Raw genomic sequence first — 144,179 nt, 5'->3', positions numbered from 1 at the left:
CCTCTCCAACCTCCCCAACTCCTCATAGAAGGTTTTCTTTGATTTGATGGCTGAATATAAAAGTGGGAATTAGCCTGCGGTTTTGATCTGTGATTTAGATCAAGGTGATTTAAGCTGAGAGCCAACAAACCCTGGCACAGGGAATATTGGCACGATACAATTATGTCCAAAACAAAAGCAGCGTAAGCCAATTGGTACCCTTGTGATTCTGAAATTCTGTTTGTGATGTTTGCAAGTGCTCTTTTCTCTCCTTACAGATGCTGCCAGACCTGCTGAGATTTTCCAGTGTTTTTTGGTTTCAGATTCCAGCATCCGCAGTAATTTGCTTTTATGACATGTCCTGGGTCTTGATCAGACAGCAAGTCAGGAAGGTGAGTGATTGGAGAGGAACTTGATTGGTGGTGGTGCTCCCAGCTATCTGCTGCCCTCATCCTTCTAGATGGTAATGGTCAAGGGTTTGGAAGGTGCTGCCTAAGGAGCCTTGGTGATTTCCTGCAGTGCACCTTGTGGATGGTACACACGGCTGCCATTGTATGTCAGCACTGGAGGGAGGGAATGATTGAGGTTGTTGATCAGTGTTGGGTCAAGTGGCTTTTGTTCCGATGGTTTTGAGCTAGCCAGTTTAAAATTCCACAGCGGAAAAGCTTGGGGTGTGTACAGCTGCAACATTCCTTACCTGCATATCACCATCAGCCTTCTATTGATCGATTCTAACCTGGCTGGCGAGCACCGTGACTGACATTACATGCTGACTTTTGTTAGAAGAATTCTGGACTCAGAATGTTCTTGTTCAAACATGATCTGGATGTGGTTTGTCTGAGTTAGTTGGTCTCAGTCTGGGTTATTGTTGGCAAAATACAATCAGTCTTTGTGGCTTCACTGATATGGATACGATCGTGTAAAACTCTGGCAAGGACAGAGTCAGCTGTGATGCTCCCTTGGTCAAATATCCTGACACTTGTTGTGGAATGTGGGCTTGTTTAGGGATGTGTGTGTGTGTTGGGTGGGGTGGGGGCGATTGTGGGTGGGGGGTTCAGGGTCAGAATTCTGATGCCCTTCTGCCCATTTTTCAAATGGTACCATGAGTACTTTCCTCCCACACTCCAAAGATGTGTGGGTTAGTTTTATTGGCTAAGCCTTAGGTTTATGCTAAATTGTCTCTTAGTGTCAGGTGGGTACGTGACCTCAGACATTGTCATTGTCATCATGGCATTGTCGGCCACTTTAAGACTTGAACAGCAGGTTAGGTGTAAAGATTCGCATTCTAATCAGTAATCTGTAAACTGTCTGTGCTTTATATGCTCTGTCTGAGGCCAGAACTCTCCATTCACCTGACGAAGAGGGAAACCGCGAAAGCTTGTGAGTTTACTATCAAATAAATCGGTTGGACTTAAACCTGGTGTTGTCAGATTTTTTACTACAGTTGTGATGCAGCATCCCGATTTAATTTTGACAGCTCTTGTGTGTTTTAAAGCTCAAGTGATTTAGTGAGAATATCCATGTGCAAACTCATTCCATGCTCTCTGCACTTTGATCTGGGAGAATGTGAACAGGCCCTAGGCTAATCAATTAGTGACCATTCCTGCAAACTCCCTCTGCTCTGAGTGGCAAATTGTCTTTATCGTCCCTGCCAGCAAATATTTCCATCGAGGCACAAACTTGCTGCTGCTATTGTCCCCCTGCATTATCCGCAGGCATCAGAATTCTGACCCTGAACCCCCAACCCACAATCAACCCCCAACCCACAATCGCTCCCCACCCCACCCAACACACACACACATCCGTAAGCAAGCCCACATTCCACAGAAAGTGTCAGGATATTTGACCAAGGGAGCATCACGGCTGACTCTGTCCTTGTCAGAGTTTCACACGAGGTGTACGTACCCATATCAGAGAAGCCACAAAGACTGATTGTATTCCCCCAACCCCCCCCGCCCCCACCCCCACCCCCCCCACCCCCCCCCACCCCCCACCCCCCCCCCCCCACCCCCCCCCCACCCCCACCCCCCCACCCCCACCCCCCCCACCCCCCCACCCAACCCCCACCCCAGTGTCCTAGACGATCTCTCAAGCAACGTCCCAGAAAAGAAATGATCAGTTCATGCTCATGTTGCCTTGTTTAAGGTTTATTTATGGGTGTCACAAATCGGGTTACATTAACACAGCAACAAAGTTACTGTAAAAATCCCTTAGTCGCCACACTCTGGCGCCTGTGCAGGTACACGGAGGGAGATATTAGCATAGCCAATTCACCTAACACAACATGTCTTTCAAACAAACATGGGGAGAATGTGCAGACTTCACACAGACAGTGACCCTAGCCGGGAATCAAACCCAGGTCCCTGGTGCTGAGAGGTAGCAGTGCTAACCACTGTGCCACCGTGTTGTGTGGGAGTTTGCTGTGTGTAAATTGGCTGCTGTATGTAGTACATTGAGAAAAGGACTGTGAAGGTCTTTGCAGCATCATGAGGCTGTGTTATAGAAACAAAACGCTCTCCTCTCTCCATAATGACTGTGTTCAGTATTCAGCTCAGTCATGATATAAGAACATAAGAACATAAGAAATAGGAGCAGGAGTAGGCCATCTAGCCCTTCGAGCCTGCCCCGCCATTCAATACGATCATGGCTGATCTGTCGTGGCTCAGTTCCACTTTCCCGCCCTCTCCCCATAACCCTTAATCCCCTCTCTTATCAAAAACCCATCAACCCACGTCTTAAAAATATTTAGCGAGGCAGCCTCCACCACTTCAACGGGCAGAGAATTCCAGAGATTCACCACCCTTTGAGTGAAGAAGTTCCTCCTCAACTCCGTTCTAAACCGCCCCCCCTTTATCTTGAGGCTGTGCCCCCTAGTCCTACTGTCTTTTTTGAGCGGGAAGAGTCTCTCCACCTCTATCCTATCCATCCCATTCATCATCTTATACGTCTCAATGAGATCTCCCCTCATTCTTCTAAACTCTAACGAGTACAAGCCTAATTTATTCAGCCTCTCCTCATAGCTCAACCCCCTCAACTCCGGTATCAGCCTAGTAAACCTCCTCTGCACTTCCTCCAAGGCCAAAATATCTTTGCGCAGGTGTGGCGCCCAAAACTGCACACAGTACTCCAGCTGCGGCCTCACCAATGCCCTATACAGCTGCAGCAAGACCTCCCTACTTTTATATTCAATCCCCCTCGCTATGAAGGCCAACAGCCCATTCACCTTCCTGACCACCTGCTGCACCTGCAAGCTGGGTTTTTGCGACTCATGCACAAGGACCCCAAGGTCCCTCTGCACCGTCGCCTGCTGCAGTTTTTCGCCCCGTAAGTAATAGTCCTTCCTACCATTCTTCCTACCAAAGTGGACCACCTCACACCTGCCAACATTAAATTCCATTTGCCATTTCCTGGCCCATTCACCCAGCCTATCTAGATCCTTCTGCAGACTCTCCACACCCTCCGCACAATTTGCCATTCCCCCAATCTTGGTGTCATCAGCAAATTTCGACACCCTACACTCAGTTCCCTCCTCCAGATCATCTATATAAATGGTAAAAAGCTGAGGCCCCAGCACCGACCCCTGGGGCACTCCACTAGTCACCATCCGCCAATCCGAATAGCACCCGTTGACCCCCACTCTCTGCCTCCATGGAGATGCCAGCGTTGGCCTGGGGTAAACACAGTAAGAAATCTCACAACACCAGTTTAAAGTCCAACAGGTTTATTTCATAGAATCATAGAACTCTACAATGCAGAAAGAGGCCCTTCGGCCCATCGAGTCTGCACCGAACACAATCCCACCCAGGCCCTACCCCCATATCCGTACACATTATACCCACTAATCCCTCTAACCTACACATCCCTGGACACTAAGGGGCAATTTCTTAGCATGGCCAATCAACCTAACCCTCACATCTTTGGACTGTGGATGGAAACCGGAGCACCCGGAGATGAGATGAGGAGATGAGGGGGTTGGACTATGAAGAGAGACTAAATAGACTAGGTCTGTACTCGTTGGAGTTTAGAAGAATGAGGGGGGATCTTGTAGAGACGTATAAGATAATGAAGTGGATGGATAGGGTAGAGGTAGAGAGATTCTTCCCGCTCAGAAAGGATAGCAGGACTAGAGGGCACAGCCTCAAGATAAGAGGGGGCAGTTTAGATCAGAGTTGAGGAGGAACTTCTTCACTCAAAGGGTGGTGAATCTCTGGAATTCTCTGCCCGTTGAAGTGGTGGTGGCTACCTCGCTAAATATATTTAAGTCACAGGTAGATAGGTTTCTGATAGACAAGGGAATTAAGGGTTATGGGGAGAAAGCGGGAAAGTGGAACTGATCCACTTCAGATCAGCCATGATCTTATTGAATGGCAGAGCAGGCTCGAAGGGCTAGATGGCCTAATCCTGCTCCTATTTCTTACTTTCTTATACCCAGAGGAAACCCACACAGACACGGGGAGAATGTGCAAACTCCACACAGACAGTGACCCAAGCCAGGAATCAAACCCAGGTTCCTGGAGCTGTGAAGCAGCAGTGGTAACCACTGTGCCACCGTGCCACCCATGGTAGCAGTTTGGTAGCAAACGCCACTAGCTTTTGGAGCGCTGCTCACTCACATGATAAAGGAGCAGCGCTCCGAAAGCTAGTGGCTTTTGCTACCAAATAAACCTATTGGACTTTAACCTGGTGTGATGAGACTTCTATGTTTGCAGTCACACAGCTCCCTCTGCTGCTCATATAGTTCAATAGCATGTGAAATATAAAATCAACTCCAGGGTACTACAGAACGGTTAGAATGTGGGACTGGTTTCTTTAACAGCTTTTCGAAGTTAATGCCATGGCTCTATTTAAGGGAAATATAGTGATTGGGTGAGATGGAGTAAGGTTGTGGAACATCAGTTCAGACAAGCTGGCAAAATGATCCGTTTGGGTAAATATTCTATAAAGCCTCCCTCAGTGGTTCCAGTCTTTCTGCGTCTTGGAGGTGGGCTGTAATCCCATAAACGTCAGTTCAGTAATTCCTCCTAATCTGTTACTAACTCAGCTGAAAGAATGTACACAGCATTTATAGCTGCTGTGAACTCTGTTTCACGGAGACGTGGATCACTCCTGCTTCACCAGACAGTGCCCTACACCCAGAGGGCTTCTCAATCCATCGAATGGACCATACAGTGGCCTCAGGCAAGGCTGGGGGAAGGTGGGGGCCTGCTTCCTAATCCACACCTCACGGTGCCTAGATGTAGCAACACTGGCTAGTTTCCTGAGGCCTGGTACATTGGGGAGACCATGCAGACGCTACAACAACAGATGAATGAACACTGCTCGACAATCACCAGGCAAGACTGTTCTCTTCCTGTTGGGGGACACTCAGTGGTCACGGGCATTCGGCCTCTGATCTTCGGGTAAGCGTTCTCCAAGGCGGCCTTCACGACACACGACAGCGCAGGGTCGCTGAGCAGAGACTGATAGCCAAGTTCCACACATGAGGACAGCCTCGACCAGGATCATGTCACACTATCTGTAACCCCCATGACTTGCCTGGGCTTGAAAAATCTCACTGACTGTACTGTCTGGAGACAATACACATCTCTTTAACTGTGCTTGGCCCTCGCCCTGCTCACCTTGTCTGCACCTTTAAGGCTTTGTTACCTGTAAGGACTTGCATTCCAACCATTAACTTGTAAATTGAGTTTGTGTCTTTATATGCCCTGTTTGTAAACAGAACTCCCACTCACCCGATAAAGGGGCAGCGCTCCAAAAGCTTGTGGCTTGTGCTACCAAATAAACCTGTTCGACTTGGAGTCAGTGGGTTGGTCAGTATTTTAAAAACTCTGCGACAAGTCTGAACGAGTACGCCCACTACAGTAACTGACTTCATTAGTAAGTGTGTAGGAGACTGTGTGCAAAGACGCAAATCCATGTGTTTCCCAACTGGAAACCATGGATGAACAGGGATATCCACTGCTTGCTGAAGTCCAGGTCTGAGGCGTTCAAGTCAGGCGACACTGACCTATACAAGAACGCCAGATACGATCTAAGGAAATCCAACAAAGATGCCAAAAGGCAGTACAGAACCAAGCTAGAGGATCTGAGTGCTCGTTCGGGTACCCCATCCAGGCCACTGGCTTTCTCTGGGTTGACCTTTGAGAAGGCTGCTCTGACATCTGCAATGGTGACATCCAGGGTGGGGGCATGCTCTCACTGACCTCTTGCTCAAAACGGGCATAGAATGCCACACAGACCCCCGCCAATTATTGCTTAGTCTTCAAGACATATCAGGCTACAAGATGAAGACATGTAAAATCGCCAGTTCCAACACACCCCTCCCTGATGAGCTCAATGCATTCTTGGCAGGTCAGACAAAAGAAAACCCCAAGGCTTTTTACTCTCACGTGAGAAGTAAAACAATGACCAGGGTGAGGTTAGGACCAGTCAAGGATAATAGTGGGAACTTGTGCACAGAGTCAGAAGAGATAGATGAGGCGTTGAATGAATACTTTTCTTCAGTGTTCACTAAGGAGAGGGGACATGTTTTTGAGGATGAGCGCGTGATACAGGCTAATAGGATGGAGGAGGTAAATGTTCTGAGGGAAGATGTATTAGCAATTTTGAAAAACCTGAGAGTTGATACGTCCCCAGATGGGATACATCCCAGGATACTGGGAGCCAAGGGATGAGATTGCAGAGCCGTTAGTTTTGATCTTTGGGTCCTCACTGGCCACAGGGATTGTGCCAAAGGACTGGAGAGGGGTGAATGTTGTTCCTCTCTTCAAGAATTAGGAATGACCCTGGTAATTGTAGGCCAGTTAGTCTTACTTCAGTGGTCAGTAAGTTAATGGGAAGAGTCCTGAGATATGACCATTTGGAAAGATGCAGCTTAATCTGGGATAGTCATCACTGTTTCATGAGGGGTAAATCCTGCCTCACAAATTTGATTGAATTCTTTAAGGAGGTAACTAAGTGTGTAGACAAAGGTAGAGCAGTTGATGTCATATACATGGATTTTAGTAGGGCGTTTGATAAGGTTCCCCATGGTCGGCTCATGAAGAAAGTAAGGAGGGAAATTTGGCCGATTGGATAAGTAACTGGCTGTCTCATAGAAGACAGAGGATGGTAGTGGATGGAAAATTTTCAGACTGGAGGCCAGTTACCAGCGGTGTACCACAGGGATCAGTGCTGGGTCCTCTGCTATTTGTGATTTTTATCAATAACTTGGAAGAGGGGGCTGAAGGGTGGGTTAGTAAGTTTGCTGATGATACCAAGATTGGTGGAGTAATGGATGAGGTGGACAGCTCTTACAGGCTGCAAAGAGACATTGATAGGATGCAGAGCTGGGCTGAAAAATGACAGATGGAGTTTAACCCTGATAAGTACGAGGTGATTCATTTTAGTAGCACAAACTTGAATGCAGATTACAGGGTCAATGGCAGGGTTCTGTGGAACCTGGAGGAACAGAGATCTTGGAGCTCATATCTGCAAATCTCTGAAGGTTGCCACTGAAGTGGATATAGAGCTGTGAAGAAGGCTTATAATGTGTTAGTGTTTATTAGCAGGGGGTTTGAGTTTAAGAGCTGTGGGGTTATGCTGCAACTATACCACATGTTGGTGAGACCACATTTGGAATATTGTGTTCAGTTCTGGTCGCCTCACTATAAGGAGGATGAGGAAGCATTGGAGAGTGTGCAGAGGAGATTTACCAGGATGCTGCTTGGTTTGGAGGTTATGTCTTTGAGGGAGCTGGTGCTTTTCTCTTTAGAGTGGAGGAGGATGAGAGGCAACTTACAGGTTTATAAGATGAGGGGGATAGATAGAGTGGATGTGCAGAGACCATTTCCTCCAGTGGATGTAGCTGTTACTAGGGGGCATAACTATAAGGCCCATGGTGGGAGATGTAGGAGGGATATGAGGTAGATTCTTCACTCAGTGGTTCACTGCCTGTGATAGTGGAATCAGACTTTAGGAACTTTCAAGCGGTTATTGGATTTGCACATGGAGCACACTAGAATGATAGGGAGTGGGATAGCTTGATCTTGGGTTTAGACATAGCTCGGCACAACATTGAGGGCCGAAGGGCCTGTACTATGCTGTACTGTTCTATGTTTCTATAAATGATTGAGGAAAATGTAATGATTAGTAAGTTTGCAGACAGCACAAAGATTGGTGGTTTTGCAAATAGCAACGAGGATCATCAGAGGATATAGTAGGACAGATCAGTTGAAGGTTTGGGTGGAGAGGTGGCAGATGGAGTTTAACCCAGACAAACGTGAGGTAATGCATTTCAGAAGGTCTAATACAGATAAGAAATATACAGCAAGTGGCATAACCCTTAAAAGTATTGATAGGCAAAGGGATCTGGGTGTACAGGTACACAGATCACAAAGTGGCAATGCAGGTGGAGAAGGTAGTCAAGAATGCTTGCCTTCATCAGCCAGGGCACTGAGTTTAAAAATTGGCAAGTCATGTTGCAGCTTTGTAGAACCTTAGTTAGGCCACACTTGAAATATTGTTCAATTCAGGTCTCCAACTACCAGAAGGATGTGGAGGCTTTGGAAAGGGTACAGAAAAGATTTACTAGGATGTTGCCTGGTGTGGAGGGCATTAGCCATGAGAGGTTGGAGAAATTTGGTTTGTTCTCACTGGAGCGATGGAGGTTGAGAGGACACCTGAGAGAAGTCTACACGATTGAGAGGCTTGGACAGAGTGGATAGTCAGAAGCTTTTTCCCCAGGGTGGAAGAGTCAATTAATAGGGGGCACAGATTTAAGGTGCAAATGGCAAGACTTCAGGGAGATGTACGAGGCAAGTTTTTTTTTCAGTAAATAGTGGATGCCTGGAACTCGTTGCCGGGGGAGGTACTGGAAACAGGTACAAGAGTGACTTTGAAGGGGTGTCTTGACAAATACATGAATAGGATGGGAATAGAGGGGTATGGTTGCAGGAAGGGTAGGGGGTTTTAGTTCAGTCAGGCATCATGGTAGGTGCAAGTTTGGAGGGCCAATGAGCCTGTTCCTGTGCTGTAATTTTCTTTGTTCTGAAGGGTAACTAGGAAGGGGCAATAAATGCTGTCCTAGTTGGTGCTGCCCACATCTCATGAATGGGAAAAGACATGCTAGCTGGTCTGTTTGTCCCACCACAGAATCGATCAAAACAAAACACTGTATTCCGATCGCTTCTCCCCCAATTCAAAGCATCAAACATTAAACAGCAGCTTTTCAGAAAGAATCTAATCTGAAGCAACATTTTACAAAAGGAAAACTCAAATTGCTGATTGTGAATGATACATCTCTAAATTACTCATCCCTTTGCAAGTATATATTGTATTCAGTAGGGGTTTATTCAGAGGGCACAAGGTCCCGCAGACATAAGGATGCTCAGTAGCTATCTTGGTTTCTATACAACAGAAATCAGCAGATTTAAAACATTTCCTCAGTCATGTGACAAGACTTTAAATAAAGATTTGACGATTGATCATCTGCAAGGAGACCTGAGTGCATCAGAGCAAGTTTCTCAAGTGGGGTTTATTATACATTATACAAAAGAGGTACAAAGAGTTCTAACGTGCTTTTAAAAGCAAGCACAAACATTACAAACTAGGATAAAAGTTAACTGAGATCTTGCTGCAGGAGCCATAAGATTGTGAACTGCTCATTATTGTGCAAGTTAGATGCCAATATACAGGCTTCCCACGATCAAAGAGTACAGTCCATAAGTCAGAGCCTATCATTATCTAGCAGTGGTGCAGAGGAACTGTCAATTAGAACCCATGGACCTTGAGCTGCTCTTCCTTAACGATGCCAACCTGCAAAACAAATGAGACAGTAAGCATGAACTCTGACCTCAGAACCATGGATTCAGAGACACTAAGCTTCAGGTAATACACGTACAGCTAATGGAGCCGATTGACACAGCTAGCAATCTTGGACACCTATAAGGAGTACTCATGATTGTCACTACTTACGCTGGACTGGTGGTAGGCCAGTATCCCAGTCTCAAGATGCTGCTGCCTTCTGAGGTTGTGTGGCCCTGAGCGCAAACATTAGTTTCATTAGGTAAACTGGATGGGAATGTACTGTGTCAGGAAGTGACTCAATGGGTTTATGTGAATATTAAGCTAACTATCCAATTTCTCAGCAACCAAATATCACTTAAACCAACCAAGCCACTCTCTGAAAAGTAATCTCAAATCACTATGACCCAGTATTTTAATTTTGTAAATTCTTGAGGGTCAGGGGTCAAACTGAAGGTGTACAGAAAACCTCTTCCCACCCCATGAACTCAAGTCAAATTAATATCTCCCATTATATCTGACTCAGACACCAAGACTTACCTCAACCAGGAACTTGCAGATGTTCTTGCGTTGGTCCCCCTGAAGTTGGATTACCTCACCGTATTCAGGATGTTCAATCACAGTACCATTGCAGGCAAATTGCTGCAGGAAAAATTGATGTATTTACAAATTAAACTGAGTAATAACTCTCCCCTTATGAGAAATGATTCAAGTGAACCGTCAGCTGCAATGTTAAGTACAAGCTCAGTGACCTATCAACAAGATATGTCGCAGGTTGATAAGCATTCCACAAAAACAAAAGGTTGACATCAGGATTGAGGTGGTACTGGAATGGTGGGCAGAAAGTAAGCAAGCTGCTGGCAACAGGAACCTCAGGCAAGACACCCAGGAGGGGAGATTTTAATTCATTCATGGGACATGGGCATTGCTAGTTGGCCACATTGCCCATTCCTAGTTGCCCTTAACTGCAGCCTACATATTCTGTGGTTTGACCCACAATGCCATTAGGGAGGGAACTCCAGGATTTTGACCCGGTGACTTAAGGAACAGTAACATTTCCAAGCCAGGATGGTGGGTGGCTTAGAGGGAACTTGCAGGTGGTGGTGTTCCCATGTATCTGCTGCTCTTGTCCTTCTAGAAAGTAGTCAAGAGTTTGGAAGGTGCTAAGGATTTTTGGTGAATTGCTGCAGTGTATCTTGTAGATAGTACACACTGCTACCACTGAGTGTCACTGGTGGTGGAAACAGATGTTGTGCCAAATGAGCTGCTTTGTTCTGGATGGTGTCAAGCTTCTTGAGTGTTGTTGGAACTGCACCCACCCAGGCAAAAAGGGAGTATTCAATCACATTCCTGACTTGTGCCTTGTAGATGGTGGAAAGGCTTTGGGCAGTCAGGTAGTGAGTTACTCGCAGTATTCCTAGCCTCTGACTGGCCCTTGTAGCCAATGTTTATGTGGTGAATCCAGTTGAGTTTCTGGTAACGGTAACCCCAAGATTGCTGACAGTGTAAGATTCACTAATGGTAACACCATTAAATGTGGTTAGAGTATCTCTTATTGGTGATGGTCATTGCCTGGCATTTATGTGGCACAAATGTTACTTGTCAGCCCAAGCCTGGAAATTGCTCAGATTCAAGTCATCATGAATGGTGCTGACATTGTCATAAGGTCAGAAGTGGCAGAGGTCATTGTTGAAGCAGTTGAAGCTAGTGGACCCAGGACACTACCCTGAGGGGTTCCTTCTGATGGCCTGGACCTGTTGTGAGCTTCACAACCACATTCCTATGTACCAGGTATGACACCAACCAGCAGAGTGTTGCTTGATAGTGCTGTCGATGATCCCTTCCATCACTTTACTGATGATCGAGACTGGTTGAGCAACAATTGGTTGCATTGGCTTTGTCCTGCTTTGTGTACAGGACGTAGCTGGATAATTTTCCACATTGCCAGATAGATACCAGTGTTATAACTGTACTGGAAAAGCTTGGCTAGGAGAGTGGCAAGTTCTGGAGCACAAGTCTTCAGTATTATTGCCAGAATGTTATAAGGGCCCATTGCCTAAGCAGTACCCAATGTCTTCAACCATTTTTTGATATCACGTGGAGTGAATCGAATTGGCTGGCGGCTGGCATCTAAGATGCTGGGGGCTGGAGGAGGCCAAGATGAATCATCCACTTGGTATTTCTGGCTGGAGATTGCTGCGAATGGTTCAGCCTTATTATCTGTTACACTGATGTGCTGGGCTCCTCCATCAGAGGATGGGGATATTTGTGGAGCCTCCTCCGCTAGTGAGTTGTTTAATTGTCCACTATTCACAACTGGATGTGGAAGAACTGCAGGGCTTGGGTCTGATACGTTGGTTGTGGGATCACTTAGCTCTGTCTATCATTTGCTGCTCATGCTGTTTGGTAGCTTCACCAGGTTGACACCTCATTTTTAGGTATGCCTGGTGCTGCTCCCAGCATCTCTCCTGCACCATTCACTGATCAATTTCAGAAAACAAGTGAACAAACATGTTTATCATGTTCTGATGTGTTGAAGTGATTGTACATCCGTTCACAAGCAGCCCACTGGAGTCACTGCCAGTTAGCTTGCAGCACCCTTACCTTTTTGAAGTGTTTGACGAGTTTCTTTTTGTCATACTCATCAGCAATTCCCTGGACAGTAGTGAGGGTTTTCCTGCCGTTCCTTTGCTGAATCCTTATGTGTATATAGTCTTCAGTCCCAGACGGGAGCAGGTCATCACCCTTGAGTGCATCAGCAAAGGGATCTGCAACAAAGAAGGAGAGATTATCCAGAAAGGTAATTCAGGTGAAATCCTCAAAGTTATGGGTTCAAGTCAAGCACAAGAATCATTAAATCCCTACAGTGCAGGAGGAGGTCATTCAGCCCATCAAGTCTGCACTGATTCAGGGCATCTTACCCAGGCCCCCTCTCCCACCTGCATCTAACCTACATAGACACTAGGCTACACTGCACTGTGCCAATCAGCACCCAAGCTACACTGTACCATCAGAGGTGCCACCTTTCAATGGGCTCATCTGTTTTTGGTTAACGTTCATCCCCAATCTGACTGATCATATTGCTGCTAAGCAACCATGCAAATTAGCTGCCACATCACACCCAAAAAGAACAATTCATTGATTGTCAAGAACATGGAGATGTCCTGCGATCAAAATGTTCTTTAAAGACATGTGAAAAAGCCACCCCAATTTCACACAAGCAAAATGCAAATCCAGAACTCCAACAATGGAGAAATGCAAGATGGAAAGCTGTGTGGAGGTTAAGGTGAACAATATACTTTTCTTTCATGAGGCAGACCACATTATGGAATGAGAATTAGCAAAAGAAAAAATTCAAGGACAGTCAGATTGACAAACTATAGATATTACAATACATTCTTACAAAAACTGGCTTCATGAACAGATCAGAGAGTTATAATAAAGGTCTGAACACGTGGGGCATAAGGAACTATTTTAATTTTCCTTGTCAAGACGAAACTGATTAAAACTAAAGTAATAGAAATGTCTTTGGAATACATTTGACTGAAGGACAGAAGCAAATGTTAGCAGGGCGAGACGCCCTTAGAGGATTCCGAGGGGCTCACTGCTTGGACAGAAAGTGAATGAGGAAGAAACTTTGCCTCCTGCCACTTATTGGCCTTTACAATGGAGGCACCAAGCTTCAAAGCAAGCTAGAAATATTAACAAGGTTGAACTTCAGGAACAGGATAAATGTGGCTTATGTGCATGGTTAGAGGAAATGACTGCAAGGCAAGATAGACGGTTAGAATTTATACCAGACATCAGGACACCAGAGTGCTTAAATAGTAACAGTGAAAATACAGTGACTCATGTTCCTGGGGAGGGGGAATATCTACATTTTCGAACAATGTATCAGTAAGCAATTAAAACACTGCAGAAAGTGGGAAAAACAATCCAGCTGACAGTGACAATACATCAGGACAGCAACAGTTAGATTTTCCATTACTTCCTTGCTGTGAATCTAATGATTGTACGCGGCTGTGACCATTACAAGGATTACAGTTAAATTGAGGCTTTGCCCACAGGTCAACTCTGGTGCAACAGTTTGGGAAAAAATATAACTACACAGAACTTGGCTATTTACAGTACACAACAGACTCAATTTCTGTAATTTGCTGACTATACAAAGCTCAGTGGGGGTGCAAGTTGAAGACACAGTGATAAGATTGAGGTTATTGCAATAATTTTTCTTTAAAAAAGGCACAAATAGAGAAGGCTGCTATAATTGTACAGAGCTTAAATCAGGCCAATTGCAGCTTTGGCCTCTATAGCTGAAGGTAGAATATACTTGCCTGATCTGGAGAGGGTTGGCCTATGATGACAAGCCAACTATATTGGACTCTATATTCCCTGCCATTTAGAACAGAGGTTAGCACTGCTGCATCACACACCACAGACCAGAGTTTGATTCCTAGCTTGGATCACTGTCTGTGGAGTTTGCACTTTCTCCCCATGTCTGCATGGATTTCCTCCCAGTCTGAAGATGTGCTGGTTATGGTGCATTGACCCAAACAGGCACTGAACTGTGGCGGCTAGGGACTAGGGGAATTTCACAGTAATTTCATTGCAGTGTTAATGTAAACCTTACTTGTGACTAATAAGTAAACTTTAAAAAAGATTGTTTTAAAATATGATTTTGAAGGGGCCTGACAGGGTAGATTCAGGAGTCAAACAGTCTTAGGATAAGAGGCTGATTAAAGAAACTTCGCATCTCAGCCCCAAGAGTTTTGATTTTGATTTATCATATACGTACTGGGATACAAAGAAAAGTATTGTTTCTTATTGAATGGCGGGGCAGGCTCGAAGGACTAGTTGGCCTACTCCTGCTCCTATTTCTTATGTTCTTATGACAATCATACCAGAGTACATAGAGGAGAAGGAAAGGAGGGGGTGCAGAATGTAGTATTGTAGTCAGAGCTTGGGTGTACAGAAAGAACAAGTCTGATGGCAGCACAGAAGAAGCTGTTTCTGGTAGCAGAGTGGTTAGCACTGCTGCTTCACAGCTCCAGGGTCCTGGGTTCGATTCCCAGCTCAGGTCACTGTGTGGAGTTTGCACATTCTAGAACATAAGAACATAAGAAATAGGAGCAGGAGTAGGCCATCTAGCCCCTCGAGCCTGCCCCACCATTCAATAAGATCATGGCTGATCTGTCGTGGCTCAGTTCCACATTCCCGCCCTCTCCCCATAACCCTTAATCCCCTCTCTTATCAAGAGCCCATCAACCCGCTTCTTAAAAATATTTAGCGAGGCAGCCTCCACCACTTCAACGGGCAGAGAATTCCAGAGATTCACCACCCTTTGAGTGAAGAAGTTCCTCCTCAACTCCGTTCTAAACTGCCTCCCCTTTATCTTGAGGCTGTGCCCCCTAGTCCTACTGTCTTTTTTGAACGGGAAGAGTCTCTCCACCTCTATCCTATCCATCCCATTCATCATCTTATACGTCTCAATGAGATCTCCCCTCATTCTTCTAAACTCTAACAAGTACAAGCCTAGTTTATTCAGCCTCTCCTCATAGCTCAACCCCCTCAACTCCAGTATCAGCCTAGTAAACCTCCTCTGCACTCCCTCCAAGGCCAAAATATCCTTGCACAGGTGCGGCGCCCAAAACTGCACACAGTACTCCAGCTGCGGCCTCACCAATGCCCTATACAGCTGCAGCAAGACCTCCCTACTTTTATATTCAATCCCCCTCGCTATGAAGGCCAGCATCCCATTCGCCTTCTTGACCACCTGCTGCACCTGCAAGCTGGGTTTTTGCGACTCATGCACAAGGACCCCGAGGTCCCTCTGCACTGTCGCCTGCTGCAGTTTTTCGCCACGTAAGTAATAGTCCTTCCTACCAAAGTGGACCACCTCACACTTGCCAACATTAAATTCCATTTGCCATTTCCTGGCCCATTCGCCCAGCCTATCTAGATCCTTCTGCAGACTCTCCACACCCTCCGCACAATTTGCCTTTCGCCCAATCTTGGTGTCATCAGCAAATTTCAACACCCTACACTCGGTTCCCTCCTCCAGATCATCTATATAAATGGTAAATAGCTGAGGCCCCAGCACCGACCCCTGGGGCACCCCACTAGTCACCAACCGCCAATCCGAATAGCACCCATTGACCCCCACTCTGTCTCCTATTTGACAACCAATCCTCTATCCACGCTAACACCCTACCCCCAACTCCATGTCCCCTGACCTTCTGCAATAACCTCTTGTGAGGTACCTTGTCAAACGCCTTCTGAAAATCAAGAAAGACCACATCCACCGGCTCTCCTCTATCCACTGCCCTAGACACATCCTCATAGAACTCCAGTAAATTTGTCAGACACGACTTCCCTTTAATGAAACTGTGTTGCGTCTGCCCTATCAAGCAATTCTCCTCGTATCTGTGTGGGTTTCCTCCTGGTACTCCAGTTTCCTCCCACAGTCCAAAGATACGCAGGTTAGGTTGATTGGCCATGGTAAGAAATTGCCCCTTAGTGTCTAGGGATGTGTGGGTTAGAGGGATTAGTGAGTATAATGTGTAGGGATATGGGGGTAGGATTGTGTTCTGTGCAGACTTGATGGGCCAAAGGGCCTCTTTCTGCACTGTAGGATTCTATGAGTCGGTTGGTAGGTAACCACAGACTTGTATCTTTTTCCTAATGGAAAAAGGCGGGAGAGAGAATGTCCAGGGTGTGTGGGGTCCTTAATTATGCTGGCTGCTTTGCCGAAGTATAAACAGAGTCAATGGATGGGAGGCTGGTTTGCGTGATGGATTGGTCTACATTCATGATCTTTTGTAGTTTCTTGCTGTTTTGGGCAGAGCAGGAGCCATATCAAGCTGTGATACAACCAGAAATAATGCTGTCTGTGGTGCATCTATAAAAGTTGGCAAGAGTTGTAGCTGACATGCCAAAGGATGTGGATGCCTCGAGTATATTCACAGAGATGGATGCCAGAGCCAAGGAAATCAGGGGATATGGGCAGGAAGATGTTGAGACAGTAATTCTGAGGCACTGAACAGTCAACGCCAGCTTCTAATCTGTTTTCTATTTGTAGGTTTAGAGGTTAATTCTTCACTCATGTCCAGATTATTATCCATTCATGGCACGTGGACATTGCTGCAACAGTACAAGGTACTGGCAAGACCACATTCGGAGTACTGAGAGCAGATTTGGTCTCTTTAAAAGGGAAGATATTTCATTGGAGGAAGTTCAGAGAATTATTATATGATGAAAAGATAAAAAGATTCAGACTCTGGACTCTAGAATGAAAGGTGAGCTTGTTGAAACATAAGTAGAGGATGTGTGTAGGATGGGAGGACAGTCTCAGAATAAAGGGGCAGAAATGTAAGATGCAAAGGAATTTCTGAGGGTTGAGTCTTTGGAACTCCATGCCAGAGTGCTGTGGGCACTGGTCATTGTGTACGTAGATAGATAAATATTTGATCAGTAAAGGAATGAGGATTACAGGAAAAAGGCAGGAAAGTGGACTGAAGAACATTAGATCAGCCATGATCTTATTCAATCAATGGGCAAAAACTTGGAGCTGAATATTATTTAAATGGAGAAAGACTGCAGAAAGCTGCAGTGCACAGGGATTTAGGGATTCGTGCATAAAGCACAAAAAGCTAGCATGAATGTTGAACTATAGGTAATAGAAAAGGCAAATAGCTCCGTGAAAGTGGAGTCACAGGCAGACAGAGTGGTGAAGACATTCAGCATGCTTGGTTTCATTAGTCAGAACCGTGAATACAGGAGTCGGGGTGTCTTGTTGAAGTTGTACACAATATTGGTAAGGCCACACTTGGAATACTGAGAGCAATTCTGGTCACCCTATCATAGAAAGGATATTATTAAACTAGAAAGAGTGCAGAAAAGATTTACTAGGATGCTACCGGAACTTGATGGATTGAGTTATAAGGAGAGGCTGGATAGACTGGGACTTCTTTCTCTGGAGCGTAGGAGGCTGAGGGATGATCTTACAGAGATCTAATAAAATAGTGAGGGGCACAGATCAGCTAGATAGTCAACATCTTTTCCCAAAGGTAGATGAGTCTAAAAGTAGAAGGCATATGTTTAAGCTGGGGCGGGCGGGCGGGGGGGGGGAGAGGGGGGGTGAGATACAAAAGTGTCCAGAAGGGCAATGTTTTCACAGAGTGATGAGTGTCTGGAACAAGCTGCCAGAGGTAACAGCAGAAGCGGTTACAATTTTGTCTTTTAAAAAGCATTTTGATAGTTACATGGGTATGATGGGTATAGCAGGATATGAGCCAAATGCAGGCAATTGGGATTAGTTTAGGAGTTTTAAAAAAGGGCAGCATGGACAAGTGGGGCCAAAAGGCCTGCTACTATGCTGTAAACCTGATTCTTTTATTTGAGCGGGGGATGGAGTTTAAAAATAGGGAAGTCTTTCTAAAACAAGCCAATAATTAGAACTGAATCTGAACCTGTTCCCCTTATCTAGAGAAAAGAAATACTGGCATTGGAGACAGTCTGAAGACAGTTCACTCAGTTGATCACAGGAATGGAGGGATTTTGTTGTGAGGGGTTGAGCCCATACTCATTGGAACTCAGAAGAATAAGCACTTTACTGAAACATAGGATTCTCAGGGGGTTTAAGAGTGGATGCTGAAAAGATATTTCCCTTTGTGGGAGAGTCTAGGAAGAGAGGACATTATTCAGAGTCAGGGGTCACCCATTTAAAATCGATTAGGAGATATTTCTTTTCTCAGGGTAGTGAATCTAAATTCCTTACTGCAGAGGGCTGGAAAGGCAGGGTGGCTGTGTGTGTCCAAGGCTGAGATAGACAGATTTTTAATCAGCAAGGGAACCAAGGGTTATGGGGATAAGGCTGGAAAGTGGAGCTGAGGATTATCCCATCAGTCATGATCTCATTAGACGGCCTACTTGCAGTGACCTGGATTCTTCACATCTGAGCCCAAATTAAACAAACATTGTGTTTCTAATGACACTTAAAAAAAACAGCAGTTTAAACCCAGAGACTAAAGATAAATCATTCCTCATTTTGATTTTAAAGGAACTAACTGGACCAATTAGCTTCCTCCATATCTGAAGATAAGGCAGCTTATTCAAAGCAATAAGCTTTAAGCTCCAACCAAGGAACAGGTTGGATAAGTCAAACATAAGAGTTTAAAAACAGGCTTAAGCTTGCTTGTAAAAGCAAAGAAATTCAGTCAGAAAATTCATTTAGAAATTTGTTTATATAGCAAGATAGATAAGATTTAAAATTCCAGTACAAGTCAATCAGCAGTTAGAAAAAAAGTTCAAACAGGAACTCCCCAAACTAGAGGCTTTTCACCACATTTATAGCATAAGCGTTATTAAGCAGATGATCTGTCAGAGATTAAAGAGTGAAGAGGGTGAAGCCAGAGCAATTTGAAAGCAATTTTTAAAAAAGGCATGACTGATATGCATTGATTTCCAATTGAAGAACAGGAGGATCAGATATACCATTAAACAAAACCTCCAACATTTATCACAGCAACTAGGAACAGAGTTATTACAACAGGGACAGAAGAATTGCACTTTCCCAATATTTATCAGAAGGATATTTCTGCTCACCTGAAGCAGCCAAGAAGCTTTCTGCAAAAACTTCAGTAACCAAAATACATTTTCCCAATAGCCAACACTCTCCACCCCAAGGAGGTACCTTGCACTTGAATGGGTGGCACAGTGGGTTAGCATTGCTGCCTCACAGCATCAGGGACCCAGGTTCAATTCCCAGCTTGGATCACTGTCTGCAGAGTCTGCATGTTCTCCCCATGTCTGCACGGGTTTCCACCAGGTGCTCCAGTTTCCTCCCACTGTCCAAAAGCCATGTTGGTTAGGGTGCATTGGCTGTGCCAAATTCTCCCTCAATGTAACCTGAACGCTGGAATGTGGCAACTAGCAGATTTTCCCAGTAACTTCACTGCAGTGTTAATGTAAGCCTAGTTGTGACACTAATAGGGTTTAGGCTGTAATGTCAGAGCAGCAACCCCCAGACCCCGGCCCCCAGCCGGCAGGCCCTGCCCTGGGATGGAGAGAAGCCGGAGAGGGAGCTCAGCCCCGGGGGTACAAGAGGGGCTAGTATCGACTGGGTGGGCCGAAAGGGCCCAGCCCGCCCCCCAGCAGCGGGGCTCCCATTGGGCAGCCGGGCCCGGGGGTACTGAGGCCAAGCCCGAGCGTCACCTAGCAACCGGCCCGACCCCGCGACCCCCAGGCCGCCCGCAGCTCCGGGCCTCCGGCTCACTCCCAGCCCGCAGCTCCGGGCCGCACTGGGCCCCGGTCCTTACCGAAGCAGTGCAGGTTCTGGCAGGCGGACATGCGACAGCGGGGGGTTTGCGGTAGCGTCTGCGGACAGGGCGGCGGCTCCAGCGCGGATCACCCCGCCACCCCGGGCCCGCCTTATATACCCGGGGCGGGGCCTGCTGCCTGCGTCACAGCGCGCTGACATCACCCGCCGTGTGACGCAGGAGGGCGGGACTCAGCCAGGGGCGGGGCCGGAGAGGAACAGAGCTCACAGCATGGGGCGGGGCCAGAGATGGGCGGGGCCTCCCAGCCGCGGGGAGGGACCAGTGGGAGCAGCGGATGGGCCAGGAGATTGGGCAGGGGCAGCGGGGGTGGGGCCCCGAGGAGGGGCTCAGGGGCGGGGCTAAGGAGGATGGGGGTGGGGCCAAGGCAAAGACCCTCATTGCTGGCACCCATGCCCTGGACACCACTGACCACTCTGACCGTCTCCGGCCCGACGGGCAGCGTGGCAAACATGCAGCCAGAGTGAAACAACACGGTCCCAGGGGTACTGAGGCTAAGCCCACTCCCCGGAGCCAGGACCCCCTCCCTGAACCCACTTACTCCTGGCAAATGTCCAGTCTCTGGAAAACAAACAAGACAAACTGAAAGGCAGTCTCACTTTCCAGAGAGAACTGAGGGGCTGCTGTGAACTCTGTTTCACGGAGACGTGGATCACTCCTGTTTCACCAGTCAGTGCCCTACACCCAGAGGGCTTCTCAATCCATCGAATGGACCACGCAGCAGCCTCAGGCAAGGCTGGGGGAGGTGGGGTCTCCTTCCTAACCCACACCTCATGGTGCCCACACATAGCAACACTGATATATTTCTGCACCACAGACCTAGAATACCTGATGCTAAAATGCTGCCCCTACTATCTTCTGCAGGAGTTCAGCTCTGTTTTCCCGAAGCAGTTTACATCCCAGTCCATGCAGACATGAAGATCGCGCTGGATGAAATATACACCACTACCAATAGCCGTGAGATGAAACATCCCGAGGCCTTGTTCATCGTGGCCAGGGACTTCAATCAGGCCAAGCTCAAGCGCGTCCTACCAAATTACCACCAACACATCTCCTGCTCCACCAGAGGCCCAAACATCCTAGACCACTGCTACACAAATATCAAACATGCCTACTGCTCTATTGCCCGCTCACACTTTGATAAATCAGACCACAAGGCTGTGCGCCTGCTCCCAGCTTACAAACAAAAACGGAAGCGGGAGAATCCGTCAAAGAGAGTCGTGCAATGTTGGTCCGAGGAATCAGATGATCTCCTACAGGGCTGCTTGGAGTCAGTGGATTGGTCAGTATTTAAAACTCTGCGACAAGTCTGAACGAGTATGCCCACGACAGTAACTGACTTCATTAGTAGGTGTGTAGAAGACTGTGTGCCAAAGACGCAAATCCATGTGTTCACCAGCTGGAAACCATGGATGAACTGCTTCTTGAAGTCCAGGTCTGAGGCGTTCAAATCAGGCGACACTGACCTATTCAAGAACACCAGATGCGATCTAAGGAAATCCATCAAAGATTCCAATAGGTAGTACTGCACCCAGCTAGAGTCCCAGTCTGGAGCCCCATTGACTATGGCAAGGTCTGCTAGACATAACAGGCTACAAGATGGAGGCACGTAACATCACTGGCACCAACGCACCCCTCCCTGATGAACTCAATGCATTCTATGCCCATTTTAAACAAGAGGTCAGCGAGAGCATGCCCTCCATCCTGGAAGCCCTGGATGAACCTGTATCTGAGGTCACCTTTGCAGATGTCAAAGCAGCCTTCTCAAAGGTGAACCCATGGAAAGTGACTGGCATGGATGGGGTACCCAGACCAGCACTCAGATCGTGCGTAAACCAGCTGGCAGGGGTATTTGCAGACATCTCGAACCACTCTTTACACCAATCCATGGTCCCTATCTGCTTCAAGAAGATGACCACCATCCTGGTACCAAAGAAAAGCCAGGCAATGTGTCTTACTGACTATCATCCAGTGGCTCCTGCATCCATCATTATGAAGTGCTTGGAAAGATTAATCACGGCACGAATCAATTCCAGCATCCCAGATTTATAGAATTCCTAAAATGCAGAAGGAGGCCATTTGGCCCATTGAATTTGCACTGACCACAGTCCCATCCCGGCACTATCCTCATAATGCTAATTAATTATCCTACTAACTCCCTGACACTAAGGGGCAACTTAGCATGGCTAATCAACCTAACTCACACATCTGGAGATCGGTGCGGTGTTTCGCTGTGGCGTGTCGGAACTATCGATTGATGAGTTGAGCGCCATATCCTGTTCTTATGAGGGCATCTTTCAATGTCTGGAGGTGTCTGTTGTGATCCTCCTCATCTGAACAGATCCTGTGTATACAGAGGGCTTGTCCGTAGGGGATGGCTTCTTTCACGTGTTTGGGGTGGAAGCTGGAGAAGGAGCGTTGTGAGGGTATCCGTGGGCTTGCGGTACCATCCCACATCAGACTCACCATGGACTACTCTCTGGAATTGGTTGCATTCTTGGACACACGCATCTCCATCAAGGACGGTCACCTCAGCACCTCACTGTACCGCAAGCCCACGGATAACCTCACGATGCTCCACTTCTCCAGCTTCCACCCTAAACACATTAAAGAAGCCATCCCCTACGGACAAGCCCTCCGTATACACAGGATCTGTTCAGATGAGGAGGATCCCAACAGACACCTCCAGACGCTGAAAGATGCCCTCATAAGAACAGGATATGGCACTTGACTCATCGATCAATAGTTCCAATGCACCACAGCGAAAAACTGCACCACCTCCTCAGAAGACAAACACGGGACACGGTGGACAGAGTACCCTTCATCGTCCAGTACTTCCCCGGAGCGGAGAAGCTGCAACATCTTCTCTGGAGTCTTCAACATGTCATTGATGAAGATGAACATCTCGCCAAGGCCATCCCCACACCCCCACTTCTTGCCTTCAAACAACCACACAACCTCAAATAGACAATTATCCGCAGCAAACTACCCAGCCTTCAGGAGAACAGTGACCACAACACTACATAACCCTGCCACAGCAACCTCTGCAAGACATGCCGGATCATCAATATGGATGCCATCATCTCACGTGAGAATACCATCCACCAGGTACACGGTACATACTCTTGCAACTCGACCAACGTTGTCTACCCGATACGCTGCAGGAAAGGATGCCCCGAGGCCTGGTACATTGGGGAGACCATGCAGACGCTACAACAACGGATGAATGAACATCGCTCGACAATCACCAGGCAGGACTGTTCTCTTCCTGTTGGGGAACACTTCAGTGGTCAGGGGCATTCAGCCTCAGATCTTCAGGTAAACGTTGTCCAAGGCGACATATAACAGCATAGAGTCACTGAGCAGACACTGATAGTCAAGTTCTGCACACATGAGGATGGCCTCAACCGGGATCTTGGGTTTATAATCACACTGTCTGTAACCCCCCTGACTTACAACATCTCACTTACTGTACTGACTGGAGACAATACATGTCTCTCTAACCTACACTTAATGCTATCTCCACTCACATTGTCAGCATCTTTATGACTTGATTAGCTGTAAAGACTCACATTCTAATCAGTATTCTGTAAAGTGAGTGTGTGCCTTTATATGCCCTGTTTGTGATCAGAACTCCCCACTCATCTGATGAAGGTGAAAAGCCCCAAAAGCTAGTGGTGTTTGCTACCAAATAAACCTGTGGGACTTTAATCTGGTGTTGTGAGACTTCTTACTGTGTTTATGCCAGTCCAACGCCAGTATCTCCACATCATGAATACCAATACCTCGTAGCTTTCGATGTTACCCCCTTCGTCAGGTGAATGGAGAGTTATGGCCTCAGACAGAGAACATAAGAACATAAGAAATAGGAGCAGGAGTAGGCCAACTAGCCCTTCGAGCCTGCCCCGCCATTCAATGAGATCATGGCTGATCTGAAGTGGATCAGTTCCACTTTCCCACTTTCTCCCCATAACCCTTAATCCCCTCTCTCATCAAAAACCCATCAACCCGCGTCTTAAAAATATTTAGCGAGGCAGCCTCCACCACTTCAACGGGCAGAGAATTCCAGAGATTCACCACCCTTTGAGTGAAGAAGTTCCTCCTCAATATAAAGCACAGACAGTTTACAGATTACTGATTAGAATGTGAATCTTTACACCTAACCTGCTGTTCAAGTCTTAAAGTGGCCGACAATGTGAGTGGAAGGAGCACTGATCACAGGTTAAAGAGATGTGTATTGTCTCCAGACAGTACAGTAAGTGAGGTGTTGCAAACCCAGGCAAGTCACGGGGGTTACAGATAATGCGACATGAACCCAAGGTCCCTGTTGATCCCTGTAAACCTGGTGTTGTCAGACTTTTTACTGTGTTTACCCCAGTCCAACACCGGCACATCCACAGCATACCAATACCTCCCCAGAGATGGCATTGCTGAGCTGTGGGAAGTCAAAGTGCTCAGTGTTGCCACCAGCTGGCAGAAAGCAGGAGCTAACCCTCAAATTCCAGAAACTCTTCTTGATCACTGCAGAAACCCTGTCCCCTCGTCATTCCAGCTATTAATCACTCTGTAATAAGGATTCTCCTGAAATCAGCCCTCAGCTTGCCTCTCCTCCCTTGGTACAAGGATCCACTTGTCCTGTGCCTGTAAGAGTACATATAGACCCTGTTAATCCTGTTCCATCACTTCTCTCCCAACAGTAACCATTGGTTCGCCTTTATTCAGAGACAAGACAAATGCCTTTCCTGCTGCCTGCTTCTCACAGACCCATCTGAAGGAGAGGAGTTTGAAATGATCAGACTCATTAAAATAAACAGAATAAGTGGACAACAATCAAATAAAATCAGAACAATATGTTAGCGTGAGTTTGAAATTCCCCGTCACAGAGACTGTAGCCAGCCCGGAATCAGATTTCTGTTGTCCCTCTATATAAAAATTAATTTGACTCGATGGGCTGAATGGCCTCTGGAGTTATTCTGTGATTCTGAGGATGAGAGACCCTGGTGAGGCCAGCATGTTCTTATGTTCTTATCTCACAGCTCCAGGAGCCCGTGTTCAATTCCAGCTTGGGTGACTGTCTGTGCAGAGTTTGCGCGTTCTCCCCATGTCTGTGTGGATTTCCTCCGGGTGCACTGATTTCCTCCTGCACTCCAAAGATGTGCAGGTTAGGTGCTTTGGCCATGCTAAATTGTCCCTTAGTGTCCCAGGATGCACAGATTAGAGGGATTAGTGGGGTAAGTATGGGGGATACAGAGTTAAAGCCTAGGTGGGATTGTTGTTGGTGCAGACTGTATGGGCCAAATGGCCTCCTTCTGCACGGTAGTGTTCCTATGGTTTCAATGATTGATTGCCCTTGAAAAGGCAGTGACGATATCCACGTATTAGGGGTTAGCCACCTTGCTGTTGGGCAGAGCTGAAAGGTGCCGATCTGTGGTGGGCAAGAAGCCAGATACCTGATATCTGCTCGGTGATACTGTGAAACTGTGGTGTTCTATTGGCAAAGTTGGAGTACCTGAGAGACTGTGTGGAAACTTAGGTGCACGTGGCAATCCAAGGCAGAAGAATACTGAAAGGAGAGATTGAAATGCCGGAAATGGATTCTTGCTGAAGGAATCCAAGAGAAAACATTGTTTAGGAAAAGATTGTAAGGTTTTTCCAGGAGTAGAGTTTGGAAACACATGTGGAAGCCTGAGTTCAAGGAAAACCTGTTGCCTCAGTGTGACCAGCATCTAAGGGGATTTGATTGGAACTCCATGGACGTTGTACTGGGTGGCGTCAGTCATGAGGTTTCAGAGTCGGGATGTCTGACCACAGTTGGCCTGTTGGTTTACAGGGACTGTGTACTTACTGAGATTGTTATAATGTAAGATATACATTATCCTTGAAAATCTGTGAAGAGATGGGTGGCATGAAGGGAGTATTGTATTACAGTTAGTCTTTTCCTGTTTAATAAATGTTTTATTCCTTTGTTAAAAATTAATCAGCAGTCCCTGTAACTCTGATAAACATGCCTCTAAACAAAACAAATAAAAGTTACACTTTATTCAGCCAAAGTTCCATCCTTAGACCCAATTGTCCAGTAATATAATCAACTGGAATCTTATCACTGGGATACAGTTCCACACACACTGACTCTCACTGGGATACAGTTCCACACACACTGACTCTCACTGGGATACAGTTCCACACACGCTGACTCTCACTGGGATACAGTTCCACACACGCTGACTCTCACTGGGATACAGTTCCACACACGCTGACTCTCACTGGGATACAGTTCCACACACGCTGACTCTCACTGGGATACAGTTCCACAAACACTGACTCTGACTGGGATACAGTTCCACACACACTGACTCTCCCTGGGGTACAGTTCCACACACACTGACTCTCACTGGGGTACAGTTCCACACACGCTGACTCTCACTGGGATACAGTTCCACACACGCTGAATCTCACTGGGATACAGTTCCACACACACTGACTCTCACTGGGATACAGTTCCACAAACGCTGACTCTCACTGGGATACAGTTCCACACACGCTGACTCTCACAGGGATACAGTTCCACACACACGCTGACTCTCACTGGGATACAGTTCCACACACGCTGACTCTCACTGGGGTATGGGTTCCACACACGCTGACACTCACTGGGGTACAGTTCCACACACGCTGACTCTCAGTGGGGTACAGTTCCACACACGCTGACTCTCACTGGGGTACGGGTTCCACACACACTGACTCTTACTGGGGTACAGTTCCACACACGCTGACTCTCACTGGGATACAGTTCCACACACGCTGAGTCTCACTGGGATACAGTTCCACACACGCTGACTCTCACTGGGGTATGGGTTCCACACACACTGACTGTCACTGGGATACAGTTCCACACACACTGACTCTCACTGGGGTACAGTTCCACACACACTGACTCTCACTGGGGTACAGTTCCACACACACTGACTCTCACTGGGGTACAGTTCCACACACACTGACTCTCACTGGGGTACAGTTCCACACACGCTGACTCTCACTGGGGTACAGTTCCACACACGCTGACTCTCACTGGGGTACAGTTCCACACACACTGACTGTCACTGGGATACAGTTCCACACACACTGACTCTCACTGGGGTACAGTTCCACACACACTGACTCTCACTGGGGTACAGTTCCACACACACTGACTCTCACTGGGGTACAGTTCCACACACACTGACTCTCACTGGGGTACAGTTCCACACACACTGACTCTCACTGGGGTACAGTTCCACACACGCTGACTCTCACTGGGGTACAGTTCCACACACGCTGACTCTCACTGGGGTACAGTTCCACACACGCTGACTCTCACTGGGGTACAGTTCCACACACGCTGACTCTCCCTGGGGTACAGTTCCACACACACTGACTGTCACTGAGGTACAGTTCCACACACACTGACTCTCACTGGGGTACAGTTCCACACACACTGACTCTCACTGGGGTACAGTTCCACACACGCTGACTCTCACTGGGGTACAGTTCCACACACGCTGACTCTCACTGGGGTACAGTTCCACACACACTGACTCTCCCTGGGGTACAGTTCCACGCACACTGACTCTCACTGGGGTACAGTTCCACACACGCTGACTCTCACTGGGGTACAGTTCCACACACACTGACTCTCCCTGGGGTACAGTTCCACACACACTGACTCTCACTGGGGTACAGTTCCACACACACTGACTCTCACTGGGGTACAGTTCCACACACGCTGACTCTCACTGGGGTACAGTTCCACACACGCTGACTCTCACTAGGGTACAGTTCCACACACACTGACTCTCACTGGGGTACAGTTCCACACACACTGACTCTCACTGGGGTACAGTTCCACACACACTGACTCTCACTGGGGTACAGTTCCACACACACTGACTCTCACTGGAGTACAGTTCACACACACTGACTCTCACTGGGGTACAGTTCCACACACACTGACTCTCACTGGGATACAGTTCCACACACACTGACTCTCACTGGGGTACAGTTCCACACACACTGACTCTCACTGGGGTACAGTTCCACACACACTGACTCTCACTGGGGTACAGTTCACACACACACTAAAAATATCCGAGTGGGAATCACTGCATCTCACACCCATACTTTCCTAACCCTTTTCCCAGATGTGTTTCCATTGCTATCATCCCTGTGTTTTGACTTTTTATAGAGTTAACCCCTCAAGTGGAGTGTTTGTTTGAGAGACATTGTGTTTTAAAAAGGTGATGAACAAACTGACGGAGTCCTAGCAAGGATGGAAACTAATCACAGCCTATCACAGGGGCCTGGGTTCGATTCCCAGCTTGGATCACTGTCTGTGTGGAGTCTGCACATTCTCCCCGTGTTTCTCCTGGGTGCTCTGGTTTCCTTCCACCCTCCAAAGAATGGCCTCCTCCTGCACTGCAGAATTGTCTGACCTGTCAGCTCCCAGTGAATCCTCTGGTTTGGTAAGGAGTGCTCAGGAATATACTGTAATAAGCTTTAGCCAAGCTGATAGATGGAGTAATATTGACTGAGTTTGGCTGTCTCTCTCAGTGACTTTTCTGAGATTAAGGGAGTACAGAATTTACCCAATCCTGAATAGCAAAGGAGGGAATTATAAATGATGTGGATGTGCCGGCGTTGTACTATCAAATAAATCGGTTGGACTTAAACCTGGTGTTGTCAGACTTTTTACGGGAATTATAAACACAGGAATTAAGAGCCGGTGTCGGCAAGTTCAGCCCTTCGAGCCTGTTCCGCCATTCAATCAGATCATGGCTGATCTCTCCCTGGTCTCAAACCCACCTCCCCACCAGTTCCCCATATCCCTCTCTCCCTTTCGTTATTAGAAATATATCTATCTTGCTCTTGAAGCCATTCAATGATTCAGACTCCACTGCGCTACGGGGCAGCAAGTTCCACAAACTGCGAGTATTTCCTCCCCATCTCAGTTTTAAATCTGTCGCCCCTCAACCTACACTTGTACCCTCTTGTTCTCGATTGCCCCATAAGAGGAAACATTTGGTCTACGTTTACTGTATTAATCCCTTTTAAAATTTTACATACCTCGATCAGATCTCCTCTCATCCTCCTAAACTCCAGTGGGTGTAAACACAAACTGTTTAATCACTTTTCATACGTCGACCCTTTCATCCCCGGAATCAGTCTGGTGAACATTCTCTGAACTGCCTCCAAAGCCACCACATCCTTCCTCAAATAAGGAGACCAAACTGGATACAATCCTCCAGACATGGTCCCACCAACACCCTATACAATTGCAACAACACTTCTCTACTTTTATACTCCAGTCCCTTTGCAATAAGTGCCAACATCCCATTTGCCTTTTTTATTACATGCTGCACCTGCATACCGACTTCCTGTGATTCATGAACACAGACACCCTGATCCCTCTGCCCGGATACATTATGAATCTGCTTTCCATTCAGGTAATAATTTGCCTTTCTATTTTTTCTGCCAGAATGGACAACCTCACACTTACCCACATTAAACTCCAGCTGCCAAATCTTGGCCCATTCTCCTGGCCTATATCCATCTGTAAAATCTTTATATCCTCTTCACTGCCTGCTTTCCCACCTATTTTAGTGCCATCTGCAGATTTTGCTATGTTACACTCTGTCCCTGCTCACAGATCATTCATTTGGATTGTAAACAGTTGAACATAGAACATAGAACATTACAGCGCAGAACAGGCCCTTCGGCCCACGATGTTGCGCCGACCATTTACAAAAACAATGACCCACTAGCCTATACCAATCCCTTTTCATCCATAAACCTATCCAGAGATCTCTTAAACGCCCCCAAACTAGACGCATTTACAACTGCAGCAGGCAGGGCATTCCAATCCCTCACCACCCGCTGGGTAAAGAACCTACCCCTGACATCCGTCCTGTAGCTACCCCCCCTTAATTTAAAGCCAGGTCTGAGGACTGACTCCAGCGGCACCCCGCTACTTACATTTTGCCAGCCAGAGGAGGACCCATTTATCCTCACCCTCTGCTTTTTGTCCATCAGCCAATCCTCAATCCAATCCAGTACTCTACCCCCAATTCCCTGTGATCTCACCTCCTGGATCAGTCTTTCCTGCGGCACTTGTCAAACACCTTCTGGAACTCTAGGTATAACGCATCCACAGGTTCCCCACTATCCACCTTGCTGGTTATGTCCTCAAAGAACTCAAGCAAGTTTGTCAAGCATGGCTTTCCCTTCATAAAACCATGCTGACAATGGTGGGTTGAGCTTTGTCTTTCCAAATACTCATTCATCTCCTCCTTAATGATTGATTCCAGCAACTTCCCCACCACAGAGGTCAAGTTAACCGGCCTATAGTTTCCTACTTTTTGCCTCTCTCCTTTTTGAATACAGGGTGTCACACTAGCATGTTTCCAATCCACCGGGATCTTACCAGAATCCAAGGAATTTTGGAATATCACAACCAATCCATCCACTATCTCTGCTGCCACCTCCTTTAGTATCCCAGGGGGCAAGACCATCAGGTCCTGGAATCCTACCTGCCTTTAAACCCATTAGTTTATTCAATACCTTCTCCCCAGTGATGGTTATTGCACCAAGTTCCTCTGCATTAACTACAGTTTTTGGAAAATTTTTATTATCCTCTACTGTGAAGACAGAGGCAAAATATTGGTTTAGTGTCTCTGCCATCTCTATGTTCCCCATTAGTACCTCACTGGTATCGTCCTCTAAAGGGCCATCAATTACTTTAGCTAATCTCTTCCTCTTTATATACTTATAGAAACTTTTGGTATCTGTGTTTATGTTTTCTACTAGTTTCTTTTCGTAGTTAATCTTAAATCTTTTGATTCTATTTTTAGTCACCTTTTGCTGAACCTTAAAGTTCTCCCAATCCTCCAGCTGGTAAATAGCTTTTGCAAGATTCTGGAACTATTGGCCATCTGAGTGACAGTTTGCCTCAGTACCATCACCACAGCAGGGGGGAATCAGAAGACAGTCAGCCTTGTTGTAAATGGTTGGGGATAATTAGGGCTTTGGTTGTGATTTCTCTCCCGGCCAAATAGCCGGATCACTCAGCATCAGGGATAAAGTTGCTGTTTGGATCCTGACAGCCAGCAGTTTAAGGAGAGGGGGGAAGGCAGTGTGGGATCTAGTGCTGGCCTGGCTACAGAAACAGTTTGAACCGAGAGGGTGATATTGTTATTGATGTGGGAGTTCAGATCAAATGCACCTTTAGACAGTAAACAGCAACATCACAAACAGGATGAGTAACAATACATTTAGTGGCTGAGTTATTGATGTTCTCTCTCATCAGGAAGAGATAAATATTGAGCAGTGTTAAGTAAATTATAGCTTCTCTGCTTGCTTTTACTGCTTAGTGTTTCAGTTCTGGCCACAACAGGAGTAAAACATTAGCTCCTACAGACCAGCAAAGATTCAGGCTTCGTTCTTCCTGCCCAATCTCACTTACAGCAGAATGACTTCAATCTCAATAGTTTGATGCTGGCGTTATGAGAACATGTTCAGTAGCCAGAGTCAGTGCGGTGAAGTTAGGATCAGATCCCTGTGATTTGACTGAATGGCAAAACAGTATCGAGGGACTGAATGGTCTCCTACTTTTCCTATTTCATAAATGTCCCGAAATGCTGCGGACTCAGGAACCTGAAACAAAAACAGAAAATGCTGGAAATTCTCAGCAGGTCCAACAGCCTCTGCGGGGAGAGAATCGAGCTAACGTTTCAAGTCTGGATGACCCTTCATCAGAACTCACCAATAACTCACTTGAAGAGTGGAGCTCTTTAGAGGGTTTATAGAGATGGAGGGAGCCACATCCTGATAACGGAATCAAAACCCATAATCTGTCCATGTGTCTGGGAGTAATTTACCCGGATAACGGGGGTGTGTGGGGGTGGGGGGGTGCGGGGGGGAGCAACAGAAGCCGACCAGAGCTCCTGAAGTTATAACCCTGCAATGTTCAGTGAGTCGGAAGGGAGGGGGTTGGGGGCAGTGTGTAAATTGGGAAAACATCACTAAGGGCAGTTTTTAATGTAAATTATTCTCATTGGTTCTGTTTAAATGGCCTCATTGTTACCACAGGAAACACAAACAGCCACCTCAGTCACTGACCTCTGTGGTGAGCCAGTATTCACTGAACAGGACACACTACAGATCGTAGCTTTGTCCCAGTTATGTGATTAAATGTTTAAAGGTTAGCACACTCCACCCACCCACACTCATCATGGGAACATTAGGCTCAGGAACATACATTCAGCCCCTCAAACCAGCTCTCCGCCATTCAACAGAGTCATGGCCAATCGGGTTGTAATCTCAACTCTGTCTGCGTAGCCTTTCTCTGAGTGAACCTTCGCTGAACTGCTTCTAACGCAATGATATTCTTTTCCAAACAAGGAGGACAAAACTGTGCACAGTGTTCCGGATGTGACCTCTATCAAAGTCCCGTACAGCTGCTATAAAACATCTGGACTTTTCTATTCCTCTTTCAATAAACATTCCATTTGCTGTACCTGCAGACTAATGTCTTGTGATTCATGCAACTGTACAGGGCACTGGTGAGGCCGCAGCTGGAGTACAGTGTGCAGTTTTGGTCGCCGCACTTGCGCAAGGATATTTTGGCCTTGGAGGGAGTGCAGAGGAGGTTCACTCGGCTGATACCGGAGATGAGGGGGTTGGACAATGAAGAGAGACTAAACAGACTGGGTCTGACCTCGTTGGAGTTTAGAAGGATGAGAGGGGATCTTACAGAGACGTATAAGATAACGAAGGGGATGGATAGGGTAGAGGTAGAGAGATTCTTCCTGCTCAGAAAGGACAGCAGGACTAGAGGGCACAGCCTCAAGATAAGGCGGGGGGGGCAGTTTAGATTGGAGTTGAGGAGGAACTTCTTCACTCAAAGGGTGGTGAATCTCTGGAATTCTCTGCCCATCGATGTGGTGGAGGCTGCCTTGCTAAATATATTTAAGACACGGGTAGATAGGTTTTTGGTAGGCAAGGGAATTAAGGGTTATGGGGAGAAAGCGGGAAAGTGGAACTGAGCCACTTCAGATCAGCCATGATCTTATTGAACGGCGGGGCAGGCTCGAAGGGCTAGATGGGCTACTGCTGCTCCTATTTCTTATGTTCTTATGCACCAGGGCACCCAGATCCCTCTGTATCTCAGATTTCTGCAATCTCTCTCCATTTAAATTGAGTTGATATTGCATTGGATTGTGGACAATGTTCCTAGATTACTGTAACAGTCATTAATAGTTATAATTTAATAAACACAGCACAAGTGAGTTACAGCGATAATGTGTCTGTATCTGTGTGTGGAGATGAACCTGCTACCTACTGATCTTCATCTGAACCACAGCAGATTTTTAAACCTTTCCATTCATTGTGGATATGGACATCACTGGCCAGGGCCAGCACCTATTGCCAATCCCTAATTGCCCCTTGAGAAGGCGGTGATGGGCTGCTTTCTTGAAATGCTACAGTCCATGTGATGTGGGTACACCCAGAGTGCTGTTAGGGAGGGAGTACTGGATTTTGACCCAGCGACAGTGAGGGAACGGCGATATATTTCTAAGCCAGGGAATGTGTGATTTTGCCAGGAATGCACTGGGGCTGAAAGGAATCGCATTTCTGAGGACTATTGGAGTAATGGTGCACAATTGTTACACTTTACTATCTGGGATCACACTTTGCAATTCCCCAGGACCTACACAGACAATTCCAGCGACTAAATTCCAGAATTCCCCCCCTAAAACTCTCCGCCTCATTCCTCCTTTAAGACGCTTCTTAAAACCTACCACTTTGACAAAGCTTTTGATCACCTCTCCAAATATCAGCTGATGTGCCGAGCATTGTTTAATAACACTTTGGTAAAGCACCTTGGGATGTCTTGTTTTGTTAAAGGTGCTATCTAAATACAAGTTTTTATGGTAGTTTTAGGTGGAGATTTTTGGGAGACAAGATCCCCAGTCAGTGTCTTTGTGTTTGAATTCTCACCCACTCACATGCTTGAAAATCAACCTTGTCAGAGAGGGTACCAGAATTAGGATGGGATTGCAGATAAGAACAAAGAACGACACAGCACGGGAAACAGGCCCTTCAGCACAACGAGCCGGCGCTGCCATTCCAACATTGTGAGTCCCCTCTTCCACCCATGACCCTTGTCTACGCTTACGGCACTCCACGTTGGAAACCAGATTGAGGGGAGACTAATTTAAGGGCAATTTGTTACACCAATGGCAGATGGTAGAATAGGATGGGGGAAGCAAAGAAAAGGCCAAATATTGGATTAAATAATATCCCTACAAGTGGAAACATCTTCTCCACATTCACTCTGTACAGGATACTGCGAGTCCTGGACAGAGTGGACGTGGAGGGAATTTTTCCACTAGTAGGAAAAACTAGAACCAGAGAGGGCACAACCTCAGGCTAAAGGGACAATCCTTTAAAACAGAGATGAGGAGGAATTTCTTCAGCCAGAGAGTGGTGAACCTGTGGAACCCTTTGCTGCAGAAGGCTGTGGAGACCAGGCCATTGAATGTCTTTAAGACAGAGATAAATAGGTTCTTGATTAATAAGGGGATCAGGGGTTATGGGGAAAAGGCAGGAGAATGGGGATGGAAAAAATATCAGCCATGATTGAATGGTGGAGCAGACTCGATGGGCCGAGTGGCATAATTCTGCTCCAACGTCTTATGGAGAGAGAAGCCCTTGATCGGGCTAACGGTTACACAGTAACCGATCCTCACCAAGTTAATATCTTCTGTAAATGAACCTGATTAAAATATCCTCAATGTTTTTCTGCTTTTGATGAATAAAAAATGGTGGCTTGGGAGACATGACCCTAATCTGTTCCCTGACTGACATCTACCCAACAGGAGGACATTGTCACAACTGAAAATTCCATCCTGAACTATCAGCAATCAATATGGATATTGAACTTCATTGGTAACATCTGGGCTATGCTGCTGCAGCCTTTTAAGTTAAAATAACGGAAGTCAGCAAACAAAAAGAGGACACAAATATCGTCAGGGATAATGTGGAATAGATCGTTAGCAGCTAACAGTAATACTGTGTTGTGCATCAGGCAAACACTCATTCTAAAAGGTCATCAATAAACAAGAGATCAGTAATCAACTAAGGAGCTTTAAAATCAATCTCACTCAGGATGCACCTTTGCGAGTGATATGGGATGGCGTGGGAGACAGACCAAAGAGTCAGAGATAGTCTGAATGAACCAAGATACAGTTAATGTCATTAATTCTAGAGATGTGTACAGGAGTGAATTATTCCCTTTGATCCACTGTTCATGTCCAGGGACTGACACTGAGATACTAATAGACTGTGCATTACTAGTTAAACATTTCCCTTTCTCCTATTATTTACTGCAATTGTGAAGCATCGGAGAGAAATGGGAAATCACTCAACTTTTTGAACCCATTCCATCCATCAGTTAGATCATTGGCTGATCTGTACCTAACTCCATTTACTCAGCTTTATTCCAAATCCCTTCATCACTTTACTCAACAACAGGCCAGCAAATCAGTTTTGAAATTTTCAATTCATCTCCAGTTTCAATAAGTTTCTGAAGGAGAAAGTTTTTAATTCACATTTTCAATTTGGGTCTGCCTCATAAACACAAACTGAAAGCACAGGTTACAGAGCAAGAGTTGCAAAGTATGATTGGACTGGACAAATCGTTTTGAACAGCAGGGGATGACGGGCCAAATGGCCTCCTGCTTTCCTGTAAATCTTCAATGTATTCAAGAAGTGGCTGGATATAGTACTTGGAGTGAACAGGATCAAAGTTTATGGGGAGAAAGCAGGATTAGGCTATTGAGTTGGATAATCAGCCATGATCGTAATGAATGGTGGAGCAGGCTCAAAGGGCCAAATAGCCTCCTCCTGCTCCTATCTTCTATGTGTCCCTGTATCAATATACCTGCTCTCTGTCTCCATGTGGCATACACACAAACAAAGACCCATTTCAGTTATTGGATGGTGAACCTGTCTACCGGCAGCGCGGGCTCATTGGACCAAAGGGCCTGTTTCCCGTGCTGCGTCGTTCTCTGTACCTTTCTCCCATGTCCAGGCTGTTGATAGCTCCCATTGCAAGCAGTTAGATTTACATCAGATCATCGCTGCCTGAGAAAGAAGGGGTGAACTTACAAAAAGACTTCTTCCACTGAGGCTCAGGAGAAAAAAACTAGAGGACATGGGTTAAGGGTGAAGGGGGAAAAGTTTAAAGCAAATATTGCGGGGGGGGATCCTTCACACAGAGAGTGGTGGGAGTGTGGAATGAGCCACCAGGTGAGGTGGTAAATGCGAGCTCACTTTTAACATTTGTGAAAAATGTGGACAGGTACATGGATGAGAGGGGTGTGGAGGGATGCGGTCCAGGCTCAGGTCAGTGGGACTAGGCAGAAAAATGGTTCAGCACAGACAAGAAGGGCCAAAAGGCCTGTTTCTGAGCTGTAATGTTCGATGGTTCTAATCCAGCCATCATCCCACTGCAGCCATCAAGAGGTTAAAGTGCAAATAAAACCAGATAGAACCAGACATCTGCAATGAATATTGCATGTATAAATTAAGCATCCACACCATCTCTGCTCTCTAATACCCAGGGAGCTTTGTCTGATTAAATGGAAGCAAATTGAAAAACATTCTGACCTTTTCATTCTGTCTTTGAAAGGGGAGAAGGATATGGAAAGTCAGAATGAATCATCCCGATATTTTCCATTAATCCTTCCTCCATTTTCCCCAATCTTTGACCTTCTTTGATATTTATTGTGCAGTTTTTCCACTGAGGATGAAGAGGAGGTTATAGAATCCATCTCATTCCTGCACACTCTTCACCTCCATGCCACATTTGATCGATGGCTGACTTTTCTTCCGATAACGTTTTGTATTAAGTTTTTGCTGTAATTCCTGCCTTTCATTACTTGCTACATTCTCTTCCTTTCCCCTCATTCCTTCTTTTTTGTCCAATATCTTATGCTGTCCATTTTACCCTCTCTCTCTTATTCATTCCATCCCTTGTTCAATCTCTCATTCTTTCTCTCTGATTCTCTTTTCTGTCTCCCTCACACTCCAACTCTCACATTATGATTTCACCCATCTTCATCACTCATTGGTTGTCTCCGATCTCAATCTCGCACTGACCATCTAACCAGCCTCAAGAAACAAAGAACAAAGAAAATTACAGCACAGGAACAGGCCCTTCGGCCCTCCAGGCCTGCACGAATCATGCTGCCTGACTTAACTAAAACCCCCTACCCTTCCAGGGACTATATCCCTCTATTCCCATCCTATTCACACACTTGTCAAGACACCCCTTAAAACTCACTACCCGTATCTGCTTCCACTACCTCCCCCGGCAACAAGTTCCAGACGCCCACCACACTCTGCATAAAAAATCTGCCTCATACATCTCCTTTAAACCTTGCCCCTCGCACCTTAAACCTGTGTCCCCGAGTAATTGACTCTTCCATCCTGGGAAAAAGCTTCTGACTATCCACTCTGTCCATGCCCCTCATAATCTTGTAGACTTCTATCAGGTCACCCCTCAACCTCCGTCACTCCTGTGAGAACAAACCAAGTTTCTCCAACCTCTCCTCATAGCTAATGCCCTCCACACCAGGCAACATCCTGGTAAATCTTTTCTGTACCCTCTCCAACATCTCCACATCCTTCTGGTAGTGTGGCAGCCAGAATTGAACACTATTTTCCAAGTGCGCCCTAACGAAGGTTCTATAAAGCTGCCACATGACTTGCCAATTTTTAAACTCAGTGCCCCAGCCAATGAAGGCAAGCATGCCGTATGCCTTCTTGACTACCTTCTCCATCTGCATTGCCACTTTCAGTGATCTGTGCATCTGTACACCCAGATCCCTTTGCCTATCAATATACTTGACAGTTCTGCCATTTACTGTATACTTCCTATCTGTATTAGACTTTCCAGAATGCATTACCTCACATTTGTCCAGATTAAACTCCATCTGCCATCTCTCCGCCCAAGTCTCCAGCTGATCTATATCCTGCTGTATCCTCTGATGTTCCTCATCGCTATCCGCAAATCCATCATGTATCATCTGCAAACTTATGAATCAAACCAGTTACGTTTTTTTCCAAATCATTTATATATATTACAAACATCAAAAATCGCAACACTGATCCCTGAGGAACATCACTTGTCACAGCCCTCCATTCAGAAGCATAGCCTTCCACTGTCACCCTCTGTCTTTTTTCACTGAGCCAGTTCTGTATCCACCTTGCCAGCTCACCTCTGATCCCATGCGACTTCACCTTCTGCACCAGTCTGCTATGACATACCTTGTCAGAGGCCTTACTGAAGTCCATGTCGACAACATCTACTGCCCTACCCTCAATCATCTTCATCATTTCTTTGAAAAACTCGATCAAGTTAGTGAGACAAGACCTCTCCTTCACAAAACCATGTTGCCTCTCACTAATACATCCACTTATTTCCAAGTAAGAATAAATCCTGTCTCGAATAATTTCCCTACCACTTACATAAGGCTCACTGGCCTGTAATTACCTGGATTATTCTTGTTACCCTTCTTAAATAAAGGAACAGTTCTTCACTACACTGTTAAACTCCAGCTAGCTCTCTATACCTCCATCTCTCTCTATCCCTGTACGTTCTCAATGTCTCTTCCTCTCACTCTCTGTTGCTGCCATTCTGGTATTTGAAGTCATTTTCATTAAGCGAGACAGAAGCTAACTGTTTCTATTTATTAATGTTGGGGCGATCAATATGAATTTACAGATATTAGCACCAAACACTCCCAGGACAGGTACAGCACGGGGTTAGATACAGAGTAAAGCTCCCTCTACACTGTCCCCATCAAACACTCCCAGGACAGGAACAGCACAGGGTTAGATACAGAGTAAAGCTCCCTTTACACTGTCCCCATCAAATATGATGTAGTCACTGAGCTAACGTATTTTTACTGTGGGTTGATACAGATGGCAGCCTCAGGTGGGTGCTGGCAGAGTGGCCTCTTTCTGTGCTGTAACTCCCACGTGTCTGAGTTAATGCACTCCAATGATTCAACACTGATATCGTGTTAACTGAAGGGTGGGATTATCCATCGTCCCGCCTTTACCAACGGGTCAGGTCAGTCTATGTACAGTGGGAGAAATTTGGGTCAGGGTTAGGCTAGGGTCACCACCTCGGGGATTGTACCGGGAGTTGCTGCTGTCAAGACAGAGCAGAGCAGAAGCAGCATCTTTGAGGGAGGGGACAGGGGGGAAGTAAACAGAAGGAAGGCGATGTGGTTGGGTTGCTATGTGAACAGAGACTTGTTCTCTCAGAGTTTGAGAAGTGTTTGTGGCTCGCTGGAGTGTTTGTGCTGATTAGTGTAGAGGTGGTTTCTTTTGGAGCTAACCCTTTGATACTCCCCGTTCCATTAGTAACATTAAGCGCCCACAATTACTCATTCGCTGATGTTGGCTGGAGTTTTGAGTGATTCACGTGAGTGATATTCTAACAAAGAATCATAAACAGCTCTGTCGGTGCTGAGAGTTTTGAGTTTAACTGTTGCAGGAACACAAAATGAATGTTCCTCTTCCAGCATTGCTGCCACGTTTCTCCACCAGTATCACCAGAAACCAATGAGCCAATTGTTTCTTTGCTGCTTTTTGGATCTTGCTGTGTAAAAGAGGCTGCTGTGAACAAGGGTGGTGTGATTGCTGAGTGATCTCCTGAGTTGATGCACTCCGCTCAGTAAAAATGCAAGGATTTCTTCTTTCCTCTGAGGAAAGTGATTAAATGGGGAGAAAGACATCAATAAACTGATGACTGAATGACAGAGAAAGCGAGACAAAGAAAAATAAAGAGAGATAGAGAAATAGGGAGAGAGAGAAATCAAGAAATAGCCTGTGTTGTGATAAATGGAAAAATCACAGAAATCACAGAATAGCTTCTGCACAGAAGGAGGCCATTTGGCCATATGCCTCTGCTAGCCCTCTGAAGAGGCAAATCACTGTTCCCTGCTCTCTCTCCTTTCAGGTAATAATTTAATTCCCTCATGAAAGCCTCTGTTGAACTTGTCTCCACCACACTCTCAGACAGTGCATTCCAGATCCTAACCACTCGCCGTGTGAATCTGTCTCCACCACACTCTCAGACAGTGCATTCCAGATCCTAACCACTCGCCGTGTGAATCTGTCTCCACCACACTCTCAGGCAGTGCATTCCAGATCCTAACCACTCACCGTGTGAATCTGTCTCCACCACACTCTCAGACAGTACATTCCAGATCCTAACCACTCACCGTGTGAATCTGTCTCCACCACACTCTCAGGCAGTGCATTCCAGATCTTGACCACTCACCGTGTGAATCTGTCTCCACTGCATTCACTGTCTCTTTTTTGGAGAAATTGCAGAAAACGTTTACCAGGATGTTGCCTGGTATGGAAGTTCTTAGCTATGAGGTGAGATTGAGAAAACTAGGGTTGTTCTCCCTGGAAAGAGAGAGATTGAGGGGTGACCTAATAGAAGTTTATAAAATTATGAAGGGCGTAGATAGGGTGAAGAGTTGGAAGCTTTTTTCTAGGATGGAAACGACAAACACAAGGGGTCACAAGTTTAAGGTAAAGCGGGGGCAGGGGAAGGTTCAATACAGATATGCGGGGGATGTATTTTACACAGAGGGTGGTGGGGGCCTGGAATGCACTACCAAGCAAAGTTGTTGAGGCATTCACACTAGGATCATTTAAGACGTATCTAGATAGCCACATGAACAGACTGAGAATAGAGGGATACAAACAGATGGTCTAATTAGGAACATGTGATTGGTGCAGGCTTGGAGGGCCGAAGGGCCTGTTCCTGTGCTGTATTGTTCCTGTTCTTTGTACGTTCTCAGACAGTGCATTCCAGATCCTAACCACTCGCTGTGTGTAAAGTTTCTCCTCATGTCTCCATTGCTTTTTTTTAGCTTCCTATCTCTTCTGATTCTCAAATCTTCCACCAATGGGAACAGCTTTACCCTGCTGACTCTGTCCAGACCCCTTAGGATTTAAAATTCCTCAATCAAATCTTCTCTCCACCAAGGAAAATAATCACAACTTCTCCAATCTGTCCTCAAAACTGAAGTTCCTCTTCCATGGAAACATTTGTGTGAATTTTTTCCGCACTCTTTCAAAGTCTTCACATTCTTCTGAAAGTGTGGAGCCCAGAACTGGATGTAATACTCCAGCTGTGGCTGAACTAATCTGATTAATAACCTCTTTGTCCTTGTTAATAACACCCAGGGTACTGTATCCTTGATTAATCACACTCTCAACATGACCTGCAATCTCCGATGCTTTCTGTGCATCTCTACCCAGGACCCTCTGTTTCTGCTCTGCCTTTAGAATTTAGCATCTTTCAACAGAAATAAATCTCTTCACACATTCCTGTATTAAACTTCATCTGCCACTTGTTCACCCATCCCACCAACCTGTCTCTGTCCTCCTGAACTTTGACACTCTCCTCAATTCACAATGCTTCCAAGTTTTGTATTGTCTGCAAACTTCAAAATTGTACCCTTTATACCAAGGTCTAGGTGATTAGCATACATTAGGAAGAAGGGTCTCAACATCCAATCCTGGTGATAGAGGCAGAAAGAGAAAATGGTGGAGAGGAATTCTGTGGAAGATTCTTTTAGATCCAAAACGTTAACTCTATTAGATCCAAAACGTTAACTCTATTAAATGCTGCCAGACCTGCTGAGTCTTTCCAGCATTTTCTGTTTTTATTTCAGATTTCCAGTATCTGCAGTACTTTTCCTTCATCTTACTGTAATTATTTAGTATGCTGATTGTAATTTTCTGTTTCTGGGGTCAACAAGGCTTTTTATGCCAGGATTCACAGCTATGGTTATTTTGTAATTGACATGATGAGAGATACCAGCCTTCCTCAGGCTGTAAAATCCTAATGTTGTCTTGCATCTTCCTCATCAACAGCCTGGAATCTCTCCCAATCAGAAAGAATTGATTCCCACATGATTCTGGATGTTTGACCCACAGGTCAGATGCAACTCTGGTAGGTTCCCTATCTTCCGTCACCTCATACCTAAGATCACAATTTGTGTCCTTTCAGCTGTGCTAGTGGCAGTCTTTTCTCTGCTGGCATCTCTCCTGTTTATTTGTAACCTATGATTCATCTTTAAGATCTCCTCTCTAACCAGACTATGATGTCCACTGGTGGTACCACTCTAAGCTGCTGATTGTGAGATTGAAGGGTGGGGCTGGGCCCCCTTCCTCCACTGGCTGCAGGGTTTCCACATTCTCAGCAGCCGGAATGAAAAGCAGGGACAAGGGTTACCTTGTCGAATGCACAGGGGAGAGGTAGGTGCCTGGTGAAATCAGCTGCAGTTTCCAATGCTTAGTGCGTGGTCTGAGGGAGTAGAGAAGACGCAAAGGTGATGAGGTTCTCCAGCTTTGCCATTCTGCTGTCTCTGTCCATAGTGTCCAGCCCTCTATCCTCCACAGGACTGAGACTGTGTGGTTAGTTTGACCTACTCTGCTGACAATTTCCGACCTCGGGTGATGTTCAACTTTCACCTGCGGGAATGAAGGGAGCGCGTTAGTCTGTCTCGTGAGAGACTCAGTGTTTTTATAATGGTGAAATAGGCAGACCACGGTCAGTGAAATGTGGGTTGTGTTGGTGCTGACAGCAGAGGTGCAGAGCAGTGAGGAGGAGAAGGTGGTAATACGCTCGAGAGTTGTGGATTGATTTGGGCGAGTGAGGGAAGCTGCAGCGAGGGGTGTTATGAGGCTGGAGATGAGGGTCTGAGTGGAGAGCAAGGGAAAAGAATTAGAAACATAGCAACGAGAAGCAGGAGAAGGCCATTTGGCCCTTCGAGCCTGCTCCACCATTTATTTTGATCATGGCTGATCATCAAATTCAATATCCCCATACCCCCTTCCTCTCATATCCCTTGATCTCTTTAGCCCCAAGAGCGATATCTAATTCCTTCTTGGAAACAGACTATGTTTTAGCCTCAGCTACTTTCCTGATGACAGTGGTGGGTCAGTGAACTTCTTTGGGAAATGGAGCCTTGTAGCCATCACCTGGAGCTAAGCAGTTGGCATCAAAATCTTCAACAGCCTCTTCCCATTGGCAGTGTAGATGCTGCCTGAGGGCTTTCTGTCCTGGGAGGGGGTGGGACTGACATCCTGCTACCCACTGTCTTGATCAGAACATCTTATGCAGCATTGGAGTGAGAAGAGATAGCAGCAGAGAGACAGAGATAAAGATATTTCTAAATAAAGATAAGATGGATGGGTAGAGACAGATGTAGATAGAAAATGATAGAGTAGGAGAGGCTTCTCGATATATGCTTGATGGCATCAATCTGCCTCAGGAGATGAAGGGCTGGTCCCAGCTTCACACACCTGGACTGAACATCATCTGCTGTGATTGCAGAGACCAATTTGTGATTGGCCGACCCTTCCACAGCTGTTCAGATGGAGACGAAAGGAAATGTTTGAGAGACAGAGAAAGAAAGTTTCTCCCCATTTACTTGCCATTATTTTGAATACTTCTATTAAATCTCCTCTCAACTTCTTCCTCTCCAAGAGAAACAGTCCCAACTCCTCCAATCTATTTTTACAACTGAGGTTTCCAGTCCCTGGAACTATTCTCGTGAACCTTGCTTGCATTCTCCAATACCTTTATATCTTTCTTAAAGTGTGGAGTCCAGAACTGGATGTGGCTGAACTAATCTCTTTTATAAGTTCAACATAACCTGTTTGCTCTTGTACTCAATGTCCCTATTAACAAAACCCAGGATACTGTATGCTTTATTAACCATGCTCTCAACCTATCTTGCCACTCTCAATGATGTATTTACATATACACCCAGGTCCCTCTGTCCTGCACCCTCGTTAATATTGTACCCTTTGTTTTATATGTCTTTTTGTGTTCTTTTTACCGAAATGAATCACCTCATGTTTCTCTGCATTTGCCCATTCCACTAACTTCTCCATGTCCTTTTGAACTCTCTGCTAAAGTTTAAGTTTATTTGTTAGTGTCACAAGTAGGCTGACATTAACACTGAAATGAAGTTACTATAAAAATCCCCTAGTTGCCACACTCCGATGCTTGTTCGGGTACACTGAGGGAGAATTTAGCATGGCCAATCCACCTAACCAGCATGTGTTCCAGATAGTGGGAGGAAACCGGAGTACCTGGAGAAACCCTTGCAGACACGGGGAGAACATGCAAACTCCACACAGACAGTGACCCAAGCCTGGGATTGAATCCAGGTCCTTGGCGCTGTGCGGCAGAAGTGTTTACCAGTGTGCCGCTGAGTCATTCTAACCCACACAGTTCACAAGATTTCCGAGTTTTGTATCATCTATAAATTGTGCCCTGTGCACCTACATCTAGGACATTTATATAAATATGGCAAAACAAGGGTCCTACCATGAATACTTGGGAAACTCCATTACAAACCTATCTCCAACCTAAAATACATCCATTAACCACAACTGCCACTCAGTCAGTTCCACTTCCACATCCCTTTCATTCCAGGAATATAACTTTGCTCACAAGTTGTTGTGTGGCACTGGATCAAATGCCTTTTGGAAGTCCATAGACATGAAAACAACAATGTTACCCTCAAAAACCCTCTGTAACCTCTACAAAAAACTTCTGCAAATTAAATATAATTTTCCCTTTAGAAACCCACGCTGGCATTTCTTAATTAATCCATGTTTGTCCACATGTCTTTCAACTTAGTCTGAATAACAGTTTGAGAGTTTTGCCACCAGTTAAACTGACTAGCCAGAAGGTCTTGGGCTTATCCTTACGCCCTTTTTTAAGTTTATTTATTAGTGACACAAGTGGGCTTACATCAACACCACAATGAAGTTACTGAAAATCCCCTGGTCACCACACTTTAGCACCTGTTCAGGTACGCTGAAAGAGAGTTTAGCACAGCCAATGCACCCAACCAGCACATCTTTCAGACTGTGGGACGAAACTGGAGCACCCTGAGGAAACCCATGCAGACACAGGGAGAATGTGCAGACTCTGCGTAGACAGTGACCCAAGCTGGAAATCAAACCGGGGTTCCTGGCACTGTGAAACTACAGTGCTAATCACTGTTCTGCCCACTGCCACTATTCTGTTTTTGAACAAGGGTGTAACATTCACAATTTGCCAATCTTCCTTAACCACGTGAATCTAAAGAAGACTGAAAAATGATGAGCAGTCCTCTGCTATTTCCACCCTCACTTCCCTCAGTTTCCTCGGGTAAACCTCATCCAGTCCTGGTGCCTTATAAACTTTGAGTATAAATAATCTATCCAATACTGCCTCCTTTTCAATTTTAAACCTTTCTAATGTGATCGGCTGGGATATCTTGCTCCACGTGTATACATTTCCTTTTTGCTTCCTCGTTATCCCTACTCCTCCTTATCCTATCAAATAATATAAACAAGCAGACTGCATGGCTGAAATATCCGTAATGCTGGAATTAGTGAACATCACCAGGTCAAGACCAGTTGCAGAGCTTAATATCAAAGCAAAATACTGCAGATGCTGGAATCTGACACTGAAAATGCTGGAAAATCTCACCAAGTCTGACAGCATCTGTAGAGAGAATAGAGTCAACGTCTCGAGTCTTGATGACCCTTCATCAGAGCTGAGGACAAGGAAAATTGGACAAGGTTTATACCATGAGTCGGAGGTGTGGTAGATAGTGAGGAAGGGTGTCTTAGTCTACAGGGAGACTTGGACAAGTTGCAGAGCTGGGCCGAGAGGTGGCGGATGGAGTTTAATGCGGAAAAGTGTGAGGCAATTCACTTTGGCAGGAATAACGGATGTGTAGAGTATAGGGCTAACGGTAGGACTCTGAATGGTGTGGATGAACAGAGGGATCTAGGTGTATGTGTACATAGATCCCTGAAAGTTGGGAATCAAGTAGATAGGGTTGTTAGGAAGGCATACGGTGTCTTGGCGTTTATTGGTAGGGGGATTGAATTTAGGAGCCGCAGCGTCATGTTGCAACTGTACAAAACTCTGGTGCGGCCGCACTTGGAGTATTGTGTGCAGTTCTGGTCCCCACATTATAGGAAGGATGTGGAGGCTTTGGAGAGGGTGCAGAGGAGGTTTATCAGGATGTTGCCTGGTATGGAGGGGAGGTCCTATGAGGAGAGACTGAGGGATTTGAGGTTGTTTTCGTTAGAAAGAAGGCAGCTACGAGGGGACCTTATTGAAACATATAAGATGATTAGAGGTTTAGATAGGGTGGACAGTGATAGCCTTTTTGCTTGGATGGAGAAAGCTAGCACGAGGGGGCATAGCTTTAAATTAAGGGGTGGTAGTTATAGGACGGATGTCAGGGGTAGGTTCTTTACCCAGAGGGTGGTGAGGGATTGGAATGCCCTGCCTGCTGCAGTTGTAAATGTGCCTAGTTTGGGGGCGTTTAAGAGATCCGTGGATAGGTTTATGGATGGAAAGGGTTTGGTTTAGGTTAGAGGGTCATTGCTTTTTTAATTGGTCAGCGCAACATCGTGGGCCGAAGGGCCTGTTCTGCGCTGTTATGTTCTATGTTCTATGAGGGTGGGAGCGGGGCTGTAATTGATCAGAATGGCATAGACAAAATGACCAAGGGAATGTAAATGGTGATGATAAAGGCTAGGAATGGTGCTAAGAGCATCCATTGAGAGGTAGGAATGTGTAAATGGCAGAACAAATATGCAGAGTTTAGGAATGCAGCAGAAGGTAATTGTCGCAGTCAGTGGGTTGCAATGGATATGGGTGGACACTATCACCTGAAATGGAGAGAGGTCAAAGAAGGGAAGTGTCAGAAATGGACCATGTGAAGGTGACAGAGGGGTGGAAATTGGAAGCAAAATTGATAAATGTTTCCAGGTTCAGACAAGAGCATGAAGCAACCACAAAATGGTTGATGGTGTACTGATAAAGGAGTCATGGGATGGGGCCGGAATAGCACTGGAACAGGGAATGTGCCACATAGCTCATAAAGAGACAGGCGTAACTAGGACCCATGCAAGTGTCTGTAGCCAAAGCTTTTATCTGGAGGAAGTGAGGTATGTTAAAGGAAAAATTGTTGAGTGAAAGAACCAGTTCAGGCAGATGAAGGAGAGTGATGGTGGAGGGGGATTGTTCAGATCTCTGTTCAAGGAAGAAGCAAAGAGCTTTGAGGCAATGGTGGTGGGGAATGGAGGTGTAGAGAGATTGGACATCCATGCTGAGGAGGAGGTGGTTTGGGCCAGGGAACTGAAAGGTGTTGATATAGCGTAGGGCATCGGAGGAATCATGGATGTAGGTGGGAATTTGATGCGCTACTGTAATCTGAAACAAAATATCCAATGTTTAAAAATAGATTTACTCTTTCAAAACCCAACTATATTAATAACCTTCCTGGAGCTAAAGTTCCCTTAAGAACAAGTTCAGGTTTAAATGTCAGGTCAATTGGAAAGTTTGTGTGTGTGTCATAGAATCATAAAGTGAGTCATAGAAGTTTACAAGATGGAAACAGGTCTTTCAGCCCAACTTGTCCATGCCATCCAGTTTTTACCACTAATTTAGTTCCAATTGCCCACATTTGGACATATCTCTCTATACCCATCTTACCCATGTAATTGTCTAAATGCTTTTTAAAAGACAAAATTGTACCCACCTTGACTGCAACCTCTGGCAGCTCGTTCCAGACACTCACCCCACTGCGTGAAAAAATTGCCCCTCTGGACACTTTTGTATCTCTCCCTTTCACCTTAAATTTATGCCCTCTAGTTTTAACCTCCCCTACCTTTGGGGAAAAGATATTGACGATCTAGCTAATCTGTGCCCCTCATTATTTTATAGGCCTCTAAAAGATCACCCCTCAGCTTCTACACTCCAGAGAAAAAAGTCCCAGTCTATTCAGCTCCTCCTTATACCAGACTCAAACTATCAAGTCTCAGTAGCGTCCCAGTAAACCTCTTCTGCATTCTTTCTAGTTTAATAATATCCTTTCTATAATAGGGTGACCAGAACTGTACACAGTATTTCAAGTGTGGTCTTATCAATGTCTTATACAACTTCAACAACACATCCCAACTCCTGTTCTGATCAATGAAATCGAGCATGCCAAGTGCCTTTTTCACCACTCTGTCCACCTGTGACTCCACTTTCAAGGAGCTATGAACCTGTACCCCTAGATCTCTTTGTTCTATAACTCTCCTCAATGCCCTACCATTAACTGAGTAAGTCTTGCCTTTATTCAATCTACCAAAATGCATCATCTCACGTTTATCAAAACTAAACTCCATCTCCATTCATCAGGCCACTGGCCCAATTGATCAAAACCCTGTTGCAATCAGAGGTGACTTTCTTCATTGTCCACTATGCCATTAATCCTGGTGTCATTGCAAACTTACCAACCATGCCTCCTATATTCACATCCAAATCATTAATATGCTCCTAGAGCAATGTGTCATGGAACCAACAGGCTATCTTGGATCTGGTAACGAGACAGTTTTAAAAAACAATGTCAGAGTAAAGGTCCCCTAGGAAGTAGTGATTGTAACATGATAAAATTTATTATGCTTGAGAATGAGACAATTGGGTCAGAAACAACTGGATTTAATTTAAATAAAGGGAATTCCAATGAAATGAGGATAGAGTTAGCTGAAGTGTACAGGGCAGTTAAATTAGCAGGAAAGGCAGTGGGCCTTAGTTTCTGCAGAACGGCCATCTCCATTGGATTGCCACTCCAGATACACTTCCCTTCGCTGTAATTCCACACTCAGGCTCAGTGAGACTGGAGCTGTGCAGCACACCCCTGGCAGCATTGGCAAGGAGTAACGGGGGTGCAGAAAGGTAAGACGTGGCTTCTTTTTAAGGCAGTGTTTCACCTATTTCTGCAGATCATTAAGAATCTTATAATTAGTTCCCCAGAAAGTTTAATTGCTGTGTTAAACGTGTGGTTCAGCAATATATCAGGCAGCTTGGGGTGGTAAGGGTTTATTACAGTATCTATCAGCTCATTCAAGGATTTTGAATCTGGAGTTGTTGGGTAGATTAAACTCTTTATGATAGTGAAAGTTGGGGCCCCACAAGGGCCAGGAAGGTGACTTTTTCCATTATTCCCCTTCTATCCCATTTGTCCAGAAGAAATATTGAATGCACTTGACAGACTGGGGCCAATTCTCTGCATCATACAGTTCCAATTTCCCTAATAGTGGCTTTTCAAATCTCCCTGTTACTGCCTTACTGGGTCTGTTGGAAAGCAAATGTATCTGAATCATTCCTTGTTCCTCAGTTTAATAACCCAGGATACCCAACTGGAAAGAAACAATATTTATTGTCAAACACAAACTAAAGCCACGACTCCATAACATTCATACACAATCCAACCTGGACAACAGTTCTGCAGACCCTTCCTGGTGCCTGCCTGAGAAAGGGCTCAGGTGATGTGTTCCATGGGCAGGCCATGGTCTGTTACCAAGGAATGTGTATTTAACAAACCCAACAGGGAGGTAATTAGAGTTTCCCCATGGGGGTTATCACTTTCCTTTTCATATTTAAATACTGTTCAACTAGTAATAATTGAGCTGCTGCATTTGTTAGTTATAATTAAACTGTGTTATTAAATAAATTTGTTTCACTATAAAGATTCGTACTTTGTCAATGGCATGTATGTATGGGTCTCTATGTGTGTGGGTTTCTGTGTATATATGGACTCTGTGTGTGGGTCTCTGTGTGTATATGGACTGTGTGTGTGGGTCTCTGTGTATATGGACTGTGTGTGTGGGTCTCTGTGTGTATATAGACTCTGTGTGTGGGTTTCTGTGTGTATATAGACTGTGTGTGTGGGTCTCTATGTGTGGGTCTCTGTGTGTATATGGTCTGTGTGTGTGGGTTTCTGTGTGTATATGGACTGTGTGTGTGGGTCTCTGTGTGTGGGTTTGTGTGTGTGGGTCTCTGTGTGTATATGGACTGTGTGTGCGGGTCTGTGTGTGTGTCTCTGTGTGTATATGGACTGTGTGTCTCTGTGCTTGAGTCTGTGACCCTCACTGGTGCATGTCAATATTCTATGTTTTGAATGAATGTGGATTGATTGGTAAAGTTCAGTCGATGCACAGCGGTAGGAGCAGGTGCTCATTAATCAAACCAAATTGATTTTGTTCGACAGTTTGTCTAATTTTATGATCTTTGGGTAAATATATTGATCTGATCAGCAGCAGCAGTGATAGTTCTGGTGAATATTTGCATTTTAAATGTTTCCTTGCCATTTCCCTTTCAGATACTGTGTGAGCTGATGTGCAAATCCCGCACCTCCTGTTTCTTTCACATTTCTGAGGTTTGTGGTTCTCCACCTAATCACACGAGAGTCCTGATTATTGTGGAGATGGGCCCAGTCTGCGGCAGCCAGGCTTTCTGATACCCCACTCTGCTGTCTATCACCAACCCGCTTTACGGTGAACCAAAGGAAACAGCCATTCTCACGGCTCACAGTCAGGCAGTCTTCACCTCCAGACTTACAAATACGGTTCAGGAGGAGGAACGAGTTTACCTTCACTGACCTTTCCCATTGGGAGAGCTATTGATGATCCTTCATGGCCTTCACATGCCCCCCCCCCGGGGTCCACATCACTCCCAGCATCCCCACTGTGAGGAGGTTCTTTCCATCGCTTGCCAATCACACTGAGGTCCATCGATGGCAGGGCTGGGTCAGGCAGTGCCCACCAAAAAGGGGACCTTCTTTTTTTGGAAGGAGCTTTGCAGAAGTAGGTTCCTCCTCAAGTTCTGCATCAGCCTAGAGGCTCTCTTCTTCAGGCACCATCTCAGAGTCCATACCTACACTATCTGCAGGGACCAGAGTCAGCCTGAAGCTCAGGGCTGCCACTGGCAGTGGCTACCTCAATAGGTAATGGCTGGGGCGAGGACTCCCTGGCAATGAGGTAATCTGAGTGCCTTTTTAGGGTTTTACCTTAAACTTTGACCTTGTAAGATACTGGTCCTGTTTTCTCCGTTATGATCCCAGGGACCCATCTGGGATCATCCCCAAAGTTCAATACACCAATCAGATCATGAGTTGCAGAAGTTCTTTCTGACCTCCTGGGATTGAAGTTTCATTTTTGGCTTTCCTTTCGGAGCTCCGCCTTCACCTTCTCCTCCAAGTTTGGGGATAACAAGTTCAGATCCGGTACAAAGCCATCATCCCATCAACAGCTCTGCTGGAGCAACCCCTGGTGTGGTCCTGTGTTGGAATAATAATCATGTGAATTTAGTCTCCATGGATACCATTGGTTGTTTCTTCATAACATTTTTGAAGGTTTGAACCACCTGTTCTACCAGTCCATTTGACAACAGGTGCAGTGCAGATGTGTCAGATACCATTGGAAAGCATGAAATGCTGGAAATTACTGCTAGTTAAGGCCATGCCGTTATTGGAAACCAGGACCTCCGGTATTCAGTGATACACATGTCAGCTTATGTGCAATATAATATTATTATGTAGCAACATAATGAGAGAAATACCACAGAAAAAGTTTGCTGCAGTCTGGTTGCAGTACTCAGTGTGTGCTGGAGCTTTGCTGTAGTTTCTCGATCATAGCCTGAATAGTCATGGACCTCGTGGTGAACCACCAACCACTCGGAGTGTGCATCCACCATGATTACAAACACAGAACCCATGAAGGGAGCTGCAAAGTCCACATGTACACACACCCTTGGCCTGCCATAGGTGTAGGGAGGCTGAGGTGGGATATTTCATTTTCCTGGCATTTAAATTTTTGCGTTGGGGCACCGGATAGGTCAGACTTATCACAAAGTCAGAGCCTCGCATACTGTAAAAAATATCACTTTTTGTTTTTCATCTCTTTCACTGCACAGAAGTAGTAATGATGTGCTCAGTGTACTGGACCCAGGCTTCCCCACTGCTTCACAAGGTTCAAGTTTCTCAAAGAGACGTAATGGCTTTCTTATTGGAGAAATTCTTGACGTTCAAAAATTGTCTGGAGGAAAAGATGGGAACAAAATAAATTTTCTCTTTTGTCTCTTTGTCGCCAATGTACTAATTCAGCCACATGCCGGTTTCTGTCAGCTACATCCTTCCTGTGAACCAAAGGAAAAGGCCGCTCCCACAGTTTACAGTCAGGTAGTTTTCACCTCAGGATCTACAACTGTAATCTGGGGAAAGTTAAAGATACCAGCTGGTTAAAAGTTAAAAATCCCATTAGGCAAGCTTCCAGCTGCTCAATAAGGCAGCTCATCCTCCACCAAGCCCACAGGTAAATCCATCAGTGATTCCCCATGTGGTCTCCATGGTCATCATAACACCCACACATTCTGTTCAATTCCATCAGTGATTGTCCTCCTGACGTGACAATCAAGTATTCTGAAGGCCGAAATTGGAGAAACTGCAGCTCTTTTCAAAAGTTTACTGTCAGATCCTTAACTCTCACCAAATCCTGTTCACTCAGCCCCCTCATGGTGTTTACTAACCTCCAGTAGCTCCCATTTTGACAATGATTTCATTTTTAAAAATCTCTTTGTTTCCAAATCCCTCCATGGCCTCACCCCTCCCTATCTCAGTAATCTCCTCCAGCCCTACCATCCTCCAAGGTCTCTGCACTCATCCAATTTCAGCCTCTTCAACATCCCCCAGTTTCCATTGCTCCTCTGTGGGCAGCTCTATCCTTAGCTGCCTGGATCCTGAGTTCTGGAATTCCTTCCTAGGTTTTTCTGCCTCTCTCCCCCGAAAGATACTCCTTCAAATCCATCGCTGAGGTGAAGCTTCACGTCATTTGTCCTAATACCTCCTTACGGCTTACTGTCTATTTCTGATAATGATGTTTCTGTGATTCTCGTTCAGATGTTTCACCATGTTAAGGACACTATATAAATGCACAGTGTTGTTTTTGTTTTGCCCTTGTCAATACAATCCTGAAAGCAGGCTCTGATTTCCAAATGATAGCAGCTGCTGTGCTTTTAGGTTCAGCAATTTTTAATTAGTATTTTTAAAATCCTATTGCCTATCATCCCCAAACAGATTGAATAAGAAGATGTTGATGAACCTGGCCATAAAGGAACGAGCACCAGGTGGAGAAGAGACTGATTGATGAAGACATCCGGGAGAGCTCTTGATGCAGTCTCTCATCCTGGAGCATTGTTCAGAACAGCCAAGGAGGTCGGCATTTTGTTAGAAGGAGAATTGTAAAATCAGTCCAGTTCTCGTTTCAGTGTTATTTACTGCACCTGTACACCGTGCCCCCAGTTTTACCTCATTGAAGTTTGCTTCTTACTTTAGAATTTGAATGAATTCTGATTATGGGGTAAATTTGTGAGCAGGAACGATCAGACTCTGACCGTGTGTAATATCCTGGAAAAGGGAACAGAGCTGATCTTTCGAGTCCAGGAGCATCTGGACTCAAAACGTCAGCTCTTTTCTCTCCTTACAGATGTTGCCAGACTGGATGAGATTTTCCAATGTTTTCTCTTTTGGTTTCAGATGTGTAATATCCATGTTAGGAGTGAGAGTTAACTGCTGTTTGCTAGCTTTCTGTACCTCCCTGTTCTACCCTTGGGGAGCAATGTGAAGCAGTGATGGTTGGAGCTTGGTTAACAACCTTGCAGACCACAACATTAACGTTACTTCCGTATTAGTACAGCTCTCCTTCCAATGTCTGTCTCTCTCCCAGCCATGAGGGCGTTCGTGGGCAGTTTCATGGGCAGAATTTAGAATGCTTCCACGCCTGTATAAAGAGCTGGGGGCTATCTACAAACTGGATGACCAGAGTCATGTTTTATCAGTACAGAGACTTGGTTAGACCACAATACTGTGAGCAGCTCTGGGCTCAGAAAGGCTACATTGACCTCAGCGGACTACAGTGTAGGTTTACCAGAATGATAAACACACTCAAAAATATAGCAGTCAGAATTCTCTGGCCAGTATCGCGCCCCCCCCCGCCCCCCCAGCCCAGCCCAACCCACCCCCTCCCAACCCTGCTGCTGCCAAATTTGACACTCAGTCAAATCTCTATCCACAGCAGCGGGAATGGAGAATCCTAGCTGCGGGTGAGCTTGGAGAATTGCAGCTGACATTATGATAAGCGAATATATAACCTATTGTCCAGGGTTTAGAAGGTTGATTGGATTGGAGTTTTCAGGATTCTAATGGGGTTCTGCCGGGTCCACTAGACTGTAGACATCGCTACACTCTTAGCCTACCAGATGGTTAATCAGGCTTCAGTCTGTCCACTGCTTCACGTTGCTCTCCAAGGGCAGAACGTCAAGATGCACAAAACAAACAGACAGCAATTACTTACTCTGACTCTCAACATGGATATTACACATGGTCAGAGTTTGATCATTATTCCAGCTCACAAGTTTACCCCTTAATTACAATACCTAGCTATGACTGTACCACTATATTCTGCACCCTCTCCTTTCCTCCTCCCCTATGTACTCTCTACAAGTGGTCAAGCTTACGAAGCAAGGTGTATTGCTGAAGCACAACTTAAATGCGAGCTGCGCAAGTCCAGAGCCACCAGCGCAACAACTACAGCATCTACACAAGTCTGTCCAATATGTGCCAGGACATTCCGTGCCCGAATTGGCCTGATCAGTCATCTTCGGACACACTGCAACCAGCCTCAAAATGACTAATGGTGTCGAGGTCCTCTTCGATGGACGAACAACAAACATCTATAAATGGAATGTTTTGTCTGTTAAGCGCACAAGAAATAATACTTTTCACTATACACCAATACATATGACTATAATAATCCAAATCAACATTCAAATTCTAAAGTAAATCGCAAACTCCAATGAGATAAAACTGGGGGCATTGTGTACAGACACAGTAAATAACATTGAAACTGAAACCGTCCTGAAGAAGAGACACTCAACTCAAAATATTGATGCTGTTTCTCTCTCCATAAATGTTGCCCGATCTGCTGAGTTATTCCAGCATTTTCTGTTTTTAATTCAAAAACTCAATGATTTTATAATCCTCCTTCTAACTAAATATCATCATTGGAGCTCTGTTATTGAACATTGCCATGAGTTAATGCAAGAGCAGAGATTAAAAGAGGTTGAGGACAAAACAGGTGAATGCCAGAGTGAGGTGAGAGTGATTCGAGTTGGCATCAAGGAGTCCTAACAAAACTGGAGCCAATGGGAATCAGGGAGAAACCTCTCCGCTGGCTGGAGTTATACTGAGTATAAACAAAGCTGATTGTGGTGATTGTTGGAGCCAATCAACTCAGCCCAGAACTTCTTGAAGGAGTTCTTCAGCAGAGTGTCCTCAGTCCCACCATCTTCAACTGCTTCATCAACGACCTTCCTTCCATCAGAATATCGGAAGTGAGGATGTTCGCTGATGACTGTACAGAATGGATCATGGTCTGTTCCATTATAATCGATCACAGGAAAACTGAATCTTTTGTCAGGATTTTCCACGTCTCCTGCACCATCATTGCTCTAATTTGTATCTTGTTTGATTGACAAACCCTGTGAAGCAGGTGCTTATTTAATGAGTTCCTGGATTGATGGGTCTGTAATGATATAAAGGCCTTCTAGGGTATGTGTAGGAAAATAATTAAATTCAATTTACATATCAGTGTATAATTGGATCCCATGAGTATTATCCACTATTCATTGGATGGTTTGGGATTTTCTACAATGAATTTTCTCCTTATCTCTTGCCCCGACCCTTCTCCCCAGCCCAAATCCCAAAGCAATAATTCACTCGGGGATTCACACATTCATCAGCACCGTGTTCTCATGTGAGTGTCAGATGTCCAACAAATATTCCACTCTGAAAGCAAATTCCATTGATATATCGTGTCCAGCACAGTAAAACATTCCAATGCTGTAGGAGTGAAATTCAGCAACATTTACACTGAGTCACATGATGAGAAGTTGGGATCAGGGGATGAAAGCTTTGGCCAAAGATGTGGACTCTAAGGAGTGCCTGAAAGACCAGAGAGGGGCGAGAGAGAGAAGGTGGGGGTAATGACCTGAATGGGGCCCACGCATTTGGCCTCTTGGTGTATGAGCTCCCTGATAAAGGTCATTATTGTCTGCCCAATCAGGGACCCTCGGGTCCACTGAGGCTCCAGATTCTACAATGTTCCTGAAGCACTCTAGGAGTGGAATGTAGAGTTTATAAATAAAGGGAATCAGGTGATGGGGCACTGGCCTCTGAGGAGTTATTTCACACCAGTGCAGAGGTGGGTGTGGGGGGGGGAGGATGACCTCGTCTTGAACCTGCTCCTGAGCCAAGCAAGGTCTGGCATCTACAGGCCCAGGCAGTGGGCGATCGAGGGGGTCATCCATCCCGACTGCCTGGCCCTCTACCGCGGCTATGTTCGCGGCCGGGTGTCCCTGGAGAGGGAGCACACGGTGTCCGAGGGCACCGTTGATACTTTCCGTGCCCGCTGGACCACAGGGATTGGGGTGCATTATTGACTCCTTTAATCACATTTTAATTTGATGTTTTAAGTTTCCTTTCTGCTTTGTCTTTTGTTCTGGGGGGTCCCCCTCCTTTTGGGGAGCTGCCCCTTTTTGAGTTGTCCCTGAGTTAGTTTGATTTTGTTTATTTGGTTGGAATACTAAAAGAGTTCCCTGATTAAGGTCATTATTGCCTTCCCAGTGAAGGAGCCTCAGTTGGATATGAATATGGGAGTGTCAGGTCCACTGAGACTCTGGATCCTGACTATGGGCTCGATTTGCGTGGCGCCTGTTTTTGGGCACAAAAACATGGTAAGTTTGGGTGTGAGGCCATTAATGCGATCCACGCCTGCACAGATGGCCACATTTACATGTATTTAAATTGAATTAATGAACTGCCCACCCAACTTTATCAGCATTTCCCCCTTTACCACCGTGTTCGCCAATCCGGAACCGCGCCGTAATGGACCTGCTGAATAAAAGTCTGTTTCGGGCGCTCCAGCTGCTGAAGATGTGAGTTCAAAGCTTCTAACAGCTTCCTGGTGGGGGAGGGAGGGAGGCAGGTCAGATGTTCCTCTGGAGGTGGGGGATGGGAGTCAGGCCAAATTGTTCTCTTGGGGGTGGGGAGTGGATGGTGGTCAGGAGGAGGGAGGCAGGTGAGATGGATCTCTGGTCAGGGTGGGGGGGGAGGCCTATTGCTTACTGGTGGGTGGGGGGAGAATGGGATGGGGAGATCCACTGCCACTCTGTGGGCAATCGGTCGGAAGGGGGGAAGGGCTAGGGGTCGCGTTCGGTCTGGGTGGTGGGGGGTTGGATAAAGGGGGACAGTTATGCTGTGGAGGTGGGGGTGAAATCTATGGGGGCCACCACTCCCGCTTTTCACTCCCGAGCCACTTTCCCCACTTTCCGTGACCCTGGAACAATGTGACACAGGCGCGATTTTCAAATTTCAGAGCCGCAATCTTTATTTTTCAGGCTGAGTGTCTGGGAACAGATTTCCAAGTCGGATCTGAATTGCGCCCAGATTCAGCACGTAGAACAAAGATGGTAAAATCAGGCCCAATGTACCTGAAGCAGTCCAGAAGTGGAGTAGAATTTATAAATAAAGGGAATCTGGTGAAGGGGCAGCGGCCTCTGGGGAATTATTTCAATGGGCTGACAGTCTTCAGCAAGAGGAATTCTTGTTCTAGGAGCTGAAGGCAGGGTTGGTGGAGTGGGAGCAGCCAGATTTGGTACAGCACGGAACCCTCAGAGGGTTGGAGTGCTGACTATTGTGCAGTGGGGTATAGTGAATGGGACTGGGCTGGAGTGGGGTGAGGTGGGGGGGGAGGGTCTCTGATTAATTTATACAACCCTCTACACTGGAGCTCCTGAACAAATGATGCAGTTAGCTGGTGGCGAGGGAATGGGAGGCACCTTGAGTAATTGAAACAATTGTAGTTTTAGCCGATGCACCCAGAATTCAGCTATTTTCATGTGACCTGGGGTTGTTAAGTCAGCAGCAAGATAACCCTCAAGTCGTTGTACCTCAATCCTCAAAACTTCAGCAATAGCTCACTGTAATACCTGATCAATCATTGTCTCTGAAGGATCTGATGCAATAGCAAGAAGAGCCAATTTACAGCAAATAGAACTCATGCTCGGGGTGAATTCACCAACAAGGATCTATTTTTGTTTTGCGTAGAAGGATTCATGTTTATTTCATTTTCAACCCACTTCTACTGAAGCCTTTTTTCTTTGTTTTGCTTTTAATACATTGGTCCCAAAATGTTTAATTGGTAGCCTGGGCCAGATGAAGTGCTTTGATAACACAGCTTTGTAGTTTGAACAAAGTGAGCTACATTCTTTAACTCCTCCAGCTAAAGTGGGCACGTTCTTCTGTTAATCCAATTAGCAAAACCCTGTCATTACTGGGAGCGCCTTCACATCTCCTGGGGACTGAATCCATCTTTTCATACTCCTTTTTACAGAAATTATAAAGTAAATGTTGTCACATAAAAATGGACAAAAATGGAGGGGAGTGAAAATAGTCTGAATCATAGAATCCTACAGTGCAGAAGAGGCCATTCAGCCCATCAAGACTGCACTGACTCTCTGACTGAGATCTTATCCAGGCCCTATGCCCATAACCCCACACATTTACGATGTCTAATCCATCTAACCTACAAACCTTGGGACAGTAAAGTGCAATTTAGCACGGCCAATCCACCTAACCTGTAACATCTTTAGAGTGTGAGAGGAAACCAGAGAAAACCCATGCAGACATGGGGGGAATGTGCAAATGCCACACAGACAGTCACCCAAGCCGAGAATTGAACCTGAGTCCCTAGCGATTGAATCAGTGTGCCACCATGAAAAAGTTCAATGGATGAAACTGCAATTTAATCATACGAGCGTCTTTGGCTGTTATTTTAACAGATAAATTTATTCATTGAAAATCTGTGGTCAAATTCCAAGCCAATCCATGTACTTCCCCAGGAGTTACACTGGGAGCAGTGCGAATCATCAACTGGAACTGTAGCTGATGGAATCGAAAGTCCTGTATGAACATTACCAGACAGAGAAATTTCCTCGATTGCATCAACTGGCCTTTCCTCTGTTCTTCCTAAGAATCCATCCCAAGTTCCACCAGCTCAGTTTGAAGGAGAAAATGGGGCCTCAGGAACCAGAGTTGAGTTCGGGGTTGCACTCTGCACCACAACTGTTATATCAAAGCGACATGTGGTCTTTTTCAGTTTATTTGTGGAATTTGAGATCTCCGGGGCACGGATGGGAGTGACCCTGGAGTCCTGACAATGCTCGTATTTCCACAGACTGATGTACGGCAGGGAAACAGGCTATTTGGCCCAAATTCCCAGTTTGTGCCCAATATGAGACACCTCCCACTTCATCTCACCCTATCAACATGCCCTTCCATTTCCCTTTTTGTCATGCCTTTATCTAGTTTTCCACTGTATCTTTCTGTGTGTCGCTGCAGCCATCCTTCCCTGCTCCCTTTACCTGACATTAAGTGTAACACCAGGAACTCTCGGAAATCAGTAAGCACAGCACTGAGCAACTCTCAAATTTACTGGGAGCTCTAGCTGTGATCACATCGTTGACACACACTGCAGTGTTGTGAATTTGGATAAGGCACTTTGCTGCGTCAAACCGCAGTGTGTATGTCAATGCCCCTCAGTCACTGGGTTTAATCTTCTGGAATTTCTTTTTGAACTCACAAACTTCAGAATCGCACTCTCCAGTTTATTAACTCAGACACAGACTGGTGAAAGTGACAAAGTGAAATGTGGTAATTTTGGAAAGGAAGAACTTAGAATAATTTGGGGTTACCATATTCCAGAGTGTTAGATGAAATTGAGAATATGAAATGAATAATAACAGCACACACATAATTAAACATAATCTTTCAAATCCCAGCAATAGTACTGAGGAACATGCCACTCCTAGACAAACTGTTCCAATACAGCTACCACACTGACACCTGCCTGACATTTTGGAAAATTGCCCAGTTAGATTCAGTCCAAAAAGAGCAGGACAAATCCATTCCAGACAATTACCATTCCCGAAACAGCATTTACTGAACAAGAGCAAGCTCACTGAGGGAACTCACCAAGGCTTCTTAGACAGAACCATCCAAACCCACCACCTCATAGAGTTATAGAGGTTTACAGGGTGGAAATAGGCCCTTCAGCCCAACTTGTCCATGCCACCCTTTTTTAAAACCCCTAAACTACTGCCAATTGCCCACATTTAGCCCATATCCCTCTATACCCATCGTATCCATGTAACTATCTAAATGCTTTTAAAAGAGAAAATTGTACCCGCCTCTACTACTACATCTGGCAGTTTGTTCCAGACACTCACCACTCTCTGTGTGAAAAAATTGCCCCTCTGGGCACTTTTGTATCTCTCCACCCTCACCTTAAACATATGCCCTCTAGTTTTAGACTCTCCTACCTTTGGGAAAAGATATTGACTATCTACCTTGTCTATGCCCCTCATTATTTTGTAGACCTCTATAAGATCACCCCTCAGCCTCCTACACTGCAGAGAAAAAAGTCCCAGCCTACTCAGCCTCTCCTTATAACTCAATCCATCAAGTCCCAATAGCATTCTAATAAATCTTTTCTACACTCTTTCTATAATAGGATGACCAGAATTGCACACAGTATTACAAGTGTGGCCTTACCAATGTCTTGTAGAACTTCAACAAGACATCCCAACTCCTGTATTCAGTGTTCTGACTGATGAAACCAAGCATGCCGAATGCCTTCTTTATCACTCTTTCCACCTGTGACTCCACTTTCAAAGAGCTATGAATGTGTACCCCTAGATATCTTTGTTCTGCAACGCCCTACCATTAACTGAGTAAGTCCTGCCCTGGTTCAATCTACCAAAATGCATCACCTCGCATTTATCTAAATTAAACTCCATCTGCCATTCATCAGCCCACTGGCCCAATTGATCAAGATCCTGTTGCAATTGGAGATAACGTTCTTCATTGTTCACTATGCCACTAATCTTGGTGTCTGCAAATTTACAAACCATGCCCCTATATTTTCATCCAAATCATTAATGTAAATGACAAATAACAGTGGGCCCAACACTGATCCCTGAGGCACACCGCTGCAGAACTAGAGGGCACAGCCTCAAAATAAGGGGGGGGGGGGGGGCGGCAGTTTACAACAGAGTTGAGGAGGAACTTCTTCACTCAAAGGGTGGTGAATCTCTGGAATTCTCTGCCTATTGAAGTGGTGGAGGCTACCTCGTTGAATATATTTAAGTCACGGGTAGAAAGATTTTTGACAGACAAGGGAATTAAGGGTTATGGGGAGAAAGCGGGAAAGTGGAACGGATCCACTTCAGGTCAGCCATGATCTTATTGAATGGTGGGGCAGGCTCGAAGGGCTAGATGGCCTACTCCTGCTCCTATTTCTTATGTTCTTATGGTCGTAGTCCTTCAGTTTGATAAACAATTCTCCACAACCATCCTCTAGCTTCTGTCAAGAAGGCAATTTTGAATCCATTTAGATACCTCACCCTGGATCCCGTGGGATTTAATGTTATTGCAACAATCTACCATGCGGTACGTTGTCAAAGGCCTTGCTAAAGTCCATATAGACAACGTGTACTGCACTGCCCTCATGTACCTTCTTGCTTACCCCTTCAAAAATCTCAATTAAATTTGTGAGACATGTACCTGTACCACCTAGAAGGATAAGAGGATCAGACACATGGAAACATAACTGCCTGGAAGTTTCCCTCCAAGTCGCACACCATCACCTTGGGTCACTGCCTGTTGGAGTCTGCATGTTCTCCCTGTGTCTGCATGGGTTTCCTCCAGGCACTCCAGTTTCCTCCCACAGTCCAAAAGACGTGCTGGTTAGGTGCATTGGCCATGCTGAATTTTCCCTCAGTGTACCCGAACAGGCACCAGAATGTGGCGATTAGGGAATTTTCACAATGACTTAATTGCAGTGTTAATGTAAGCCTACTTGTGACACTGATCAGTAAACCTAAACATAATTAACAACTCTGTGGGTGTACTTGTACAACATGAACAGCAGCAGCTCAAGAAGGCAGATCACCATCACCTTCTTAAAGGTAATTAGGGATGGGCAGTAAATTCTGGCCTAGCCACTGATGTCCAGATCCCATGATAGAATTTTAAAAATTACACACACACTCCTTACATATAGACTCACATTAACACACTTGTACACAATAGCACACACACACACACTTCACACACAAAAATTGTCACACTAATACACACACATTCACACAGTCACATTCCTCACACTCACAGAAATACATACCTGCACACACTTTGATACACGCCACACAGGTACACAACTCACACTAACACACAGGCAAATACACACACACACACACTGCACACATACACTGCGCGCGCACACATACTATACACACATACTGCACACACACATACTCACACACACACATACACACGCATGCACACACATACTGCACACACACATACAAACACTGCACACTCACACTCTCATAATTCACACCCACATTCATTGGATCTAAACTTATCTGCCTGAGAACATTAAACAATGATTCTAATCTCATCCTCCTGTTTTTTTGATGAACCTTGAGAGAGTTCGGAAAGGATTTGAACCTCAAATGACGCAGAGAAGTTTTTTTGACATTTATTTATTTATTTAGCTTCCTCTGTGTTTAAGATCAGACACGTGAGTAATGGGTTGTATAAAAGATGCAGAGAGTTGGGACTGAACAGCCAGAGGATCCCGGAGTTCAAATCAGCACCTTGGACAGAGGCAGGCTGCAGAGCGGGTGAGCGGCGCACACTTTCTCATTCACTTTCTCAACGCTTTCTACCTTCCCACTTTCTCTCCTTTTTACCCAGTATCTTTATTTTCTCTTTCTTTTCCATTATTTCTCCTCGCTTCACTTGTGATCTCTGACTTGCTTCTTCTCCTCCCTCTCTCCCTTCACCTCCATCCCTCCTGTTCCAGCTCCTGCCTCGGGGAGTGTGTGAACTGATCTGCATTCAGGAGGGTTTGATTCACACAGGAAAGGGGCTTTAATCCCATCTGAACCCCGCCAGATTCCCCCTCGGCTGGAATGTCAGCTTCAGAGTTGGTGCTTCTGTCAGTGACCCACCCGGGACTTTTCCCCGGGGACATTGTGTCAACCAGGATGAGGTTTTATACTGAGAGAGAAGTGGCTCCAAGAGTCCCAGAGTCACCCAGAGTCTCAACAGCACTTCAGTGCTGAGGGAGTGCCGCACTGTCAGAGGGTCAGTGCTGAGGGAGTGCCGCACTGTCAGAGGGTCAGTGCTGAGGGAGTGCCGCACTGTCAGAGGGTCAGTGCTGAGGGAGTGCCGCACTGTCAGAGGGTCAGTGCTGAGGGAGTGCCGCACTGTCAGAGGGTCAGTGCTGAGGGAATGCTGCACTGTCAGAGGGTCAGTGCTGAGGGAGTGCCGCACTGTCAGAGGGTCAGTGCTGAGGGAGTGCCGCTCTGTCAGAGGGTCAGTGCTGAGGGAGTGCCACACCGTCTGAGGGTCAGTGCTGAGGGAGCGCCGCACCGTCAGAGGGTCAGTGCTGAGTGAGCGCCGCACCGTCAGAGGGTCAGTGCTGAGGGAGCGCCGCACCGTCAGAGGGTCAGTGCTGAGGGAGTGCCACTCGCAGCCTGCTTCATTGCCTACATTACAATGTTGGCTACACTTCAAAAGTATTGATTGTCTGCCACTTTATAGGATGTGTAAGGTGCTATAGAAACGAAAGATAATTTTTTCTTTGATTACACATCTACCCAAGACTCAGTCAAGATAACCTGGATATATGTCAACATTGCTTCAACTTTATGTGCTGAATTCAGTGTGTTAATGTGCATGAGAAAATAGGTAGGATATCAGTGTGGGAAGAGGTCATTCTGCCCTTGGCTCTGTTTCGTAATTGAATGAGATAATGATGGACCTACTCCAAATACCCATCCATTCCCATTGTCCTTAATACCTTTAGCTAAGAAAATGTTTCTGTCCTCAAGTCTAAGATTAACAGTTGGTCCAGCATCAATTGCCATTTGTGGCAGAATTCCAAATGTCTGCCAAGCTTTGAGTGTAGAAATGGTTCCTAATTTCACTGTTGACAGATCTGGATTCACCACTGGATTCTGTCTCTCTGAAACCTCTCAATGATCTGAGCAGGTGCCCAGAGTGACCCTGCATCGGGGGGAGGAGGGAGGGGGCAGCATCTGCTGCAAAACAAATCCTGATATTTTATGACTTTATCCTGAGCATGAGCAAATTAACTGAGAGCTCTACCCGGAGGAGGAACCCTTACTCTTTACACTTTCCGTTCAGTTCCTTCCTCCCTCTCCCCCGCTCCCCCCCCCCACCCCAATTCCATCCAATTCCTCTGAGTAAGAATCTCATACTGTGGGTTAGGGATGGCACGGTGGCACAGTGGTTAGCAGTGCTGCCTCACAGTGCCAGGGAGCCAGGTTCAGTTCCAGGCCAGTTCATTGTTTGTGTGGAGTTTGCACGTTCTCCCAGTGGGTTTCCACCAGGTGCTCTGGTTTCCTCCCACACTCCAAAGATGTACGGGGTTAAGGTTGATTGGTTGTGCTAAATTGACCCTAGTGTCATGGGGATTGGTGGGGAAGTGGATGGGTGGGATTGTGGTCAGTGCAGACTCGATGGGCCGACTGGCCTCCTTCTGCACTGTAGGGATTCTATGTTCCGGTTTTGGGAGAAGTTGAGGGCCAGAGCGGGAGAATCTAATCAATGCCAGGGGCAGATGGTATTGCAGCTGCAAAGCAGTGGGATGGGGCTCAAGAGGCTGTGATCAGAACGAGGGAAACAGCTATCTGTGATTTTGACAATTTTTAGCAGCTCTGGGAGAGTGGGAACGTTTACTGTATTCATGTGGAAAGTTAATTCAGGGGGTGGTGTGTGTGTGTGTGTGTGTGTGTGTGTGTGTGTGTGTGTGTGTGTGTGTGTGTGTGTGTGTGTGTGTGTGTGTGTGTGTGTGTGTGTGTGTGTGTGTGTGTGTGTGTGTGTGTGTGTGTGTGTGTGTGTGTGTGTGTATGTGTGTGTGGTTGGGTGGGGAGGGGGAATGTCACCAGGATGAAAGTTCACCTCTGCTGGCAGCCCTTGTCTCCATCTTGTTTATCTCCCCTAATATCTTGAAATTGCAATCAAATCTCCCCATCTGAATCCGGGGAACACAATCCTAGTTTGTGCAATCTCTTCTGGTCATTTACACTTGGAGTTTGGGTATAATTTTGTGAATCTGCTCCTGCTCCAACGTGAGTCCATCCTTCCCTCAGTGGTCAGCTTTGAACTGACCCCAGCTCTCCAGCTGTGTTGTAACTCAACGGTAAATTCTACAAGTTTCTATTCTCAATCTCGTAAGATCATAGAAACCCTGCAGAACAGAAGGAGGCCATTTAGCCTATTGAGTCTGTACTGACTCTCTGACAGAATATCTTACCCAATTCACTCCCCTCCTCCACCCCTCGCCATATCCTCAAAACCTCACACATTTACCATGGGAGGAAACCGGAGCACCCGGAGGAAACCCATCAGACACGTGGAGAACAGGCAGATTCTGCACAGACAGTGACCCAAGGCTGGAATTGAACCCGGGTCCCTGGCACTGTGGGGCAGCAGTATTAATCACTGTGCCACCTCTCTAGAAATAAAGGCGAGCATTCTTGTGGCTTTTCTGATTATCTTGTATCTGTTTGTGACATTTTAATGATCTATATACATGAAGCTCAAAGTATCTCTGGACCCCCACGTTTTGTCATTTACAAACCATCCTAATTCTGTCCTTGTTAGCTGCTCAGTAATGATATCCGATTATGTTGAAAGATACTTTGTCCATTTATTGTTTATGGATGCCTGTGTGTGATTTGTTTCTTGCAGATATGACCAACACCGTGTACATCAGTGTTCTAGTGTTTGTCCTGGCAACAGGCTGCCTGTCAAAGCCACTCTCTGGCCCTCACCATAATGGAGGAATCACCCTGGAACGCACCGGCAAGTACCCATCAGGCAATGGGGCTAGTCCACTGGGCCGCAGGGCTACCCCTTTAAGAGCAGAAGATCTGATATCCAAGCTGCTACCTCAGATTCAAGAAGGTACAGTGGGAATGCCTGAAAAACATGTTCAATAAAGTCTTCTGCAAATTGTTTCCCTTTCTTTCCAGAAGACTCTCGCTGGGTCACCATATCGCCCTTAACATAGAGAGGCTTCCTGCAGGGACTCCACCGAGGCACAGGGATATTGGACGGGTAAATCTGAACAGGCCGACCGTCCCTGTGCAGTACTGATGGAGAGTTGCACTGCCAGAGGTGCAGCCTTTCAGATAAATCAAGGTCCTATTTACCCTTATCCTCTCAGGGATTTTCACAGTAACTTCACTGCAGTGTTCCTAGAATCCCTACACTACAGAAAGAGGCCATTCAGCCCATTGAGTCTGCACCGACAACAATCCCACCCAGACTCTATTCCCATAACCATGGCCAATCAATCCAATCTTAGCATACCTTTGGAGTGTGGGAGGAAACCGGAGCAAACGGAGGAAACCCACGCAGACACGGGAAGAATGTGCAAACGCCACACAGTCACCCGGAGCTGGAATTGACCCTGGCTCCCTGGTACTGTGAGGCAGCAATGCCAAACAATGTGCACCATGCCGTCATGTTAATGTAAGCCTATTTGCGACACGAAAAATAAGCTTTAAAGAAGTGGACATATTAGATCTCAAATCCAGTGGGGGGAGGGCAGGGAGTAGGGAGGGGGGCAGGCAGGATAGGGCAGTGGATTCATTCCAATGTCTTGGCCAAGAGCTGAATCAACATTACTAAACTACATTCCTTGGTCATTATCACATTGGTGTTTGTGGGATCTTGCTGTGCAAATTTCAGTTGCTCTGCCTACATTCCAACAATAATCTTCATTGTCTATACATTGCCCTGCAACAATGAAGATGTGAGGGGCTACATAAAAAGCCAGCTGGTTGGTTCAGGAGGAGGGGCGAAAGGTTTGAGAGGGGGTTTCGGTTGGTGGGGGCTGTGTGACTGGGGGCAGCTTTAGAATTGAAGCTGTGAGTCTGCGGAAGATATGAGGATTGGGAAACAATGGTCATCAGGAATGGAAGGATGGGATTTGTTACGAGTCAATCTCACACAGCAGAGTAAAAACTGAGCTGAAGTTTCTGAAGGTTGAACGATGGGAGGTGAAGGAGCGTGAAAATAATCAAGGCTTGGAGGTGACCAGAGAATTTCGGCAGCTGGTGCGCAGCGGAAACACAGCTAGGGTGGCACAGTGGCACAGCGGTTAGCACCCAGTTCAATTCCAGTCTTGGGTCACCACCTATGTGGAGTCTGCACATTCTCCCCGTGTCTGCGTGGGTTTCCGTCGGGCGCTCCGACTCCCTCCCACAATCTAAAGATGAGCGGGTTAGGTGGATTGGCCGTGCTAAATGCACAAAATTACAAGGATAAGGCAGGGAGTTGGGTATTGGATTTAAGTACGATGTTGTCTCAGAGAATCAGTACAGATTTGATGAGTGAATAGCCTCCTTCTGCACTGTCAGCATTCTGTGTTTGGTAGAGTCAATGGTTTTTGTCACAGAAAATGTAGCTGACATCAATTGGTACATAATAGGCCCAATTTTACCATCTCATTGTGCCCATTACCGGGCGTGAAATCTTGGTAAAGTCGGGCATGAGACGAGTAAGGTGATCCACACCCGTGTGTCTGCCGATTCCCCCTTTACCAAGAGCTGAAAATGGCCACGATTGGAACCACAATGAAATGGGCACGACAGCCATTTAAGTGAATTTGCATGCATTTAAATTGACTTAATGAGCTGCATGCCCAACTTTACCGGGACTTCCCCCTTTACCACCACATTAACCCATCCAAAATCACTGAGAAACAGACATGCTCAACAGAAGTTCGATTCGGGCGCTCCAGTTAGTGAGGAGGTAAGAGCCGAGCGTCTGACGGCTCGCTGCTTGAGATCGTGGTGGGGGGGGAGAGTTCAGCTGCCACTCTGCCTGAGATTGGTAGAGGGGGGGTAAGGGGTAAGGGGACCACGATCGGTCCGAGTGGCGGAAGGAGTGGGGGGATAAGGGAGTCAGTAACACTGTGGGGGTAGGGCAATATCTGTGGGGGCCGGAGGGGGGGGGGGCATTACCCAGCCCGGGAGGGATGTGGCAGGGGAGCCTCATTCTGTCATTTGTTTCTCTGCACATGCGCAGTTGGAGGTGCCGATCGGAGATGCGGGATTTTCCGGTGCCTTAAGCCCCGCCCACAGATTTGTGCAGCGCAATTCGGAATCGTTGATATTTTTGTAAGCAGGATGTGTTTGGGGGCACCTGAGAATGGGTCTAAAAGTCGGATCTAAAACAATCCCAGTTTCAAGTCCTCTCAGAACTTAGAATCAAAATGGTAAATTATGAATGTGTGTGGAACTGTATCCCCGTGAGAGTCAGTGTGTGTGGGACTGTATCCCAGTGAGAGTCAGTGTGTGTGGAACTGTATCCCAGTGAGAGTCAGTGTGTGTGGAACTGTACCCCAGTGAGAGTCAGTGTGTGTGGAACTGTATCCCAGTGAGAGTCAGTGTGTGTGGAACTGTATCCCAGTGAGAGTCAGTGTGTGTGGAACTGTATCCCAGTGAGAGTCAGTGTGTGTGGAACTGTACCCCAGTGAGAGTCAGTGTGTGTGGAACTGTATCCCAGTGAGAGTCAGTGTGTGTGGAACTGTATCCCAGTGAGAGTCAGTGTGTGTGGAACTGTATCCCAGTGAGAGTCAGTGTGTGTGGAACTGTATCCCAGTGAGAGTCAGTGTGTGTGGAACTGTATCCCAGTGAGAGTCAGTGTGTGTGGAACTGTATCCCAGTGAGAGTCAGTGTGTGTGGAACTGTACCCCAGTGAGAGTCAGTGTGTGTGGAACTGTATCCCAGTGAGAGTCAGTGTGTGTGGGACTGTATCCCAGTGAGAGTCAGTGTGTGTGGAACTGTATCCCAGTGAGAGTCAGTGTGTGTGGAACTGTATCCCAGTGAGAGTCAGTGTGTGTGGGACTGTATCCCAGTGAGAGTCAGTGTGTGTGGAACTGTATCCCAGTGAGAGTCAGTGTGTGTGGAACTGTATCCCAGTGAGAGTCAGTGTGTGTGGAACCCATACCCCAGTGAGTCATTGATCAGAAGAAGGAAGACAGTAAAAAGTGAACAATGCGAGTAGGGTCTAATCCTGATTTTTGTTTCAAATAGCTGGGATATTGAACCAGGCCGACCGGTATCAGTTACGGGACGTGCGCCATCAAATGCATGACAGAGATTACACAGGCTGGATGGACTTTGGCAAGCGCAGCATCGAGGAGTATGAACTGGACTCCTAAATCACTATTCCAAGAAAATATATTTGTGTGTAATGCCATTCACCCAGTGTAAAAACAAACTGAACTCAGAATCTCTCTCACTGTTTCAGTTATAAACCCATTCGCAAAATAATGCAGAGAAGGATTTTTGATCCATTTAAGAATTATTGGAAAATTTATCGGTGTTGATTTTACTGAAAGAATTTGATATTTTTTGGTTGTTTTAATAAATGGTCTAAGTGTTGTGTACCACATTTTGTGTTCAGAGTCACTAATTGCTACATACAACAGCGCGTGTTCCTGGGATCTCAGGAGATTAACAAACCTCTCCGATAAAACCTGCATTAGAATTGATTCTTTGTGAAATAGTTGAGGTGTGTGTATGCGTGGAAATGCGTGTGTCCTGGGAATATGGAACATCAAAAATCCAATATAATCCCCAAATAAAGATCAAAGTACAACCGAATTTGTAATAACAATCGGTGACTATTCCTGGGAATAGGTGGATGTCCATCATGAACCTGTTTGCTGAGTGCTACACAAGCTGAGCTATTTTTAATCTTTTATGGGACAGATTTATCGGGATAAAGGCAGAGACTGCTGCCTGAGTATGTATACATTATTGTAATTCAGGAATGTAAGCCATTTGTAGGGGAGGTGAACAACTCACATGTGACAGTATAGCTTCCATCCCTATATTCCACTGTAACCTCTCCAGTTCTTGGGAATCCGGAAGCAGCAAAAGTTTATACCAAATTTTAGCCCAGGAGGTGCCGAGATCGGTTCAGGGTCGATTGAAATGTCTGGGATTGACAACACTTGGGAGATAGTGTGTGACGTGATGGCAACAATAACCATTTATATGTCATCTCTAACTTAATGAATCATCTCAAGAAGCTTCACAGCAGCGTTTAAAGTATGAAGCAGCCACGTTAGGTCAGATGACCAAGAGCTTGATCAAAGCAGGAATATCTTAGAGGAATGTGAGGGAGGTGGAAAGGGTTAAGGAGGAACTCCAGAGTTTGGGGGCCAGCAGCTGAAGGCACAGCAACCGACGGTGATGCATTAGAATTGGGAATGTACGGGGGGGTCATAGAGTAATAGGGGTTTACAGCACGGAAACAGGCCCTTCAGCCCAACTTGTCCATGCTGCTTTTTTTAAACCCTCTAAGCTAGTCCCAATTGCCTGCATTCGGTCCATATCCCTCTATACCCGTCTTATCCATGCAACTGTCTTGCTTTTTAAAAGACAAAATTGTACCTGCCTCTACTAGTACCCCTGGCAGCTCGTTCCAGACACTCACCACCCACTGTGTGAAAAATTGCTCTTCTGCCCACTTTTGTACCTCTCCCCTCTCACCTTAAACTGTGCCCTCTAGTTTTAGCCTCCCCTACCTTTGGGGAAAAGATATTGACTATCTAGCTGATCTGTGCCCCTCATTATTTTATAGGCCTCTAAAAGATCACCCTTCAGCCTTCTACACTCCAGAGAAAAAAGTCCCAGTCTATCCAGCCCCTCTTTATACCAGACTCAAACTATCAAGTCTCAGTAGCGTCTCAGTAAACCTCTTCTGCAGTCTTTCTAGTTTAATAATATCCTTTCTATAATAGGGTGACCAGAACTGTACACAGTATTTCAAGTGTGGTCTTATCAATGTCTTATACAACTTCAACAACACGTCCCAACTCCTGTTCTGATCAATGAAATCGAGCATGCCAAGTGCCTTTTTCACCACTCTGTCCACCTGTGACTCCACTTTCAAGGAGCTATGAACCTGTATCCCTAGATCTCTTTGCTCTGTAACTCTCCCCAGCGTCCTACCATTAACTGAGTAAGTCCTGCCCTGGTTCAACCTACCAAAATGCATCAACTCGCATTTATTTAAATTAAACTTCATCTGCCATTAGTCAGGCCACTGGCCCAATTGATCAAGATCCCAACGCAATTGGAGATAACTTTCTTCACTGTCCATTATGCCACCAATTTTGGTGTCATCTGTAAACTTACTAATCAAGCCTCCTCTGGATGAGAGGAGTTCAGCTATCAAGGAGGGTTGTGGGGCCTTGAGGAGATTACAAAGATAGGAAGGGATGAGGGTGTGGAGGGATTTGAAAACAAGGATGAGGATTTTCAGGTTTAGATGTTGTTGAATGGAAGCAATTGTAAGTCAGTGAGCCAAGGGGTGATGAGAAAACTGGGATGTTCTGTCAGGTAAGACAAGGGCAGCTGAGTTTTGAGTGACCTCAAGTTTTTGGAGGCTAGAACATGAGAGATTAGCCAGGGGTGCATTCGAGGCTAGAAATACAAGGACATGGATAGGGGTTTGATCAGCAGATGAACTGAGGTAGGGACAAAGACAGGTGATGTTATGGGGATGTCATTAGGCAGCCTGAGCAATGGCACAAAAATGATTACAAAAAATAATTGATGGACACCTCATTGCCATCGAATCCCAATTTAAATGCCAATTTCTAAAGATCCAATATGCTAGGAACATCTTGGGAATCTTACTATTAAGTAAAGCTACTGTCAGTAGCTCAGTCACTACTAATGATGAGCTGGACTTGATTACTCTGGACACAAACTCTCCACATTCTCCAAGTGTCACAAAGTGAGAACAAACATCTGGGAAATTGACAGCACTGAATTGGGGAGATACTTGAGAACAGGAAAGTTTAGAGGGGCCTTTGAAAGTAGAGAGAAGGTTGGCAACGCAGAGGAGGATGGTTCAGGGAACATTTACATCAGAAACTCGAACTCTGGGGCTGGCACAGTAGCACAGTGGTTAGCACTGCTGCCTCACAGCGCCAGGGACCCAGGTTTGATTCCAGGCTTGGGTCACTATCTGTGCGGAGTTTGCACGTTCACCCCGTGTCTGCATGGGTTTTCTCCAGGTGCTCCGATTTCCTCCCACAGTCCGAAAGACGCGCTGGTTGGGTGCATTGGCCATGCTAAATTCTCCATCAGTGTATCTGAATAGGTGCCGGAGTGTGGTGACTAGGGGATTTTCATGGTAACTTCATTGCAGCGTTAATGTAAGCCTACTTGTGACATGAATAAATAAACTTTAATTCAAACAATAACTCATTTTTTTGTCCGGTAACTGCTTTATTACTTTTAATTAAAAAATTACAAATCTTTACAGGATTAAACTCTATCTTTGATTTTTCCTTCTGACACAGTGAACCCAAGGTCTGTATACTCACTGCTACACAGAACAGCTGACAGACTGGAAGGAGTACCTCATTAACTTCATAAAGGAGAAACCTATTTCATCTACAAAACCAACTAGGACCGATTTATGTGCAGTCATATTTTCTAAAATACATTTCACTTTTGCACTAAAACTGCAAATAAACAAACTGCCCATTCAGCAGAATGATGCACATAATACACACTGTTCCAGGACTCTATTCAGTCTCTATGTTGCATTCTTATTGGGGATGAATAGCGACAGATTTGTACGTTTTTAGTAAGTTCATGATTCGGGGACCGAGGTTGCCCATGGGGGAGGAATGTTGACTGGTGTAAGCCTCTAGTGAGAGCAGCTGGTAAGACACACTGGCAGAGTTTGGCATATGAGGGGCTGGTCTGGTTCAAGATAGTCTGCTAGCTGCAGTTAGTTTGGAAATGGGTTCTGGCAATTTCTCTGAGATACTCAGTCACAAGATGACGAGGGATTTATTCTTTAAGCTTCCGACATACAGAAGCTCAAAACAATTCAGACTGCAGAAAGATTAAAATTGGAATCGTGTCAGGCATTTGAAAAATTAACCTGATCAAACCCAGTTAAAATTCTAGTGTTCCCTCTGCTCACCCCTTTAACACGAGGGTTTTCACTGGAGAATTGCTGCTTCATCAACATGGCTCATTTACCAACAATAATTAAAGTTAGGGGTTGATATCAGGAAGCACTTCTTCACACAAAGGATAGTTAAAATCTGAACTCTCTCCCAAAAGTAGTCAAGGTTAGGGGTTAATTGAACACTTAAAAACAAATCAAAGGATAGTGATGGGAAGGGGGATTAACCATTGCGGAGGAGGATCACACAGATCCAGCTGTGTTCTGAACTCTCTAAACTCCAGTCAGAATCTGCTGACACACTCCGCTGGCTTTGATAGGAGGTTGGCAATGGGGATTTTGGTTTGTAAATTTCTGAATCTCTACAATAACCTTTCGGTTTTACCTTCTTGCACATCAATCTCTCTTAAACGCCACTGCAGTTTGCAAAGGGTTAATATTCAGCGACTGAAACTGAATGGAGCAAAGTTCAAGAAAGTCTCTAAAAATGAAAACTTGCTGAATTTTTAAAAATGATAAAGCCAGCAGCACTGCAACAAAAGCACGAAAAGTTCTCTCTCGCTACGGTCAAGAATAACTTCAATGTTGCAGTTGATTGTTTAGAGGTGGTTAAATATTAGTGTGGACACTGACCCGTGTTCCTTTCCATGCTGATGCACTGTTAAAGCAGCCCGTCGCTCAGTCAGATGTGTTCCGCCATGATCTTATTGAATGGCGGGGCAGGCTCGAAGGGCCAGATGGCCTACTCCTGCTCCTATTTCTTATGTTCTTATGTTCTTATAATGCACCGAGTTCCCCCGAAACAATTCTGACAGCTTCTAAAGACTGGGGACGGACTCAGAAATAAGAAATGCAAATCGTTCCAAAGGGTCAGGTCCCCTTCCATCTATCTGACTCCCAAGGGCGGTGAGATACTGCTCTTTGTGTCCACGTGGATTATAAATAGTGGTGAGGGCTAGTCCCTACTGAATTTGGTTTAAGCTGGTCACACAGTGAGGAATGTTGCTGCCAAGGAAATAGAACATTCTTCCCATTCGGGGAATTATCGACTTTTCCCACAAGCCAGAAAATGGTCAGGATTGGAGATAGCCACAGGCCTTTCCTGGAGGTATGACTATCAATGATGGCAGGGAGGAGCGTTCACTCAGGGTCATACACTGGCTCAGAGGAAACTCTTGTCAGTGACAGGTCAGAACAGCGAATGCTGTCAAAGTGCGACTGCCAGTGTTCTCAAAGCAGTCTGGGCTACATGACCTCTGAGTGATACACACCAGAATAAACTCCACCGGGTTTGTGTCCGGTGGAGATTCCACAAAGGATGAGAATGAGTGAGACAGGCTGAATTTGTTCAGGATGCATGCTATTGAGCAGTGGGCTTGAAGTTATACACACACTGAGTACTGAAGGAGTCAAGTTAAATACCATCACCTCCAAAACCACCAACCAGCCAATGTATTGGTCATTTCCAGCAGAAAATTCTCTTTGTATAATAATTCACTTTTCATCCTTGTCATTGTTGATTATTATTAAACATTTAGCTGATAATTTAATAGCAAATCAACTAAAACAGTTTGCTTAATGCACACAAAACTGAAATAAAATGGAAAGGATGTTGGATTGGTTGATCTGTTGCAGTAATATGAGGTTCAGTTTTTTTTTAAATAGAGATAGGGGAGCAGAGGAGGGAGGAGGCGAAAGGGGTTCATTTCATCTGTTCCTGCTACAGATTCTGTCGTTATATTTAGGAAGATATAACTTCTGCTCCCATCTCTCACGTGCTGAATCTTCGAGTGAGTCTCGTCAATCTTTGGTTCTCAGGGTTAACTAGCCCCCTGGCCACCACTTTGTCTAAACCAAGACGCTTGAGTTTTTCCACTAGATTCAAGCTGAAGATGTTTCTTTGGGTCCTGTTGTCACCCAGGTTCCTTCTGTCCTCTGCAGAATTCATCCTCTTGAGCATGGACCTGGCTAAGCTGGAGGTAAGGAAGGGTTTTTGAGGAGGACTGGTGTACGTCAGTTCAAACGGGGACTTGGAAAGGTAGACCAAGTGTGTCCCTGAGGTTGGGAAATTGGACAGGGTTCCGTTTGCGTGTTGGTGAACCAGGGAAGTGTCCTCTGCTGCACTACTGTCCTCAGCATTACAGATGAGGTCATACACAGCTGCAGATATGCCCTGCTCCTTTAATAAGGTGACTAGTCCCAGCGAAGTACTCATTGTGGTGGTGTGTTCCCTCAGGTTAGTGGCCGACTCAGATGCATAACGTTTACGGTGGGAGACACAACAAGCTGCTCGCACAGCCTCCAGATTTGTACTGGACTTGGTGGTTCCTAAGGTGTTAGCTTTCCGACTGGATGGGTAAGGTTTCAATGTGCTCATGCTCCCATACGATGGAGTTGACCGAAATCTGTCAAAATTTCCACACGAAGAGATAGGCCTCAATCTATCCAAGCTCCCATCAGATGAGGTAGACCTCAGCTTGCCATCACTACTGCAAGAAGAGCTAGGAGTTTGATGAAAACTGGAAGAGAAGAGAGGGATAACACTCAACAATGTATCTGACAACCAAATCAATAATACAACAAGGTAGACCTGGCATAAACATGGTGTCTTCCCACTGAGCGCAGCTCAACTTGGAAGATTTACCTCCTGTATTGTTCAATAAAAACCAGGTCACTGCTGATTCAGAACTTAAATTCAATCCAATAACCCTCAATCCACCCAAACCCAACCAAACCAATCACACTGCCGTCAAGCTCATTCCAACTAAACCAACCTCAATTCATTCCTGCTCACAGTTACCCTTGAACCTGAATGTCACCACTGTTCAAACTTAACCAATCAACCTCATTACATTGATCAGGACTCAATATCACTCTCCGTGCAATCCTACACATTTCAACTGACCTCAAACTCAACCAATCCCCAAACAGCAGTCTGCTCCATCTGAACAATCTTCATTCATCTGACCTCAACCCAGGAAACTCGAACAATCACATCACAAGACAACATTTCACTAGTTTTTATAGAAATTATTTTCTGTGGGTACACGTTCTGATAGGTTAATCCAGAGACTAAATTCAACTTTAACAGCTAATCGATCCTTAATGAGACCTAAATGGATCCCTTGTTTAAATCATTCATTTAGATTCCTAACTCCACACTTGCATTTTGCTCTCTTTGTCATAACTCATTCAATTGGATGGAGTTCAATAGAAGGAATGAGTAACGCTGGGGAAATTCAACCATGAAACCATGGTTGAATTTAAGGGTGGCACGATGGCACAGTGGTTAGCACTGCTGCCTCACAGTGCCAGGAACCTGGTTTCGAGCCCTGACTTGAGTCACTGTCTGTGTGGAGTTTACTCGTTCTCCCCATGTCTGCGTGGGTTTCCTCCGGGTGCTCCGGTTTCCTCCCACACTCCAAAGATGTGTGGGTTAGGTGGATTGGCCATGCTAAATTGACCCTAGTTTCAGGGGGGTTTAGCAGGGATTACGGGGATAGGGTGGGATTGTCGGAGGTACAGGCTCGATGGGCTGAATGGCCTCCTTCTGTACTGTAGGGATTCTATAATAATCACAGGAAGAATAGAGTCAGAGGAAATAACACAATTCATCACAAACATTATCGCCATAAACTCAAGCTTGAAAGACTCAAAACATTACAAAATATTTACAGGTTAAAATGGGGAATTAACTTTACAAAGAAAGTACAAGACAGGAACAGGCCATTCAGCCCAACTTGTCCATGCAATATTCTAGACGCACCATCTCCCCTATCCTCCCATTCCTTTCTCTCACATGTAATTATCCAATTTAACCTTTAAATGCATCGACACTATTCACTTCAATCACTTCCTCAGGAAAGAAATGTTTCCTGAATTTTCTACTGAATTTATTAGTGACTATTTTGGAGACTATCAGGAGTCTGCCTTCACCCTCCACAAAAGTGGCTGCAGGACTCAAGATCCGGCAAAACCCAGAAGTCGCGGATCTCGTCAGTGAGATTAGGTGTGAACTAGTTGACACAATGCAAACTCGGCAGTGCCAGGGCGGACCCCAGTCTGAGCCTAATAGGGGAGAGGGGGAGGGACTCATTTATTTGTGGTGATGATCGGGAGTGGATGTGGGAAAGCTGACGATGGGGGAGGGGGGAAAGTGGGTGGGGGGGTGGTCCTGATGTTTGGGGAAAGTGGGGAGGGTGCCAGTACTGACTACTGTGGGGGGAAGATCTCCACAGTGGGATGGGGGAACATAAGAACTAGGAGCAGGAGTGGGCCTTCTGGCCCCTCGAGCCTGCTCCGCCATTCAATAAGATCATGGCTGATCATTTTTGGACTCAGCTCCACTTACCCGCCCGCTCACCATAACCCTTAATTCCTTTACTGATCGACTGTCTATCTATCCTTGCCTTACAAACATTTAATGAGGCAGCCTCAACTGCTTCACTGGACAGGGAATTCCACAGATTCACAACCCTGTGTGTGAAGAAGTTCCTCCTCAACTCAGTCCTAAATCTGCTCCCCCTTATTTTGAGGCCATGCCCCCTCGTTCTAGTTTCACCTGCCAGTGGAAACAACTTCCCTGCTTCTATCTTATCTATTCCCTTCATAATCTTATATGTTTCTATAAGATCTCCCCTCATTCCTCTGAATTCCAATGAGTATAGCCTCAGTCTACTCAGTCTCTCCTCATAAGCCAACCCTCTCAACTCCGGAATCAACCTAGTGAATCTCCTCTGCACCCCCTCCAGTGCCAGTATATCCTTTCTCAGGTAAGGAGACCAAAACTGTACACAGTACTCCAGGTGTGGCCTCACCAGCACCTTATACAGCTGCAACATAACCTCGCTGTTATTGAACTCCATTCCTCTGGCAATGAAGGACAAAATTCCATTTGCCTTCTTAATTACCTGCTGCACCTGCAAACCAACTCCTTGAGATTCCTGCACAAGGACACCCAGGTCCCTCTGCACAGCAGCATGCTGCAATTTTTTACTATTTAAATAATAGTCCATTTTGCTATTATTCTACCAAAATGGATGACCTCACATTTACCAACATTGTACTCCATCTGCCAGACCCTCACCCACTCACTTAGATTATCTATATCTAAGGGGGAGGTGTGGTTATTCTTTGCTCTGATTGGGGCACCCTTTAAACAAGGCGTTCTGATCTCAGTGCAGCTGGGCTGTGCCGGAGTGTTGGCTCCCCCTGCCCTGCCCTCCCCCTGCCCCCCCACCACCCCCCATGACGGTGTGAAAGTGGGTGTGACAGAGTGTGGTAAGACCTGGAGAGAAACCTCTTTGGAACCAACACTCTGCCATTTTTTTGGTAAGATTTCTCTTCTTATGTTTTTTTCCTAGTTTTGGTCTCTTCACAAATGAAAACACCTTCTCTATCTTTACCCTCTCGTAATTCTAAAGACCTCTATCAGCTCACCACAAATTTAATATGTGACGATCCTGCAGACAGAGCTGTGAGCCACACCGGAATTCAGACCTGTGTGTGCGTGTGAAAAGGAAGCAGATCCCTAAAAACATGGTACACGGACAATACAACGACATCACGATTGAGCTGTTAAACAATTGGCTTTGTCACTATGCCAGGGTTCAGCCATCTCTCTGTGAGCAGGGAGCTATCAGCATGGATTCTGCTCCAGAAACCACACAACAGCGAGGGGTGGTCGCAGTTTTTGAAAGCAGATTTCCACGTCACCCATCCTCACCCCATGATCTTTAACTCCTTTCTGTTTTTCCCTCCACCATTACTCCATTGAGGGCAAAACAAGTAGAAGAACTTTTCAAAGCTGTTCATTTACAAACTGCTGAAACAGGACAGTTGATATTCAGTAGTTCATTCCGCCCAATCACCACATTCTAGGCTAGTCTCAGGAAGGTGGTTTCTGATTGGAAAGTTGGTGATGTTAGTGGTATTAAATCACACTCTACCAATCAAAGCATCACAACAATAGAATTCATGACTAGCTGATCACCACAAGACATCGATTTGGTTCAAGAAAAGATCATGGGGAAGGAATGGAATGTTTAACAATGTGAAAGGGATGATGATAACCACTGGATTCAGCCTGGGAATCTGTACCAATCTTCAATAAAACATCACCAAGGTGATGTGTCGGTGATGCTCACAAACATGCGAGCAATTTGAGGACATTCTTTAGTGAATACTGAAAATAAATCTTATCTCAATCTGTAGGGGGGATATTGGAGTGACCATGACTCTGGATGAAGATGTAAATCCATTCAGCTGCCTATTGTCCTTCTCTCCCCATTTTAATCATTTATCTCTCAACCAGCATCACTAATAAATAACGACCTGCTCATTTATCACATCGCTAATTGTGGGATCTTGCTGTGCACAAATTGGCAGCCACATTTCCTATGTTGTACATCACAGTGGTTGGCACTGCTGCCACCCAGGGACCCTGGTTAGATTCCCAACTTGGGTCACTGTCTGTGCAGGATCTGCACCTTCTCCCCAGATGCTGCAGTTTCCCCCTACAGGTTAGATAGATTGGCCATGCTAAATTGCCCCCTAATATCTAAAGATTTGTAGGTTAGGAAAGATTAGCCATGGGAGATAGGGCAGGGTCTGGGTGGGATGCTTCATTGGAGAGTCAGTGCAGACTCGATGGACTGAATGGCCTCCTTCTGCACTGTAGGGATTCTATGATTCTATAATAGTGACAACACTTCAAAAGTACTTAATTAGCTATAAAACACTTTGTGCAAACAAATGAGAGGTGCTATATAAATGCAAGCTTTTATTTTCATTGATTTCTGCTGAAATAATTGAGGAAATTGGGAGGGATCTATATCCAGCAGCTGATCTGAAATCACCCAGTGCCGTCACTCAGTGCCAATGTAACCAGAAGGGATCAGGGCACTCAGCCTAATGCTAACCGGATAAAAACACATGGGCTTAATCAGTAGGGAGTCACTGGACAATAAAAAAGAGCAGGAACCCTGAATGACCTTACATAAGAACATAAGAAATAGGAGCAGGAGTAGGCCATCTAGCCCTTCGAGCCTGCCCCGCCATTCAATAAGATCATGGCTGATCTGAAGTGGATCAGTTCCACTTTCCCGCTTTCTCCCCATAACCCTTAATTCCCCTGTCTATCAGAAACCTATCTACCCGTGACTTAAATATATTTAGCGACGCAGTCTCCACCACTTCAACAGGCAGAGAATTCCAGAGATTCACCACCCTTTGAGTGAAGAAGTTCTTCCTCAACTCCATTCTAAACTGCAACCCCCCTCTTATTTTGAGGCTGTGCCCTCTAGTCCTGCTGTCCTTTCTAAGCAACCTTCATCCATTCAAAACTGAAGCTAATCATAATAAGCCAGTGAGTGTTTAGCTGAGAATTGAGTTGTGGAGAGACTGGAGAAGCTGGGATTGTTCTCCTTAGAGCAGAGAAAATCCAGAGGAGATTTAATAGAGTTGTTCAAAATTATGGAAGCATTGGATAGAGTAAAAAAGGAGAAACAGTTTCTGGTGGCAAATCAGTAACCAGAGAGACACAGATTTAAGGTGATGGGTAAAATTACAGCAATTCTTTTCAAAGCAGCGAGGTGTTGTGATCTGGAGTACACTGCCTGAAAGGGCAGTGGGAGCAGATTCAATACAAACTTTCAAAAGGAGATTGGAGAAATACTTTAACCTGAGCCCATCGAGTGAAAAAGGTTCAGAACATGGCCAACAGGATGAGTATCACTCCGCAAAACTCTTCCAGACACCAGGATGGAGCATTTGAGCTAAAGGAAGAGAGTAGGTGGGCTTGGGTGGCTTTCTCTGGAGCAGAGAAGGCCAAGGGTGGACATAACTGAGGTGTAGAAGGTTACGAGGGGTATGGACAGGGTGAGTAGGAAGGAGCTGTTCCCCTGGGTTGAGGGGTCAATCACAAGGGGGCAGGGTTTTAAGGTGAGGAGGAGATTTGAGAAAAGAAATTACTCGGAGGGTGCTGGGAATCTGGAATGCGCTGCCCGGGAAGATAGTGGAGGCCGGAAACTTTACAATCTTTAAAAGTATTTGGATGAAACATCATAACATTCAAGGATATGGGACAAGTGCTGGAAAATGGGATTAGAGCCACTTTAGTGGTAATTGTCAGTGCAGACTCGATGGGCCAAAGGGCCTGTTCTGCGCTGAACAATTCTATCGCAATGACACTAACAGCAGGCGGTAATATTGGGAGAGACCCCTGGTCAGCCAGGCTTGATGCGGAGTGGCGCCCCTCAAGCTGTAAGTGTCCAACGACGGGGAAATGGCCTGTTCCAGGTAAAACTCACCACGGAATCAATGGAAAGGCTGCCTTTTGCAGCAGTCAGTGTGGAAAGACCGATAACCATGACCACACGGTGAAAACTGCCCTCAAGGCGCTAATGGAAACAACAAGTGAAATAATTGCTCAATAAACCTGATGGACAGATGCCCAGGCTGCCAGGTGATGGAAGTGGAAGGGGTGTTCTATAGGAAAGGCTGGTACTCTACACAAGGTTCAAAATGTGGCCAACACGGACTCTACAAAGGGAAAGTCTACACAAGAGCAGCTGTTCTATGTGAGGGGCAGACACTGGGAACAAAACACCAGAATCTTACTTTGAAATTCAACTCCTCACACTTTTACAACTGGCTGCAGCATGGAATTTCCTGCCTGTATTTGAAATGAAGACAAGAGCCCGTTAGAAAATTCTCAGCCAGTCCGTCAACATTCACTCCAGGGTGTAAGAACCACCCAATGGCCTCCTTCAGAATGGGAGAGAGAGGGAGTGTGTGAGGTGGTAGGGGATTAGGAGGAGGGGTACAGCGAAGGGGAGGGAAGCACCAGACAGAGAATAGTTTCATCCCTTGTAGTCCTCATCCAATACTGAGGACAAGACATCAGTCTTTTACCAAATCCCTCCCACGTTGCGAGGAATATGATGTGGGAGTCTGCAGCCACCAAGCTGTGACACCCAGATGTGATGCCCAGATGTGATGCCCAGATGTGACACCCAGCTGACAAACGCCCGGTTGTCCCTGAAGAGTCTATGAACAGGACATAAGGATTTAGATCCAAAAACTACAATCCCTCCTGCCTAAAAACAAATTCGAGGTGATTAGCCATGAAATGTTCAGCACCATTCATGACTCCTCAGATATTGAAGCTGTTTGTGTCCAAATGCAGCAAGACCTGGACAATATCCAGGTTTGGGCTGACAAGTGGTGAGTGATATTTGCGCCACACAAGTGCCAGCTAATGACCGTCTCTGATATTAGAGAATATAACCATCCCCACTTGGCAGCCATCACCATCACTAAAGCCCCCACTGCCAAAATCCTGGGGTTACCACTGACCAGACACTGAACTAGATCAGCCATATAAATACTGTGGCTATCAGAGCAGGCCAGAAACCAGGAATTCTGCAGAGAATAACTCACCTCCTGATCCCCAAAGCCTGTCCACCAAGTACAAGGCACGAGTCAGGAATGTGATGGGATACTCACCACTTGTCTGGATGGCTGCAGCTCCAACAACACTCAAGAAGCTCGACACCATCCAGGACAAAGCAGCCCCGCTCGATGGCACCCCATCCACCACCTTCAACATTCACTCCCGCCACCACTGACTCACAGTGACAGCAATGTGTGCGAGTCTACAAGAAGCACTGCAGGAACTCACCAAGGCTCCAGAGGCAACACCTTCCAAACCTATGACCACCACAATCTAGAAGGACAGGAGCAGCAGATACCTAGAAACACCATCACCTGGAGATTCCCCTCCAAGTCACCCACCACTTTGACTTGGAAATATTCCTTCACTGTCCCTGGGTCAAAATCCTGGAACTCCCTCCCTAACAGCACTGTGGGTGTACCTATGCCACGTGGTTTTCTTTTCCCCCTTTGATAGGATGTGAGCGCGGCTCATCAGACCAGGATCTCTCGCCCATCCCTAATTGCCCTTGAAGAACTGGTGGTGAGACCAGGACTGCAGCAGTTAAGAAGGTAACTCACACCTACCTCCTCCAGGGCAATTAGGGATGGGCAACAAATAGTGCACCTTACCAGGAAATTCCCCCCACCCCATCCCATTAGAAAACAGGAAGAGGGAAGGATTATCTGCTCACATGGTGATTACACTCGGCCCTGATATGACAATGCAATGGTGTAAAGGGCATGTTCTATCATTAATACATCGTCAGGAGACACTAAACACTAACTCTCCCTCCCCTGGTACCTGAGGACTCAGGGAAACACCATTAGGCGTCATTTTCATGTTGCTGTTTGTGGGATCTTGCTGTGTACAAATCAGCAACCATGTTTCCTTTATTACAAAGGTGACAACACATCAAAGGGATTCCATTGATTGTGGAGCACTGGGGCACAGTGAGGCTCAGCAAGATGCTCAACTCTTGCTTCTCTCTTTTTTAAACGGTTACCCATTTCCTGCCAACTATTCAAGCAGCTTCTCAAGAAGAGGGGGTGCACTGTTATCCAATAGGCACAATAAAACCCCAGTCAGCACAGTCTGTAACTCACTGCCACCCCCACACAACTCCCACCACCCCCACACACCCCCCCGCCACCCCCACACACCCCCACACATCCCCCACCACCCCCACCACCCCCACACGCCCCCCGCCACCCCCACACGCCCCCCCACCAACCCCACACACCCCCCGCCACCCCCACACGCCCTCCCACCAACCCCACACATCCCCCACCACCCCCACACACGCCCACACACCCCCACACACCCCCCGCCACCCCCACACACCCCCCACCACCCCCACACACCCCCCACCACCCCCACACGCCCCCCGCCACCCCCACACACCCCCCCACCAACCCCACACACCCCCCACCACCCCCACACACCCCCACACACCCCCCACCACCCCCACACACCCCCCACCACCCCCACATGACCCCCACCACCCCCACACGCCCCCCGCCACCCCCACACGCCCCCCACCAACCCCACACGCCCCCCGCCACCCCCACACACCCCCCGCCACCCCCACACGCCCCCCCGCCACCCCCACACGCCCCCCCACCAACCCCACACGCCCCCCGCCACCCCCACACACCCCCCCGCCACCCCAACACACCCCCCCGCCACCCCCACACACCCCCCCGCCACCCCCACACACCCCCTTGCCACCCCCACACACACCCTCGCCACCCTCTCTCTTACCTCAGTGTCACTGTGGTCAGTTCATCGGAGGGATGCATGATCCGGCAGGTCGTGATGGTGTAGGTGGAGTGAGTGTCAGGCAAACGGTTTGTGGAGTGATAGGCTGGAACTAAACACATTCATTACAGTGTTACAGAGGGATACAGTGAGGGGTGTGAGATATATCAGTGTTACAGTGTGGGGGTGTGGGACATATCAGAGTGTTAGAGTGAGGGGTGTGGGACATATCAGTGTTACAGTGAGGGGTGTGAGATATATCAGAGTGTTAGAGTGAGGGGTTTGGGGTATATCAGAGTGTTAGAGTGAGGGGTGTGGGATATATCAGAGTGTTACAGTGAGGGATGAGGGGTATATCAGTGTTAGAGCGAGGGATGAGGGGTATATCAGTGTTACAGTGAGAGGCAAGGGGTATATCAGAGTGTTACAGTGAGGGGTGTGGGGTATATCAGAGTGTTAGAGTGAGGGGTGTGGGGTATATCAGAGTGTTAGAGTGAGGGGTGTGGGATATATCAGAGTGTTAGAGTGAGGGGTGTGGGGTATATCAGAGTGTTACAGTGAGGGGTGTGGGATATATCAGAGTGTTAGAGTGAGGGGTGTGGGGTATATCAGAGTGTTAGAGTGAGGGGTGTGGGGTATATCAGAGTGTTACAGTGAGGGGTGTGGGATATATCAGAGTGTTAGAGTGAGGGGTGTGGGGTATATCAGAGTGTTAGAGTGAGGGGTGTGGGGTATATCAGAGTGTTAGAGTGAGGGGTGTGGGGTATATCAGAGTGTTAGAGTGAGGGGTGTGGGATATATCAGAGTGTTAGAGTGAGGGGTGTGGGGTATATCAGAGTGTTACAGTGAGGGGTGTGGGATATATCAGAGTGTTAGAGTGAGGGGTGTGGGGTATATCAGAGTGTTAGAGTGAGGGGTGTGGGGTATATCAGAGTGTTAGAGTGAGGGGTGTGGGGTATATCAGAGTGTTAGAGTGAGGGGTGTGGGATATATCAGAGTGTTACAGTGAGGGGTGTGGGATATATCAGAGTGTTAGAGTGAGGGGTGTGGGGTATATCAGAGTGTTACAGTGAGGGGTGTGGGATATATCAGAGTGTTAGAGTGAGGGGTGTGGGGTATATCAGAGTGTTAGAGTGAGGGGTGTATCAGAGTGTTACAGTGAGGGGTGTGGGGTATATCAGAGTGTTAGAGTGAGGGGTGTGGGGTATATCAGAGTGTTACAGTGAGGGGTGTGGGGTATATCATGTCACAGTGAGAGGTGTGAGATATATCAACGTGTATGGTGTGATCTCAGTGAATTCCTTACCATTAGGCTCTGGTGCGGAGACAGGGACTGTTATGATATCCTGGAATGAAGTAAAATCTGTTTCATCTTCTTCCAAGTCGTTGAGGTTGTAAACCTCGCCCGTGTCAATGTCAAGTTGCCGGAAATCTTTGGTAAGGACCCCTGGCCGTGGGTCCAAGATGCCTCCGAGGTTTGGCTGAGCGAGTTGCTGCCATTGATAGAGAGTGACTGAACCTGAGACACAGACTGAATGGTCAGAAAATAGCAGAGCACACAGGAATCGAGGTTGAGATCGAGCATTGAGATAGGGTGAGAGTCTGAATGACAGGAAAGGAAAGAGAGTGAGAAAGAGAGAGAGAGGGGGAGCAGAGGGACAGAGAGAGAGACACGGAGGCAAGTAAGAGAGAGAGATATGGACAGAGACAAAGAGAGACACTGAGGCAAAAAGAAAGATGAAGAGAGAAACAGAAACATATAAGATAGGAGCAGGAGGAGACCATTGAGTTCTTCAAGCCTGCTCTGCCATTCATCACAATCATAGCTGATCATCCAACTCAATGGCCCAACTCTGCTTTCTCCCCATAATCTTTGATCCCATTCACCCCAAGTGCTATATCCAGCTGACCCTTGAATATATTCAATATTTTGTCATCAACTACTTCCTGTGGTAATGAATTCCACAGGCTCACCACACTTTGGGTGAAGAAATGTCTCCTCATCTCTGTCCTAAATGGCTTATCCTGAATCCTCAGTCCACGACCCCTGCTTTGGACTCCCCCCATCATCGACAACATCCTTCCTACATCTACCCTGTTTAGTCTCCTTAGAATTTTATATGTCTCTATGAGATCACCCCTCATTTGCCTGAACTCCAGTGAAAACAATCCTAACCTGGTCAATCTCTCCTCATACATCAGTCCCACCATCCCCGGAATCAGCCTGGTAAACCTTCACTGCTCTCCCTCGAGAGCAAGAACATCCTTCCTCAGAAAAGGAAACTAAAACTGCCCACAATACTCTAGGTGTGGCCTCACCAAGGCCCTGTATAATTGCAACAACACATCCCTGCTCCTGTACTCAAAACCTCTCGCAATGAAGGCCAAAATTCCATTTACCTCCTTTCCCACCTGCTGCACCTGCGTGCTTACCTTCAGTGACTGGTGCACAAGGACACCCAGGTCCCTCTGCACACTCCCCTCTCCCAATTTACAGCCATTCAGGTAGTAATCTGCCTTCTTGTTTTTGCTTCCAAAGTGAGTAACCTCACATTTATCCAAATTATACTGCATCTGCCATTGATTAGCCCACTCACCCAACCTGTCCAGATCATTCTGAAGGCTCTCTACATCCTCGTCACAGTTCACTCTCCCACCCAACTTGGTATCACCTAGAAACTTTGAGAAGTTACATTTTGTTCCCTCATCCAAATCATTAATATATATTGTGAATAGCTGGGGTCCCAGCACCAATCCCTGTACACCCCACTAGTTACTGCCTGCCAATTTAAAAAGCACTTGTTAATCCCTACTCTTTGTTTCCTCTCTGCAAACCAGTTTTCTGTCCATCTCAATACACTTCCCCTAATCCCATGCACTTTAATCTTGCACAATAGTGTCTTGTGCAGGACTTTGTCAAACGCTTTCTGAAAATCTACATATATCACATCAACTTACTCCCCCATGTCAATTCTACTAGTTACATCCTCAAAGAATTCCAACAGATTTGTCAAGCATGATTTACCCTTTTATAAATCCATGCTGACTCTGTCTGATCCTGCCACTGCTTTCTAAATGCTCTGCTATAAAGTTTTGATAATTGATTTGAATATTTTCCCCACTGCCGTTGTTGAGTTTACTGATCTGTAATTCCTGTTTTCTCTCTGCCTCCCTTTGTGAATATTGGAGTGACATTCGCTGCCCTCCAATCCACAGGGACTGTTCCAGAGTCTATAGAATCCTGGAAGATGACCACCAATGCATCCACTGTTTCCAGAGCCACTTCCTTATGTACTCTGGGATGTAGATTATCAGGACCTGGGGATTTATCCGCTTTCTGTCCCATCAACTTTCCTAGCACCATTTCTTTATAAATACTGATCTCTCTCAGTTCTTCCCTCTCACTAAATCTTGCATTCTCCAACATTTCTGACAGCTGATTTGTGTTCTCTTTTGTGAAGATAGAACCAAAGTATGTATTCAGTCGCTCGGCCATTTCTTTGTTCCCTATTATACATTCCCCTGTTTCTGTCTGGAGGGGACCTACATTTATCTTCACCAACCCCTTTCTCTTCACATATCTGTAGAAACTCTTACTGTCAGTCTTTATGTTCCCTGCAAGTTTACTTTCATACTGTATTTTCCCCTTTCTTAATCAATCCCTTGCCCCTTCTTTACTGAATTCTGAACTGTTCCCAATCCGCAGCCCTATTATTTCTCTTGCCCAATCTGTATGCTTTTTCCTTAGATCGGATACTCTCTCTAATTTCCTTTGTAAGCCATGGATTGGCCTCTTACCCATTTTGCTTTTGTATCAGACAGGAATAAACAGTTGCTGTAGTTTCCCCATGTGTTCCTTGAATGTCTGCCATAGCCTATCCATTGTCATCCCTCTAAGTAACTCTCCCCAATCTATCAAAGCCAACAATGCATCTCTGGTTTTGTGTTTAATGCCATTCCCAACATCACCATAGAAATATAGATGAAGAGAGACAGGGAGAGTGAAAGAGACGGGGAGAGTGAAAGAGACGGGAAAAGAGGGAGAGACGGGAAAAGAGGGAGAGACGGGAAAAGAGGGAGAGACGGGGAGGGGGAATGACGGGGAACGGGAGAGACGGGGAAAGGGTGCGATGGGGAGAGAGAAAGAAAGAGACAGAGAGAGAGAGATAGACTGACAGAGGATCAGAAGTAAACTGTTGGGTCAAAGTCCTCACCTTCCAAAGGCTTAACAATCTTCAGCTTATCAGGGCAGTTGGAGCGGGAATTGATGGAATATCCGGTCATTCCTGAGCTCCCAGAGTAATTGGTGCCTGTGGAAAGGACACTCTCAGCTGGGGTGACTAGGCCACTGGACAAGACCTCATCACCAGTCAGAGCTTTCAGCTTCTGGTCACGTTCCTGCTCAAAGAATGTCTTATCGGATGATGCAAGCTGTCGCAGAGACAATCGCTGCAAAGCTGCTTGTAGATCCCGACAGCCTGGAGTCCCCGGAGTCCCTGGCTTCCTCTCTGTATCCTCCTCCCTGGGGAAAGAAAAACTTTCACTGTAAGGCAGAGAAATAAACTTGGAGTCCACATGAGTGACAGCACTGAGCTTCCCAACCTCCTACACTCTCGCTTGTACAACCATCACTGTCACAGGCTGTTCCACAACAGAGACATTGCAGCTTAGCCCACGCTGCCCACACCTCACACACACACACACACAGACAGACACACAGATAGACACACATACACACACACACAGATAGACACACACACACACACACACACAGACGCACACACCAGCGTTATTGACAGGCTTCAGCAGGTGCATTAGAATGGCGCCGGGAAGAAGCACTTGTGTTCTGTGGGGAGACAAGAGAAACTTGTTTTCCTTAGAGAAAATTGAGAAAAGATTGAATAGAGACATTTAGAGATGGAGATTTTTTGTTTGGGTAAATAAGGAACTTTGCTTCCAGAATAAGAACATAAGAACATAAGAACATAAGAAATAGGAGCAGGAGTAGGCCATCTAGCCCTTCGAGCCTGCCCCGCCATTCAATAAGATCATGGCTGATCTGTCGTGGCTCAGTTCCACTTTCCCGCCCTCTCCCCATAACCCTTAATCCCCTCTCTTATCAAGAACCCATCAACCTGCTTCTTAAAAATATTTAGCGAGGCAGCCTCCACCACTTCAACGGGCAGAGAATTCCAGAGATTCACCACCCTTTGAGTGAAGAAGTTCCTCCTCAACTCCGTTCTAAACCGCCTCCCCTTTATCTTGAGGCTGTGCCCCCTAGTCCTACTGTCTTTTTTGAGCGGGAAGAGTCTCTCCACCTCTATCCTATCCATCCCATTCATCATCTTATACGTCTCAATGAGATCTCCCCTCATTCTTCTAAACTCTAACGAGTACAAGCCTAGTTTATTCAGCCTCTCCTCATAGCTCAATCCCCTCAACTCCGGTATCAGCCTAGTAAACCTCCTCTGCACTCCCTCCAGGGCCAAAATATCCTTGCGCAGGTGCGGCGCCCAAAACTGCACACAGTACTCCAGCTGCGGCCTCACCAATGCCCTATACAGCTGCAGCAAGACCTCCCTACTTTTATATTCAATCCCCCTCGCTATGAAGGCCAGCATCCCATTCGCCTTCCTGACTACCTGCTGCACCTGCAAGCTGGGTTTTTGCGACTCATGCACAAGGACCCCGAGGTCCCTCTGCACCGTCGCCTGCTGCAGTTTTTCGCCACGTAAGTAATAGTCCTTCCTACCATTCTTCCTACCAAAGTGGACCACCTCACACTTGCCAACATTAAATTCCATTTGCCATTTCCTGGCCCATTCGCCCAGCCTATCTAGATCCTTCTGCAGACTCTCCACACCCTCCGCACAATTTGCCTTTCCCCCAATCTTGGTGTCATCGCAAATTTCGACACCCTGCACTCGGTTCCCTCCTCCAGATCATCTATATAAATGGTAAATAGCTGAGGCCCCAGCACCGACCCCTGGGGCACCCCACTAGTCACCAAATGATAGGCTGGGTAAACAGAGGAACACAGAGCTGAGGTGATAAGCAAACAAACCAAGGTGGGGGTGAGGATTTTCCCAGGCAGTGAGGCATCGATCGGGAATGTGCTCCCAGCAGGAAAAAATTCAGTAATTACTTTCAAAATTGAATTGGATAAATAGCTGAAAAGGAAAGATTTGCAGGGCAGTGGGGAACAAACAGGGGAGAGAGAGCAATTGGATAAACTCCCTGAATTAGCAGGTCGGGGGTCAAATCTGAATCCAGAGAATGAATATGGGTGGCACAGTGGCACGGTGGTTAGCACTGCAGCCTCACAGTGCCAGGGATCGGGTTCAATTCCAGCCTTGAGTGATTATCTCTGTGGGGTTTGCATGTTCTCCCAACGTGGGTCTCTTCCGGGTGATCCAGTTTCCTGATCTGCAGGTTAGGTTGCTTGGCCATGTTATGTTGCCCCTCGGTGTCAGGGAGATTAGCAGGGTAAATACATGGGGTTATGGAGATAGGATCTGGGTGGGATTGTTGTCAGTGTGGGCTCAATGGACTTAATGGCCTCCTTCTGCACTTTAGGGATTCTATGATTCTATTAACACATAATCCATCTTCACACAGACAGTGTAGTACTGAATGAATACTGCACTGTCAGAGGGTCAGTGCTGAGGGAGTGCCGCACTGTCAGAGGGTCAGTGCTGAGGGAGCGCCGCACTGTCAGAGGGTCAGTGCTGAGGGAGCGCCGCACTGTCAGAGGGTCAGTGCTGAGGGAGCGCCGCACTGTCAGAGGGTCAGTGCTGAGGGAGCGCCGCACTGTCAGAGGGTCAGTGCTGAGGGAGCGCCGCACTGTCAGAGGGTCAGTGCTGAGGGAGCGCCGCACTGTCAGAGGGTCAGTGCTGAGGGAGCGCCGCACTGTCAGAGGGTCAGTGCTGAGGGAGCGCCGCACTGTCAGAGGGTCAGTGCTGAGGGAGTGCCGCACTATCAGAGGGTCAGTGCTGAGGGAGTGCCGCACTGTCAGAGGGTCAGTGCTGAGGGAGCGCCGCACTGTCAGAGGGTCAGTGCTGAGGGAGCGCCGCACTGTCAGAGGGTCAGTGCTGAGGGAGCGCCGCACTGTCAGAGGGTCAGTGCTGAGGGAGCGCCGCACTGTCAGACGTGTTATCTTTTGGATGAGATTTGAAACTGAAACCCCACCTGCTCACTCAGATGGACATAAGCAATCCCCTGATGCTGCAGAATTTCGGGGGAGTTAGTCCCCGGTGCCCCGGCCAATATTTATTCCTCTACCAAAATCATCGCAGAAAAGGGCAGAATATCCGATCGGAATCACTTTGCCGTTTGTGGGATCTTGCTGTGCATAAATTAGCTGCCGCATTTCCTATGAGACAGCAGGGAATACACTTCATTGGCTACTGATTATTTTAGTTGCTCTGGAGTTTGTGAAAGGCGCTACATAAACGGGTTTCTTTCAGCTGTGATGGGCTGAATGGCCTCTCTGTGTTGTGCAGTTCTGTAATGTTACTGCAATAAGTGGGGATGTGTGGCTGATTCTTACAGAGTGCTCTCTGCCTCCGGGTTCAGTGTCTGCAGCTTTTCATCCAGCCCAACGCTGGAAGAATATGACCCGTAGAAGCTGGTGTGCGGTGTACTGAGACGGCTGGATCCCGAATGTCCTGTCGATGATGGACTGGAGCCCGGAATGTTCTGAGGGGACTGGGAGCGAGATTTCAGCTTCACCGTCTGATTAACAGCTCGCACTGTCTCAAACACCCTCCGGTTGTAGTTACTGAGGGAGGAAAGCAAAGCATTAGCAGACGGTAACCCTGGAAATCTCCCCGTGGTTCAGTGAGTAACACTTTTACTCTGCACCCCCCCCACCCACCCACTTCCGCCCCACCCCCCCAAAACCACTTCTGTCCCCCCCCACCCACCTCCATTACAAAGCTGTTCTGTTCCAGTTTCACTTCAGAACATGAGCACCACAAACATAAAGCTCCCTCAGTGCTGAGGGAGCGCCGCACTGTCAAAGGGTCAGTGCTGAGGGAGTGCCGCACTGTCAGAGGGTCAGTGCTGAGGGAGCGCCGCACTGTCAAAGGGTCAGTGCTGAGGGAGTGCCGCACTGTCAGAGGGTCAGTACTGAGGGAGTGCCGCACTGTCAGAGGGTCAGTGCTGAGGGAGTGCCGCACTGTCAGAGGGTCAGTACTGAGGGAGTGCCGCACTGTCAGAGGGTCAGTGCTGAGGGAGTGCCGCACTGTCAGAGGGTCAGTACTGAGGGAGTGCCGCACTGTCAGAGGGTCAGTGCTGAGGGAGTGCCGCACTGTCAGAGGGTCAGTGCTGAGGGAGTGCCGCACTGTCAGAGGGTCAGTACTGAGGGAGTGCCGCACTGTCAGAGGGTCAGTACTGAGGGAGTGCCGCACTGTCAGAGGGTCAGTGCTGAGGGAGTGCCGCACTGTCAGAGGGTCAGTACTGGGATGAGATGTTGAACTATACTCATAGATGAACCTAAAAGATCAGCGGAGATGGGAGGGTGTTGGTGGTGGTGGTGGGGGGGTGGGGGGGAGAGGGGTAGTTCTCCCCACTCTCTGACCTTTTATCCCTCAATAAATCTCCCTAAATCCTGATTCTCTGGTAATTTTCACTGGTTATTGGGTGCCTGTAGTGTGTACACTGGCTGCTGTGATTCCCGCACTCCAACAGAAGCTGGGGTTGGTTCGCTCAGTTGGCTGGACGCCAACAGAATGGGTTCAAATTCTGTACTGGCCGAGCTTATTCACAAAGGCCCCACCTTCTCAACTCTGCACCTCTCCTGAGGTGTGGTGACCCTCAGGTTAAATCACCAACAGTCAGCTTTCCCTCTCAATGGGGACAACAGCCTCTGGTCATCTGGAACTATGGCAACATTACCCGTTTATATTTACAAATTACGTCATTGGCAGGAAAGCACTTTGGGATATTGTGAAGCCAAGCAAAGTAAATCTTTCTTTCGATAAGGTGAAGGAGAAACAGTCTGATGGTGAGGGTTGTTCTATCCCTGATGGAAAGCTATAATCCTTCATTTACAATTACCTGATGCAAACGCATATCCAGGTCTGTCAGTAACTGAGTGAGAACTCTAATTGGCTTTGTCCCCCGGCCAAGTAATAGAGACCAAATTTACCTGAACACAGCCCAAGAACAGCTCACCCAACAGAAAGCTGAAACTTTGATGATCTGCAGGATTCTGAGGTAAGGTGATATCCTTCTCACTGGAGAGGCTCACATTCAAACACTGATCACATCCTCAAACCAAAATCCTCATCCTACATGCTCAGAATGCAAACCTTCAGCTCTCAAACTCCAGGTCAATGCTCAGGTATAAGAACATAAGAACATAAGAAATAGGAGCAGGAGTAGGCCATCTGGCCCTTCGAGCCTGCCCCGCCATTCAATAAGATCATGGCTGATCTGTCGTGGCTGATCTGTCGTGGCTCAGTTCCACTTTCCCGCCCTCTCCCCATAACCCTTAATCCCCTCTCTTATCAAAAACCCATCAACCCGCTTCTTAAAAATATTTAGCGAGGCAGCCTCCACCACTTCAACGGGCAGAGAATTCCAGAGATTCACCACCCTTTGAGTGAAGAAGTTCCTCCTCAACTCCGTTCTGAACCGCCCCCCCTTTATCTTGAGGCTGTGCCCCCTAGTCCTACTGTCTTTTTTGAGCGGGAAGAGTCTCTCCACCTCTATCCTATCTATCCCATTCATCATCTTATACGTCTCAATGAGATCTCCCCTCATTCTTCTAAACTCTAACGAGTACAAGCCTAGTTTATTCAGCCTCTCCTCATAGCTCAACCCCCTCAACTCCGGTATCAGCCTAGTAAACCTCCTCTGCACTCCCTCCAAGGCCAAAATATCCTTGCGCAGGTGCGGCGCCCAAAACTGCACACAGTACTCCAGCTGCGGCCTCACCAATGCCCTATACAGCTGCAGCAAGACCTCCCTACTTTTATATTCAATCCCCCTCGCTATGAAGGCCAGCATCCCATTCGCCTTCCTGACCACCTGCTGCACCTGCAGGCTGGGTTTTTGCGACTCATGCACAAGGACCCCGAGGTCCCTCTGCACCGTCGCCTGCTGCAGTTTTTCGCCACGTAAGTAATAGTCCTTCCTACCATTCTTCCTACCAAAGTGGACCACCTCACACTTGCCAACATTAAATTCCATTTGCCATTTCCTGGCCCATTCGCCCAGCCTATCTAGATCCTTCTGCAGACTCTCCACACCCTCCGCACAATTTGCCTTTCCCCCAATCTTGGTGTCATCAGCAAATTTCGACACCCTACACTCGGTTCCCTCCTCCAGATCATCTATATAAATGGTAAATAGCTGAGGCCCCAGCACCGACCCCTGGGGCACCCCACTAGTCACCAACCGCCAATATACATGGATCAGGCTGAGCGTCGATCGTTGCTCTGTATCCAGGTGTCCATCCCCTACCTGTTCCCGAGTGAAGCAGCAGTGTCCACATAGAGACCTTTCCGCATTGTTCCTTCAATCTCTGCAGCCAGGGAATCCTTCAAAGGAAGAGATTTCACTTGTCACTGGAGACAGAAAGACAGCAGCACCCCTAGTGAAAGAATATCTCCATTCACAGTGTCCATTACACAGAAACCATTTGTATTTAATATCAGACGGCTGCTGTTGGGTAGAGGTGATGTCTTCTACACTCCATCTAATCTCTCAGGTTGATATAAAAATCCCAAGGCTGCTATTTAAGAAGAGAATGGGATGTTTCCCTGGCTAACGAGTCAATATTGATCTCTCAACCATAGACCAGAAGATGTAGGAGCAGAAGTGGACTGTTCGGCCCATCAATTCCCTTCTGCCATTCAATGAGATCATGACAGATCTGATATAATCCTTTTGTTTAATTAGCATCACAAGTAGGCTTACATTAACACTGCAATGAAATTACTGTGAAAAATCCTCAACTCCACTTTCCTGCCTTATCCCCATAATCCTTGATTCGCTCCCTGATAGCAGATGTATCTATCTCAGGCTTGGACACAGTTAATGACCCAGCCTGTGAGAATTGCACAGATTCACTCCCCTCTGAATAATAACATTTTATCTGCTTGTTATTTGCCTTCTGCTTATCAGTTGGTGAGTTTCCTGAGTTACATCAGTGACGACTCTTCCAAAACATTCCATTGGCTGTGAGGGAATATGGACAGTCCTGAGATTGTGAAAGGTTCATTAGAGATGTGTTTCTCTTCTCTCTCTGCTGAGGATTCCCTCTGGGGTACAGGCCCCACAGGAGCCAAAGACTCCCCAATAATTTTGTATGTGTGAGTCTTGGCCAGCCACATGAACATGCAGCAATCAGACCAGAGAACAATCTCATCACTGACTTCCCAACTCTGAGCAGAGATCAGGAGCTCGGCCCAGGCTCTAACCCAGCAACTCCACATCAGTGAGATCAGCCTAACTGAGTTCAGCTGCCAGTGTGCAGCAAGGATGGGGCAGGAGAACATTCAGTCCTGCTCTACTCTGAACCAAAGGAAAACCTCTTACAGAATGGAAAATGTCACAGTTTCATTATTCGGCCAATCTGAAACCAGAGTGTTTCAATGGGTCAGGATCTCTGCCCCACAGGGCAGCACACTGGCTGGAAGGCTCTGAGCTGGTTATGGAAATGTTAAAAGCAGTGAAGTATTGTACAGTGTGGAGACAGAGTGTGGCAGGCTGGTTACCATGGGGTAGACAGGCACGGTGTGATAGCGGTTAATGGAACTATTAGGAGCATTTTTATTCCGCAGATTCTTCATCTCCTCCTGGGCTTCACGCAGCATCGCGTCACACTGAGAATATTTCTCCCGCAGGCTCTGCACCTACAAAACAACCCAAAAAACATACTCTGAGTCACTGAACCAAACAACAGCTTGATTACTATGGCTGAGCAACAGAACTGAATTAACATCAGTACAGATACAGTCAGTAACACAGGGTGCTGGGGGAGAGAGGGGTTACTGAGTGACAGTGTGAGGGAGCTGGATTAACATCAGTACAGATACAGTCAGTAACACAGGGTGCTGGGGAGAGAGGGGTTACTGACTGACAGTGTGAGGGAGCTGGATTAACATCAGTACAGATACAGTCAGTAACACAGGGTGCTGGGGGGGAGAGAGGGGTTACTGAGTGACAGTGTGAGGGAGCTGGATTAACATCAGTACAGATACAGTCAGTAACACAGGGTGCTGGGGGGGAGAGAGGGGTTACTGAGTGACAGTGTGAGGGAGCTGGATTAACATCAGTACAGATACAGTCAGTAACACAGGGTGATGGGGGGGAGAGAGGGGTTACTGAGTGACAGTGTGAGGGAGCTGGATTAACATCAGTACAGATACAGTCAGTAACACAGGGTGCTGGGGGGGGGGGAGAGAGGGGTTACTGAGTGACAGTGTGAGGGAGCTGGATTAACATCAGTACAGATACAGTCAGTAACACAGGGTGCTGGGGGGGGAGAGAGGGGTTACTGAGTGACAGTGTGAGGGAGCTGGATTAACATCAGTACAGATACAGTCAGTAACAGAGGGTGCTGGGGGGGGGAGAGAGGGGTTACTGAGTGACAGTGTGAGGGAGCTGGATTAACATCAGTACAGATACAGTCAGTAACACAGGGTGCTGGGGGGGAGAGAGGAGTTACTGAGTGACAGTGTGAGGGAGCTGGATTAACATCAGTACAGATACAGTCAGTAACACAGGGTGCTGGGGGGGAGAGAGGAGTTACTGAGTGACAGTGTGAGGGAGCTGGATTAACATCAGTACAGATACAGTCAGTAACACAGGGTGCTGGGGGAGAGAGGGGTTACTGAGTGACAGTGTGAGGGAGCTGGATTAACATCAGTACAGATACAGTCAGTAACACAGGGTGCTGGGGGGAGAGAGGGGTTACTGAGTGACAGTGTGAGGGAGCTGGATTAACATCAGTACAGATACAGTCAGTAACACAGGGTGCTGGGGGAGAGAGAGGGGTTACTGAGTGACAGTGTGAGGGAGCTGGATTAACATCAGTACAGATACAGTCAGTAACACGGGGTGCTGGGGGGGGGAGAGGGGTTACTGAGTGACAGTGTGAGGGAGCTGGATTAACATCAGTACAGATACAGTCAGTAACACAGGGTGCTGGGGGGGAGAGAGGGGTTACTGAGTGACAGTGTGAGGGAGCTGGATTAACATCAGTACAGATACAGTCAGTAACACAGGGTGCTGGGGGGGGAGAGAGGGGTTACTGAGTGACAGTGTGAGGGAGCTGGATTAACATCAGTACAGATACAGTCAGTAACACAGGGTGCTGGGGGGGGAGAGAGGGGTTACTGAGTGACAGTGTGAGGGAGCTGGATTAACATCAGTACAGATACAGTCAGTAACACAGGGTGCTGGGGGAGAGAGAGGGGTTACTGAGTGACAGTGTGAGGGAGCTGGATTAACATCAGTACAGATACAGTCAGTAACACAGGGTGCTGGGGGGGGCGGGGAGAGGGGTCACTGAGCCCATTACCCACCTCTGTCTTTAGTTGCTCCTGAATCTCTCTTGATGTGACAAGGTATTGAGTTAACTCCTCATTTTCTGTCGTGCACTGATTGCAGAAAAGTAACAGATATTAAATTCCAATCATTACAGCGGATTGTTGGAGCTGGAATGGGATTGGTGGATCGCTGACATACCGTTTTACATTTCTGTTGTAATTCCACAACCTGTGCGAGCAGGAGACTGATTTCCTCTTGCTGCCTGACAGAATCCTCCATCCTCCGTGCCAGCTCTTCCGAAACCACCGCTAGCTGATTATTGCTTTCCCCTGGATCGCCATTCCATAAAGCGTGAGATGGGTTTGCAGAGAGAGAATGGGGCAAGGGTTAAAAACACAGAAGCAATTGTCTCAAACACATGAAAGCTAACAATCGCTATTCCGGCATCAAGGCAAAACACTGCGGATGCTGGAATCGGAAACAAAAATAGAAAATGCTGGAAAATCTCAGCAGGTCTGACAACATTTGTGGGGAGAGGACAGAGTGAAAAGAGTCATCCAGACTCGAAATGTTGGCTCCAGTCTCTCTCCACAGGTACTGTCAGAGGTTTTCCGATATTCCAGGGTCTCCAGTTTGGATATAATTCCCGGAATTTCCTGTCGTTCTGTATCTGAGCCAGCAAGGGGTCAGGCTTGGCAGGAAATTCTCTGCTCCCAAACTGAATACAACCAAAATCAGAGCCATGCAGAGGGAGGGCAGGGTGGTCAGAACGAGGGGGAGGGTGAGACAGAGCGAGGGGGAGGTCAGAGTGAGGGGGAGGGTGAGACAGAACGAGGGGGAGACAGAGCGAGGGGAGGGGGAGACAGAGCGAGGGGGAGGTCAGAGTGAGGGGGAGGGTGAGACAGAGCGAGGGGGAGGTCAGAGTGAGGGGGAAGGTGAGACAGAACGAGGGGGAGACAGAGCGAGGGGAGGGGGAGACAGAGCGAGGGGGAGGTCAGAGTGAGGGGGAGGGTGAGACAGAGCGAGGGGGAGGTCAGAGTGAGGGGGAGGGTGAGACAGAGCGAGGGGAGGGGGAGACAGAGTGAGGTGTTCATCTTAACTCACCCAGTTCCTTGGCACAGTCTATCACCAGCTGCTCCTCCTTGTTCTCATACTCCAGCGTTTCTGTACATATCTGGGAAGCCTACAGAGAGAATAAGAAAAAAGTCAGACTCTCAACCACAATAAAACCAAATCATTGGCTGGAGTTTTGCGTGCATGTTTGCATGTGCCCATACGTTGTGCATGGACACATGTGTGCGCGCATACGTGCACCCACATGTGTGCGCGTGCACACGCTCGTGTGTGTATGTATGCATGCATATCTCTGTGTGTGTGCACATGTGTGTGTGTCTGCGTGTGCATGTGTGTATGTGTCTGTGTGTGCATGTGCATGTGTGCGTGCGTGTGTCTGTGTGTGCATGCGTGTGTGTGTGTATGCCTGTGTGTGCATGTGCATGTGTGCGTACGTGCATGTGTGTGTCTGTGTGTGCATGTGTGTGTGTGTGTGTATGCCTGTGTGTGTATGTGTGCTTGTGTGTGTGTGTGTATGTGTGCGTGTGTGTGTGTATGTGCATGTGTGTGTGTGTACATGCGTGTGTGTGGGTGTGTGTATGCATGTGTGTGTATGCGTGCATGTGTGTATGTGTGCTTGTGTGTGTGTCTGTGTGTGTATGCTTGCATGTGTGTATATATGTGTATGCATGTGTGTGTGTATGCGTGTGTGTGTATGCATATGTGTGTGTGTGCATGTATGTATGTGGGTGTGTGTATGCATGTGTGTGCACACATATGTGTGTGTGTGTCTGCGTGTGCATACGTGTGTGTGTCTGTGTGTGCATGTGTCTGTGTCTGCATGTGTGTGTGTGTATGCGTGCATGTGTGTGTGTCTGTGTGTGTGTGTGTGCTTGTGTGTGTCTGTGTGTATGTGTGCTTGTGTGTGTCTGTGTGTATGTGTGCTTGTGTGTGTCTGTGTGTGTGTGTGCATGTGTGCATGTGTATATGCGTGCGTGTGTGTGTATATGCGTGCGTGTTTGTGTGTACGTGCATGTGTGTCTGTATGTGTGCATGTGTGTGTGTCTGTGTGTGTATGCGTGTGTGTGCATGCATGTGTGTGTGTGTATGTGTATGCATGTGTGTGTATGCGTACGTGTGTGTACGTGTGGCTGTGTCTGTGTGTGTATGCATGTGCGCGTGTGTATGTGTGTATATGTGTGTGTATGTGCATGTGTGTGTATTTGTTTATGCATGTGTATGCATGTGTGTGTATGTGCATGTGTGTGTATGTGTGTGTATGTGTATGCGTGTGTGTGTATGTGCATGTGTGTGTATGTGTGTGTGTATGTGTGTGCGCGCGTGTGTATGCATGCGTGTATGCATGCTTGTGTGTATGTGTGTGTGTGTGTATTTGAGTGTATGCATGTGTATGCGTGTGTGTGTATGCGTGCATGTGGTATGTGTGTGTTTGCGTGTGTGTATGCATGTGTGAGTATATGTGTGTGTGCATGTGTGTATATGTGTGTGTGTATGTGTATGTGTGTGTGTGGGGGGGTGTGTGTGAGTGTGGGGGTGGGTGTGTGTGTGTGTGTGTCTGTGGGTGTGTGAGTGTGGGTGTGTGTGAGTGTGGGTGTGTGTGTCTGTGGGTGTGTGTATATGTGTGTGTGTCTGTGTGTATGTGTGTGTATGTGTGTGCGTCTGTGTATGCATGTGACTGTGTGTGTGTTTGTTTGTGTTTCAGCTACAATTTTTCCCACCAGTCTTTAGTTCCAGTCTTGCGGCCCAGCTCTATTCTTGCCCCATTGAAGTTGGATCTGCCCCAGTTAATTACTCTCACGCTGGAGTGTGCATTGTGATGCATTACCACAAGAAATGGGTGAGATCCTAAATGAATCTTATCAGTATTTACTGTTGAGAAAAGCATGGTTGTTAGGGAACTTGGGGAAATAAATGGTGATGTTGTGAGGAGTGTACATATTACAGAGAAGGAGGTACTGGAAATCTTAAAGTGCATCAAGGTAGATAAATCCCCAGGACCTGATGAAGTGTATCGCAGGACATTGTGGGGGGCTAGGGAGGAAACTGCAGGTCCCCTAGCTGAGATATTTGAATCATCGATAGTCACGGGTGAGGTGCCTGAAGATTGGAGAGTGGAAAATGTTGTGCCTTTGTTTAAAAAGGGCTGCAGGGAAAAGCCTGGGAACTACAGGCCAGTGAGCCTCACATCTGTGCTGGGTAAATTGTTGGAAGGTATTTTGAGAGACAGGATCTACAGGCATTTAGAGACACAAGGACTGATTAGGGACAGTCAGCGTGGCTTTGTGAGTGGAAAATCATGTCTCACAAATTTGATTGAGTTTTTTGAAGGGGTAACTAAAAAGGAAGATGAGGGTAGTGCAGTTGATGTTGTCTACATGGACTTTAGCAAGGCCTTTGACAAGGCCTTTTTGCATAAAGTTAAATCTCACGGGATCCAGGGTAAGGGATCTAAATGGATATAAAATTGGCTTCTTGACAGAAGCCAGAGGGTGGTTGTAGAGGGTTGTTTTTCAAACTAGAGGCCTGTGACCAGTGGTGTGCCTCAGGGATCAGTGCCGGCAGCCGATTCCACACACCCACCAATCTCCTTGTAATTTGAATGATCAGTCTTGGTTAGGGGAGAGTGTGAGAGTAGTCACCACTAAGTGAGATCCACCCTGAACCTTTGATGTTTAATGGATATCCAATTCTGGTAGTTGTATTAAGTCCACATTTGGGATTCTCTCATAGAAATAAGAATTAGTTATCTTTTTCAGGATATTGAATCCGATGACCAGCCATGATCAAAATGAATGGTGGAGCAGGCTCGAAGGGCCAAATGGCCTACTCCTGCTTCTCGTTTCTATGTTTTTATTTTATTTGCACAACCACTAAATTGCACACTTTTTCATAATATTAAATCTATATGTTTACTTAAAACTTAAATTGTCTCATTTAACTTTTTATTTCATACACTCAACAAACTCAAACCCCCTGTCCCTTTCCATGGGGGGAATAATTTCTCAGGAGTTCTCACCCCGTCTCTTACAATATCCGGGAAATGACAATCTATTGAAAAAACCAATTGGATTTTAGACGATGGAAGGGAGATACCAATCGGGACTGACTTTCACTCTTTGGATGGTGGGGGGAGAGGTGTTGCGGGTAAATGCCACAGACTGTGTTCTCTGGAGTTTAGCTCCCTCTGGCAAAAGTTGATGGAAATTACTCGAGGGATACACCAGATTGGGTGTGTGATGGTTTTAAAATAAATTCTGCAGTCACGGAATCATAGAACCCTTACAGTGCAGAAGGAGGCCATTTGGCCCATTGAGTCTGCACCAACCACAATCCCACCCAGGCCCTACCCCCATAACCCCATGCATTTACCCGAGTTAGTCCCCCTGACACGAAGGGACAATTTATCATGGCCAATCCACCTAACCCGCACATCTTTGGAGTGTGGCCTCAGAGATTCGACCAAATGAAGAGTTTTATTCAGGAGATGTCAACAGTGCAGCTGTTATATTACACTGCTTTAAACAGCCAATGACATGGATCGATCTCTCAAAGTGCCCCCTGTTCCAATGTAAAGCTGCCAGTGAGGAAACACTAGAAATACCATAAATACACAATATTCCCTCTCCCTTTAAACCAGAGATTCCTGATACGACAAACAATCCAATAGCAACAATATTCAATAGGGCAGATGTTTTGGAGGCCGTTATTCTCTATATGGTGTCTCAGTCATGATGTGGAGATGCCGGCATTGGACTGGGGTAAACACAGTAAGAAGTTTGTGAGACTTCTTACTGTGTTTACCCCAGTCCAATAACAGCATCTCCACACCATGACTACCATCGACACTGCAAACTGCCGGATCCAAGTGGAGAGGATCTCAAAGAAGATTGCGCATATCAACAGACATCAAGTTTTTACAAAGATGCAAGAAAACAGACAAGATACCGAAAGGACCACAGATCACAAACCCACTCAGGTCAACCTATAACACAGACTACACTGAGAGACTTTGCCGTCGCACCTCTCTCACACTCCTCAACACCTCATCACCAGCTCTACAGCAAACACCGCATCCTGGAAACCAAGATAGAATCCATATTCTCGACTTGCGCTCAGGACACAGACCAGCAGCGAAACTCTGCCAAGCAGACGAGACAAAGAAACTACACCATTGAGAGTCTTCTTATTGGTTGTCTCAGTGCCAGAATTCTACTGCCTTGCCTGCCATGGAATCAGAGCGGGCGAGGGGTGGACAATAGGTCCGTTGACCTTGAGAGGAATTTGCCATCTCGCTCAGGTCCCAGGTTCTGCTTTTTGGTGTTTACTGAAACCGCTGGTGTCTCTGGCTTGGTTTGGACATGGTTTGATTCAGTTCAGGCCAGGCTCTCGGCAAGGTCCAGGTTGTCTCTCGGCACAGCTTGGTGTGAACTCTCTGTCGATTCTGTCTCTGGTAGATTTGTTCTTGTTTCCAAAAGTTGATCAATATTTTTCCTCCACATTCCATCATCTTGTGTTTGGACAGTGTAGGAGACCGAGCCTCTCTGTGCTGGGATAGTATCCATTTTTCACTTGCAGTTTGGTTCCTTACCAGAATTTCTTGACCCTCACGAGAAACACAATGTTTTGCCTTGTTTTTCCGAGTTACGGTGTGATCATGTTGCTTTCTCTGGGTGGTATTGGCAAATCGAATGATGCGCTTAGTTGATGTTTAGCCAATAGCAATGTCAGAGGAACTGTGCTGTCGAGTGAGCAGTGATGCTTTACATGGGCAGAAATTGACTCAAATGTTTAGACAATGAAGCTTGTCATTGGAAATGGAAAGTACTTCTCCAGTGTAAGCTTTTAACACTATCTTCCAGGGTTTCAGAAAAATATGTCAAAGCTTTTCAAAGAACAAAGAACAAAGAAAATTACAGCACAGGAACAGGCCCTTCAGCCCTGCTCCAACCATGCTGCCTGACTTAACTAAATCCCCCTACCCTTCCAGGGACCATATCCCTCTATTTCCATCCCATTCAGGACACTCCCTAAAAGTCCCTAACTGCTTCCACTACCTCCTCCGGCAGCGAATTCCAGGCACCCTCCCCTCTCTGTGTAAAAATCTTGCCTGGTAAATCTCCTTTAAACCTTGCCCCTCACACCTTAATTGACTCTTCCACCCAGGGGAAAAGCTTCTGACTATCCACTCTGTCCATGCCTCTCATAATCTTGCAGACTTCTATCAAGTCACCCTTCAACCTCTATCGTTCCAGTGAGAACAAGCCAAGTTTCTCCAACCTCTCCTCATAGTTAGTGCCCTCCACACCAAGCTACACATTTCTCGATAAACAGTCTCTGAGAGCAGTGAGGGTGCTGCCTCAGTGTGTACCTCTGTCTGCACCAGCTGTCCAGTCGGCAATGGAGTGACCCAAAACAATTTGTTTCCCCAGTAATGTCCAGTGCTGCCAATGGCAGTTCATCTTCAGCTGGGAATCGAGTCCTTCTCACAGACACTTTTTCCAGCTTCTCAACTGATTTATCCAGCTCTTGTGTTCTGTAACTTTTGCCTGAAGCTGGTTTCTTTTTCCTAGCAGGCACAGTCAATGTAGCCCTTTCTGTCACAATTCCTCAAGTGATGGGTAGGATTTTACAGCTTCGCTCAGGCGAGACCGGAAATTCCCGCCTAAGATCAACGGAGATTTCTGTTGTCGGACCCTCGCCCTCTCCGAGTCTGTGGCAGGCAAGGTGGTAGAATTCGGGCCCATGTCTCTACTGCTGAGTGCCCGGAATTTGCACACCCGTGGCCAGTGTGAGTCTGTGTCCGAGTTTGAGTTTCAGCTGACATCTTGTGCTTGTATTCTTTGGCTGCTAATTCCAGATACAGCAACTTCCAAAGCTTTCTTCCAGAGAAGGTTGTGTTTGGTTAAGAACTGCTTTTGAATAGCCTTATTCCTTAAACGACAGACAAATCTGTCTGTGTTGGTTTGGTTTAGTATATCCCTGAATTTGCAGTATCCAGCCAGTCTATTCCAGGTAGTTACAAACTGTGTAATCAACTCACCTTCTTGTAGGTTATGTTTATGAAACCTAAACTTTGCAGTGACGCTAAAAGGTTTCGGTGAAAGGGCCCTGCAATATTTCCATTATTTCATTATCAGTTTCCACGCCTGCAGTTTCAGGATCCCAAACTCCTCAGGAGGTGAAATATTTTCACCTCCACAATGGGAGAATCTTCTCTCCATCACTCCCACTAGCTGGGCGTCTATCCACTAGAGCGAGAAATCTAATTACATCCTCTCTATTTCACACCTCCAACCAAACTGTCCCAGACACAGAGACTGACCCATCCCAGACACAGAGACTGACCCGTCCCAGACACAGAGACTGACCCGTCCCAGACACAGAGACTGACCCGTCCCAGACACACACACTGACCCGTCCCAGACACAGGGACTGACCCGTCCCAGACACAGGGACTGACCCGTCCCAGACACACACACTGACCCGTCCCAGACACACACACCGACCCATCCCTGCAGGGGGCAGGGGGCAGGGTGCGAGATTACCTTGTGTCTAAGTTGTTGGTTCTCATCCTCCAGGCTGCGCAGTTTCTGTTGCAGGAGCTCGAGGTGGATGTAATTGTGCAGAGAGGCAGAAGATTCATTCCTCCTTAACCTGCAGCACAGAAATGGGAAAATCAATCTCCACACTGCTGATTGGATAAACAGGGAATAGCCTCCGAGTGTGAGAGAGGCAGGGTGTGAGAGAGGCACGGTGTGAGAGAGGCACGGTGTGAGAGAGGCACGGTGTGAGAGAGGCAGGGTGTGAGAGAGGCACGGTGTGAGAGAGGCAGGGTGTGAGAGAGGCGCGGTGTGAGAGAGGCAGGGTGTGAGAGAGGCGCGGTGTGAGAGAGGCAGGGTGTGAGAGAGGCACGGTGTGAGAGAGGCAGGGTGTGAGAGAGGCGCGGTGTGAGAGAGGCAGGGTGTGAGAGAGGCACGGTGTGAGAGAGGCAGGGTGTGAGAGAGGCAGGGTGTGAGAGAGGCACGGTGTGAGAGAGGCACGGTGTGAGAGAGGCACGGTGTGAGAGAGGCACGGTGTGAGAGAGGCACGGTGTGAGAGAGGCAGGGTGTGAGAGAGGCACGGTGTGAGAGAGGCACGGTGTGAGAGAGGCACGGTGTGAGAGAGGCACGGTGTGAGAGAGGCAGGGTGTGAGAGAGGCACGGTGTGAGAGAGGCAGGGTGTGAGAGAGGCGCGGTGTGAGAGAGGCAGGGTGTGAGAGAGGCGCGGTGTGAGAGAGGCAGGGTGTGAGAGAGGCACGGTGTGAGAGAGGCAGGGTGTGAGAGAGGCGCGGTGTGAGAGAGGCAGGGTGTGAGAGAGGCACGGTGTGAGAGAGGCAGGGTGTGAGAGAGGCAGGGTGTGAGAGAGGCACGGTGTGAGAGAGGCACGGTGTGAGAGAGGCACGGTGTGAGAGAGGCACGGTGTGAGAGAGGCAGGGTGTGAGAGAGGCGCGGTGTGAGAGAGGCAGGGTGTGAGAGAGGCAGGGTGTGAGAGAGGCACGGTGTGAGAGAGGCACGGTGTGAGAGAGGCAGGGTGTGAGAGAGGCGCGGTGTGAGAGAGGCGCGGTGTGAGAGAGGCACGGTGTGAGAGAGGCACGGTGTGAGAGAGGCACGGTGTGAGAGAGGCGCGGTGTGAGAGAGGCGCGGTGTGAGAGAGGCGCGGTGTGAGAGAGGCGCGGTGTGAGAGAGGCAGGGTGTGAGAGAGGCAGGGTGTGAGAGAGGCACGGTGTGAGAGAGGCACGGTGTGAGAGAGGCACGGTGTGAGAGAGGCACGGTGTGAGAGAGGCGCGGTGTGAGAGAGGCGCGGTGTGAGAGAGGCAGGGTGTGAGAGGAACAACAGGCTGGAGGAGGAGTGTGGAAGGGAGAGAGGAAGCGGGGGATAGAGGTAGAGGGGAAGTGTGAGGGGAGGAAGTAAAGGATGAGGCAAACTGCAGGATAGGATCAGCAGCATGTATGGGGGAATTGGAGAGACTGGAGCTGATGGCTTTGGGAGAGGAATTTGGGAGTGGGATGGGGGGGGAGGGAGTGGGAGCAGGAGGGGGATGGGTGGGAGAGAGTGGGATGGGTGGGGGAAAGAGTAGGGGTGGGTGAGGGTAGGGTTGGAGGAGCAGTGGGGTTTTGTGGGGGAGGGAGTGGGGGAGGAGAGGGTATGGTCAGTGGAGGAGGGGTGGGGATGGGTGGGGAGGATGGAGAGGGTGGGGGAGGGAGTGGCAGAGGGGGGAGGAGGGGTAGGGTCAGTGGAGGAGGGGTGGGGAATAGTGGAGAAGGTGGGGAACGGGATGTGGGAGGGAGTGGGGGAGGAAATGGGGGAGGGAGTGGGGTAGGGTGGGGCATGGGGTGGGAATGGATGGGGGAAGGAGTGGCAGAGGATGGGGGAGAGGACGGGGAGGGAGTGGGGGAGGGAGTGGGGGAAGAGTACAGCAGTGAGTGGGGGAGGAAATGGGGATGTAGTGGGGGTGGGGGGAGGGTGGGGGTGGGGGAAGGGGGGAGGGGGGAGTAGGGGAGAGGGTGGGGGTGGGGATGGGGGAGGGGGAGGGTGGGGGTGGGGGAGGGTGGGGGTGGGGGAGGGGAGGGTGTGGGCAGCAGACTCAGTCTGGGCCAGCTGGGGGGAGGCAGGATTACTCACGGGCTGCTGCAGGATGAGTTGTGCTCAGTGTCCTCCGTGCTGTTGGTGTAAAGATGGAGAAGATCATCTCTCATACACACCTCGTGTTTCAGCTGAGCAACCTGCGGAAGGAAAGTGTGAACAGCGTGAGGGGCACGAGGAACTGTAACCCAGAGAGCAACCAACAACAGCTCGGGGTGGGGGCGGGGGGCGGGGGGTGGGGGGGAGGGGGTGGGGGAGGATGGGGAGTGGGGTGGGGGGGGTGGTTGGGGGGGAGGGGGAGTGGGGTGGTGGGGGGGGAGGGGGAGGGGTGGGGTGTTGGGGAGGGGTCATGTTTCAGTATCTCTGAGTACTCTGTCATTCTGGCATTGTTTGAAGATTAAACATTGGATTCCAGGGAGAATGGCGCTGCCTCTCGGAGTGACCATGAGCTTCTTTCCCGTCCACCGAGAGTGGTGAAGGGCTCAGCCCAGTGACTCCTCTGAGAGGCGGCACCTCTGGCAGTGTCGCACTCTCTCAGGACTGCATTCATCCGTAAAGGATGAGGCTTGAACCCTATTGGAGGGGAGTGTGTTGCACCGTGAGCTGTAGCTGAGAGCTCGGATAGTGAGTGAGACAGCAGCAATGTTCACAGCTTCGATAGATTGGAGAGGGGGGGAGTGGTGGCCATAAGGAGGCAGTGGGCAGGGTGTGGGGGGGAGGGATAGTGGTGGGGTGGAGTTGCTGGGGGTGATATCACAGCCTGCACACTGCGCACTCTGCATCTGACATCAGGGTTTGATGCGTTGAAGCAAGGCTTTGATATTGGACAGGGATTATTGTCTCCAGTCAGGCGCAGGGTCTCACCTCGTCATTGAGGCGTTGAAGCTGTTCCTCCAGATACTCATTGTTCGCCGTCAGGACACGGTTCTGTTTGAGGAGCGACTGTCCAATCCGAGCGGCCAGCTCCAGATCACGCTCTTTCTGAAATCACACCATCGTCACTCAGAGAGAAACCAGCAAACTGACTGTAACAACACCCACACAGCACACTGACTGTAACAACACCCACACAGCACACTGACTGTAACAACACCCACACAGCACACTGACTGTAACAACACCCACACAGCAAACTGACTGTAACAACACCCACACAGCACACTGACTGTAACAACACCCACACAGCAAACTGACTGTAACAACACCCACACAGCACACTGACTGTAACAACACCCACACAGCACACTGACTGTAACAACACCCACACAGCACACTGACTGTAACAACACCCACACAGCACACTGACTGTATCAACACCCACACAGCAAACTGACTGTAACAACACCCACACAGCACACTGACTGTAACAACACCCACACAGCAAACTGACTGTAACAACACCCACACAGCACACTGACTGTAACAACACCCACACAGCACACTGACTGTAACAACACCCACACAGCACACTGACTGTAACAACACCCACACAGCACACTGACTGTAACAACACCCACACAGCACAGACTGTAACAACACCCACACAGCACACTGACTGTAACAACACCCACACAGGACACTGACTGTAACAACACCCACACAGCAAACTGACTGTAACAACACCCACACATCACACTGACTGTAACAACACCCACACAGCACACTGACTGTAACAACACCCACACAGCACACTGACTGTAACAACACCCACACAGCAAACTGACTGTAACAACACCCACACAGCACACTGACCGGAACAACACCCAGAATGTTCCAGAAAGGCACATCCACCTTCTATCATTACAGTTAACAAAACACATCTAAGGCAGGAAATTCCCCCAAAACAGAACAAATATCATCATCACCAAATTGGTCCCCAGCACCAATTCTTCACTCACTCACTGGGGTACAGTTCCACAAACACTGACTCTCACTGGGATACAGTTCCACACAAACTGACTCTCACTGGGGTACAGTTCCACACACACTGACTCTCACTGGGATACAGTTCCGCACACACTGACTCTCACTGGGGTACAGTTCCACAAACACTGACTCTCACTGGGATACAGTTCCACACAAACTGACTCTCACTGGGGTACAGTTCCACACACACTGACTCTCACTGGGATACAGTTCCACACACACTGACTCTCACTGGGGTACAGTTCCACACACACTGACTCTCACTGGGGTACAGTTCCACACACACTGACTCTCACTGGGGTACAGTTCCGCACACACTGACTCTCACTGGGGTACAGTTCCACACACACTGACTCTCACTGGGGTACAGTTCCACATACACTGACTCTCACTGGGGTACAGTTCCACACACACTGACTCTCACTGGGGTACAGTTCCACACACACTGACTCTCACTGGGGTACAGTTCCACACACACTGACTCTCACTGGGGTACAGTTCCGCACACACTGACTCTCACTGGGATACAGTTCCACACACACTGACTCTCACTGGGGTACAGTTCCACACACACTGACTCTCACTGGGATACAGTTCCACACACACTGACTCTCACTGGGATACAGTTCCACACACACTGACTCTCACTGGGGTACAGTTCCACACACACTGACTCTCACTGGGATACAGTTCCACACACACTGACTCTCACTGGGGTACAGTTCCACACACACTGACTCTCACTGGGATACAGTTCCACACACACTGACTCTCACTGGGGTACAGTCCCACACACACTGACTCTCACTGGGATACAGTCCCACACACACTGACTCTCACTGGGATACAGTTCCACACACACTGACTCTCACTGGGATACAGTTCCACACAAACTGACTCTCACTGGGATACAGTTCCACACACACTGACTCTCACTGGGATACAGTTCCGCACACACTGACTCTCACTGGGATACAGTCCCACACACACTGACTCTCACTGGGGTACAGTTCCACACACACTGACTCTCACTGAGATACAGTTCCACACACACTGACTCTCACTGGGATACAGTTCCACACACACTGACTCTCACTGGGGTACAGTCCCACACACACTGACTCTCACTGGGGTACAGTCCCACACACACTGACTCTCACTGGGATACAGTTCCACACACACTGACTCTCACTGGGATACAGTTCCACACACACTGACTCTCACTGGGATACAGTTCCACACACACTGACTCTCACTGAGATACAGTTCCACACACACTGACTCTCACTGGGATACAGTTCCACACACACTGACTCTCACTGGGATACAGTTCCACACACACTGACTCTCACTGGGATACAGTTCCACACACACTGACTCTCACTGGGATACAGTCCCACACACACTGACTCTCACTGGGATACAGTCCCACACACACTGACTCTCACTGGGATACAGTCCCACACACACTGACGCTCACTGGGATACAGTCCCACACACACTGACTCTCACTGGGATACAGTTCCACACACACTGACTCTCACTGGGATACAGTCCCACACACACTGACTCTCACTGGGATACAGTCCCACACACACTGACGCTCACTGGGATACAGTCCCACACACACTGACTCTCACTGGGATACAGTTCCACACACACTGACGCTCACTGGGATACAGTTCCACACACACTGACTCTCACTGGGGTACAGTCCCACACACACTGACTCTCACTGGGGTACAGTCCCACACACACTGACTCTCACTGGGATACAGTTCCACACACACTGACTCTCACTGGGATACAGTTCCACACACATTGACTCTCACTGGGGTACAGTCCCACACACACTGACTCTCACTGGGATACAGTTCTGCAGACATTGTGGAGATATACAGGGAAGTTCATTTATGACTGACAGGGGCACTGGGCCATATGGTACAGCCAAGGTTTTGCTTTCCTTGGGGAGCTGAACCAGAGACTGTTCATGAGGCCATTCAACCCATCATGCCTTTTCCTGCCCTTTCAACGAGTCACTCAGTCAGTCTCATTCTCCTGCAGAATGTTTCCCCTTCAAGGATTTATCCAATATCTTTCGGGAAGTTATTGTTGAATTTGCATCTTTCCCTTTCAGCAGAACACTCTGCCTCACAACAGCTCACTGAGTTACATAACCTCCTGCTCTTGCTGCTCAATATTTCGCTAATGATCTGCGCTGTGTGGTTACGGATGGCTGGCTGCAGCCTCTGGAATAAAGAGAGATTCTTGCTGCCGTCTCACCTCCTGCAGTAAGTGTGTGACTGCCTCGATGTCACAGTATGTCTTTGTGACCTGGCCCACTCGCTCCGCACAGAGAACTGAGGAGAGAAGCAGACAGTGATCAGTGTGCGCTGAGCCCCAAAACCAGAGCCCCCTGTTACCCCCCACCCCCATCTCCTACCCCTCCCCTCCCCTCCCTCCCTCTCCCCACCCCACAGCAGAATTCAGCAGCTGGTTTGCTGGGAGCCTGGGGATGAATGTTTGTGAAGGCCAGTTTCTGTGTCTCAGCCAGGGAGGGTCCTGCAGGCGGGGACCCCAGCTTCCCGCTTCTCTCCAGCTTGATTCCCAATGCCAAGAGGGCCGCCTGTTTGGAGACGGTACAGCAAAGGTTCCCGAGACTGGTCCCTGGGACGAGGGGGTTGTTTGATGATGGGAGGCTGAGTAAACCGGGTTTATATTCTCCAGAATTTCAGAAGAATGAGAGGTGATTTCAGTGAAATCTGGAACATTCTCCCTCTGCTGAGAGACTGTTTCCCCTGGGTGGGGAATCTAGAACGCGGGGGCACTGTCCCAGGGTAGTGGGGGGGGGGGGGGTGGGGGTCAGTGATTTCCCACTGAGATGGTTCTCTCAAAGGAAAATGAATCTTTGGAAATCTTGATCCCATCGTTGAACATCTGACTGGAATAGACAGAGTTCTGGTCTCTCCAGGAATTAAGGATTATGGGAGGTGGGCAGGAAAATGAAGGGAGGGGGTTTTGAGGGTGGGATGAGGGTTGGAGGCAGGAGGCAGTTGGGGGGGTTTCAGAGGGGGGGTAGGGGTTAGTGTTAGGTTAACATTAATCCTCCCCCTTAGCTCAGCCCGAAATGACACCCTCCTCCCACCCCCACACCCCTCTTCACCATCCTGGGACAGGGTCCCCATGTTTTAGATCCCCCACCCAGGGGAAATGATGTGTGGGAGATTGGGACAGGGGCTGGGGGCGCAGTGAGTTTACACTCTGAGAAACCGGGAGCAACAGTCAGCTCCGCCCTCGTGCCCGACCCTCCCTCCCGTGCTGTTGAAGGACGTGGGCAGCAGCACGTTCCACACACTCGCCTACTCCCCCCCTTCCCCCCACACCCCCTCCAGGGCCTCCATCCCTCCCAGCCCCCTCCTTACTAATGCTCCAGGAGGTCACCTCTTTGTTCCATTAATTGGACGTTATTTTCACACACAGCGTCTGATGGTAATTTGTGAAATGAGGAGTGACAGCTCAGGGTTTAACTCTAGGGTTTCCAAACCCCTCGCCACCTCACCCATTCCGCGCCTCACTCTCACATTAACCCTTCGCAGACACTGCCAGTGGTGTGGAGGAGGGCGCCGAGTGCCACTGGGCCAGAGGATCCGCACAGTCCCTGAATTCTGACCCCGTGTCGCAACGTTGGGATCACCCCGAACCCCACTGCTCCTGAAATCATAACGGGAGCAAGAAAAGGCGGGAATTCCAACTGCAAAAGTGATCCTAATGATCAAAGAAATGATAATAAAAATATAACTGAATCGACAAAGCCAAGATCATCTTTGGAATGGAACTTTGACAAAGACACTTCCCGGGTAAAATCCTCCTCATTAACATTTCTTCACCGTCACTGGGTCAAAATCCTGAAACTCCCCCTCTAACAGCACTGTGGGTGCAGCTGGGTGGCACAGTGGCACAGTGGGTTAGCACTGCTGCTTCACAGCACCAGGGTCCTGGGTTCGAGTCCCGGCTTGAGTCACTGTCTGGGTGGAGTCTGCACATTCTCCCTGTGTCTGCCTGGGTTTCCTCCAGGTGCTCCAGTTTCCTCCCACAGTCCAAAGATGTGCAGGTTAGGTGGATTGGCCATGATAAATTGCCCCTTAGTGTCCTGGCTGTGTCAGTTAGGATTAGCCATGGGGGGTGGGGTAGGCAGTGTGTTTGTGGGACATTGACTGGGTGTGTGAGTTCTCCCACACATTCAATCCCTGGCAGAAATTCCAGACTTTCCGCTTGTTCCCGAATCATTAACATCCTGATAATTAAACCCGGCCCAGACACAGGTTCAATCTGGTCCATTCTGTCAGAGACCAGTGGAAGCAAACCACCCACACAAACCCCCTCCCACACACACAAGCTAGGGGGCACAGCCTCAAGATAAAGGGGAGGCGGTTTAGAACGGAGTTGAGGAGGAACTTCTTCACTCAAAGGGTGGTGAATCTCTGGAATTCTCTGCTCGTTGAAGTGGTGGAGGCTGCCTCGCTAAATATTTTTAAGATGCGGGTTGATGGGTTTTTGATAAGAGAGGGGATTAAGGGTTATGGGGAGAGGGCGGGAAAGTGGAACTGAGCAGCGACAGATCAGCCATGATCTTATTGAATGGCGGGGCAGGCTCGAAGGGCTAGATGGCCTACTCCTGCTCCTATTTCTTATGTTCTTATGTTCTCCCACACAACCACCAGCTCCCCACACACCCATCCCTGTCCACCGCGCTCTCCCACATCCTCACACCTTCCCTCCATCCAGATTCCCTGCCCAGGGGAGTCGATGAATGGGGGTTTGGGATGGGGGGGGTGGGGGCGCAGTGAGTTTTCACTCAGAGACTGGGAGCAGCAGTCAGCTCTCCAGCTACCCCCTCGCGCCCAGATGCCCCATTCTGTTACAGAACGTGGGCAGCAGCACGATCCACACACTCGCCTCACACAAACACTCACACACACACAGACACACACACACAGACACACACACAACACACACACAGACACAGACACACACACACACACACACAGACACACACACAACACATAGGCACACACACACACACAGACACAGACACACACACAAAACACATAGGCACACACAGACACAGACACACACACAACACATAGGCACACACAGACATGTACACACACTCACTCACGCACATTAACTGACACACATACATACATATGTACACACAGATACACACACACACCCTCACACTCTTCACCTTCTATCACACCCCATGCCTGCCCTGGCACCCCCTTCACCACCCCTACAAATGGAGACATCACTGATCAGGTCACCAACTGGAGACTCTCGACAGGATCCCCCCTGAATTTACGGGGTTGTGATTATTGCCAATGCTCCTGGCACCCAGTAAGCATTCATTTTCCATCAGATTCCCCTTCCCAAGCTGAGTTTCAGTGAGGCAGGAGACTGAGGGAGAATTGACCGAGGTTCTGATCTGATTCAGGGTGTCCTCGATATCGACAGATTATTTCTCTCATCAAAAGGTTCCCAAATTGCAAAGTGTCTCTGATACAAAACCTTGCTGGAATAATAACTGTCCCACCGAGAGGCCCCCTGAATGGAGTGTGACTGTGGCGAGACCCTCTCCCTCATCGTACCTTCCTGTACAGCGCACTGCATCACATCGCTGTCCCACTCAGCCACATCATTCCCTTTGTCTTCACTGCTCCACGTCTCCATTGCCTCCGACTTCCCAGATCCACACAAATTGAGCCGATTCCTCCTGGAATTTTCACATTTTGGTTTCCAGCTTCAGGTTTCTACAGAATCAACCTGCCCTTAGCATTGGTGGAGAAAGCAGCCAAACACACTCGCTCGCTGCCAACCTCGCAGTTATAAACATCTGTTGGTGTTCCTGCCATCCATTGACTGAAAGCTCGGCTGAGCACTGACCGGGGGTTTATAAACATGTCACATCCAATAATACCCAACCCAGACCCAACCCAGAACCAGGTCCTACTCAGGAGGGAGACAGCAAGATTGCTCAAGGGCTTTTTATAAAAATAAACCTCCACACTTTGATATTGGTCATCTCGAACTATTCTCCAAAGTTCAAGAGATTTTTTCTGTAAATATTTAACTGAATGTTATTCTGAAATTGGGGTTTGTATTTGATGGGTTTTAACCCCAACCCCTGCAGACGGGGGGAATGGTTGATTCCTCGGTCAACGTTACAGTAAACCTGAATCAGGGGACTTACAACGGGGCAAAGCTACAGTCACCCCAGCGAGAGCACACAGAAACATCCCCTCACCCCCACACGCACTCACACACACACTGACACAGTCAACATACACACACTCACACACACACACACTCACAACACACCTCACTGACACACTCACACACACCACGCTGACGCTCACAGAGACACACTCAAACACACACACTCACACACACACTGACACACTCACACATACACACACTCACACACACACCTCACTGACACACACACACATACACACACACACACAGACACGCACTCACTCATACACACACACTCACACACACACACACCTCACTGACACACTCACACACATACACACACACACACACACAGACACGCACTCACTCATACACACACACTCACACACACACCTCACTGACATACACACACACTCACACACACACATTCACACACTCACACTGGCTGTTGAGTTTTTCTCCACTTTCACTCTCTAACGCTGCCTCTGTCACTCCTCGTCACTCCCAGTTTCAGCATTTCTTTGTCTGCCTCATTCTTTCTCTATTTTTAACATTCTCTCCATCTTTGTATTCACACATTCTTCTCTTTAATTCTCTTTCACTCAGAATATTTTCTGTTAATCTCTGGGTTGCCCCAAAATTCAATATCAGCGATCACCATTACAGAGTGAAGTTCAGAAAGCAGCGATTGGAGAGGGGCGGGGGCGATACTGCGGGGGAGAGGGGCGGGGGAGAGGGGCAGGGGCGATACTGCGGGGGAGAGGGGCGGGGGAGAGGGGCAGGGGCGATACTGCGGGGGAGAGGGGCGGGGGAGAGGGGCAGGGGCGATACTGCGGGGGAGAGGGGCGGGGGAGAGGGGCAGGGGCGATACTGCGGGGGAGAGGGGCGGGGGAGAGGGGCAGGGGCGATACTGCGGGGGAGAGGGGCGGGGGAGAGGGGAGGGGCGATACTGCAGAGAAGAGAGGTGGGGCAGTACTGCGGGGGAGAGGAGCGGGGGGGCAATGCCGTGGGGGAGAGGGGCAGAGTGACGCCGTGGGGGAGAGGGGAGGGGAGTTTCCAGGGTGGAGGCAGGTGAAAAATGGAAACTGAGAGACAAGGGATTATACAATAAAATTGTGACTGTTAAAAGAAATGTTGTTCCTTTAATGGAACCATTTGCAATAAATGAGTGTGTGTGTGTGTCTGGGCAGTGTGTGTGTGTGTCAGTGTGTGTGTGTGAGTCTGGGCAGTGTGTGTGTGTGTCAGTGTGTGTGTGTGTCAGTGTGTGTGTGTGAGTCTGGGCAGTGTGTGTGTGTGTCAGTGTGTGTGAGTGTGTGTGTGTCAGTGTGTGTGAGTCTGGGCAGTGTGTGTGTGTGTCAGTGTGTGTGTGTGTCAGTGTGTGTGTGTGTCAGTGTGTGTGAGTCTGGGCAGTGTGTGTGCGTTGAGATATTACTCAGAGTGCTCTCTGGGTTTTGCGGGATCTGTGGTCTGGTTTGCAATGCCAGTGCTGAGCTCAGAGTTTTATCTGCAGATTCACTTCGAAAACAGATAATCAAATCCCAGCTCCTGCTTTGTGGCCTTAGAATTAATTCTGATTGATGTCAAGGATTGAGAATAATCTCGCAAACTTTTAAAATCCCTGAGATTCTCATCGAATTACATTGTTTACAGCACAGAAACAGACCATTCAGTCCACCCATTCTCCTCACCCTTAATTCACTCAGCCTCCCCTCAAATCTATCTATTGGATTTACCCCAACCACTCCCTGTGGGAGCGAGTCCCACATTCTCCCCACTCCCCGTGGGAGCGAGTCCCACATTCTCCCCACTCCCCGTGGGAGCGAGTCCCACATTCTCCCCACTCCCCGTGGGAGCGAGTCCCACATTCTCCCCACTCCCCGTGGGAGTGAGTCCCACATTCTCCCCACTCCCCGTGGGAGCGAGTCCCACATTCTCCCCACTCCCCGTGGGAGCGAGTCCCACATTCTCCCCCACTCCCTGTGGGAGCGAGTCCCACATTCTCCCCACTCCCCGTGGGAGCGAGTCCCACATTCTCCCCCACTCCCTGTGGGAGCGAGTCCCACATTCTCCCCACTCCCCGTGGGAGCGAGTCCCACATTCTCCCCCACTCCCTGTGGGAGTGAGTCCCACATTCTCCCCACTCCCCGTGGGAGCGAGTCCCACATTCTCCCCACTCCCCGTGGGAGCGAGTCCCACATTCTCCCCACTCCCCGTGGGAGCGATTCCCACATTCTCCCCACTCCCCGTGGGAGCGATTCCCACATTCTCCCCACTCCCCGGGGGAGCGAGTCCCACATTCTCCCCACTCCCTGTGGGAGCGAGTCCCACATTCTCCCCACTCCCCGTGGGAGCGAGTCCCACATTCTCCCCACTCCCTGTGGGAGCGAGTCCCACATTCTCCCCCACTCCCTGTGGGAGCGAGTCCCACATTCTCCCCACTCCCTGTGGGAGTGAGTCACACATTTGAAAGCCCCACCAACGCCTGTCTCAGAAGCTTAAGGAAATTTGGCATGTCCCCTCCAACTCTCACCAACTTCTACAGATGCACCATAGAAAGCATCCTTTCCAAATCTATCACAGCTTGGTGTGGGCTCCTGCTCTGCCCAAGATCACAAGAAACTACAAAAGGTCATGTACAAAGCCCAATCCATCACTCAAACCAGCCTCCCATCCATTGACTCTGTCTACACTTCCCGCTGCCTTGGAAAAGCAGCCAACATAATCAAGGACCTCACACATCCCGGACATTCTCTCTTCCACCTTCTTCCGTCAGGAAAATGATACAAAAGTCTGAGGTCCCGTACCGACCGACTCAAGAACAGCTTCTTCCCTGCTGCTGTCAGACTTTTGAATGGACCTACCTCACATTAAGCTGATCTTTCTCTACACCCTCCCTGTGACTGTAACACTACATTCTGCACCCTCTCCTTTACTTCTCTATGAACAGTATGCTTTGTCAGTATAGCACGCAAGAAACAATACTTTTCACTGTATGTTAATACATGTGACAATAATAAATCAGATCAAATTGAAAAAGCAGCCTTGTTGAGTTCCCACAGTCCGTACCGCCTCCCAATACTCACGGAAATACTTGAGTGTCTCCTCAACTTGTTCCTGTGTGAGGCTGATGTCAACGTCGGGAGGTATCAGAGGAGTGTTTAACCAATCATCGTGACTGTAACCATACACCGCGTCTGCCCTCAGTGTGTACCTCGGTAAACCCTCCTCCAACAAGCTGAAAATCTCCACCTCAGGAACATTTTCACTGTAACACACATCTGTGAACCAAAGAGAATTAAATAACTCCAACAGCAAGAGGGGAATATAGACACAGAGAGGAAACGAGAGAGGGGGACAAGGGGAGAGCGGGGGACAGGGGAGAGAGAGTGGGGGGGACAAGGGGAGAGAGTGTGGGGGGAGACAAGCGGAGAGAGTGTGGGGGGTAAGGGGAGAGGGAGTGGGGGGTAAGGGGAGAGGGAGTGGGGGGACAGGGGAGAGAGAGTGGGGGGACAAGGGGAGAGGGAGTGGGGGGAGACAAGGAGAGAGGGAATGGGGGGGACAAGGAGAGAGGGAGTGAGGGGCAAGGGGAGAGGGAAGGAAACTGGGAGAAAAACATTCCTAAAACTGAAATCAATCCATCAGGTGGACAGAATAACCAATGAGAATTGCAGCACGATGTACTGCAACAAATTCTCAGAATGATTTCCAGGGTTGGGAAAATTAAAGACTGATTATCGCACAGTCCTGCAACCTGAGGCTGAACTCATCTCTTCACTCTTGGACAACGTGAAGATTGAAATAAAATCAAAGATGCAACAAGGGGAATTGTCACCAAAACAGTGTTCAGGAATTGTTACAGCCCAGAGCTCGATAGGAATTTCCGTGAATTTAACTCCACTCAATATTTTTTTCATTCATTTATGGGACATGGCCAGCATTTATTACCAAGCCCTAGTTGCCCTTGAGAAGGTGATGATGAGCTGCCGTCTTGAATCGCTGCGTCCATGTTCTGTGGGTTGCTGCCGTTAGGGAAGGAATTCCAGGGTTTTGACCCAGCGGCTGTGAAGGAGCAGCGATATATTTCCAAGTCAGGATGGTGAGTGGCTCAGAGGGGAACTTGCAGGGGGTGGTGTTCACCATGTATCTGCTGTCCTTGTCCTTCTAGATGGGAGTGTTCGAGGGTTTGGAAGGTGCTGTCTCAGGATCTTTGGTGAATTGCTGCAGTGCATCTTGTAGACGGTACACACGGCTGCTACTGAGCATCGGTGGTGGAGGGAGTGGATGTTTGTGGATGTGGTGCTGCTTTGTCCTGGGAAATCAGTGAGATCAACCCAATAACCTCACTTGTCAAACTAGGCGAGGGGACTTTATAAACCAAATCTGGCCGTAACCATGGATTTTAACAATTGCCTCTTGACAAACAGTCCAGTCTTCTAATCACATTTCTAACATCTGGCCATCATTATCGTTTCAATACATTGCTCTGCAGCGTAACATCTGCTCAAGAAATGTTCCAGAGAACAGTGTCTCAAACTCTACAAGGTCTGTGCGGAATCATGTTCCGAATGGACAAAATCCTCACACGTACATAGCTCCAGCAGTGAGCGTGACTGCAGGGTCAGAGCAATCCTGAGAATTCTGCGCGATGAGGGTCTAACATTGGAGCAGCTGGAAACAGGCGTGTCCAAACTGGGAAAAACTTCCTTTCTATTACTGAATTGAGAGGAACTGATTGGACGGATCACTGCAGAAACTGTCATTCAATCCCTCCGGAGAACTGATGCAACGTTTGGCATTCCAGACACTTCCGTGTGGGACACAACTCACAAATAAACAAATCTAAACTTTGGAAATGACTTTGGCTTTGTTCACGTAACCTGTTCACCCCACTGTCCTCAAACAAATGGAGAGACCGAGAGAGGGGCACAAACCCCATTCAGGATTTATTGGCGAAAAATGAACTCCTTCGTCTAATTCTCCTGAGGTATCGATCCTCAGCACAAGAGAATGGGTTCTCATCAGAGTGGATAGGAGATTGAGAGCACAGCTTTCATCTCCGTCACAAAGACTGAACCCACATCAGCATGAAGACCCCGAGAGATAAAACAGAGTGAGGAAGAACAGAGAAACAAGCTGACACAAAACTTTAACCTCAGAGTGTGTGAGTTACCACACTGAAGCCCAGGGAGAGCACGGTGGCACAGTGGTTAGCGCTGCTGCCTCACAGCGTCAGGGACCTGGGTTCAATTCCAGCCTTGGGTTCACTGCCTGTGCGGAGTTTGCACATTCTCTCCGTGTCTGCGTGGGTTTCCTTCGCGTGCTCCCGTCTCCTCCCCCACTCCAAAGATGTGCAGGTTAGGTGGATTGGCCATGCTAAATTGCCCCTTAGTGTCAGGGGGATTATCGAGGGTAAATGCATGGGGTTATGGGGATAGGACCTGGGTGGGATTGTTGTCGGTGCAGACTCAGTGGGCCGAATGGCCTCTTTCTGCACTGTAGGAATTCTAGCAGAGAGCCTGGATGGGAGGGGTGGGTGGGTGGGGGCTGGGGAATGTTGAAGGATGTGAATATATCGGGGATAAAGACAGCTGAGGAGAGGTCGAGGGAAGACTTAACACGAGAGATATAAATGATACTGGTGTAATAATGATGTCAGATCACATGTTTTTAAAGTTTAAAGTTTATCAGTATCACAAGTAGGTTTACATTAACACTGCAATGAAGTTACTGTGAGAATCCCCTAGTCGCCACTCCCCAGTTTGGGTTACACTGAGGGAGAATTTAGCACAGCCCAATGCCCCCGAACCAGAACGACTTTCTGACTGTGGGAGGAAGCCAGAGCACCCGGAGGAAACCCACGCAGACATTGGTCATCCCATGCCAGATATGGCACGCTGCAGCTGTCCCTGTTTGGGAACTGACCCTTTAGGGTGTCCCATCACTGGGATTACTCACTGCCCCAAGTCACTGATGGAGATCAGTCTGGACTTCCTGCTGTGTAACATGGTGCAGCTGCTCCCTCTTGTGGCAAAGAGACAAATAACTGGTAAACATCACCAAATTCCTGGAGAAAAGCGCAGCACTCCCTCAGCACTGACCCTCTGACAGTGCGGCGCTCCCTCAGCACTGACCCTCTGACAGTGCAGCGCTCCCTCAGCACTGACCCTCTGACAGTGCAGCGCTCCCTCAGCACTGACCCTCTGACAGTGCAGCGCTCCCTCAGCACTGACCCTCTGACAGTGCAGCGCTCCCTCAGCACTGACCCTCTGACAGTGCGGCACTCCCTCAGCACTGACCCTCTGACAGTGCAGCGCTCCCTCAGCACTGACCCTCTGACAGTGCGGCACTCCCTCAGCACTGACCCTCTGACAGTGCGGCACTCCCTCAGCACTGACCCTCTGACAGTGCGGCACTCCCTCAGTACTGACCCTCTGACAGTGCGGCACTCCCTCAACACCGACCCTCTGACAGTGCGGCGCTCCCTCGGCACTGACCCTCTGACAGTGCGACACTCCCTCAGCACTGACCCTCTGACAGTGCGGCACTCCCTCAGCACTGACCCTCTGACAGTGCAGCACTCCCTCAAAACTGACCCTCTGACAGTGCAGCACTCCCTCAGTACTGACCCTCTGACAGTGCGGCACTCCCTCAGTACTGACCCTCTGACAGTGCGGCACTCCCTCAGCACTGACCCTCTGACAGTGCGGCACTCCCTCAGCACTGACCCTCTGACAGTGCGGCACTCCCTCAGTACTGACCCTCTGACAGTGCGGCACTCCCTCAGTACTGACCCTTTGACAGTGCGGCACTCCCCCAGCACTGATCCTCTGACAGTGCGGCACTCCCTCAGCACTGACCCTCTGACAGTGCGGCACTCCCCCAGCACTGACCCTCTGACAGTGCGGCACTCCCTCAGTACTGACCCTTTGACAGTGCGGCGCTCCCTCGGCACTGACCCTCTGACAGTGCAGCACTCTCTCAGTGAGAATGCCAGGTTATATTTTGTGTCCTGGTCTCTTGATGGGTCTTGAACTCTGGACCTTTTAACAATGTGAAGGATGGTCTGTGCTGAGCCAGGAGTTTATTGGAGCACAATTCTCTCACACCCAGAAACGGGAGCAGATACTGGAATGTGTGAAGATGCTACAGTTGGTTCTGAATGCTGTTTGCAGCCACTCAGTCACACAGTGTGTAACATCGACCAGAGCATAACACCAGAGCGAACCTGTACCTCTGTACCCAGAGGTGCATTGTGGGCTGGAGAAGATTCTGGAAGTCATTCTTGAAGTCAGTTTGAGCTGGAAGGATACAGGAATTGTGATAGTGGCTATTGATGTTCCCCAACGCAACACAGGACAACTGGTGCTGGAGGTTAACGAGGGAGACAGTCCATCCCCTCAGTGCAGGCAGCTGTGTGAGTGACAAGTTATCAATTATTACTTCTGTACGGTGTCAGGAGTTGGTGGGAATGATCTCATCGCATCAAACGTCTTGCATTTGACAAAAACATCTCAGGCAACTGGTTAAAAGGGGAGAAGGAGCAGTGCTGGCCTATCAGGCACTGAGAGAAGGTCCAGTGTTCACTCTGTTACACTCAGCAACCCCTAAAACTCACAAAATCTGAGGTTTTTGTTTTTCAAACAGTGAAAGAGGAGGAGGACCCCGAGATATTGCTCTAAATGTTGGAGCTTAAATACCCAGCAATAAAGAACACTCTACTGGATAGACACACATTCAATACAACCAACCACAAACCTGCCGAGTGAAACATTCAGTGAAACACTTCTGAAAGACTGGTTAAGGTGCATTGACCCGAACAGGCACCGGAGCGTGGCGACTAGGGGAATTTCACAGTAACTTCATTGCAATGTTAATGTGAGCCTTACTTGTGACTGATAAATAAACTAACTTTTAACTTTAAAAACTCTGACAAAGAAATGTGAGTTTGGGACATTTGCCTCTGCGTTGGGTGAGAGATCGGTGTGTGTGCGATCTATAGCGATATTCACAAACAGCTCCTTCACCAGAGTGGTTTAACCCTGGATCCTGTCATCAGTAACTGGGTGCTGAATGAGTCCTCAGAAAGAAGCAGGAAAGGGTTAAGGCGGGAAACAGATAATCCCTCGGCAACCTCACTCACAGAACAGAACCACAGCTTTGGTAAAAGCTGGAACAATTGTAGCAAATAGAACCATGGCACCCACTGCCAGCACCCACTGCCAGCACCCACTGCCAGCACCCACTGCCTGCACCCACTGCCCGCACCCACTGCCAGCACCCACTGCCCGCACCCACTGCCCGCACCCACTGCCCACACCCACTGCCCGCACCCACTGCCCGCACCCACTGCCCGCACCCACTGCCAGCACCCACTGCCCGCACCCACTGCCAGCACCCACTGCCCGCACCCACTGCCCGCACCCACTGCCAGCACCCACTGCCCGCACCCACTGCCAGCACCCACTGCCTGCACCCACTGCCCGCACCCACTGCCCGCACCCACTGCCAGCACCCACTGCCAGCACCCACTGCCCGCACCCACTGCCAGCACCCACTGCCAGCACCCACTGCCCGCACCCACTGCCCGCACCCACTGCCAGCACCCATTGCCCACACCCACTGCCCGCACCCACTGCCCACACCCACTGCCCGCACCCACTGCCAGCACCCACTGCCCGCACCCACTGCCAGCACCCACTGCCAGCACCCACTGCCCGCACCCACTGCCCGCACCCACTGCCCGCACCCACTGCCAGCACCCACTGCCCGCACCCACTGCCCGCACCCACTGCCTGCACCCACTGCCCGCACCCACTGCCCGCACCCACTGCCAGCACCCACTGCCAGCACCCACTGCCCGCACCCACTGCCAGCACCCACTGCCCGCACCCACTGCCCGCACCCACTGCCCACACCCACTGCCAGCACCCACTGCCAGCACCCACTGCCAGCACCCACTGCCCGCACCCACTGCCAGCACACACTGCTGCACCCACTGCCCGCACCCACTGCCCACACTCACTGCCAGCACCCACTGCCAGCACACACTGCTGCACCCACTGCCCGCACCCACTGCCAGCACCCACTGCCAGCACACACTGCCCGCACCCACTGCCCACACTCACTGCCAGCACACACTGCCCGCACCCACTGCCCACACCCACTGCCAGCACCCACTGCCCGCACCCACTGCCAGCACCCACTGCCCGCACCCACTGCCAGCACACACTGCTGCACCCACTGCCAGCACCCACTGCCGCACCCACTGCCCGCACCCACTGCCAGCACCCACTGCCAGCACCCACTGCCCGCACCCACTGCCAGCACACACTGCCAGCACCCACTGCCAGCACCCACTGCCCGCACCCACTGCCAGCACACACTGCCAGCACACACTGCTGCACCCACTGCCAGCACACACTGCCAGCACACACTGCCCGCACCCACTGCCCGCACCCACTGCCAGCACCCACTGCCCGCACCCACTGCCAGCACCCACTGCCAGCACCCACTGCCAGCACCCACTGCCCGCACCCACTGCCAGCACCCACTGCCCGCACCCACTGCCAGCACCCACTGCCAGCACCCACTGCCCGCACCCACTGCCCGCACCCACTGCCAGCACCCACTTCCCACACCCTTTTCCCGCAGCCAGTAGTTTCTTCTTTATATTTTAATTTTTTACTCCATTCTTAAAGTTACGAAGCCAGTGGAGATCCCTAAGCCCGGGGTGGACCCGGAAAACCTGAATCCAATCTCTCCTTCCTCCAAAAAACCAACTCAAATTCCAGCTGAATCCAACTCATGGTCTCCAGGAGGAAGGCAAACAAGGTCCAAGCTGACAATCACAGAGTCCCTACAGTGCAGAAGGAGGCCATTCAGCCCATCAAGTTTGCACCAACCACAATCCCACCCAGACCGTATTCCCGTAACCCCACATATTTACCCTGCCAATCCCCTGACACTATGGAGCAATTTAGCACGGCCAACCAACCTAACCAGCACGTCTTTGGAGTGTGGGAGGAAGCCCACACAGACACGGGGAGAATGTGCAAACTCCACACAGACAGTGACCCAAGGCTGGAATCGAACCCGGGTCCTTGGCGCTGTGAGGCAGCAGTGCCAACCACTGCCACCGTGCAGCCCACAAGATGAGGCTTCACACCCTGTCTTGGGCTCGATCTAATAATGCTTGATCTGAACCAGGGTTCAGAGCACGAACAGGGTAAATGATCAACTGGAGCAATGGCAGCTCAGAGTCTCCACACACACCGCACTGTGAGAGTGGCCACTCCATCAGTACTGACCCTCAGCGGGGCTGAGATTGTCTCCCTGTTAAACATCACCTGCAGCAATACAAAACGAAAGGTAAAGATCGACACTGGAGCAGAGTGGAATGTCCCACCCAGGATGTGAGAAATTAAACCATAAACCGCAGCAGATCCTGACGCTCCGGTGGACGCTGTGATGGGCGGTGGATAAACTTCCTGCAATGGAAGGTTTGCTCGCTCTCCATTGCACACAGTTTTCAGTTCCAGTCCGGATTGTAAAGCTGCAGCTGGGTCTCTGGGACGGTATCAGACCAGGGCTAATCCACCCTGATCCAGGTGTACACACTCTGTAGCTCCAGGTCCAGAATATAAAGACCTATTCAACTGTTACCCCACTACAGGGAAGATTGATGTATGGTCTAAGGCTGGGTGACTTGGTACGAGCCATGGTCCGTGTTTCCAGAAGGATCCGCCTTGTGATGGAGCAGGAAGGGTTCAATGGGCTGGACCGGATGATGACACTGGGTGGCAGCGTCCCCATCGACAAGGCCACAGACTGGGTTTCAGCCACACTGGGGGCAGCGGGGAGAGACAGCGCAGTCAGGATCTCTATCGACCCTGGACAAGGCACTGCTGAAACTTTGCCATCATGTGGCCGGTGAGACGGGTTCTAACTGAACCCAACACTTGGGCGTGAAGTGCGGCTTCTGGCAAATCCCCCTCGATAAAGAATCCCCAAAACTCACACCTCCGGTAGGCAGATACCGTTCCCTCTGCTTGTCTCATGGGATGTCCCTGACAGGGAGGCCTCCCAACAGTGAGTAACTCATTACAGGACAGCCCATCAGATCATTGCCAATGAATTCCTGGTCTGGGGTGCAAGAACATGATGTACGTAAGACACGATGGGCTGTGCATCAGCTGGTGAAGTCTAATCCATGTTTCACGCAGTGTAAATCTATGTTGTTAGCCTGTTCAGTTTGTATGTTGTAAATAGTTTATAGTCAGTGAGTGTTGCCGCAGACTGTTACATCTCCACCACCCCTGCTTATCCCCACCTCAAACAGGAAGGTGTAGGTTGAGTGGTCACATGATGACCTGGTTACTTTGGGGACACAAGGGTGGGCAGTGTGAGACACTGTGGGCCCGAGCTGCTCTGTGATTGCCCTCAGTCCCCGATCACCAGTTACCGGAACCCACTGAGGGGCTGGCATCAGTGGGGGTCATCTGGACACGAGAGCAAAGACCTTCCCCAGGTTGTTGCTCCATAACTTCACCAGAATGAAGCAGCAACACAAACCATCAAACACATCGACTAACACAGCAACAGGGAAGAGAAACCAATCAATAATTAACATGGAAGCTGTTGATGATTCATTCAAATAGGACTTGGAGGGGGGGTGGGGGGGTGGGGGTGAGGGGGAGGCTCCCTCCTGATACTGAGTGAATGTTTAGCTGCCGCAGGGTTACATTGAGGTGTTAGCTACACAGTGAGGTGGACAATTAAACGATTTCTATATCAGTTTTGCACACAGATGCTATTATAATCAGGATACTCCCAGGGCAATATCCCAGTTCCCACACTAATCTGCATATTGTGGACATGATGTGGAGATGCCGGCGTGGGACTGGGCTAAACACAGTAAGAAGTTTCACAACACCAGGTTAAAGTCCAACAGGTTTATTTGGTAGTAAACGCCGCTAGCTTTCAGAACACTGCTCCTTCGTCAGGAGAGTGGGGAGTTCTGACTCATCTGATGAAGGGGCAGTGTTCCAAAAGCTAGTGCCGTTTGCTACCAAACAAACCTGTTGGACTTTAACCTGGTGTTGTGAGAATTCTTAATCTGCATATTCCCTGGGCTCTATCCCAGTGCCCATGCTAATCTGCATACTCCCTGGGCGATATCCCAGTGCCCCTGCTAACAACCCACCTGGAGAGTGGGAGTAAGGCGTGAACACTATTTGGGACGTGAAAGAGTTCACACAGCCATCAATACAGCCCAATTGCAGATCCAGCTGCAGTATTCTGATCAGCCCTGAGAGAAAAGGAGACGGCGGATCCTGTCGGAAGGTTCCCTGAGCAGACTGTCAGTGTCATCTGGCAGAACGCCTCATCACCAGAACTGACAAACAAGCACCAAGATCTGGCTTGGCTGGTGGTGAGAAGGGCACTCCCCGTCAGATCCTTTATGCACGCTCGAGGTCTCAACATCACCGCACACTGCCCTCGAAGCGGCTGCGGGGCTGACGAGACGGTCGCACACCTCCTTCTGGAATGTGCCTTTGCAAAGAAGGTCTGGAGCGAGATGCAGTGGTATTGGTCAAGGTTCGTCCCGAGCAGCTCAGTGACGCAGGACTCTGTGCTCTACGGGCTGTTTCCGGGGACGCACACCGAGACAAATATCAACTGCTGCTGGAAGGTCATCAACTCGGTGAAGGACGCACTTTGGTCCGCCCGAAACTTGCTGATCTTCCAGCTGAAAGAACTGTCCTCGACCGAGTGTTGCAGACTGGCACATTCCAAGGTCCAGGACTACGTGCTGAGGGACGGGCTGAAGCTTGGGGCAGCCGCCTGCAAAGGCACAGTGGGGAAAGGCCACACTGTAAGGCCTTTTAACGGAGGCAGACCGAGGGCCCGAGAACTGCAGAACACCCTCGACCTGCGGAGCTGTGTGCCAATCTGAGCAATAACGGCACACAGTAATTTATTGAGGCATGGATATAGTTTTGAGTATTGAAATGTAATCATTGTAATCAGAATAAATCTGTAAATATTGAGACATGGATATAGTTTTTAAGTACTGAAATGTAGTCACTGTAATTTGGACAGATGTGTAAAAATGTTTTGATTCCACATTGTTTTGCTGCTCAAAGCCCTGTACATTTGTAATAGATTAATTGAGATTTTTATGAATAAAGTATATTTTTGGAAAAAAAAATTCTGATCAGCCCACAGAGGGCAGCCTGAGACTGACTATTGCTTTCTGTGCTAATACTGAGACCACTCCATTCCCCTCCCTGATGGACCTTGTGGTTCTGAGGGTCTCCCCCATCCTGTCCCACCCAGACTAGACTCCCTCGGTACACTGCAGGGCTGCCACCCACAGGCTCACATCCTGCCAGGATCCTGGCCCAGTTTCCGGTATGGGATAGGAACTCAGGGGATCACTGCTGGCAAGGATCCACTGAGAGAATCCAGTCAGGCTGCAGCCTGGAGATCAGGATCCACTGGCTGGGATCCCCCCAATACCCAGTTCTGTGTGTTTCTATAGCCTTGGATTGGTTCCATGCTGTGACCTCAGGGACACCAACAGTGCTGTTAGGGAGGGAGTTCCAGGATTTTAACCCACTGACACTGAAGGAACGGCTGATATATTTCCAGGTCGGGATGGTGAGTGACTCGGAGGGGAATCTCCAGGTGGGGGTGTTCCCAGGTATCTGCTGCCCTTGTCCTTCTGGATGGAAGTGGCCATGGGTTGGAAGCTGCTGCCTAAGAATCCTTGGTGAGTTGCTGCAGTGCATCTTGTAGACGGTACACATGGCTGTCACTGTGTGTCATAGAATCCCTACAGTACAGAAGGAGCCATTCAGCCCATCGACCCTGTACTGACCACAATCCCACCCAGGCCCTATTCCCCTAACACATTTATCCTTCTAATCCCTGCTAGTCCCCTTGACACTAAGGGGCAATTTAGCACCTGCATATCTTTGGACTATGGGAGGAAACCGGAGCTCTTGGAGGAAACCCACGCAGACACGGGGAGAATGTACAAACTCCACACAGACAGTGACCTGAGGCTGGGATTGAACCGGGGTCCCTGGCGCTGTGAGGCAGCAGCGTTAACCACTGTGCCACCCTGGGGGTGAATGTTGAAGGTGGTGGTGGGGGGAGATGCCAATCAAACAGGCCCTGTGCTCAGCCAGTCTTTACACTTTGTGTTCTTCTTGGTTACACTCACCGGTAATGGTTCCCACATTGCGGAATTCTCTCCGGTACAGCTGCTCCTGGGGATCTCTGATGGTTTCTGCAGGATGGGTTTCATCGGGTCCGATGATGAAGGTGGGTCTGGGGGCCTCGCTGGGGGTGTAAGTGGACAGTGGCCTGGCTGGAACCTGAGCCGGGGCCTCCAGTTTGACAGGAGTTATACCCAGCTGTGAACGCCCATCGGGGGAACTCGAGGCAGCTGACTGGCGGAGAGATCAGATCTCAGTTATCTCCAGAAAACCTAAAAAAAAGAAATAAAGAAGAAATGTGTTTATTTACCCGGAGGCTGCAGACATCATAACAACATCAACACTGAGAAAATACACATCAGAAACCTGCCAGGCCATTCAGCCCCTCTAGACCAGTCCACCATTTACAGGTCACAGATAACTTCATCTCACTGCCTCAACTCCACCTCCTTCATAACTTCTAATGATTAGAGTCAGGGTGTGGGGGAGAGGGAGGGGGAGATGGGGAGAAAAGGAGGGAGGGGGAGAGGGAATTAGGGAGAGGAGGAGGGAGGGTGAGAGGGAGATGGGGAGAGGAGGAGGGAGGCGGAGAGAGGGGGAGGGGGAGATGGAGAGGGGGAGCGGAGGAGGGAGGGTGAGAGGGAGATGGGGAGAAAAGGAGGGAGGGGGAGAAGGAGATGGGGTGAGGAGGAGGGGGGGAGAGAGAGGGGGAGGAGAGGAGGGAGGGGGAGAGGGAGAGGGGGAAGAGGAGGAGGGAGGGGAGAGGGAGTGGGGGGAGAGGAAGGGAAGGAGAAGAGGGAGGGAAGGAGGAGGGGGCAGTGGGGAGAGGAAGGAGAGGGGGAAGGACACGGTGGCATAGTGGTTAGCACTGCTGCCTCACAGTGCCAGGGACCAGGTTTGGGTCTGTGTGGAATTTGCACATTCTCCCCGTGTCTGCGTGGGTTTCCTCCGGATGCTCTGGTTTCCTCCCACAGTCCGAAGATGTGCAGGTTAGGTGGATTGACCACGATAAATTAACTTTTTGTGTCAGGGGGATTAGTGGGGTAATCACATAGGGCCTGGGATAGGGCCTGGGTGGGATTGTTGTTGGTTCAGGCTCAATGGGCCGAATGGCCTCCTTCTGGACTGGAGGTATTCTGTGGGAGAGGGAGGGAGGGAGAGAGATGGAGGGGGAGAGGGTGTGAGAGCTCTCGCACTCCCATTCGTGGTGTCTGACACTCTGTGAATATTTCAAGAGATGCAGAGAGGGAATGTGATTTTAAAAACATTACGAGGGCCATCCAGGCAATTAGAAAAAGCTTTTAATCATTGTGGTAAATGATTAGCTAAGAGAGATATGGAGCAGTTAGAATCTGAAGGAGATAATGTCATTATTGTCAATAAGGAAGTGGCAGATTCTTCCCAGAAACACTGGATGCAAATCAGAAACTTGTTCAAGGTTAGAAAATAATGAACCTGCAGACTGTGAAATCTGCGGAGCTGCTGCTCTATTATTTCCTTGTGATCTTGTAAAACCCTCCTGATTCCCGGATGGATCCTCAGGATGAGGACATTGTTCTGGTCCCTGTGTTATTTTGGGAAAGGTGAGAGTTAGGAACCTTTGTAGCTGCAGTCTTATCAGTTTAATGTTTGTCACGGGAACTTCCTAGGATTTGTCATCAGGAGCGGAGTGTCTGGGAACCTGGAGCTAAATGGATGAGAGAGAGGCAGCAGGAGCTGCTGGAGGGACACACAGCCCATCCTGGTTCCACACTGTCCTCACCCAGCTGTACCAGCCATTTAGTCCCTTCACCCAGATGGGCTTCAGTAGCTTCAGCTTAAGCAGTCTCCGCCACTCACTGCGGTGCTGAGTTCCTCACTGTCACCATTTCCTGGGCAGGGCTTTCTCTGAATGTTCTTTGTGATGATGGACCTCTAGTTTTGCTCTTGAGGAAATCTTCTCGCCATATCCGTTGTCTCAATGATCGATTAATCTAACGCTGTCCTGGCCAACCTCCGGATCTTTGTAAATTTCTATTAATCCGCATCTCTGTCATCCAGATCTCAGTTCGCTGTAAATCTCACTGACGCAACACTCCTGGACATTTATAAAATTCATTTACAGGACGTAGGCATCGCTGGCAAGGTCATTATTTATTTCCCATCCCTAATTGCCCCTTGAGAAGGTGGTGGAGAGCTGCCTTCTTGAACTACTGCAGTCCCTGAGGTGTAGGTACATCCACCATGCTGTGAGGAAGAGATTTTGACCCAGCGACAATGAAGGAACGGCTAATATATTTCCAAGTCAGGATGGTGAGTGGCTTGGAGAGGAGCATCCAGGCGGGGGCATCTGCTACACTTTTCCTTCCAGATGGTGGAGATTGTGGGTTGGAAGATGCTGTCAATGGAAACTTGGTGCATTTCTGCATTGCATCTTGTAGATGGTACACACTGCTGCTCCTGTTCATTGGCGGTGGAAGGAGTGAATTTGATGCGAATTAAATGGGCTGCTCCGTCCTGGATGGTGTTGAGCTTCTTGAGTGTTGTTGGAGCTGTACTCATCCAGGTAAGTGGGGAATATCCCATCCCACTCCCGACTTGTGCCTTGTGGACAGGGTTTGGGGAGTCAGGAGGAGAATTCTGTTAAATTCCCAGTCACTAATCTGTTCTTTGTTTGTAACCACAGTATGTATAAAGTTGGCTCCAGTTCAGTTTCTGGTCAATGGTAACCCCCAGGATATTGACAGTGGGGGATTCAGTGTCAGTAATGCCATTGAATGTCAAGGTGCGATGGTTAGATCCTTCCTTGTTGGAGATGGTCACTGCCTGGTACTTGTGTGGCGTGAATGTTACTCACCACTTGTCAGCCCAAGCCTGGATATGTTCCAGATCTTGCTGCATTTGAACATGGACTGCTTCAGTATCTGAGGATTGTGAATGGTGCTGAACATTGTTCAATCATCGGCGAACATCCCCACTTCTGACCTTATGATGGAGGGAAGGTCATTGATGAAGCAGCTGAACATGTTTGGGCCTCGGACACTGCCCTGAGGGACTCCTACAATGACATCCTGGTACTGAGATGATTGACCTCCAATCACCACAACCATCTTCCTTTCTGCCAGGAATACTCCAACCAGCAGAGAGTTTCCCCCGATTCCTATTGGCTCCAGCTTTTCCTCAGGCTCCTTGATGCCACATTCAGTCAAATGCGGCCTTGATGTCTATGGGCGGTACGGTAGCACAGTGGTTAGCACTGCTGCTTCACTGCTCCAGGGTCCTGAATTCAATTCCCGGCTTGGGTCATTGTCTGTGTGCAGTTTGCACATTCTCCCGTGTCTGCTTGGGTTTCCTCCGGGTACTCCAGTTTCCTCCCACTGTCCAAAGAGGTGCAGGTTAGGTTGATTGGCCATGCTAAAATTGCCCTTTCTGTCCTGAGATGTGTAGGGTAGAGGGATTAGTGGGTAAATATATAGGGATATGGAGGTAGGACCTGGGTGGGATTGGGGTCAGTGCAGACTCAATGGGCCAAATGGCCTCTTTCTGTGCTGTAGGGATTCTAAGTCTAAGTCACTCTCACCTCACCTCTGGGATTCAGCTCTTTTGTCCATGTTTGAACCAAAGCTGACTACGTGCTAATTGGAATAGAAACAGCAGGATATATCGGATAAATATGTGGCTGAAAAGGTGATGTGAGAGGGAGGGTTTCAGATTCCTAGGGCATTAAGATTGGTTCTGGGGGAGGTGGGACCTGTACAAACTGGACTGGTTACACCTGGGCAGGACTGGGAGGGAGTCACTTGCTAGAGTGGTAGGGGAGGGTTTAAGAACATAAGAAATAGGAGCAGGAGTAGGCCATCTAGCCCTTCGAGCCTGCCCTGCCATTCAATAAGATCATGGCTGATCTGTTGTGTCTCAGTTCCACTTTCCCGCCCTCTCCCCATAACTCTTAATCCCCTTGCCTATCAAAAACCTATCTACCCGCGTCTTAAATATATTTAGCGAGGTAGCCTCCACCACTTCAACGGGCAGAGAATTCCAGAGATTCACCACCCTTTGAGTGAAGAAGTTCCCCCTCAACTCTGTTCTAAACTGCCCCCCCTTTATCTTGAGGCTGTGCCCCCTAGTCCTACTGTCCTTTCTGAGCGGGAAGAACCTCTCCACCTCTACCCTATCCATCCCCTTCATCATCTTATACGTCTCAATAAGATCCCCCCTCATCCTTCTAAACTCCAACGAGTACAAGCCCAGTCTATTCAGTTTCTCTTCATAGTTCAACCCCCTCAACTCCGGCATCAGCCTAGTGAACCTCCTCTGCACTCCCTCCAAGGCCAAAATATCCTTGCGTAAGTGCGGTGCCCAAAACTGCACACAGTACTCCAGCTGCGGCCTCACCAATGCCCTATACAGCCGCAGCAAGACCTCCCTACTTTTATATTCAATCCCCCTCGCTATGAAGGCCAGCATCCCATTTGCCTTCCTGACCACCTGCTGCAACTGCAAGCTGGGTTTTTGCGACTCATGCACAAGGACCCCCAGGTCCCTCTGCACCGTAGCATGCTGCAGTTTTTCGCCCTTTAAATAGTAATCCCTCCTACTATTATTCCTGCCAAAGTGGATAACCTCACACTTGCCAACATTGTATTCCATCTGCTAATTTAAACTAATATGGCAAGGGAATGGGAACTTTCATAAGGTTTCAGAGCAGGGGGAATCAAGAACAAAATGAAAAGACAGCAGGGAGAATAACAAAAGTGATAGGCAGAGAAATCAAGGACCAGAGTCAGGTATGGACACAGTAAAGAATAGTAGGAAAGGGGCAAGGAACATCAAAAGGATTAGCCTTAAGGTTTTGTACCTAAACACTTGGAGCTTTCAACAGAAAATGAATGAATTCATTGCACAGATATGAAGAGATGTGATATAGCTGGGATTACAGAGATGTGGTTCCAAGGGTGACCAAGGGTGGGAAGTAAACATTGAGGGCTATTCAGTGCTTAGGAAGGACAGATGGAAAGGAAAAGATGGCAGAGTTGCCATGTTGATTAAAGATGATATTGGTATGATATTGAGGAAAGGGTTTAGTGTAGCTGATGTGAAATGTGTATGGGTCAATTTAAGAAACAACAAGAGGGTAACAACATTGCCGGGCGGTATACAGACCACCAACCTGTACTAATGTTGGGAATAGCATTAGCCAGGAAATCAGGGATGCATGTATTAAAGGAACACTTGTAATTATTGGTTTTAATCTGCATTTAGATAGGGAGAGCCAAATTAGTCACAGCACAATAGAGGAGGAATCTCCAGGGTGTATACGGGGTGGTTTTCTGGACCAATAAGTTCAGGAACCAACAAGGGAGCAGGCTGTCCTTGACTGGGTGACGTGCAATGAGAAAGGATTAGTTGGCAATGTAGTTGTGAGAGAATCCTTGGGGATGAGTCGCTATAATATGGTGAATTCTTTGTCAAGGTGGATAATGACGTAGTTGATTCTGAGACCAGGGTTCTGAATCTCAATGAAGGGAACTATGATGGTGTGAGGCATGAATTAACCGTGATGGACTGGGAAACATTACTGAAAGGAAAGACAGTGGACAGCCACTGGCAGGCATTTAAGAAACATATAGGTGAAGAGTGGAAAGGGAACTGTGAACAAACCATCTGACCAGTATCAGATTCAAGGAAGAAGCTTACAAATTGGTAAGAAAAAGCAATAGGCCCAAGGATTCTGAGCAGTTTAAAATTCAGCAAAGGAGCTCTAAGCGATTGATTAAGAAGGAAAAATAGAGTATGAAAGTGAGCTGGCAGGGAACATATAAACTGACTGTAAAAGTTTCTATAGGTATGTGAAGAGAAAAAGATTGACAAAAACAAATGTAGGCTCCTTACAGTCAGAAATGGGAGAAATCATAATGGGGAAAAAAGTAATGGCTGAGGAATTAAATTTGTACTTCGTTTTAGTCTTCACAAAGGGAGACATGAATAATGTACCAGAAGTGCTGGGAGAAATACATTTTAGTGAGCTGAAGGAAATCAGCATTAACAGAGAAATGGTTTTGGGGAAATTGATGGGACTGAAGGTGGATAAATCTCCAGGTCCTGATCATCTTCAACCCAGAGTACTTAAGGAACTGGCCCTGGAAACAGTAGATCCATTGGTGGTTATTTTCCAAAATTCTTTGGATTCTGGAATAGTTCCTACAGATTGGAGAGTAGCTAATGTAAGCCCACTATTCAAAGAGGGAGATAGAGAGAAAACAGGGAACTATAGACCAGTGAACCTAACGTCACTACTGGGGAAGTAGTTAGAATCCATTCTCAAGGATTTCATAACTCAGCATTTGGAAGGCGGTGGCATAATCAGACACAGTCAGCATGGATTTACAAAAGGGAAATCATACTTGAAAATCTATTGGAATTTTTTGAGGATGTAATTAGTAGAGTTGATCGAGGAGAACCAGTGGATGTGGTTTATTTAGACTTTCAGCAGGCTTTCGACAAGGTTTCACATAACAGATTCTGATGTAAAGTTAAAGCACATGGGATTGTGGGTAATGTCTTAGATAGATAAAAAGCTGGTTAGCAGATAGGAAGCAAAGAGTTGGCATAAATGGGTCTTTTTCCGATTGGCAGTCAGTGAATAGTGGGGTTCCGCAGGGATCTGTGCTGGGACCCCAACTGTTCACATTATATATTAATGATTTGGAAGAGGGAACTGAATGTATTATCTCCAAATTTGCAGATGATACAAAGTTGGGTGAGAGGGTGAGCTGTGAGGAGGATGCAGAGATGCTTCAGTGTGACTTGGACAGACTGAGTGTGTGGGTATCTGCATGGCCGATGCAGTATAATGTGGATAAATGTGAGGTTATCCACTTTGATAGCAATAATAGGAAGACAGATTATTACTGGAATGTGTGTAAATTGAGAGAGGCGGATACTCAGTGAGACCTTGATGTCCTCGTGTATCAGTCACTGAAAGTAAGTGTGCAGGTACAGCAGGCAGTAAAGAAGGGAAATGGTCTGTTGGCCTTCACAGTGAGAGGATTTGAGTACAGGGATAGGGATGTTTTGCTGCAATTGTAAAGGGTGTTGGTGAGGCCACACCTGGAGTATTGTGTGCAGTTTTCATCTCTTTATCTGAGGGAGGATGTCCTTGTTACAGAGGGAGTACAGTGACGGTTTTCCAGGCTGATTCCTGGGATGGCAGGTCTGTCATATGAGGAGGGACGAAGTCAGGATTATATTCACTGGAGTTTAGAAGAGTGAGAGGGGATCTCATAGAAACTTATAAAATTCACACAGGGTTAGACAGGGTAGATTCAGAAAGAATTTTCCAGATGGTGCAGGAATCCAGAACTAGGGGTCATAGTTTGAGGATAAGGGGTAAACCTCTTAGAACTGAGGGGAGGAGAAATTTCTTCACCCAGAGGGTGGTGAATGTGTGGAATTCACTCCCACAGAAAGTAGTTGAGGCCAAAACATTGTCTGATATCAAAAAGAAATTAGATATAGTTCTTGGGGCCAAAGGGATCAAGGGATATGGGGGGGCAAGGAGAATCCAGGATATTGAATTCGATGATCAGCGTGATCAAAATGAATGGCAGTGCTGGCTCGAAGGACTGAATGGCCTCCTCCTGCTTCTAGTTTCTATGTAATGAGGTCAGGAGCTGAGTGACCCCCTGGCAGAACCCAAACTGGGCGTCACTCAGCAGGTTATTGCTGAGCAGGTGCAGCTCGATAGCGCTGTCGATGACCCCTTCCATCACTTTAATGATGATTGAGTATAGACTGATTGGCCGTGTTGGATTTGTCCTGTTTTTTGTGTACAGGACATACCTGGGCAATTTTCCACTTTGCTGGGTAGATGCCAGTGCTGTAACTGTACCGGAAGAGCTTGGCTCGGGGAGCGGCAAGTTCTGGAACACAAGTCTTCAGTACTATTGCCGGAACGTTATCAGGGCCCATTGTCTTTGCAGCGTCCGGTGCCTTCAGGCACTTCTTAATATCACATGGAGTGAATCGAATTGGCTGGAGGCTGGCATCTGTGATGCTGGAGACCTCCGGAGGAAACTGAGATGGATCATCCACTCGGCACTTCTGGCTGAAGATTGTTGCGAGTGTTTCAGCCGTATCTTTTACACTGATGTGCCGGGCTCCTCCATCATCGAGGACAGGGATATTTGTGGGACCACCCCCTCCAGTGAGTTGTTTAATTTAATTTAGATATGCCTGGTGCTGCTCCCAGCGTGCCCTCCTGCACTGGAGCCAGGGTTGATGCCCTGGTTTGATGGTAATGGTTGAGTGGGGGATATACCGGGCCGTGAGGTTACAGATTGTGCTGGAGTATAATTCTGCTGCTGCTGATGGCTCACAGCCCCTCATGTCCAGTCTTTGAGTTGCTGGATCAGTTTGAAGTCTGTCCCATTTATCACAGACACGAGGAGAACATGCATACTCCACACAGACACGGGGAGAACATGCAAACTCCACACAGACACGGGGAGAACATGCAAACTCCACACAGACACGGGGAGAACATGCAAACTCCACACAGACACGGGGAGAACATGCAAACTCCACACAGACACAGGGAGAACATGCAAACTCCACACAGACACGGGGAGAACATGCAAACTCCACACAGACACAGGGAGAACATGCAAACTCCACACAGACACGGGGAGAACATGCATACTCCACACAGACACGGGGAGAACATGCAAACTCCAGACACGGGGAGAACATGCAAACTCCACACAGACATGGGGAGAACATGCAAACTCCACACAGACACAGGGAGAACATGCAAACTCCACACAGACAGTGACCGAAGTCGGGAATCGAACCCAGGTCCCTGGCACTGTGAGGCAGTAGTGCTAACCACTGTGCCACCTTCAGTGTGAAGACTGGATTTTGTCTCCATAAGGCCTGTGTAGTGGTCACTCCTGCATCTGGTAGACCGCAGGTTCCTTTGCCTGTTTGACCTGGTGCCATGAGACTTTATGATCCGGAGTCAATGTTGAGGTCTCCCAGGGAAATGCCCTCCCAACTTTATACCACTCTGCCACTGCCACCCCTGCATCTTGCTGGTGGGACAGGATATTCCCAGTGATGGTAGGGTCTGGGACACTGTCTGTACGGTATGATTCTGTGAGTGCGACTACATCAGGCTGTTGTTTTACTAGCCTGTAGGACGGCGCTCCCATTGTAAGGAAGACATTGCAAGGTTGTCAGGGCTGGGTTTGCCATTCTCAAACAGATTATTACAGAGTACAAATAACGCAGAGGATTAGTGAAATGGAGAATGACTACAGAATGCCAAGGGGCTGAGGGATTTAGGTTTCTCGTGCAGGAGTCACAAGATCTCAGTGTGTAGGTGCAGCACGTAATCGAGAATGGAATGTTATCCTTTATTATGACAGGAATTGAATAAAATGGTAAGGATACTCCAGTTACATAGGATATTGGTGAGATTACATCTGGAATATTGTTTCCGGTTTGGTCTCCTTATTTAAGGAAAGAGTAACCGTATTAGAGGCAGTTCAGAGGAGGTTTACTGGATTGGTACCTGGAATGGGGGGGTTGTTTTATGAGGACAGATTGGACAGACTGGGATTGTTTCCAGTGGAGTGTGGAGGAGCGAGGGGTGACTGGGTTGAAACATATGAGATGGTTACAGTGAGATGGCGCTGGAGCGAGGCGACTGCTTGTGAGTGGTCCCCAGTATATCCTCTAATCTCATCCTTTATTCCCATTACACTAAATCTGCACCCTCTCCTTTCCTCCTCCCCTATGTACTCTATGAATGGTATGCTTTGCCTGTATAGTGCACAAAAAACAATACTTCTCACTGCTACCATTACATGTGACAATAATAAATATCAAATAAAAAGATCCTGATTGGTACTGATAAGATATACAAACCAAACCACAGAATATATGGAAATCTATTCAAATCTCTGCCACCGACAGGGCAGATCCGAGGTAATCCTATCCCCTGTGAATGAACTACAGTACGTCGATGGTGATTGCATCAGCACAGACTGGGGGGGCCGAGTTCCAAGCCATCATCAGTACGTTTACCAAGGTGTACGAGAGCTTGGGTCAATGGTCCTGTACCAACCGGCACACAACACTGATCCCCTCCCCTCCCTGCCACCATCCCAGTTATCAATATCAATAACAAGGCCTTGGACAATGTGAATCGCTGTCCATGTATAAAAACATAGAAAATAGGAACAGGATGAGGCCATTCGGCCCTTCAAGCCTTGTTCCAGCATTCATTGTGATCATGGCTGATCATCCAACTCAGTGACCTGTTCCTGCTTCCCTCTCATACCCGTTGATCCCTTTAACAGCAATATCAAACTAATTCTTGAAATCAGACAGTGTTTTGATCTGGACTGATTTCTGTCGTAGCAAATTCCAGAAGCAGACCACTGTCTGGATGAAGAAATTGCATTTCACCTCAGTCCTAAACGGTTTACTCCTTAACCTAGACAATGTCTCAGGGCCACCTGCCATCAGAAACATCCTTCCTGCATCTACCCTGTTAAAATTCTATATGTTTCTATCAGGTCCACCCTCATTCTTCCAAACACCAGAGAATATAATCCTAACTGATTCAACTTCTCCTCATGTCAGATCTGCCATCCCAGGAATCTGCCTGGTAAACCTTTGTTGTACTCCCTCTATAACAAGGACATCCTTCCTCACATAAGGACACCAAAATATTGCAGCTGTATAAGGTGCTGGTGAGGCCACACCTGGAGTACTGTGTACAGTTTTGGTCTCCTTACCTGAGAAAGGATATACTGGCACTGGAGGGGTTGCAGAGGAGATTCACTAGATTGATTCCGGAGTTGACTGGATTGGCTTATGAGGAGAGACTGAGTAGATTGAAACTATACTCAGAAGAGGGGAGATCTTACAGGAACATATAAGATGATGAAGGGAATCGATAAGATAGAAGCAGGGAAGTTGTTTCCACTGGTGGGTGAAACTAGAACTAGGGGGCATGGCCTCAAAATAAGGGGGAGCAGATTTAGGACTGAGTTGAGGAGGAACTTAGAACATAGAACATAGAACGTAGAACATTACAGTGCAGAACAGACCCTTCGGCCCATGATGTTGCACCGACCAGTTAAAAAGCAATGACCCTCTAACCTAAACCAATCCTTTTCCATCCATAAACCTATCCACGGATCTCTTAAACGCCCCCAAACTAGGCGCATTTACAACTGCAGCAGGCAGGGCATTCCAATCCCTCACCACCCTCTGGGTAAAGAACCTACCCCTGACATCCGTCCTATAACTACCCCCCCTTAATTTAAAGCTATGCCCCCTCGTGCTAGCTTTCTCCATCCAAGCAAAAAGGCTATCACTGTCCACCCTATCTAAACCTCTAATCATCTTATATGTTTCAATAAGGTCCCCTCTTAGCCACCTTCTTTCTAACGAAAACAACCTCAAATCCCTCAGTCTCTCCTCATAGGACCTCCCCTCCATACCAGGCAACATCCTGGTAAACCTCCTCTGCACCCTCTCCAAAGCCTCCACATCTTTCCTATAATGTGGGGACCAGAACTGCACACAATACTCCAAGTGTGGCCGCACCAGAGTTTTGTACAGTTGCAACATGACGCTGCGGCTCCTAAATTCAATCCCCCTACCAATAGACGCCAAGACACCGTATGCCTTCCTAACAACCTTATCTACTTGATTCCCAACTTTCAGGGATCTATGTACACATACACCTAGATCCCTCTGTTCATCCACATTATTCAGAGTCCTCCCGTTAGCCCTATACTCAACACATCTGTTATTCCTGCCAAAGTGAATTACCTCACACTTTTCCGCATTAAACGCCATCCGCCACCTCTCGGCCCAGCTCTGCAACTTGTCTAAGTCTCCCCGTAAACTATGACACCCTTCCTCACTATCTACCACACCTCCGACTTTGGTGTCATCAGCAAATTTACTAATCCACCCAACTATACCCTCATCCAAATCATTTATAAAAATTACAAACAGCAGTGGCCCCAAAACAGATCCCTGAGGCACACCACTTGTAACAGAACTCCATGACGAATACTTACCATCAACCACCACCCTCTGTCTCCTATCTGCTAGCCAATTCCTGATCCAATTACCTAAATCACCCTCAATCCCATGCATCTGCATTTTCTGCAGAAGCCTTCCATGGTGAACCTTATCAAACGCCTTACTAAAGTCCATATATACCACGTCAACTGCCTTACCCCCATCCACCTCTTTGGTCACTTTCTCAAAAAACTCAATAAGGTTAGTAAGGGACGACCTACCCTCCACAAAACTATGTTGACTATCTCCAATCAATTCATTACTCTCCAAATAACTATAAATCCTATCCCTAATAATTTTTTCTAAAACCTTGCCCACAACAGAAGACTCACCGGTCTATAATTCCCAGGGAAGTCTCTGTTCCCCTTCTTAAACAATGAGACAACATTCGCTATCCTCCAGTCTTCTGGCACTATACCTGTGACCAACGACGACCTGAAGATCAGAGCCAGAGGCTCTGCAATCTCCTCCCTTGCCTCCCAGAGAATCCTAGGGTAAATCCCGTTCGGCCCAGGGGACTTATCTATTTTCAAACCCTCAAGAATATCTAGCACATCCTCCTTATCAACTGCAATACTGTCCAGTTTACAACCCTGTAACCCAGTGTTCTCCACAGCCACATTTATGTCCCCCTGCGTGAATACCGAAGAGAAATATTGGTTCAGTGCCTCTCCAATCTCTTCCGGTTCCACACATAACTTCCCACTGCTGTCTCTAACTGGCCCTAATCTTGCCCTAACCAATCTTCTGTTCTTAACATATCTATAGAACGCCTTAGGATTCTCCTTAATCCTATCAGCCAAAGTCTTCTCATGTCCTCTTTTAGCCCTTCTTCACTCACTCTTTAACTCCCTCCTAGCCAATCTAAAGCTTTCCAGTGCACTACCTGAGCCCTCAAGTCTCATCCTGACATAAGCCTCCTTTTTCTTTTTAACCAGCGAATCAACTCTTTTAGTACACCACGGTTCCCTCGCTCGACCATTTCCTCCTTGCCTGACAGGGACATACTTATCAAGGACTCGCAGTGGCTGCTCCTTGAAAAAACTCCACATTTTGGACGTTCCCAGACCCTGTAGTCTCCTAGTCCAACCTATGCTTCCTAATTCTCTCCTAATAGCCTCGTAATTACCCTTCCCCCAGCTAAAACTACTGACCCGAGGTTCATGCCTATCCCTTTCCATCACTAAGGTGAACGTAACCGAATTGTGGTCACTATCACCAAAATGCACCCCAACTTCCAAGTCTAGCACCTGGTCTGGCTCATTTCCCAGCACCAAATCCAATATAGCCTCACCTCTAGTTGGCCTATCAACATACTGAGTCAAAAAACCTTCCTGCACGCTTTGTACAAAAACTGACCCCTCTAATGAGCTAGAGCTATAGCTATTCCAATCAATATTAGTAAAGTTAAAGTCCCCCATAACAATTACCCTATTACTTTCACTCCTATCCAGGATTGTCTCCGCAATCCTTTCCTCAACCTCTCTAGAACTTTTAGGAGGTCTGTAAAAGACTCCCAACAGGGTGACCTCTCCTCTCCTATTTCTAACCTCAGCCCATACTACCTCAACAGACAAATCCTCATCAAACTTCCTCTCTGACACCGTGATACAATCCTTGACTAATAATGCTACCCCTCCCCCCCCTTCTACCTCCTTCTCTGCTCCGACTGAAGCATTTGAACCCCGGAACCTGCAACAACCATTCCTGACCCTGCTCTATCCATGTCTCTGAAATGGCCACAACATCAAAGTCCCAGGTACTGATCCACGCTGCAAGTTCATCCACTTTATTGCGAATACTCCTCGCATTAAAGTATACGCATTTCAAACCCTGCTCTGCCCCACCCCCACGATGCCGTGCATTGCAGTCCCCATCTATGCCCCCCTCACTTTCATCCCTGCTACTCAGGACCCCACCCCCCCTCTGAATCAGTTTAACCCCCCCTGCATAGCCTTTGCAAATTTTCCCCCCAAGATATTGGTTCCCCTCTGATTCAGGTGTAAACCATCACTCTTGTAGAGGTCCCACTTCTTCACACAAAGGG

The 144,179-nt window shown here is 47.9% G+C and overlaps 3 protein-coding genes across 3 annotated transcripts; 1 reads left to right on the top strand and 2 right to left on the bottom strand.

Moving 5' to 3' along the window:
- Positions 1–9,475: 9,475 nt before the first annotated feature.
- LOC145359127 (eukaryotic translation initiation factor 1b-like) lies at positions 9,476–20,213 on the bottom strand. Its single transcript, XM_080213527.1, has 4 exons — positions 20,079–20,213; positions 12,367–12,530; positions 10,303–10,404; positions 9,476–9,774 (listed from the first exon to the last, which is right to left on the bottom strand). Exons 1-4 carry the CDS (start codon positions 20,107–20,109, stop codon positions 9,730–9,732), a joined length of 342 nt encoding a protein of 113 aa, XP_080069653.1. The 5' UTR covers positions 20,110–20,213; the 3' UTR covers positions 9,476–9,729.
- Positions 20,214–62,840: 42,627 nt separating this feature from the next.
- LOC145359274 (cholecystokinin-like) lies at positions 62,841–69,464 on the top strand. Its single transcript, XM_080213817.1, has 3 exons — positions 62,841–62,880; positions 65,981–66,196; positions 69,337–69,464. The coding sequence occupies exons 2-3, from the start codon at positions 65,983–65,985 to the stop codon at positions 69,462–69,464; spliced, it is 342 nt and encodes a 113-aa protein (XP_080069943.1). The 5' UTR covers positions 62,841–62,880; positions 65,981–65,982.
- A 3,082-nt stretch (positions 69,465–72,546) lies between these two features.
- Positions 72,547–130,291, bottom strand: LOC145359031 (trafficking kinesin-binding protein 1-like; the record flags this gene model as incomplete). The annotated part of the gene is made up of 16 exons (XM_080213385.1): positions 72,547–75,765; positions 84,444–84,552; positions 85,747–85,959; positions 88,655–88,962; positions 91,990–92,220; positions 94,911–94,987; positions 96,167–96,304; positions 97,979–98,053; positions 98,142–98,272; positions 99,048–99,126; positions 105,563–105,671; positions 107,679–107,779; positions 108,504–108,620; positions 111,849–111,925; positions 118,904–119,098; positions 130,051–130,291. Coding segments are annotated over 16 exons (2,949 nt in total), but the record flags the coding sequence as incomplete, so codon positions are not given.
- Between the last annotated feature and the right edge of the window lie 13,888 nt (positions 130,292–144,179).

The sequence above is a fragment of the Carcharhinus amblyrhynchos genome, chromosome 27 (genome assembly GCF_965287045.1).
Source record: "Carcharhinus amblyrhynchos chromosome 27, sCarAmb.v2.hapA, whole genome shotgun sequence".
In the NCBI taxonomy this organism is placed as follows: domain Eukaryota; kingdom Metazoa; phylum Chordata; class Chondrichthyes; order Carcharhiniformes; family Carcharhinidae; genus Carcharhinus; species Carcharhinus amblyrhynchos.
Note: the sequence above shows the minus strand (reverse complement) of the source record. Positions and strands in the feature narration are given on the sequence as shown.

Bases quoted from the DNA above. Each gene is read 5' to 3' on its own strand.
- LOC145359274 (XM_080213817.1), top strand. From the start codon at position 65,983: ATGACCAACACCGTGTACATCAGTGTTCTAGTGTTTGTCCTGGCAACA. The intron at 66,197-69,336 runs GTACAGTGGGAA...TGTTTCAAATAG, and splicing joins GCTACCTCAGATTCAAGAAG to CTGGGATATTGAACCAGGCC.
- LOC145359127 (XM_080213527.1), bottom strand. From the start codon at position 20,109: ATGTCCGCCTGCCAGAACCTGCACTGCTTCG. The intron at 10,405-12,366 runs GTAAGGGTGCTG...TTTTTCCTGCAG, and splicing joins TCGTCAAACACTTCAAAAAG to CAATTTGCCTGCAATGGTAC. The intron at 9,775-10,302 runs GTAAGTCTTGGT...TTTGTTTTGCAG, and splicing joins TCTGCAAGTTCCTGGTTGAG to GTTGGCATCGTTAAGGAAGA.